Source organism: Dama dama, chromosome 9 (assembly GCF_033118175.1).
Source record: "Dama dama isolate Ldn47 chromosome 9, ASM3311817v1, whole genome shotgun sequence".
Classification (NCBI taxonomy): domain Eukaryota; kingdom Metazoa; phylum Chordata; class Mammalia; order Artiodactyla; family Cervidae; genus Dama; species Dama dama.
This window is the reverse complement of record NC_083689.1, coordinates 110,834,562-110,978,740: the sequence shown is the minus strand read 5'-3', so window position 1 is coordinate 110,978,740 and position 144,179 is coordinate 110,834,562. Positions and strand designations below refer to the sequence as shown.

General features: G+C 44.8%; 2 pseudogenes; both read left to right on the top strand.

Moving 5' to 3' along the window:
* Window positions 1–27,222: 27,222 nt before the first annotated feature.
* LOC133062932 (histone-lysine N-methyltransferase PRDM9-like) lies at window positions 27,223–93,634 on the top strand (annotated as a pseudogene).
* Window positions 93,635–120,266: 26,632 nt separating this feature from the next.
* Window positions 120,267–143,965, top strand: LOC133062931 (histone-lysine N-methyltransferase PRDM9-like; annotated as a pseudogene).
* Window positions 143,966–144,179: the final 214 nt, after the last annotated feature.

Sequence of the window (144,179 nt, the reverse complement as noted above, 5' to 3'; positions counted from 1 at the left end):
CATCAATATTACTCATGATAACTGGCCTCATGATTCCTCATGATAACTGGCCTATTCTCAGGCCAATGGACTCTCACAAAACTATTTAATCCAGCAGCATCCATATTAATCACAATAGCCTTATGAATAAAGCTGGGAGTATCTGCATTTCACATTGGAGTACCAGAAGGTATACAAGACATTTTCCTAATATCTGGCTTCATCCTATGACCATGACAAAAACTTGCACCCATGACAGTGCTATACCAAACTTCACCATCAATTAATTTAATAGTGTACTGTGTGTTGGGCTTAGTCGCTCAGCTGTGTCTGACTCTTTTTGACCACAGGGACTGTATCCCACCAGGCTCCTCCATCCATGGGATTTTCCAGGCAAGAGTACTGGAGTGGGTTGCCATTGCCTTCTCCACCAAACCTGGTTATATTATCTTAACTTCCACCATATTCAGAATGTTCATAACCAACTCCACCACCACCACATTATCACTACCATATACATGCAACAAGATACCAATCATAACAACCCTTATCCTCACCATTCTATTAGCAATAGGAGGCCTCCCACCACTATTAGGATTCAGACCCAAGTGAAAAACAATTGAAAAAAATAACAACCAAAAAGAGCATCGTTTTACCAACACTAATAGCAATCATGGCACTACTGTGCTTCAACATATGACTCACATACTCGACGGCACTAACCTTATTCCTCTCCACAAATAACAGAGAAAACATGACAATTCTACACTATGAAACAAATAACACTCCTATCCACAATAACTGCAATAGCCACAACATTTCTACCCATAACACCAATTCTCTCAGTACTGGAATAGGAATTTAGGTTAACTAGACCAAGAGCCTTCAATGCCCTGTGTGCTGTGGGCTTAGTCGCTCAGTTATGTCCAACTCTTTGCGATCCCATAGACTAGGCCACCAGGCTCCTCTCTCCATGGGATTCTCCAGGCAAGAATCCTGGAGTGGATTGCCATTCCCTTCTCCAGAGGATCTTCCCGACCCACGGATGGAACCCAGGTCTCTTGCATTGCAAGCAGATTCTTTCTTGTATGAAATACAGGAAAATTCCTGTACTACAAGGATGTTCCTTATACTTCAAAGCCCTAAGCAAGTATAATTTACTTAATGCCTGTTCATAAGGTTTGCAAGATTATATCTTACATCAATTGAATGCAAACCAGACACCTCAAGCTAAACCCTCTCTAGATTGGTGGGCTGTAACCCCATGAACTTTTAGTTAACAGCTAAATACCCTGGTCAACTGACTTCAAGCTACTTCTATAGCAAAAGGAAAAAATTAAAAAAAAAATTAAAAAAAAACAGTGGTATAAGTCCCAGCAAATAGAACTGGCTTCTTTGAATTTGCAATTCAACATGAAATATTCAGCACAGGACTTAGTAAAAAGAAAAAGTGGATTAAACCCCTGTCTTTAGATTTACAGTCTAAAGCTTACTCAGCCATTCTGCCTGTGTTCATTAACTGCCTATTATTTTCAACTAACCATAAAGATATCAGTACTATATACGTACTATTTGGTGCTTGAGCCGGGAAGGCAGTGTTGCAGTGAAAGGGAAAAAAGAGGAATGAGTTTCTCTCCTTTCTCTTCTGACAACAAAGAAGATAAAGAGAAGAGTGAGCAGGCCTGAACATTCCTAACTTTTCTTTTTCCTGTAAATGCTCCTCACGCTGAATGTCTGTGACTAAGTTTGCTTTTCTGTCCCTAAACTCTGCAGAAGCTACAATTGGCTCCTATTTTCCTTTGACTCTGTGCTAAATATATCCCCATCTGGTGTTTACCCTCAGAACACTCTTCTCCTTGTAGCAGCGTATCAGAAAGTAGGCCACAGAGCCACCGACTGCCAGACTCAGTTACTGGATTATTGACGTCAGTCTCCTACTGTCTTTGAAACAATGCAAAAGGAAGAAATCAAGATCCTATTCCCTTTGCTCCTCATCACTGATTCCTGACTGTGAGCTCTTGCCTTCTATAAGCCCCTAGATTCATCTCGGGGGGCAGGGCACAGCTCTCGAGGCATAAGCCTACTGCGTTTCTCCTCTCTGCCAGCTAAGAATAAAAGCCACCTTTCTACTTGCTCCAAACCCGGTCTCCATATTTTCATTCAGGGTCAGTGGGCAAAGAAGGCCAAGATTTTGGCTGGCAACAGTAGGCACAGCCCCAAGGCTCTTAATCTGTGCTGGGTTGGGCCAACCTGGAACTCGACTTGGAGATGACCAAATTTATAACGTAATTGTAACAGCTCATGCATTTGTAATAGTTTTCATTATAGTACTCCCTATTACAATTGGAGGCTTTGGTAACTGATTAGTTTCCCTGATAGCTGGAGCTAATGACATAGTTTTCCCTGAATAAATAAGCTTCTGACCTCTCCCTCCCTCTTTCCTCTTACTGCTTGCATCACCAATAGCTGAAGCAGGCACTGGCACAGGCTGAGCTGTCTACACCTTTAGCCAGAAATCTAGCTCATGCTGGAGCTTAAGTAGACTTTACTATTTTTTCTCTACACCTAACAGGTGTTTCTTCTACCTTAGGTGTTATCAATTTTATTACTACAACTATTAATATAAACCCCTGCCATATCCCAATATCAAACACTGTTATTCATGTGATTAGTCCTAATCACAGCCATATTACTATCACTACCTGTATTGGCAGCTGGTATTTTTACTATGCTATTAACAGACTGAAATCTAAATACAGCTTTCTTTGATCCTGAAGGAGGAGGGGACCAAACACTGTATCAACACTGATCTGATTTTTCAGACACTCTGAAGTATATCTTTTGATTTTGCCAGGATTTAGGATGATTTCATATATTGCAACCTATTACTTAGGGGAAAAGAAACTTTCAGGTGCATGGGAATGGTCTGAGCTATAGTGTCAACTGGATTCTTAGGATTTATTGTATGAGAACATTGTCTATTCACAGCAAGGATGTATGCTGACACACAAGCCTATTTCACATCAGCCACTATAATTATTACCAGGCCAACAAGAGTACAAATGTTTAGTTGATTAGCAATGCCTCATGACAGTAACATTAAATGACCCCCAGCTATAATGTGAGGCCTAGGTTTTGTATTTCTTTTCACAGTCAGAGTGTTAACAGGAATTTTCCTGGCTAATTCACCTTCAGATATTTTCTTCATGATATATACTATGTAGTTACATACTTGCATTATGTACTTCCAGTGGGAGATTTGCTATTATAGGGGGCTTTCTGCACTGAATCTCATTATTCTCAGGCTATACTCAAATTTACATGAGCAAAAATTCACTTCAGAAATGTATTTGTAGATGTTAACATAACCTTGCTCAAAAACACTTTCTAGGCCTGTTTGGAATACCACAACAATATTCTGGCTACCCAGATGCATACACAGTATGAAACACTATTTCATCTATAGGCCCATTCATTTCTTTAACCACAGTAATACCAATAATTCTTATTACCTGAGAAGCATTTGCATCAAGACGAGGTCTTAACAGTAGACCAACCATATCACACACCCAAAGAACTTATGCACATCATTTTATAATAAATAAGGAAGGTATCGAACCCCCAACTACTGATTTCAAGCCAAAATCATAACCATAATTTCTTTCTCTATTTAGGAGATATTAGTACAACATTATATCACTTTGTTGAAGTTAAGTTATAGGTGAAAAATCTGTATATATCCATGGCATATCCTCTACAACTAGACTTTCAAGATGCAACACCAGCCATCATAGAAGAATTCTTACACTTCATGATAACACATTAGTGATTGTTTTCTTAGTCAGCTCACTAGTAGTTTATATTATCTCACTTATTCTGACAACAAAACTCACACACACTAGCACTATAGACACACAAGAAGTAGACTATCCGAACAATCTTACCAGCTATTATTTTCATCTTAATTGCCTTTCTATCCTATAAATTTTATACATAATAGACAAAATTAACACTCCATGCCTTATGCTATAAACTATCAGTCACGAAAGATATTGAAGCTATGAATATACAGATGATGAAGACTTGAATTTTGACTCCTATATAATTCCAATATCAGAGTTAAAGCCAGGGTATTCTGAAGTAGATGATTGGATTGTTTTATCTATAGCGATAGTTAAACAAATGTTAATTTCCACAGAAGATGTGCTACACTCGTGAGCTGTGCCTTCTCTAGGATGACAATCAGATGTGCTCCCAGGGCACCTATATCAAACAATTTTTCGAACACTAATTCAGTTCAGTTCAGTCACTCAGTCATGTCTGACTCTTTGGGACCCCATGAACCGCGGCACACCACGCCTCCCTGTCCATCACCAACTGCCAGAGTTCACCCAAACCCATGTCCATCGAGTCGGTGATGCCATCCAACCATCTCATCCTCTGTCGTCCCCTTATCCTCCTGCCCTCAATCCCTCCCAGCATCAAGGTCTTTTCAAATAAGGCACCTCTTTACATCAGGTGGCCAAAGTATTGGAGTTTCAGCTTCAACATCAGTCCTTCCAATGAACATCCAGGAGTCATCTCCATTAGGATGGACTGGTTGGATCTCCTTGTGGTCCAAGGGGCTCTCAAGCATCTTCTCCAACACCACCGTCCAAAAGCATCAATTCTTCTGTGCTCAGTTTGCTTTATAGCCCAATACTCACATCCATGCATGACCACTGGGAAAAGAATACACTTGACTAGACAGACCTTTGTTGGCAAAGTAATGTCTCTGCTTTTTAATATACTGTCTAGATTGCTCCTAACTTTCCTTCCAAGGAGCAAGTGTCTTTTAATTTCATGGCTGCAATCACCATCATCAGTGATTTTGGAGCCCAGAAAAATAAAGTCAACCACTGTTTTCACTCTTTCCCCATCTATTTAACATGAAGTGATGGGACTGGATGCCATGATCTTAGTTTTCTGAATGTTAAGTTTTAAGCCAACTTTTTCACTCTCCTCTTTCACTTTCAATAAGAGGCTCTTTAGTTCTTCTTCTCATTGTCCCATAAGGGTGGTGTCATCTGTATACCTGAGGTTATTGATATTGCTCCCGGCAATCTTGATTCCAGCTTGTGCTTCCTCCAGCCCAGCATTTCTTATGATGTACACCTCATATAAGTTAAATAAGCAGGGTGATAATATGCAGCCTTGAAGTACTCCTTTTTCTATTTGGAACCAGTCTGTTGTTCTATGTCCAGTTTTAACTCTTGCTTCCTGACCTGCATACAGGTTTCTCAAGGGACAGGTCAGGTGGCCTGGCATTCCCATCTCTTTCAGAATTTTCCACAGTTTATTGTGACCCACACAGTCAAAGGCTTTGGCATACTCAATAAAACAGAAATAGATCTTTCTCTGGAACTCTCTTGCTTTTTTGATGATCCAGCGGACGTTGGCAGTTGGATCTCTGGTTCCTCTGCCTTTCTAAATCAGCTTGAACATCTGGAAGTTCACGGTTCATGTCCTGCTGAAGGCTGGCTTGGAGAATTTTAAGCTCCAATTTACTAATCTGAGAGATGAGTGCAATTGTGGGGTAGTTTGAGCGTTCTTTGGCATTGCCTTTCTTTGGTATTGGAATGAAAACTGACCTTTCCAGTCCTGTGGCCACTGAGAGTTTTCCAAATTTGTTGGCATACTGAGCGCAGCACTTTCACAGCATCATCTTTTAGGATCTGAAATAACTCAACTGGAATTCCATCACCTCCACTAGTTTGTTCATAGTGATACTTCCTAAGGCCCACTTGATTTCACATTCCAGGATGTCTGGCTCTAGGTGAGTGATCACACTATCATGATTATCTGGGTCATGAAGATCTTTTTTGTACAGTTCTTCTGTGTATTCTTGCCACCTCTTCTTAATAACTTCTGCTTCTGTTAGGTCCCTACCATTTCTGTCCTTCTTTGAGCCCATTTTGCATAGTGTTCCCTTGGTCTCTCTGATTTTCTTGAAGAGATCTCTAGTCTTTCCCATTCTATTGTTTTCCTCCATTTCATTGCACTGATCACCGAGGAAGGCTTTCTTCTCTCTCCTTGCTCTTCTTTGGAACTCTGCATCAAAAGGGAATATCTTTCCTTTTCTCCTTTGCTTTTCACTTCCCTCTTTTCACAGCTATTTGTAAGGCCTCCTCAGACAGCCATTTTGACTTTTTGTATTTCTTTTTCTTTTCTCTATTTTTGTAGATGGTCTTGATTTCTGTCTGCTCCACAATGCCATGAACCTCCACCATAGTTCATCAGGCACTCTGTCTATCAGATCTAGTCCCTTAAATCTATTTCTCTCTTCCACTGAATAGTCCTTAGGGATTTGATTTAGGTCATACCTGAGTGATCTAGTGGTTTTCCCTATTTTCTTCAATTTCACTCTGAATTTGGCAATAAGGAGTTCATGATCTGAGCCACAGTTGGCTCCTGGTCTTGTTTTTGCTGACTGTATCGAGCTTCTCCATCTTTGGCTGCAAAGAATATAATCAACCTGATTTCAGGGTCGTCCATCTGTTGATGTCCATGTGTAGAGTCTTTTCTTGTGTTGTTGGAAGATGGTGTTTGCTATGACCAGTGCATTTTCTTGGCAAAACTCTATTAGCCTTTGCCCTGCTTCATTCTGTACTCCAAGGCCAAATTTGCCTGTTACTCCAGGTGTTTCTTGACTTCCTACTTTTGCATTCCAGTCCCCTTTAATGAAAAGGACATCTTTTTTGGGGTGTTAGATCTAGAAGGTCTTGTAGGTCTTCACAGAACTGTTCAACTTCAGCTTCTTCAGCATTACTGGTTGGACCATAGACTTGGATGACTGTGCCATTGAATGGTTTGCCTTGGAAACTAACAGGGATCCTTCTGTTGTTTTTGAGATTGCATCCAATTACTGCATCTCAGACTCTTTTGTTGACTATGATGGCTACTCCACTTCTTCTAAGGAATCCCTGCCCACAGTAGTAGATATAATGGTCATCTGTGTTAAATTCACCCATTCCAGTCCACCTTAGTTTGCTGATTCCTAGAATGTCAATGTTCACTCTTGTCATCTCCTGTTTGACCACTTCCAATTTGCCTTGATTCTTGGACTTAACATTCCAGGTTCCTATGCAATATTGCTCTTGATAGCATCGAACCTTGCTTCTATCACCAGTCCCATCCACAACTGGGTCTTGTTTTAGCTTTAGCTCCATCCCTTCATTCTTTCTGGAGGGATTTCTCCACTGATCTTCAGTAATAAATTGGGCAACTACCCACCTGGGGAGTTCATTTTTCAGTGTCTTTTCTTTTTGCCTTTTCACACGGTTTATGGGGTTCTCAAGGCAAAAATACTGAAGTGGTTTGCCATTCCCTTCTCCAGTGGACCACATTCTAACCCTAACCCTAACCCACACGTCTTAGTTCACTTATTCCTCAAATGTCAGTGTTCACTCTTGCTATCTTCTTGACCACTTCTAACTTACCTGGATTCATAGACCTAACAATCCACGTTCCTATGCAATATTGCTCTTTACAGCATCAGACTTTACTTATACCACCATACACACCCACAACTGTTTCCGTTTTGACTTAGCCATTTCATTCCTTCTGGATTTATTTCTTCACTCTTCTCCGGTAGCATAAAGGGCACCTACCAACCAGGGGAATTCATCTTTCAGTGTCATATCTTTTTGTCTTTTCATACTGGACAACTGAATATTAAATGACAGCTGAATTGCTAGGCAGTTAATATTCAGGAGGATTCAGGTTTTTGTAGATGTTCAGTTGCTAGTCTTGTCTGACTCTTTGTGACCCTATGGACTGCAGCACGCCAGGCCTCCCTGTCCCTGACTATCTCTGGGAGTTTGCTCAAACTCATATCTGTTCAGTGGGTAAAGCCATCCAACCATCTCATCCTCTGCTGCCCACTTCTCCTCCTGTCCTCAATCTTTCCCAGCATCAGGGTCTTTTCCAATGAGTCAACTCTTTGCATCACGTGGCCAAAAGATTGGAGCTTCAGTTCTTCCAATGAATATTCAGGGTTGATTTCACAAGAACTTTCTTTCCAACACATAAAAATTGTTAGTACAGCTCAGTTAAAAAAAAAAAAAAAAAATCAGCCAAACGTCTAAATGCATGTTTCTCTAAAGAGATCATAGAGATGGTGAAAAAAGCACATGAAAATATGCTCACCATCACTAGTTCTTTGAGAAAGGCAAATCAAATGTACCATGAGGTATCACCTCACATTGGTCAGAATGGCCACATCAAAAACCTACAACGATAAATTCTGCAGAGGCTGTGGAAAGAAAAACGCTTCCTACACTGTTGCTGGGAATGTAAATTGGTACACCCATTAGGTAGAATATTATGGAGGTTCTTTTAAAAATTAAGCACAGAAGTACCCAGTGACCCAGAAATCCAATACCTAGAAGTAGATCCAGAAAAAAAGCAAAATTTTATAAGACACCTGCACTCCAAATATCATGGCAGCACTAGGTACGATAGCCAAGACAGGGGAGCAACTTAAGTGTACAAGGAGAGACGAATGGATACAGAAAATGAGGTACATATACACAATGCAATATTGCTCAGACATAAAGAAGGATGGAATAATGCCATTTCCAGTTACAGGGAAGAAACTAGAAGTGATCAAACTAAGTGAAATAACTGAGAAAGGGAAAGATAATACAGAGTATCACTTCTGTGGAATCTAAAAATGGATACAAATGAGCGCATTACAAAATGCAAACAGATTCACAGACTCAGAAACTTATGCTTACCAAAATGGAAAGGTGGCAGGGGGTGGGGGGAGTAGTTAGCTGGTACAGATCAATATTTACATGTCAAAACTGGTGCGGTTTTTGTTGTTTAGTTGCTCAGTAATGTCCGACTCTTTGCAACCCCACGGACTGTAGCCTGCCAGGACAAAGGATGTCCATGGGATTCTCCAAGCAAGAATACTGGAATGGTTTGACATTTCCTTCTTCAGGGAATCTTCCCAGCGCAGAAATTGATCCAAGGTCTCCTGAAAATCTCCTGCATTGCAGGTGGATTCTTTTACCACTGAGTGAGCAGGGAAGCCATAAAATAGGTGCTGAAAGACTCTAAATAGCCACAAGTTTGGCAGGGCTTTAAATGACAGCTGCCCTCAAGAAATGTCCTGGGGTATTTCATCAGAAAAGAATTCCAAACAGGGCCAAGTTGCAAGAGGCCAGTTTCAAGAGATAAATTGTACTCACAAAGTATAAAATAATAAAAGCACATGGATAGACAGTCCACACCAATAATTATTAAATCAATGCCAGTCAAAACTACAATAAGGTATCACCTCACGCTGGTCACAGCGGCCGTCATCAAAATGATCTACAAAGAATAAAGATTAAATAAATATATAAAAGATCTGCAAAGAATATGCGGAAATTGAAATCCTCCTACAATCTTTTTGGGAATGTAAATGGTGAAGGTGTTGCAGGAAGGGGGACCCCTTCCAGGGCCCAAAACTGGGCTCTTGTCTAACACTCGGAAATGAATTGTCCGAGGAGACACATGTTGACAAAGCAAGAGATTTTATTGGGAAAGGGCACCCGGGTGGAGAGCAGTAGGTAAGGGAACCCAGGAGAACTGCTCTGCCGCGTGGCTCGCGGTCTTGGGTTTTATGGTGATAGGATTCATTTCCGGGTAGTCTTTGGCCAATCATTCTAATTCAGAGTCTTTCCTGGTGGCGCACGCATCGCTCAGCCAAGATGAATGCTAGCAAGAGGGATTCTGGGAAGTGGACAGACACACGCTGTTTCCTTTTGACCTTTCCCGAACTCTTCCGGTTGGTGGTGGCTTATTAGTTCCATATTCCTTATCAGTATCTCCTGTCATAAAACATCTCATGCAAATGGTTACTAAGGTGCCTGGCCAGGGTGGGCGGTTTCAATCAGTGTGCTTCCCCTAACAAAGGCACTATGGAAAACAGCATGGAGCTTCCAACAAATACAAGACATAGAGGTATCATATGACCCTGCAATCCCACTCATGGGCCTAGGTCCAGAGAATGTGAAGTGAAAGTCACTCAGTCGTGTTCAACACTTTGCAACACTATTGACTATACAGTCCATGGAATTCTTTAGGCCAGAACACTGGAGTGGGTAACATTTCCCTTCTCCAGGGGATCTTCCCAACCCAGGGATCAAGCCCAGGTCTCCCGCATTGCAGGCAGATTCTTTACCAGCTGAGCCACAAAGGAAGCCCAAGAATACTGGAGTGGGTAGCCCATCCGGTCTCCAACGGATCTTCCTGTCCCAGGAATCGAACTGGGGTCTCCTGCATTGCAGGTGGATTCTTTACCAACTGAGCTATAAAGGCGATCACAGTCCACAAAGAATCACCATTCAAAATGACACGTGCACCTTGATTTTCAGGGCAGCACTGTTTCAATAGGCAAGACATGGAATCCACCAAAAGGTCCAGTGGAAGAAAAGTGAAGACAAGGCAGTACATCTATAATTGGAATACCACTCAATCGTAAAACAGAGTGAAACAAGTATGCTGTCAGCAGCATGGGTGTGCTACGAAATCATCACCCCAAGTGAGGGAACTCAGACACAGAAAGACAAATATCATGAGATATCTCTTACAGGCATAGTCTATAAATTCATACCAATGACTAATATACAAAACGGACTTCACAGTGTGTGAAAATCAAATTATGATTATCAAAAGAAGGAAAGAAGGGATAAAGAGTTTAGGAATTATATACACACTAATACCTAACAAATTGATAACCAAATAGGACCTAGTGAAAAGAACAGGGAACTCTACTAAAGAGACTGTAATAATCTATATGAGGGAAAACATGGAAAAACAATAGATTCACTTCTATATACAATCAAATTAAGTTCCTGTACAGCTAAAACTAATAAAACAATGGAAATCAACCTGACTCCAATAGAAAATAAAAATTAAATCACAGAAAGTCCATCTAGGGGACGCCAGACAGAGGCGACCCTACAGATTAGGTCTGTGATACACTATGATGTTAATATGACACCGCAAAAGGTTTTAAGCCAGCAGAACACAGAGCAGCAACCCATTCAAAGGTGCCTGACATCACGTGAATGTCCCAAGATGAAGAGAAGAAAGACCACAGGTTAATCAGGGCAACACCCTCAATTCATATGTTGGGAATCTCCAAGGGGCAAGACACACAGAGGTGAAGAGCAGACACGGGGACTCTGGGGACAGAATCCAGACCCGTGTGGATGGGGTGAGACCCGCACAGTCCCTGAAACCTCCATCTGGGGCCGCATGACTCTTGGTTAGGACACCAGGTCCCTGATGGCTGGGCCCCAAAGGCGGAAACGAGTGGGTTCCTGGATCCTCCTGGGTTCCTGGAAACTTCTCTCGTCCTAGAGAAGGCCTCTTCTCCTGCCCCTTGGTTCTCTCTGATGCTAACTGTTTTTAGAACTGTCACGATAATGTTGAACACACTGCCTTGGTTCCAGCGGGCTCTGTTCTTTGTTTTCCCACTGAGGTGTTAAGAAAATACACCAGGACTGCGGCTAGAAGACAGGGGCAGGTCTGGTGTCTGCTGAGCAGGGACGGCCAATGGGAAGGCGATCACATAGCAACCTCACCTGCTGCCCGTTGGTTTTTGCCTGATCCTTGTACCCTGGAATCAATTAGCCAGGTGAACCTGCCTCCCTACTCAAACTGAATGCACTGAAAAACTGGAATAATTACCAAGTAGCCCACCTGAGGAGTCTCCATGAGCCTCAGGGCAGGTGAGCCTGGTAGGAGGAAAGACTAAGAGCCCTACTGCAGCACTGACCCCCGGGAGTGCCATGGAGCCCCACTCAGAGGAGGGCACATTACACAGAGAGGCCCACCTCAGCTCCAGGCCCCAGACCTCTGAGCACTGACATTCAGACACAGGCATGGAGTTTTCCAGGACGGAGGCCAGGCCCAGTCCTCACCCAGGTCTCCATGTCTTCGTGCACACAGAACATGGTCAGGTGTCAATATTCTCATTGCAGAAAGCAAGCAGTCTTGTCTAAACATAACCAGTGCAGACAGGATTGAAAAGTCAAAGTGTTCATTGTTCAGACATGTTTGACTGTTTGTGACCACATGGACTGTAGCCCTCCAGCCTCCTCTGTCCATGGGATTCTGGAGGCAAGAATACTGGATTCAGTCGTCATTCCCTTCTCCAGGGGATCTTCCCGATCCAGAGATGTACCCAATTCTCCGGCACTGCATGCAGATTCTTTACCATCTAAGCCACCAGGGAAAATCCCAGACAAGACAGAGAGGTCTAAATCTACCATGCAAAGAGAACATGGCCAGGTTTAAACTAGCGTAAAGTTGCTCTCCCTGGAGGCACAGGTCTCTCAACATTGGACAGGGGCCTCACCCTCAGGTGGGAACTAGCAAGTAAGTTTCTTAAAGAAAAAATCATTACCGGGCCCCACATGTTACCCACATCAGGAAACGAAAAGAATCTTTGTCATTAAACACTTTAACAGGCAAAACAAACCTGTTACCAGTATCTTTGGCCATTTGGTGGTCAGGATCCAGGGAAGATCCAGGGATTTCTTAGAGTTGAGTCCAGTGTCTTGTAAAGACAGACAGACAGTGCCCTAATTCCTTCTCCCATGCTTCCAGCAGGAGGCAGCCACACTGGAAACCTTCTAGAAAAGGATATTCTATATCAGAATAAGAACTGTTGAAATGGAAAGCATACTAGTTAGTCTTTGCCAACCTAAAATATTCTTAAAAGCTTGGCCCCCACATCTTTGCAGTTCCCAATGGTTCCTTTGTGTTCAGATTGTCAGGAGAGAAACGATCTGTTGTTTCAAATTGGTTTCTTCTAATTCTGTTATTTGCTATTATATGAATGAAAGGTCACACTTGAAAAATACCTAAGAAAATTCTTGCAAGAAAAAATGGAGTCAAGGAGCCCATAAGCTGTATGAACTCTGCCTTCTAACAGTTTCAGTTTCAAAGACTGAGGGCAGAAGGAGAAGGGGATGACAGAGGACGAGATGGTTGGATAGCATCACCAACATAAGAACAGGAGTTTGAGCAAACTCTGGTAGATGGTGAAGAACAGGGAAGCCCAGCATGCTGCAGTCTATGGGGTTGCAAAGAGTTGGACACGACTGAGCAACAGAACCACATCAAGATTCAATTTTCTGCCTGGAGAAACCTGATAAAATAGGCACCCTGATTTTGTCAATTCTCTGTTTAAACTCTGCTAAGATGAAATTGATATTCATATCAACATGTAAGAGTTTCTGAGTTTTGAGATGTCACACCAAGGTAAGAGGTGCTGGTGAGAATAGAACGCTGCTGGTGGGCAAAACGTTCTTCAAACAAAGCTCTGTTTCAAACTGGATTTAAATACAACACTACATGGGTACATGAAGTATGAACCAAGAGCCTCAATATAGCAGGCAATATGTAAAAACAAATTTGATATCCCATATGTGAGAGTAAACGCTACTGGTTTTTGCAGTAGTCATATACGGATGTGAGGGTAGGACCACAAAGAAGGCAGAGCACTGAAGAACTAATGCTTCTGAACTGTGGTGCTAGAGAAGACTCTTGAGAGTCCCTGGGTCTGCGAGGAGATCAAACCAGTGAATGCTAAAGGAAATCAGTCCTGAACATTCATAGGAAGGACTGACGCTGAAACCAAAGCTCCAATCCTTTGGCCCCCTGATGTGAAGAGCCGGAGCCGACCCACTGGAAAAGACCCTGATGCTGGGAAAGACTGAAGGCAAATGGAGAAGGGGATGACAGAGGAAGAGATGGTTGGATGGCATCACTGACTCAACTGTCATGAATTTGAGCAAGCTTCGGGAGTTGGTGATGGGCAGGGATTCCTGGCGTGCTGCAGTCCATGGGGTCACAAAGAGTCAGACACAACTGAGCAACTGAACAGCAACTACAACAACATGAGAATAAATGTTTCTTGACAGACCTGCAGCTGGTATGCACACATTGGTTTAGACCAGTCTCCAACACAGATTGTCTCTAAGCTGATTAAGTCCGTCACAAGTGCATGAACCAAAAGGTAATGGATTCATTCCGGGATGGAACAGAATGGAACTTGGAACAGTCTGTAAAATTTACAGAGTCTGTAATCCACTCAAGATTTCAAATAATAAAACATTCACCTAAAATTTAAAGCCTCTTGGAAAGTTGCATCCTATCTATGAAAACATTCCATAGATTTCTTTTCATAATCATTTTTCACAGTGATAACACTGAGAGGGTAACAGGCAGGAAGGCCAGGGGTCTCCAAATGGAGGAAAGAGGCTGCAAGTGCCAGACATTTTTATTTCTCTTAAGTGGCAGGAGGAAAAAAACCAGCGATATTTTTCTTCTCTATACAAATTTAAAAGGAGGTTTCTCTTAAAATGCTGTGTTGCCATGACAGGTGATTTCAACTGAAGCTAACTACTCTCAAACCTTGAGTTAACCAATACATTGCTTTTTCTTATGGAAATGTTGTCTTAAGCTATGTTAATGTACCCCAGATTCTATCTCCAAGTTGGTTCCACCAAATGGCCCAACCTACTTACTCAGGTATTGTTCCCCTAATTTATGTAAACGAAACTATTTGTTGGTATTCTGCCCTTCTACAAGATTCAAGTCAATCCTTTTATGGCCAGGGATGAATTATCTGGTACCATTCTAAATTTTATGACACTCCCTTCTTTTCATTAACAGACTGTGAGTGACTATATAACATACAGCTAAAGACTAGTAGGGGTGTACTCTTTTGCCCCCTTCTGATACCTATGGCAGAAGCTATCTCTATCTCCTTTATACTTTAATAAAACTTTATTACACAAAAGCTCTGAGCGATGCAGCCTCCTCTCTGGCCCTGGATTGAATTCGTCTCCTCCGGAGGCCAAGAATTCCAGAGTCTTATGGTTCAGCAACAACCTTTCAACACTTTAACTCTTCAGTTGCTGATATTATAACCAAGATAAACTTGTCCTCATGGGTGTGGGAGATGAAGTGGATCCATTGTGATTGCTCTCTGGTCAAAAGACTCTCACAATTTCTAATTATGTTCTATATCCACAATATTTATTTTTACATCCATCGAAGTCTACTTCTCAGATCTTTATGTACACCAAACAATAGATACCTGGTGAGTTCAGATTATATTAAACACTCTTTCCATAACTTTTCCAATGTCAATTGAATCAGAACAAGGTGAAACAGGGAGAAGTGTTGACATTTTAAATGATCTCTAAGGACCCTAAAAAAACCAAACAAACAAACAAACAAAACAGACAGAAATCCTAACCATTACTGGTCTATACAAAAGAATCACAATGTGTCCTTTTCATGAAATTGCAACAGTTGACTAAATAGAGTCGCAACAAGTTGGAGTTATGATTGATTTTATTTGAAACAGTTTGGATGTGGGCATATGAGGGTATATAAGTGATACATACTTAAGGAGGTAACAAGTATGAATCCAAAAATTTATAAGGTGTGCTTTGTAAACAAAGGTGAAACATTTAACTAGTTTTCACTATCTCACCCTTCCAGACTTTGCCATCATTTACTGACCCCCTGTGGACTTGTTGGTTTAGTGCCCTCAGATTAAAACTAGTCACATGCATCTTGCTTAGCTGTGTTCTCTTTGTTTGAAATTGTTTATGTTTCTCTCTCCTAGTATGCTCTGATAAATGCCACTATCTGTATCACTTATTTTGTCTATAAGGTGGTCTCCTTCATTGTCCACTGTGTAACCATTCTCTGTGTATACAGATATTTACATGTCTATTTATATAGATATCTATGTCTATATGTATCTATAATAGATATTTATATCTATATATACATAGATAGTTATGTTTATATGTACATATGTATTTATATGTCTATGTGTATAGATATTTATGTCTCTGTGAACCTAGGTATTTATACATCTATGTAACTATAATGTATATTTCTTTTTTTTTTTTTGTCCATTTAGTTTTATTAGTTGGAGGCTAATTGCTTTACAATATTGTGGTGGGTTTTGTCATACATTGACATGAATCAACCATGGATTTACATGTGTTCCCCATCCCGATCCCCCCTCCCACCTCCCTCTCCACCCAATTCCTCTGGGTCTTCCCAGTGCACCAGGCCCGAGCACTTGTCTCATGCATCCAGCCTGGGCTGCTGATCTCTTTCACTCTAGATAATATACATATTTTGATGCTGTTCTCTCGAAACATCCCACCCTCGCCTTCTCCCACAGAGTCCAAAATTCTGTTCTGTACATCTGTGTCTCTTTTTCTGTTTTGTATATAGGGTTATCATTACCATCTTTCTAAACTCCATATATATGTGTTAGTATGCTGTAATGGTCTTTATCTTTCTGGCTTACTTCACTCTGTATAATGGGCTCCAGTTTCATCCATCTCATTAGAACTGATTCAAATGAATTCTTTTTAAAGGCTGAGTGATATTCCATGGTGTATATGTACCACAGCTTCCTTATCCATTCATCTGCTAATGGGCATCTAGGTTGCTTCCATGTCCTGGCTCTTATAAACAGTGCTGTGATGAACATTGTGGTGCACACATGTACAGTGATGTGCATTCAGTTACTGTTCCAGTTTGTTGTCATGTGAGTTCACACTCTGTGCCAGATGGGGCTCCACGCACCGAAACAGACAGAACCACTGCCCTGGGGCAGCAGAGGCTTCATACCAGACAGGGGCTGGTGCTCTGAGGAAAACCAGCGCAGGGAACGTGCCTCGGGTCAGCGTGAGCACAGGGTGGGGTGTGGTACAGGACGGTGCAGAGGGGTCTGTGCAGAGATAACACCCGTGGGGAAGGATTCCAGGCAGGGAAGCAGCCAGTGCCTCAGACCCAGGGCCGGGAAGAGAGGCCATGCCAGGGGTCGCGGGAGAAAGCACAAAGGGAGGGGAAGGAGGCTGGATGGGATACGGAAGCCTCAGGGCCTGTGTCCACGTGCAGGCCCCACGCGCCTTCCTGGGTGACACAGAACAACCACGAGTCTTTCAGGTGTGAGCAGCATGTTCTCTCTGCTAAGACGGTGCTTTGGTTCATTTCTGGGAAGAGACAGCAGCAGGGAGTCCACTCAGAGGTCAGTTCATTGCCAGACATGAGGGGAGAGTGGGCTGGCTGAAGATGCTTGGGAGTGAGGATGTGAAGAGTCTGGCTGGAGATGTATTTTTAAACAGGCCTTCCTAGTGCATGTTAAATGGACTAAGCCTGAATGAAATAAATGAGGTATGGATACTGGTGAGGCTTGAGAAAGGATATTCCTTTATTTTATGATTTATGGGAAACGGAGAGAGGAGCAATTTGTGAACCAGTTTGGGCAGCAGGAGCCAGACCTGTAGTCAGTGGGACCTGGGCAGCTCGGTCTCATCCGGTCTCAAACCCACTTCCTGCAGAGATCGGCACAAAGGCTGCTCTTTGAACAAGGAGCCATAAATTCAGCTTTACTCACACCTGCTCTAACCACCGCCTGTGCTCCCTCCCATATGCAGAGAGCTCCAGGCCAGGCGCCCCTAACTTAATAGACCGTTTCCCCTCACAGGGAGCCACTCAGGAGATTCCATCTAAGTCATCAAGTCTTATCCCTCAGTAGGGTAAAACACCTGTGGCCACTGTGATGTGAGTTTTCAGGTACTTACACGCAGGGAAAGTCCCTGAAGACCCACCTCTATCAGGAGAGACGCTGCCCGTGATGCTGCTGGAAGGTCCCTATCTGGGTGATATGTAGAAAAGGCCCCTGACACCAACTTCCTGGATTTCTGTAGATGTAGAGAATAAGAGTGGAGTGGAAAGGTGGACTGTAAAGACACACTTGATGGGAGACATATCGTGCACTGTCAACACTTAGATGATTAGCGGGGCAGGCCTGACCACGGCAAACCAGCTACCTGACCAAAAGCTTCCTCTTTCAGCAGAACCGAAGCCCAAGATCCACCCATGTGCCTCCTGCTCTCTGGCCTTCTCCAGTCAGAAATTCCTCAGCCAACACACCCAACGCAGTCACCCCTCTCTGACCCTCCTGAGACCATCTGAAAGAGACCTCCTCCAACCAGAGGATCCCTGCCCAGGCAATCAAAATTAGTGATATTCAGATCCACACAGCCTGAGCGAGCAACCTGAGGGTCAGGAGGCCAAGGAGAGGCCCCAACAATTGCTGAAAAGCATACGGCTGAAGAGGATTTCAAGGGCCTCTTCCTATTCACCCGGAGGACAAATGGGGGGTTCTGGGGTGCATGAGAGAATGAAAGACGAGCCCAGCACAAGCCAGAAACTGAATCCGGAGGACACAGGCACATTGCTCACGGGGGCAAGGGTCTCAGGGATTATGAGGGTCACGTACGGAGAGTGTGGGCAAGGCTCCAAGGACAGGTCAAGTCTCAGCACACACGAGAGGACACACCCAGGGGAGAAGCCCTATGTTTGCGGGGAATGTGGGCGAAGCTTCAGTCAGAAGTCCGTCCTCATCACCCACCAGAGGACACACACAGGGGAGAAGCCCTATGTTTGCGGGGAGTGTGGGCGAAGCTTCCATCGGAAGTCAACCCTCATCACCCACCAGAGGACACACACAGGGGAGAAGCCCTATGTTTGCGGGGAATGTGGGCGAAGCTTCAGTCACAAGTCCGTCCTCATCACACACCAGAGGACACACACAGGGGAGAAGCCCTATGTTTGCGGGGAGTGTGGGCGAAGCTTCAGTCAGAAGTCCGTCCTCATCACGCACCAGAGGACACACACAGGGGAGAAGCCCCATGTTTGCGGGGAGTGTAGGCGAACCTTCAGTCGGAAGTCCTTCCTCATCAGACACCAGAGGACACACACAGGGGAGTAGCCCTATATTTGTAGGGAGTGTGAGTGAGTCATGACCAACAAACCACACCTTAGCCACAGGAGGATTACTGCAGCCATCCCATGCCTCAGCTCTAAGGGGGCCTCAGAGGAGGTCTGAGACCTGTTACTGTCCACAAGAGTAAGAGAAGAGACTTCCCATGCGGTCCAGTTGCCAAAAGTCCAATGCAGAGACCCACGTTCACTACCTGATTCGGGAACTAGTTCCCACAGGCTGCAACTAAGACAGAGCACAGCCAAATAAATAAATATATGATAAATATTTTAAAGAAAGAGTGTGATAAGCACAGAATTACTTGTTAAATAGACCTTCCACTTTCATGACAGGAGGAGGTAGATAAACAGCAGAGGGTTTCTTAAGTGTTCTGGAGATGTTCATGCCAATTGCCTTCGTGGTCTTTTAGTTTCCTTTTCTAATAAATTTTGTCTCCAAACAAATCTGAAGCCCAGACTATGTACTCATTCCCCCCTTTTCACTGACAGCAGTGGGGTCCAGTCATAGCTGAACCCCTGGGAAGTCATCATTCTGGAGACAACTCAGTTAGGTCACTGGACAGTCAATCCTGGGTCCAGGGAGAGGAAGGCAGAGTGGAGTCAGAGTAACCAGGGAAAGGAATTCCCTGGCTTCCTGGGAAGTGGGGCCTCTCCTCCTTATAGAGCTCGACTCTCCTTTAGCCTCTCCTGGTGGCCCTCTGGTTCCCTCTGACTTCTGTAGCCGCAAAGGTGAAGGTCACATGCACGTGTGTGTGTGAGCGCGCGTGCCTGACTCAGCATGGGTCGTCTGGTCTCTGCTGCGCCCTCGGGGTCATCACAGCAATTGGACTCCAGATTCGACCACAGGGGTCCAGTTCTCAGCCCTGCCCCCAGCAGCTGCGTGAGCTGAGGCAAGATGCTCAACCCCTCTGTGTCTCTATTCTCATCTGTGATACAGGGTGGGAGCACCAGCATTTTGGTCTGATGCGTAAGCACAGGTGGAATCTGGCAGAGGCTGGCTGAGAATGCAAGCCCCACCTTTGCTATCGTCTGTGTTTTTTTCTTCAATATTTTTTATTTTTTAATAGAAGGATAATTGCTTTACAGAATTTTGTTTCCTGCATGTCCTCCAGCCCCCACACCTTCCAGGTCTTCAGAGCTAGATGAGGAAGGGGCTGTTTAGGCACTGGGCTGCCCTGATGAGGGGGTGTGAGGTCAGGGGTGCTAAGAGAGGGTGACCTCCCTTCCCACCCCTGCCGTTCCTGCTGGGCTGGGCAGCCCCAGGGCCCCTCCACAGACAGGCAGTGGCCACAGTCGTCCCCCCTGCCAAGAACAGAGCCTGGAGCCGCGTTTGCAGGAAATCCCTGTCCGGCCCCCATCCCACCCCCACATGGAGGGTCCTTGAAGCCAACACCACGGCTTCTCTCTGCATGGGCCTCACACCTGTGCCTGTACGCTCTGGGCAATGCGGTCGCGACCTTGAAATTCTTAACCATGGAAAAGTTCATCCTTACACTTCCCTTTCATGAGTGAAGTCTGATGGGCCCCGGGGTGGGCTGTGAGCAGGGCAGATGCACACACAGCATGGGTCCCAGGGTGGCCAGGCTGCACGAGGGGACAAGGTGGACACAAAGCCCCCCCACCCTGGGTGAGTGAGGGTGGGGACAGCACCAGGAAGCCACGCTTGCTCAGACCCGGAACCGAGCTCCGACACAGAGTGGGGGCAATGGGGTTCTTAAGGTCGACCACACCCTCCCCTCTGTGAATGACCTCTGCCCTGGCCTGGTCCTTCCAGAAGGGGCTCAGGAGGCTGAAGTCCGCCCGGCCACCAGAAGACACCAAGGGGAGAGTGGGCCACGGGGCGGGGGGCGGAGGGTGCGAAGTCCAGGACTCGGGGCAACGGCCCTCAGTTCCCTCCATGTGCCAGGCTTGTGAAGCGTCTCTACATGAACCATGTCAGTAATAACCACCCACTATTATTTTCCTGTTTCTGTCATGCTTTCTTAAAGGAACACGTTTGTCTGTGGCTTGGTTTCCCTACAGGAAGGGAAGCCACGTAAACTCCCCATCTTCTGTGGCTTCAGGCAGGGGCCACGGGAGGGAGAGTTAGGGGTGGTGTAGGCAGAGGGGCTTCAACTGAAAAACGGTGGGGATCCAGAAACCTGCAGGGGCTTCTCAGCTGCACCTCCCGCCAGAGCTGTGCCTGAAATCCCCTGGAAGGCTGAGCAGGTCAAAGCTTCTCCCTCCCCTCCCCTCCGCTCCCCTCCCCTCAAAAAGCTGACACCTGGGGCCAGCCCACAACACCCCCAAATCCCCCATCACCCACAGCCCCACACAGGCCCTCCCTCACAGAAGTGGGATGACCTGGATGGTGGCACAGATGATGTGTGATCCCAGAACTAGGGGTCTCAGCTGACCATGAGCAAGGAGGCTGGTGCTTTACACAGCCTCCCAGCCCAGGGAGCTGCCAGCAGCCACAAGCCAGGATCTGAAGCAGAGCTGGGAGATGGGGCGTGGGGATGCGAGCTCTCTGAGGTCCCATCCTGTCCCCAGGATAGCGGCCAGTCCCCACCTGACACCGTGACTGCCCTGCACGGTCACACAGGACACCAGCAGTCACGGGACGGACAGCCAGCTGCCTCCGCCGCACGCTCCACCCTGACCACGGCTGCCCCAGGGCTGTACCAGCCCCGCTTGCGTGGCTCTGCTTGGCTACCAGGGCTCGGGGACCTTGGGTGAGTCGGTGAGGGCAGAGCTCCAGAAGCCAAGCCTGTCTTCAGCCACCAGACCTGCCCTGCTTACTGGACTCATGAGCCCAGCCAGTATCTGAAGCCAAGATGCCTTTGGGAGAATGACACCACAGACGCTGACCCCAGAGCTCAGACTCCTGAAAACTTACTAAACAGATTATTTATAGTCTTTTTTTAAATGGGATGTTGGCAGGAAGCGGGGAGGGGAATGACTCCCTTGGTGGTGCTCTGGTTAAGAATCCACCTGCCAATGCAGGAGACACGGGTTCAATCCCTGATCTGGGAAGACCCCACGTGCCGTGGAGCAACTAAGTCCGTTCACAACTACCGCAGCCCAAGAGCCTAGAGTCTCTGCTTCCCAACCAGAGCAGCCACCCCAGGGAGAAGTTCAGCGCAGAAACGAGAGAGCAGCCCCCAAGCCCGACAGCCAGAGAAAAGCCCACACAGCAGCAAAGACCCAGCAAGCCAAAAATAAAGAAATAACCTTGCTTTAAGTAGGAGATCGCAGCATTCTCTGCTGATCCAGAGGATAGGACTCTGACCTCCCAACACAGGGGGTCACGTTCAATCCCTGGTCAGGGCACTATTTCCCACATGCTGCAACTGAAGGCCCTGCATGCCACAGCTAAGACCCAGCGCAGCCAATTAAATGAATACTTAAAAGTAAGAGACGGTTCATCTGTCACCATAGAAAACTGCAACATTTTAGGAAAAGGAAAAAAAAATAAGAGCTTATTTTGCAAGTGCTCATCGTTGATTGCAAAAATTTTCTCATAATATGACGCTGTTAAAAAAAAAAAAAAAAGAAGAAGAAATTTAGAAAATACAGAAACTAAACCCACCCATGAATGTGTGGGGAACATCAATTACTGCAGCATGCGGCCACCACACACGGGAACACACGTCCGAGTTTTTCTTCTACAAAGAAGCTTTCAGCCTCCACCCACCTTCCCACCGGCCTCTGCTCTGCTCACCAAGAAGACTGTGCTTTGGCTTCGTGACCGGGGGGGTGGGGGTGGGGGGTGGTGGAGTTTATGTTGAACTCAGGGAGGCGGAGGAGCAGGGCTGTGTGGTTGGGGGCACCGTCTGGCCTGCAGTGAGGAGAGAAGGGCGAGTGCTCTGCCTCTGGGTCCAGTAACTCCAGGGGCCTCGGGGAGCCGCCCGGGAAGAAGCCTCTCAAACACCTTCCCTGCAGTCTCCAGTTACAGCACGTCCCACATCTGAGTGTTCAGCTGTGGGTTAACAAGTCCTCTCTTGTTGGACAGAAAAGTGTTTCCATAGAGAATCTGCCTGGATCTTGGCCTCGGTTGGTACAGATGTAACAGGCAGCACGTTCAGGGCTCAGGGAAGTTAGTTCTGAAGCTCTCTGGGTTTAGGGCTATAGCACCTCCTCACCTCCACCCCTTCCATGGTCATGGAGCCTTCTCTTCCAGGGGAAGGGGTGTGGCAGCATCAGCCACAAAGACACATACTGAAGAGGAGAAAGCCCTCGGCAGGTGGGGCTGGGTGTTCCTGGGGGAGCAGAGGGGTTTTGGACACTGCATGCTGGACCCCTGCTCACCAGCTTCTCCTCCTTCTCGCTGGGCATGCAGCTTTCACCTGCTGGGTGCCCGCCAGTGAGGGGCTCCCAAGACACCAAGCTGGGGTTGGCGATGGGGGAGCTGGATGCCAGGGAACCCGAGACCCTGCAGCAAGTCAGTGCACTGTGGACGAGGGCCGGCCTCACTGACTGGTTAGGCCCTGTGCACTCAGGACACCCTCTCTGGACCCCAGGTGGAGGTGCTGCTGCCCCACGGCCCACCTGGGTCTCAGGAGGTGGAAGAGAGGCCAGGTTGTCCTTCCCACCTCCTGCCCAAAGAATGGAAAGGCCAGTTCCCAAAAGTCAGAGCAGGGTGGGCAGAGTGAGTCTTGGGTCTCACAGGGTCCCTGTGAAGAGGGGTTCACTGCTCCCTGGATGCCTCTTGGCTGGTTCTCCTTCTGTGTTGTCTTCACACCAAATCTCACAAGGACGAGGCAGTCCAGGTGTCCACAGCATCACTTGCCCAGGTACCGACAACCCTCCTTATTTATTATGGGCAGGGAGACAGGGTGGCTGATGTGACTCTCCCCTGGACCACAGAGGAGACCCCCTAGGTTGTGTTTCTTCAACTCCTGAGACCCAGGAGGGCATTGGGGGAAGAGCACCTCCACCTGGGCTCTGGAGAGGGTGTACTGAATGGACAGGGCCTAACTGTCCAGTGTGGCTTCATGGGGTACGGGCAAGAGGGGTTCTAACTGCTTTCTAAATATTTCAGACAACAGCTGAGTTCCTTTTGGTTTTTGGTTTCAGATCTTTTATATGGTCCATTTTCAGTGTCTTTATTGAATCTCTTACAATATTGCTTCCATTTTATGTTTTGATTTTTTGACTGAAATGCATGTGGGATTGTTACCAAGTCCAAGCTCACTCTGCATGCCTCACAACAGGCCGGTAAATCAGAGTCGAGATGCTGAGGCAAGGAAGATGACTTTACTTGGAAAGCCAGAAGACTGAGAAGATAGCAGACTAATATCTTGAAGAAACCATCTTGTCAGATTCTGGATGCCAGTGTCTTTTATAGAACACAGAGCTGGGAGGTGAGGAAATAAAGTAAAAAGGCCAGTAATCTGGCAAACATCTCCTGGAATGGCCAGTTTTGGGAGGAGATATGTTACGTTCTCCCTCCTGTGGCCATCCACAGGTGGACAGGTCCTGGACAGAGGCAGAGGGGCGGGGTTTCCTGAGGCAAGCCATTATGTATGGACAGCATCCCTGTAGCAAACAGACCAACAGGAAGCAAAGGTAAAAGGAAAACCTTCAACATGGAGTCAGATTTTGTTCTTCCCTGTAACAATTCCCAGTGTCAGCATCCATTCCACAAACTTATGGGAAAAGGGCTGATGAGTGTTCTAATTGCTCCACTAGTTGCATCTTTGGGGAGTGCTCACCACTGGTGCCAGTGTGCAGAATGTGGAGATTTGTCTTTGTTGTTCTTTGGAAAGTCTCTACTTCATATGGATAGACATAATAATATTATAATACAGGTGTTGACAGTTGTTTTATACAGTACAAATCTTTTAGGACTCAAAACCAGGGGGCAGCATCTAAAGTTAAGGAATTTAGCACTTTTCTATGTGTGGGAAGACGCACCAGCCATCTCGCTGAAATCATCCCCTTTGATACACACCTTACCACCTGGGACCAGCATCCTGACTTCTCCTTCCTGAGTTTCCTCAGGGATCACAGTGGGGAGTGGCTGCAGTCTGACGGCTGCTGGAAAGCAGGTATTCTTTTCTTTCTTGAGTTTCCTCAGAGCTCACCAGGAGGAGTGGCTTCAGTTTGATAGCTTCTAGAGAGTAGGAGGGGGAACCTGGGTCCCCATTGAGATCATCTCAGCAGAGAGAGCAAGCAGGTGCTGTGACTCCAGACAACCTTCCAACATTCAGGGCTCAGCGTTCAGCCTGCAGGATCCACAGCCGTCAGCTCAGCCACCATGCTCTGCACTTAGTTGCTATCTAGCCCTGAAACCTGCACTGCAGGAGGCCCTCTAAATGTGGCGTCCTGTCCAGCAAACTCTCGGTCACACCCTCCAAGCCTGACCCAGGCCCAGCTCTGCTGAGAGGGTCTCACTGGGGACCCAGGTTCCCCCTCCTGCTCTCCCACATTCTGTACCTGAGTGGGGAGAAGGCAGGGGCTGGGGGCACAGTGCCTCCAAGCAGGTAGGGCGGACGTTCTCCCATCACCCCTTGTGGTCCATCCCTGGGAGCACAGTCTAATGTCACTTTTAGCAGCAGAGGACATGCGTCCCCAGATCTGGCCTACTCTCTAGGGGGGTGTGAGCTGTGAGCACTAACACAGGAAACCCCGAGTGACCTGCTTAGGCTGGAAGACTAGTTCCTGGGATGTGAGCTGAAGTCTGAAAGTAGCTTCTCATTGGGATTAGCCTTCTCCAGACGTAGCTTGGGGGCAGCAAGAGTGCAAAAAGTGGCCCCCAGCTGGGGCAGCCACACAGTGCCTCTCGACAGCCCTGTGGAAACTGTGCATCAGAGTGACCAGGAGCCCACATTCACCCAGCAGATGGCTTCTGAGAGGTCAGTGGCAGACTAAAGCAACCACGAGCCTGCACTCACCGAGCGGATGGCCTCTGAAAGGTCTGTGAGAGACCAGAGTGACCACGAGCCTGCACTCACACGGCGGATGGCTTTTGAGAGGTCTGTGACAGAGCAGGGTGACCACAAGCGTGTATTCACCGAGCAGACAGTCTCTGAGAGGTCTGTGACAGGCCATAGTGACTACAAGCCTACACTCACACGGCGGACAGCCTCTGAGAGGTCTGTGACAGACCAGAGTTCCCATGAGCCTGCACTCACCCAGTGGAGGATGGCCTGTGAGAGGTCTGTGACAGGTCAGAGTGACCACGAGCCTGCACTCACCCAGCGGTGAATTCTTCCCTGGAGAATCCTATGGACAGAAGAGCCTGGTGGGCTACAGTCCATGGGGTCACAAAGAGTCAGACACAACTGAACACCTGAGCACACACACATGAAACAGAAATGGACTCAGGGACAGAGGGAACAGACTGACACTCTCCGAGGAGGAGGGGGCGGTGGAGGGATGGAGCGGGAGGCTGGGGTCAGCAGATGTAGCTTTTATAAGTAGAATGGATAAAGAAGGCCCTGCTGAATAGCAGAGAACAATATTCAGTATCCAATGATAAACTACATAATAATATTTTTAAAAGAAAGTATATATCTGTATAAGTGTATCCCTGAGCTGCGCAGCAGAAATTAACACATTGTAAGCCAGCCATAATTCAAAGGAAAAAAAAAAAAAAATACTGATTAAAAAAAAAAAAAAAAAAAGAACAGACCCTAGCCAATTACAACAGACACTCAACCCAGGAGCACCAAGTCCCGAGCAGTCAGAACATGGACCAACCAGTCAGAAGAGGGGCTGACAGGAGACGGGGTCCCATGGCGGCCCACAGGCTGGCTGGGAGCCCTGGGCGCCGTAAGCCTCAAGTGTCGCTGGAGGAAATGAGAACTCTACCCACACGACTCCCCCTCCAGCTCAAAACAAAGCGGCTCTGCTTCCCCTGACCCCTTAACTGAAGGGGCCCCGGGACGCCCTGGCTTGGTGCTGGGACCAGGAATGTACTGGTCAGACCCCAGTGCAGGGGAGGTCTGTGAGGGCAGCTCTGGAGCGGGTGGGCCATGATGAGCGCAGCAGCTCCGCCCGTTCCTCGAAGGTCGGAGAAAACAGAGCCCAGGAGGCCAGAAAGTGTCCTCATGGAGGGCAGGACCCACGTCCGTGCCTCCGCTCTCTGGCTGAGGCCCAGCGCTGGCCCCCTGGGCCGGTCTGCAGCGCGTTCTGCACACGCCCTGACGGCTCAGCCGCTGAGCCCCAAGGAGAAGGCTTGTGATGGCAGCCATGCCCACAGGCACCAGCAGCTCTGACCATCTGGCTCCCGGCCCAACAGCGAAGTCCAGCTGAGACCAGCGGGCACATGGTCAGCGGTGTTCCAGGATGGGCCCCGTGTCACCAGTAAATGGCAGTGTCATGATGCAGGCCAGCAGGACTCAGCCTGGCGGATTGCTAGACTCAGCGGGGACACACCGACCCATGAACACTCCCGGCCCTGGATCAGGCAGAGACCCGAACAGGCAGACAACTGCAGAGAGCAGAGTCCACGGCACAGACAAGGAGCACCCGTCCACGGGCAGGGAAGGGGCCCCATCTCAGGGGGCGCCCTTGGGATCCCCCAGCTTAAGCATAAAGAGGCTTCAGGCACAGGGAGTAGGAACAGACTTGGAGCTGCTTTTAAGTCTTGCAGGGCAGGACACGCAGGTGAGTGAAGGCCAGAGGGAATGTACCATAGAAAACAGAGTGTCTGGGGAACAGACGGGCATGGGTGGAGCTGAGCCAAAAGGGGCTGGGAGTCCGGACTCAGAAACCCTGTATGCCTCTCTCCCGGCTCGGCCTCCTAATCTACTTAACCCCCACTCTGCAGCCTGATGCCGCCTGTCCTGCGCATCTACACACTCGGACCGTCCACTCATTCACAGATATTTGCTTAGCACCTGCCTCTGGCCAGGTCGTGTTCCAGGCACAGGACAGCCATGAAGAGACAGGTAATAACCCCAGTCCTTGGGGAGCAGAAGCTCTACCAGAGGCCAGATGCACCACTCCTGTGGCCGAACCCCAGCCTTGCCCTCCTCAGCCACCGGCCGGCCAGCTGGAGCTCCGGGCCCAGATGGAGTTCTGTCTGAGCATCCCCCCTCCTCCAAGAAGGTGCCTCTCTGGACTCGCCGCCCGTCAGCCCCTCCCTCCCCGTGTCCTGTGTCCCTCTCAGCACAGACCACCATCTGAAACGGCCTCCCCGCCACCTGCGTGGCCTCAGTGTACCTGGCGATGTCACGTCCTCGGTGAAGGAAGGTCCCGGCTGCCCTCACGCCCTTTCTGCTGAGTTCCCACCACAGATTCCCGTCACGACAGCCTGGAAGTACTCTCCAGACGGGTGTGGAGCAGGGGCTCGGTGGGGCCCGAGAGGGTGGCCCCCTGGGCCGCTCCAGTCGTCAGGGTAGACAGGAACCTCCCAGCAGTGGTTCGGACCAGCCGGCAGGCCGATCAGCTTCCTTCTTCCTGGGACCACGAGAGGGCAAGGCTCTCATCACTGCTCAGGGTCCTGGCTGCCCAGGATGGGCTGCCAGTTTCACAGTCCTGAACACCCTGTGAGTTATTACTCGATTTACCTGTGTGATCTCAACTCCGTCAGGCAGAACGCTCTGGGCTACACACTTGGAAGAATCTACTGGAGTGGTTTCAGTTCAGTTCAGTCGCTCAGTCGTGTCTGACTATTCGCGACCCCATGGATTGCAGCACACCAGGCCTCCCTGTCCATCACCAACTCCCGGAGTTTACTCAAACCCATGTCCATTGAGTCGGTGATGTCATCCAACCATCTCATCCTCTGTCATCCCCTTCTCCTCCCGCCTTCAGTCTTTCCCATCGTCAGTCAGACATGACTGAGCAACTGAACTGAACTGATGCGAGTGTGAATTAATGCAAGAGGAAGAAATCAAAGTCCTATCCCCTTTGTTTATCACACTGCCTCCTGACTGTGAGCCCTTCCTTCTATGAGCCCCTAGACTCCTCAAGGGGGGCAGGCACAGGTCTTAAGGCATGAGCCTGCTGGGTTCCCCTCTCTGCCGGCTGAGAATTGAAGCCAGCTTTCTATTTCCTCCAGACTCAGTCTCCATGTTCTTTTATTCAGCTTCAGTGGGCAGAGAAGGCCAAGATTGTGGTCAGCAACAATACCACTAACCTGATCATCAGGTTAATCTGGATTAATACCACCACGCATAGCCTACTAATTAGACTCACAAGCCTACTCCTCCTTAATCAATGATAACAGCCTCAATTTCTCATTAGTTTTCTCCCACTCCCTATGGACCCCACTACTGATTTTAACTACATGGTTAAGACCCCTTATACTAACCGTCAACACCACGTATTAAAAGAACCTCTACCAGAAAAATAATATTATCAATGCTAGTCATACTATAATTACTTTAATTATAACATTTACTGCCATAAAATTAATTCTTTTCTATATTCTATTTGGAGCAACACTAGTTTCAACACTCATTATCATTACCCAAAGAGGAAATCAAACAGAACACCTTAATGCAGGTCTCTATTTGTTTTATACCCTAGTAAGTTCTCTCCCCCTCTTAGGAATACTGGACTACATTCAAAATACAGTAGGACCTTTAAATATTCTAATGCTGAGCCCAATCAGTATCCAGTTCTTGATCCAATGGGTTCATATGGTTAGTATGCATAATTGCCTTTATAGTAAAAATACCATTTTATTGCCTCCACCTTTGACTACTTAACGCACATGAAGAGGCCCCTATTGCAGGCTTCAGAGTTCTGGCTATGCTGCCAGCACTACTAACCTTTGGATGCTATGGTATACTATGAAATACAAATTACAATAATTTGAAACCTACTAACAGACTTCATAGGGTATACACGCATTCTATTGTCCTTACAAGGCATAATTATAACCAGCTCAATTTGCTTATGCCAGACAGACCTAAAATCACTCACTGCATACTCTTCTGTCAGCCACATAGCACTTTGCTATCCTTAACCGAACACCTTGAAGTTCTATAGGAGCCACAGCCCTAATACTTGCCCATAGTCTTATATCCTCTGTATTGTTCTACCTGGCAAATTCAAATTACCAGGTCCATTGCCAAACAATAATCCTAGCCTAAAGCCTACAAATGTTCCTCCTACTAACAGCAACCTGATGATTACCAGCAAGTTAAACAAACCTAGCTCTACCCCCAACTATTAACTTGAGTGGAGAGCTATTTGTAGAAATATCCTTCTTGTGATCAAACATTGCAATTATTTTAATAGGAATTCATATAGTAATTGCTGCCCTATACTCTTTATATATACTCATTACAACACAGTGAGGCAAATACACACACCACATAAACAGTATCTCTCCATCTTTTACAGGAGAAAATGCTCTCATATCATTACCCATCCTACCTCTTCTACTCTTATCCTTGAACCCAAAAATCATTCTAGGCCCCTTATACTGTATATAGAGTTTAGAAAAAAACACTTCATTGTGAATCTAGGAAGAGAAGACAATACCTTCTAATTTACCACAGAAGTATATAAGAATTGCTGATTCTGGGCTCCCATGACTAACAGCATGGCTTTTTCAAACTTTTATCCATTGGTGTTAGGAACCACATAATTGGTGCAACTCCAAATAAAAGTAATAAATTAAATTTCCTCTTTCACTCTAGCCTCACTATTTATATCATTGATCATAATAACAAGCACTAACATTTATAAAACCACCACATACCCTCTATATGTAAGATTATCTCATATGCCTTCACCATTAGCTTAGTTCCAACAATAATATTCACGTATACAGGCCAAGAGATAATTATCTCAGACTGGCACTGAATCACACTACAAACCCTTAAGCTATCATTCAGTTCTAAAATAGATTATTTCTCAATAATCTGTGCTGGTGGCCCTATTTGTCATATGATCAACTATAGACTTCTCAATATGATCCATTCACTCGGACCCCAACATTTACTGATTCTTCAAACACTCCTTTTCCTTGTTACAATACTAATTCTTGTTACCACTAATAATCTCTTCCAATGACTTACTGGCTGAGAAGGAGTCGGGATTATGTCCTTCCTGCTCATTGGATGATTGTGTGGATGGCAGATGCAAACACGGCAGCAGTACAGGCAATTTTGTATAACACCTCAGTCGCTCAGCTGTGTCCGACTCTTTGCGACCCCATGGACGGTAGCCCACCAGGCCCCTCAGTCCACGGGATGTTCCAGTCAAGAACACTGGAGTGGGTTGCCATTTCCTTCTCCAGGGCCAAATCACCTCAGCAAGCCCAAAAACTGACTGGAAAGAGGAGGCAGACTCCTGGCTTGCGCTGCATGGATGTGGGGATGCAGGGCACGGGGGCGTGGATGTGAGAAAGCGGGGCCGGGGGGTGTGAACCTGTTTTGTATGACCCTGTTCTGCTGCTGCTGCTGCTAAGTCGCTTCCGTCGTGTCCGACTCTGTGCAACCCCATAGACGGCAGCCCACCAGGCTCCTCCGTCCCTGGGATTCCTCAGGCAACAACACAGGAGTGGGTTGCTATTTCCTTCTCCAGTGCATGAAAGTGAAAAGTGAAAGTGAAGTTACTCCGTCGTGTCTGATTCTTTGCGACCCCATGGACCACAGCCTACCAGGCTCCTCCATTCATGGGATTTTCAAGTCAAGAGTCGTAGAGTGGGTGCCATTGCCTTCTCCAAACCCTATGCTGATACAGGTTTTATTAAAACAACAGCATGATTCTTACTTAACTTCAATGCATGACACTTACAACAAGTTTTTATCCTCAGTTCATTTCAGTTGCTCAGTCGTGTCCAACTTTTTGCGACCCCATGAACCTCAGCAAGCCAGGCCTCCTCGTCCATCACCAACTCCCGGAGTTTACCCAAACTCATGTCCATTGAGTTGGTGATGCCATCCAACCATCTCATCCTTTGCCGTCCTCTTCTCCTCCTGCCCCCAATCCCTCCCAGCAACAGGGTCTTTTCCAGTGAGTCAGCTCTTTGCATCAGGTGGCCAAAGTATTGGAGTTTCAGCTTCAACATCAGTCCTTCCAATGCATACCCAGGGCTGATCTCCTTTAGGACGGACTGATTGGATCTCCTTGCAGTCCAAGGGACTCTTAAAGGTCTTCTCCAACACCACAGTTCTAAAGCATCCATTCTTCGGTGCTCAGCTTTCTTTATAGTCCAATTCTCACGTCCATACATGACTACCGGAAAAACCATAGCTTTGACTAGACGGACCTTTGTTGGTAAAGTCATGTCTCTGCTTTTTAATATGCTCTCTTCGGTGCACATGACTTTCCTTCCAAGGAGCAAGCATCTCTTAATTTCATGGCTGCAATCACCATCTGCAGTGATTTTGGAGCCCTGCTTCTACTGTTTCCCCAACTATTTGCCATGAAGTCATAGGACCAGATACCATGATCTTAGTCTCCTGAATGTTGAGTTTTAAGCCAACTTTTTCCCTCTCCTCTTTCACTTTCATCAAGAGGCTCTTTAGTTCTACTTCAATTCCTGCCATAAGGGTGGTGTCATCTGCATATCTGAGGTTATTGATATTTCTCCCAGTAATCTTGATTCCAGTTTGTACTTCCTCCAGCCCAGCATTTCTCATGATGTACTCTGCATATAAGAAAAATAAGCAGGGTGACAATATACAGCCTTGACATACTTCTTTTCCTACTTGGAACCAGTCTGTTGTTCCATATCCAGTTCTAACAGTTGCTTCCTGACCTGCATACAGGTTTCTCAAGAGGCAGGTCAGGTGGTCTGGTATTCCCATGTCTTTCAGAATGTTTCACAGTTTATTGTGATCCACATAGTCAAAGGCTTTGGTACAGTCAATAAAGCAGAAATAGATGTTTCTTTGGAACCCTCTTGCTCAACTGAATTCAGGTTTACCTATATTAGGTTTAGTATTAGCTGCAACGGGAAAATTTGCCAATTTGGGCTACACCCATAGTTACCCTCAGCAATAGAGGGCCCTAATCCACTCAAGCACAATAGTAGTAGCAGATATGTTCCTACTCATCCACTTATAGCCTCTGACAGAAAGCTATAAATGTACCCCATCAGTTACATTATGCCTAGGGGCTATCACAACATTTATAACAATATGTGCCATTACCCAGAACGATAAAAAAAAAAAAAAAAAAAAATCATTGCTTTCTCCACGTCCAGCCAATGAGGCCTCATGATAGTAACAATTGGCATCAACCAACTCTAACCAGCATTCCTCTTTCTCCAAAAAATGCTCTTGGCTTTTTCAAGGCCATTCTATTTATATAATCCAGATGATTCACAACCTAAATGATGAACACTATATTAAAAAAATAGGAGGTCTGTTTAAAGCTATGCCTTTTACTACAACCGCCCTTTTCATTGGCAGCTTAGCATTGACAGGAATGCCTTTCCTCACTGGATTCTACTCTAAAGACCTAAATATTGAAACTGTGAATATGCCTTATACCAATGCCTGGTCCCCTCCACAAACTGCCACCTCACTCACAGCCGTCTCCAGCATCCTCACTCTCTTCTTCATGCTACTAGGACGTCCTCAATTTTCTACTCTGATTATCATTAACAAGAACACCCCCCTCCTAATCAATAAAATGCCTACTAGTTAGAAGTATTCTTGCTGGCTTTATTATCTCCAACAATATTCCCCCAACAGCAGTTCCACAAATAACCATACCTTACTACCTCAAAAGAACTGCCCTGGCCCTGAATATTCTAGGCTTCATCTTGGCACTCAAAACTAGCAGTAACACAAAACCTTAAGTACAACTATTCAAATGTATTCAAGGATACTTTTCCACTATCATACACTGCCTGACCCCTTATTTAAACTTAACCAGCCAAAAGTCAGTATCACCCTTCTAGACTGAATCTGATGAGGGGGTATTTTGCCAAAAAGGACCTCCCTTATTCAAATAAAAATGTCTATATTAGTATCAGATCTAAAGGGACTAATCACACTGTATTGCCTCTTTCCTTATCATCTTACTCATCAGCATAATTTAAATTTGCACAAGTAATTTCTCTAATAACAATTAATTATGACCAACTAGTAACATGGTTGGTTCCCCTTCTCTACAAGCTCATTTATGGCAGCACTTACTATAGTCCACTTACTATCTCTCCATGAAGCAGGATCAAATAACTCAGTAGGAATTTCATCTGATATAGACAAGATCCCATTTCATCTATATTATACATTGAAAGACATCTTGGGTGCCTTGCTACTAGTTCTGGGGTTAAAAATACTAGTCCTATTTTCACCTGACCTACTAGGAGACCCAGATAGCTACACCCCGGCAAACCTCTCAACACACCTCCACACATCAAGCCAGAATGATACTTTTATTCACATATGCAGTCCTACGATCAAGCCCTAGCAAACTAGGCAGAATTTTAGCCCAAATCTTTTCTATCCTAATCTAAGTATTAATGCCATTACTTCATACATCCAAACAACAAAGCATGACATTCTGACCATTCAGCCAGTGCCTATTCTGAATTCTAGTAGTGAACCTCTTAACACTCGCATGAATTGGAGGGCAACCAGTAGAACATCCCTTTATCATCACTGGTCAACTAGTATCTATTATATGTTTTTCCTTATCCTACTGTCAATGCCAGTAACTAGCATTACCTAAAATAATCTAAAATGAAGCGAAGTCTTTGTAGTATATCCATGCTTCTGGTCTTGTAAACCTGAAAAAGAAAACAATAAAACTCCCTAAGACTCCTTGCACAAGTTTGTGTCAGCAAACAGTATTACTCCTTGATGGTGAACAGTAAATAAAAATAATCTAATGTTAGATTATTAATTGCACTGTTAACCCAACGAGGCATTCACTCAAGCAAAGATGAAAAGAGGAAAAAGAACTCGGCAAACATAAACCCTGCCTGTTTACCAAAAACATCATCTCTAGCATCACTAGTACTAGAGGCACTGTGTGCCCAGTGACAATCGTTAAACAGCTGTGGTACCCTGACTGTGCAAATGTAGCCTAATCATTGGTTCTCTACATAAGGACTTGCATAAATGGCCGCACAAGGCTTTTACTCTTACTTCTCATCAGTGGAACTGACCTTCCCATGAAGTCAGGCGAGAAAACCAATGAGACGAGAATAGCCTATGGGAGTTCAATTAATTAGCCCCTCAAATAAAATTAAACCATTAAGGGATAACAGAACTTTTAATGAGCTAATAATGATTTTGATTGGGGTGACATTGGAGAACAAAAGATCCTCCAAGTGACTGTTAAACCAAGACCTCCCAGTCAAATCAAATTATCACTTATTGATCCAAGAAATTGATTAATGGAACAAGGAATCCTAGGGATAATAGCACAGTCCTATTTTAGAGTTCAAATTAACAACAGTGTTTACAACCTTGATGTTGGATCAGGACACCTGAATGGTGTGACCAGTATGAAAGGTTTGTTTGTTCAACAATTAAAGTTCTACATGATCTGAGTTCAGACCAGAGTCATTCAGGTCGGTTTCCATCTATTATACAATTTTCCCAGTAGGAAAGGACAAGAGAAATAAGGACAACTTCAAATAAATGCCTTAAAATAATGAATAATTTTATCTTAATTGATAAGTAAATATTTCCACCCAAAAACAGGCCTTATTTAAGGTGGCAGAACCTGATAACTGCATAAAACTTGAACCTGTATGATCAGAGATTTAAATCCTATCCTTAACAAACTGTTCATAATATTCTAATAGTTATTATGCCCATCCTCCTAGCTATAGCATTCTTAACATTAGTAGAATGAAAAGTTCTAGGCTATACACAATTCTGAAAAGGCCCAAATGTTGTAGGGCCATACAGCCTACCCAAACTATTGGCGATGCACTCAAACTATTTGTTAAAGAAGCCCTATGACCAGCCACATCCTCAGTTTCTGTACTTATCCTTGAACCTATCTTTGCCTTGAGCCTAGCTTTAACCATATGAATTCCTCTACCCAAACCATCAGTTAAGTCCTTCAGTCATGTCTGACTCTTTGTGACCCCATGGGCTGCAGCACACCAGGCCTCCCTGTCCACCACCAACTCCTGGAGTTTGCTCAAACTCATGTCCATGGAGTCAGTGATGCTGTCTAATCCTCTCATCCTCTGTCGCCCCTTTCTCCTCCCGCCTTCAATCATTCCCAGCATCAGGGTCTTTTCCAATGAGTCACTTCCTCACATCAGGTGGCCAAAGTATTGGAGTTTCAACTTTAGCATCCATCCTTCCAATGAATATTCAGGACTGATTTCCTTTAGGATGGACTGGTTGGATCTCTCTGCTGTCCGAGGGACTCTCAAGAGCCTTCTCTAACACCACAGTTCAAAAACATCAATTCTTCAGCTCTCAGCTTTCTTTACAGTCCAATTCTTACATCCATACATGACTACTCTATAGTCCAACTTGCACACCCATACATACATGAAAAACCATAGTTTTGACTAGACGGACCTTTGTTAGCAAAGTAATGTCTCTGCTTTTTAATATGCCATCTAGGGATTCTTTTTTCTTTTCTTTACTTTCTTTTCTTCCAAGGAGCAAGCGTCTCTGAATTTCATGGCTGCACTCACCATCTACAGTGATTTAGGAGCCCAAAAATGTAAAGTCAGCCACTGTTTCCACTGTTTCCCCATCTACTTGCCATGAAGTGATGGGACCAGATGCCATGATGTTAGTTTTCTGAATGTTGAGTTTAAAGCCAACTTTTTCTCTCTCCTCTTTCACTTTCATCAAGAGGTTCTTTAGTTCTTCTTCACTTTTGGCCATAAGTGTGGTGTCATCTGCATATCTGAGGTTACTGAAATTTCTCCCAGCAATCTCGATTCCAGCTTGTGCTTCATCCAGTCCAGCATTTCTCATGATGTACTCTGCATATAAGTTAAATAAGCAGGGTGATAATATACAGCCTTGACATACTCCTTTTCCTATTTGAAACCAGTCTGTTATTCCATGTCCAGTTATAACTGTCGCTTTCTGACCTGCATACAGATTTATAAGGAGGCAGGTCAGGTGGTCTGGCATTCCCATCTCTTGAAGAATTTGCCACACTTTGTTGTAATCCACACAGTCAAAAGGTTTGGCACAGTCAATAAAGCAGAAGTAAATGTTTTCCTGAAATTCTCTTGCTTTTTCGATGATCCAATGGTGTTGGCAATTTCATCTCTGGTTCCTCTGCCTTCTCTAAATCCAGCTTGAACATCTGTAAGTTCATGGTTCATGCTCTGTTGAAGCCTGACTTGGAGAATTTGGGGCATTACATTGCCAGCATGTGGATGAGTGCAGTTGTACTGTAGTTTGAGCATTCTTTGGCATTGTCTTTCTTTGGGATTGGAATGAAAACTGACCTTTCCAGTCCTGTGGCCACTCCTACGTTTTATAAATTGGCTGGAACATTGAGTGCAGCACTTTCACAGCATCATCTTTTAAGACTTGAAATAGCTCAACTGGAATTTCATCACCTCCACTAGCTTTGTTCATAGTGATGCTTCCTAAGGCCCACTTGATTTCACATTCCAGGATGTCTGGCTCTAGATGAGTGATCACACCATCGTGATTATCTGGGTCGGGAAGATCTTTTTTGTACAGTTCCTCTGTGTATTCTTGCCATCTCTTCTTAATATCTTCTGCTTCTCGTAGGTCCCTACCATTCCTGTCCTTTACTGTGACAATTTTTACATGAAATATTCCCTTGGTATCTCTAATTTTCTTGAAGAGACCTCTAGGCTTTCCCATTCTATTGTTTTCCTCTATTTCTTTGCACTGATCACTGAGAAAGGCTTTCTTATCTCTCCTGGCTCTTCTTTGGAACTCTGCATTCAAATGGGTATCTCTTTCGTTTTCTCCTTTGCCTTTCACTTGTCTTCTTTTCAGAGCTATTTATAAGGCCTCCTCAGACAACCATTTTGCCTTTTTGTATTTCTTTTTCTTGGGGATGGTCTTGATTACTGCCTCCTGTTCAATGTCACAAAGCTCCATCCATAGTTATTCAGGCACTCTGTCTAGCAGATATAATCCCTTGAATCTATTTGTCACTTCTACTATATAGTCATAAGGGTTTTGATTTAGGTCATACCTGAATGGTTTTTCCGATTTTCTTCTATTTAAGTTTGAATTTGGCAATAAGGAGTTCATGGTCTGAGCCACAGTCATCTCCCAGTCTTCTTTTCGCTGACTGTATAGAGTTTCTCCATCTTTGGCTCCAAAGAATATAATCAACCTGATTTCAGTATTGACCATCTGGTGATGTCCATGTGTAGAGTCTTCTCTTGTGTTGTTGGAAGAGGGTGTTTGCTATGATGAATGCATTCTTTTGGCAAAACTCTATTAGCGTTTGCCCTGCTTCAATCTGTACTCCAAGACCAAATTTGCCCGTTACTCCAGGTATTTCTTGATTTCTTACTTTTGCATTCCAGTCCACTTTAATGAAAGGGACACCTTTTTTGGGTGTTAGTTCTTGAAGGTCTTCATAGAACCATTCAATTTCAGCTTCTTCAGCCTTATTGGTCGGGGCATAGACTTGGATTACTGTGAATATTGAATGATTCGCCTTGGAAATGAACAGAGATCATTCTGTCATTGTTGAGATTGCATCCAAGTACTCCATCAGACTCTTTTGTTGACTACCAAGGCTACTCCATTTCTTCTAAGGAATTCTTGCCCAAAAGACATAATAGTCATCTGAATTATATTCACCCATCCTAGTCCATTTTATTTCGCTGATTCCTGAAATATCAATGTTCACTTTTGCCATCTCCTGTTTGACCACTTCTAATTTGCCTTGATTCATGGACCTAACATTCCAGGTTCCTATGCTATATTGCTCCTTACAGCATCGGACTTTACTTCCATCACCAGTCACATCCACAACTGGGGGTTGCTTTTGCTTTGGCTCTGTCTCTTCATTCTTTCTGGAGTTATTTCTCCACTGATCTCTAGAAGCATATTGGGCACCTATCGACTTGAGGAGCTTATCTTTCAGTGTCCTATCTTTTTGCTTTCATACTGCTCATGGGGTTCTCAAAGCAAGAATACTGAAGTGGTTTGCCATTCCCTTCTCCAGTGGCCCATGTTTTGTCAGAAATCTCCACCATGACCCGTTCGTCTTGGCTGGCTCTACACAGCATGGTTCATAATTTCATTGAGTTGGACAAGGCTGTGGTCCTTGTGATCAGATTGGTTAGTTTTCTGTGATTGTGGTTTTCAGTCTGTCTGCCCTCTGATGGAAATCCAAGTTTCTGTTGAAGGCGGAGGCTGTGTTCCCTCTCTGTTTTTTGACCTGAGGCCAAACTATGGTGGAGGTGATGAAGATCACGGCGACCTCCTTCAAAAGATGCCATGCGGGCCCTGCTACAGTCAGGGCCCCCAACCCTGCAGCAGGCCGCCACCAACCCACGCCTCCAGCAGAGACTCCTGGACACTCACGGGCACATCTTGGTCAGTCTCCTGTGGGTCACTGCTCCTTTCTCCTGGGTCCTGGTGTGCACTAGGTTCTGTTGTGCCCTCCAAGAGTCTGTTTCCCCAGTCCTCTGGACGTTCTGGCGGCTATGTGGTGGGTTAACGGTGAACTTCTCCCAGAGGGCTTATGCCATATCCAGGTCTACTGCACCCAGAGTCCCTGTTCCTGTGGCAGCCCACTGCTGACCCGTATCCTCAGGACACACCCAGACACAGTTCTGTCTCAGTCTCTGTGTGGCTGAGGTCCTGGTGTGCACAGGGTGCGTTTGAGCCCTCTGAGTGTCTCTGGCAGGTGTGGGGTTTGATTCTGAATGTGACTGTGTCCCTCGTACCATCTTTCTGGGGCTTCTCCTTTGCCCCTGGACGTGGGGTATCTCCTCAGAGTCACTCGAGTGTGACGCAATTACTGCTCCAGCATATGATAGAAACATCAGTCAGTCAGTTCAGTCGCTCAGTCGTGTCTGACTCTTTGCGACGCCATGGACTGTAGCACACCAGGCCTCCCTGTCCATCACCAACTCCCAGAGTTTACTCAAATCCATGTCCATTGAGTCAGTGATGCCATCCAACCATCTCATCCTCTGTCGTCCCCTTCTGCTCCTGCCTTCAGTCTCTCCCAGCATCAGGGTCTTTTCCAGTGAGTCAGTTCTTCACATCAGGTGGCCAGAGTTTTGGAGTTTCAGCTTCAACATCACTCCATCCAATGAATATTCAGGACTGACTATGTTTAGGATGGACTGGTTGGATCTCCCTGCAGTCCAAGGGACTCTCAAGAGTCTTCTCCAACACCATGGTTCAAAAGCATCAATTCTTCAGTACTCAGCTTACTTTAGAGTCCAACTCTCACATCCATGCAGGATTACTGGTAAAATAATACCCTTGACCAGACACATCTTTGTTGGCAAAGTAACGTCTCTGCTTTTTACATGCTGTCTAGGTTGGTCATAACTTTTCTTAAAAGCAGTAAGTGTCATTTTATTTCATGGCTGCAATCACCATCTGCAGTGATTTTGGAACACAAGAAAATAAAGTGAGCCACTGTTTCCACTGTTTCTCCATCTATTTGCCATGAAGTGATGGGACCAGATGCCATGATCTTAGTTTTCTGAATGTTGCTGCTGCTGCTGCTAAGTCTCTTCAGTCGTGTCCAACTCTGTGCAATCCCATAGATGGAAGCCCAGCAGGCTCCCACATCCCTGGGATTCTCCAGGCAGGAACAGTGGAGTGGGTTGCCATTTCCTTCTCCAATCAATGAAAGTGAAAACTGAAATGGAGTCACTCAGTCATGTCCGACTCTTCGCAACCCCATGGACTGCAGCCTACCAGGCTCCTCCAACCATGGGATTTTCCAAGCAAGAGTACTTGAGTGGGGTGCCATTGCCTTCTCCTCTAAATATTGAGTTTTAAGCAAACTTTTTCACTCTCCTCTTTCAGTTTCATCAAGAGGCTCTTTAGTTCTTATTTACTGTCTGCCACAAGGGTGGTGTCATCAGCATTTCTGGGGCTATTGATAATGCAGCCAGCAATCTCGATTCCAGCTTGTGCTTCCTCCAGCCCAGCATTTCTCATGATGTCCTCTGCATACAAGTTAAATAAGCAGTCTGACAATATACAGCCTTGACATGCTCCTTTCAAATTTAGAACCAGTCTGTTGTTCCATGTCCAGTTCTAACAGTTGCTTCCTGACCTGCATACAGGTTTCTCAAGAGGCAGGTCAGGTGGTCTGGCATCCCCATCTCTTTCAGAAATTTCCACAATTTATTGTGATCCACAGTCAAAGTCTTTGGCATAATCAATACAGCAGAAATAGATATTTTTTGGAACTCTCTTGCTTTTTCAATGATCGAGTGGATGTTCCAAATCTGATCTCTGGTTCCTCTGCCTCTTCTAAAACAAGCTTGGACATCTCGATGTTCACAGTTCATGTATTATTGAAACCATTATATCTACTATTGTGGGCAATAATCTCTTAGAAGAAATGGAATAGCCATCATAGTCAACAAGAGAGTCTGAAATGCAGTACTTGGATGCAGTCTCAAAAACGACAGAAGGATTTCTGTTCATTTCCAAGGCAAACCATTCTATATCACAGTAATCCAAGGCTATGCCCTGACCAGTATTGCTGAAGAAGCTGAAGTTGAACAGTTCTATGGAGACCTGCAAGACTGGAATGCAAAAGAAGGAAGTCAAGAAACACCTGGAGTAACAGGCAAATTTGGCCTTGGAGTACAGAATGAAGCAAGGCAAAGGCTAATAGAGTTCTGCCAAGTGAATGCGCTCGTAAAAGCAAACACCCTCTTAGGAAAAAAGTGTACTTAAAACTCAACAATCAGAAAACTAAGGTCGTGGCATCTAGTCCCATCACTTCATGGCAAGTAGATGGGAAAACAATGGAAACAGTGACAGAATTTATTTGTGGGGTGGGGGTGGGGGTCCGCCAGGCTTCAGCAATATGTGAACTGTGAACTTCGAGATGCTCAAGCTGGTTTTAGAAAAGACAGAGGAACCAGAGATCAAATTGCCAACATCTGCTGGATTATCGAAAAAGCAAGAGAGTTCCAGAAAAACATCTATTTCTGTTTTATTGACTATGCCAAAGCCTTTGACTGTGTGGATCACAATAAACTATGGAAAATTCTGAAAGACATGGGAATACCAGACCACTTGACCTGCCTCCTGAGAAACCTGTATGCAGGTCAGGAAGCAACAGTTAGAACTGGACATAGAACAGTGGACTGGTTCCAAACATGAAATGGAGTACATCAGGGCTGTATATTATCACCCTGCCTATTTAACTTATATGCAGAGTACATCATGAGAAACCCTGGGCTGGAGGAAGCACAAGCTGGAATGGAGATTGCCAGGAGCAATAACAATAACCACAGATATGCAGATGACATCACCCTTATGGCAGAAAGTGAAGTAGAACTAAAGAGCCTCTTGATGAAAGTGAAAGAGGAGAGTGAAAAAGTTAGCTTAAAACTCAACATTCAGAAAACTAAGATCATGGCATCTGGTCCCATCACTTCATGGCAAATAGATGGGGAAACATTGGAAACAGTGACAGACTATTTTGGGGGGCTCCAAAATCACTACAGATAGAGACTGCAGCCATGAAATTAAAAGATGCTTACTATTTGGAAAAAAAAATATGACACACCTAGACAGCGTATTAAAAAGCAGTGACATTACTTTGTCAACAAAGGTCCGTTTAGTCAAATCTATGGTTTTTCCGGTAGTCATGTATGGATGTGAGAGTTGGACTATAAAGAAAGCTCAGCCCCGAAGAATGAATGCTTTTGAACTGTGGTGTTGGAGAAGACTCTTGATGAGTCCCTTGGACTGCAAGGAGATCCAACCAGTCCATCCTAAAGGAGATCAGCCCTGGATGTTCATTGGAAGGACTGATGCTAAAGCTGAAACTCCAATACTTTGGCCACCTGATTCGAAGAGCTGACTTATTTGAAAAGACCCTGATGCTGGGACAGATTGAAGGCGGGAGGAGAAGGGGATGACAGAGGGTGAGATGGTGAGATGGCATCACCGACTCAATGGGCATGGGTGTGGGTCGACTCCAGGAGTTGGTGATAGACAGGAGACCTGGAATGTTGCAGTCCATGGGGTCACAAAGAGTCGGACGGGACTGAGCAACTGAACTGAACCAAGTCACTGTTATTAACAGTCTCCTTCCTATCAATTTGAGCATTAGACCCCTGATTCCAATATGACAAATGAATACATTTAGTTTCCAATATTTTCTATCCCTGATACTAAGCCCTATGCATATGACACATATCCTTATCCATTCTTATCAAGTACTCTTCCACAGGCATAAGAAATGTGTCTGACTAGACTTACTTTGAGAGAGTAAATAATAGAGATTTAAATCCTCTTATATCTAGAATTATAGGAATCGAACATACCCCTAAGAATCCAAAGTTCTTTGTGCTACCAAATTACACCACATTCTATAAGTAAGGTCAGCTAATTAAACTATTGGGCCTGTACCCCAAAAATGTTCATTTATACCCTTTCTGTACCAATAAGTCCCATCATCTTTGTCATTATCCTATCAACTATTTTCTCAGGATTTATTGTCATTATAATTATCTCCATTGATTACTTATCTAATTTGGCTCTTAAATAAATATATTAGGCATGATCCCCATCATAATAAATAAATTCAACCCAGGAGCAACAGAAGCATCAACTCAATACTTGACACAATCCACCACATCAATATTACTCATGATAACTGTCATTATCTATTATTCTCAGGCCAATGGACTGTCACAAAACTATTTAATCCAACAGCATCCATATTAATAATAGCCTTATGAATAAAACTGGAAATATCTGCATTTCACATTGCAATACCAGAAGGTATACAAGACATTTTACTAACATCTGGCTTCATCCTATGACCATGACAAAAACTTGCCCCCATGTCTGTGCTATACCAAACTTCACCATCAATTAATTTAACAGTGTACTGTGTGCTGTGTGGAGTCGCTCAGCCATGTCTGACTCTTTTTGACCCCAGGGACTGTATCCCACCAGGCTCTTCTGCTATGGGCATTCTCCAGGCAGGAATATTGGAGTTGGTTGCCATGCTCTCCTCCAGGGGATCTTCCCAAGCCAGGGATCAAGCCCAGGTCTTCCACATTGCAGGCAGATTCTCTATCATCTGAGACACCAGGGAAGCCCACGTTGATACAAGCTATATCTACATTATCCATTATAATTGGAGGCTGAGGATGGTGAAATCAGATGCAGTATGAAAGATCACAGCCTAGTCATCAACGGTGCACATAGGATGTATAAACGCCATCCTATTATGTAATCCCACTCTGACAGCACTAAACCTGGCTGCTGCTGCTGCTAAGTTGCTTCAGTCGTGTCCGACTCTGCAATCCCATAGACGGCAGCCCACCAGACTCTGCCATCTCTGGGATTCTCCAGGCAAGAACACTGGAGTGGGTTGCCATTTCCTTCTCCAATGCATGAAAGTGAAGAGTGAAAGTGAAGTCACTCCATCGTGTCTGATTCTTCGCGACCCCATAGACCACAGCCTACCAGGCTCCTCCATCCATGGGATTTTCCAGGCAAGAGTACTGGAGTGGGTTGCCATTGCCTTCTCCACTAAACCTGGTTATATTATCTTAACTTCCACCATATTCAGAATGTTCATAACCAACTCCACCACCACCACATTATCACTATCACATGCAACAAAATACCAATCATAACAACCCTTATCCTCATCATTCTATTATCAATAGGAAGACTTACACCACTATTAGGATTCAGACCCAAGTGAATAATTATTGAAAAAATAACAACAACAATAAAGAGCATCGTTTTACCAACAGTAATAGCAATCATGGCACTACTGTACTTCAACATATGACTCACACCCTCCACGGCACTAACCTTATTCCTCTCTGCACATAACAGAGAAAACATGATGATTCTACACTATGAAACAAATAACACTCCTATCCACAATAACTGCAATAGCCACAACAATTCTACCCATAACACCAATTCTCTCAGTGCGGGAACAGGAATTTAGGTTAACTAGACCAAGAGCCTTCAATGCCCTGTGTGCTGTGGGCTTAGTCGCTCAGTCATGACTGACTCTTTGAGATCCCATAGACTGTAGTCCACCAGGCTCCTCTGTCCATGGGATTCTCCAGGCAAGAATCCTGGAGTGTATTGCCATTCCCTTCTCCAGAGGATCTTCCCAACCCACGGATGGAACCCAGGTCTCCTGCATTGCAAGCAGATTCGTTATTGTATGAAATACACGAAAATTCCTGTACTACAGGGGTGTTCCTTATACTTCAAAGCCCTGAGCAAGTATAATTTACTTAATTCCTGTTCATAAGGTTTGCAAGATTATATCTTATATCAATTACATGCAGACCAGGCACTTCAAGCTGAACCCTCTCTAGACTGGTGGGCTATAACCCCATGAACTTTTAGTTAACAGCTAAATACCCTGGTCAACTGACTTCAACCTACTTCTATTGCAAAAGGAAAATAGAAAGAAAAAAAAAAAAACAAAACAAAACGGTATAAGTCCCTGCAAATTGAACTGGCTTCTTTGAATTTGCAATTCAACTTGAAATATTCATCACAGGATTACTAAAAAGAAAAAGTGGATTAAACCCCTGTCATTAAATTTACAGTCTAAAGCTTACTCAGCCATTCTGCCTATGTTCATTAACTGCCTATTATTTTCAACTAACCATAAAGATATCGGTACTATATACTTAGTATTTGGTGCTTGAGCCGGGAAGGCAGTGTTGCAGTGAAAGGGAAAAGGAGGAATGAGTTTTTCTCCTTTCTCTTCTGACAACAAAGAAGACAAAGAGAAGAGTGAGCAGGCCTGAACATTCCTAACTTTTCTTTTTCCTGTAAATGCTCCTCACGCTGAATGTCTGTGACTGTTTGCTTTTCTGTCCCTAAACCCTGCAGAATCTACACTTGGCACCTATGTTCCTTTGACTCTGTGCTAAATATATCCCCTCTCTTCTGTTTACCCTCAGAACACTCTTCCCCTTGAGGTTACGTATGAGAAAGAAGGCCACAGGGTCACCGAATGCCAGACTCAATCACTGGGTTATTGACATCAGTCTCCTACTGTCTTTGAAACAATGCAAAAGGAAGAAATCAAGATCCTATTCCCTTCGCTCCTCATCACTGATTCCTGACTGTGAGCTCTTGCCTTCTATAAGCCCCTAGATTCATCTCGGGGGGCAGGGCACAGCTCTCGAGGCATAAGCCTACTGCGTTTCTCCTGTCTGCCAGCTAAGAATAAAAGCCACCTTTCTATTTCCTCCAAGCCCGGTCTCCATATTTTTCGTTCAGCGTCAGTGGGCAAAGAGGCCAAGATTTTGGCTGGCAACAGTAGGCACAGCCCCAAGGTTCTTAATCTGTGCTGGGTTGGGCCAACCTAGAACTCGACTTGGAGATGACCAACTTTATAATGTAATTGTAACAGCTCATGCATTTGTAATAGTTTTCATTATAGTACTCCCTATTATGATTGGAGGCTTTGGTAACTGATTAGTTTCCCTGATAGCTGGAGCTAATGACATAGTTTTCCCTGAATAAATAAGCTTCTGACCTCTCCCTCCCTCTTTCCTCTTACTGCTTGCATCACCAATAGCTGAAGCAGGCACTGGCACAGGCTGAGCTGTCTACACCTTTAGCCAGAAATCTAGCTCATGCTGGAGCTTAAGTAGACTTTACTATTTGTTCTCTACACCTAGCAGGTGTTTCTTCTATCTTAGGTGTTATCAATTTTATTACTACAACTATTAATATAAACCCCTGCCATGTCCCAATACCAAACACTGTTATTCATGTGATTAGTCCTAATCACAGCCATATTACTATCACTACCTGTATTGGGAGCTGGTATTTTTACTATGCTATTAACAGACTGAAATGTAAATACAGCTTTCTTTGATCCTGAAGGAGGAGAGGACCCAATACTGTATCAACATTGATCTGATTTTTCAGACACTCTGAAGTATATCTTTTGATTTTGCCAGGATTTATGATGATTTCACATATTGTAACCTATTACTTAGGGAAAAAGAAACTTTCAGGTGCATGGGAATGGTCTGAGCTATAGTGTCAACTGGATTCTTAGGATTTATTGTATGAGAACATCAGATATTCACAGTAGGGATGTATGTTGACACACAAGCCTATTTTACATCAGCCACTATAATAATTACCAGGCCAACAAGAGTAAAAATATTCAGTTGATTAGCAATGCCTCATGACAGTAACATTAAATGACCCCCAGCTATAATGTGAGTGCTAGGTTTTGTATTTCTTTTCACAGTCAGAGTGTTAACAGGAATTTTCCTGGCTAATTCACCTTCAGATATTTTCTTCATGATATATACTATGTAGTTACATACTTGCATTATGAACTTTCAGTGGGAGATTTGCTATTATAGGGGGCTTTCTGCACTGAATCTCATTATTCTCAGGCTATACTCAAATTTACATGAACAAAAATGCACTTCATAAATGGATTTGTAGACGTTAACATAACCTTTTTCAAAAACACTTTCTAGGCCTGTTTGGAATACCACAACAATATTCTGGCTACCCAGATGCATACACAGTATGAAATACTATTTCATCTATAGGCCCATTCATTTCTTTAACCACAGTAATACCAATAATTCTTATTACCTGAGAAGCATTTGCATCAAGACGAGGTCTTAACAGTAGACCAACCATATCACACACTCAAAGAACCTATGCACATCATTTTAAAATAAAGAATGAAGAAATCGAACCCCCAACTACTGATTTCAAGCCAAAATCATAACCATGATTTCTTTCTCTATTTAGGAGATGTTAGTGAAATATTATATCACTTTGTTGAAGTTAAGTTATAGGTGAAAAATCTGTATATATCAATGGCATATCCTCTACAACTAGACTTTCAAGATGCAACACCAGCCATCATCGAAGAATTCTTACACTTCATGATAACACATTAGTAATTGTTTTCTTAATCAGCTCACTAGTAGTTTACATTATCTCACTTATTCTGACAACAAAACTCACACACACTAGCACTATAGACACACAAGAAGTAGACTATCCGAACAATATTACAAGCTATTATTTTCATCTTAATTGCCTTTCTATCCCTATAAATTTTATACATAATGGACAAAATTAACACTCCATACCTTATGGTATAAACTATCAGTCACCAAAGACATTGAAGCTATGAATATACAGTTTATGAAGACTTGAATTTGACTCCTATATAATTCCAATATCAGAGTTAAAGCCAGGGTATTTGGAAGTAGATGATTGGGTTGTTTTACTTATAGCGATAGTTAAATGAATGTTAATTTCCACAGAAGATGTGCTACGCTCATGAGCTGTGACTTCTCTAGGACAAAAATCAGATGCGATCCCAGGGCACCTATACCAAACAATTTTTCTAACACTAATTCAGTTCAGTTCAGTTACTCAGTCATGTCTGACTCTTTGCAATCCCGTGAACTGCAGCACACCACACCTCCCAGTCCATCACCAACTCCCGGAGTCCACCCAAACCCGTGTCCATCAAGTCGGTGATGCCATCCAACCATCTCATCTTCTGTCGTCCCGTTATCCTCCTACCCTCAATCCCTCCCAGCATCACAGTTTTTTCAAATGAGTCAGCTCTTTGCATGAGGTGGCCAAAGTATTGGAGTTTCAGCTTCAGCATCAGTCCTTCCAATGAACACCCAGGACTGATCTCCTTTAGGATGGACTGGATGGATCTCCTTGCAGTCCAAGGGACTCTCAAGAGTTTTCTCCAACACCACAGTTCAAAAGCATCAATTCTTCTGTGCTCAGTTTGCTTTATAGCCCAACACTCACATCCATGCTTGACCACTGGGAAAAGGATACACTTGACTAGACAGACCTTTGTTGACAAAGTAATGTCTCTGCTTTTTAATATGCTGTCTAGATTGCTCATAACGTTCCTTCCAAGGAGCAAGTGTCCTTTAATTTCATGGCTGCAATCAGCATCTGCAGTGATTTTGGAGCCTAGAAAAATAAAGTCAACCATTGTTTCCCCATCTATTTAACATGAAGTGATGGGACCAGATGCCATGATCTTAGTTTTCTGAATGTTAAGCTTTAAGCAAATATTTTCACTCTCCTCTTTCACTTTCATCAAGAGGCTCTTTAGTTCTTCTTTTCATTCTGCCATAAGGGTGGTGTCATCTGCATATCTGAGGTTATTGATATTGCTCCCAGCAAACTTGATTCCAGCATGTGCTTCCTCCAACCCAGCATTTCTTATGATGTACTCCGCATATAAGTTAAATAAGCAGGGTGACAATATACAGCCTTGACGTACTCCTTTTTCTATTTGGAGCCAGTCTGCTGTTCTATGTCCAGTTCTAACTCTTCCTTCCTGACCTGCATATGGGTTTCTCAAGAGACAGATCAGGTGGCCTGGTATTCCCATCTCTTTCAGAATTTTCCACAGTTTATTGTGACCCACACAGTCAAAGGCTTTGGCATACTCAATAAAACAGGAATAGATCTATTTCTGGAACTCTCTTGCTTTTTTGATGATCCAGCAGATGTTGGCAATTTGATCTCTGCTTCCTCTGCCTTTTTAAATCCAGTTTGAACACCTGGAAGTTCACGGTTCACGTCTTCCTGAGCCTGGCTTAGAGAATTTTAAGCATCACTTTACTAGCCGTGTGACATGTGTGCAATCGTGGGGTAGTTTGAGCTTTCTTTGGCATTGTCTTTCTTTGGGATTGGAACGAAAACTGACCTTCCCAATCCTGTGGCCACTGCTGAGTTTTCCAAATTTGCTGGCATATTGAGTGCAGCACTTTCACAGCATCATCTTTTAGGATTTGAAATAGCTCAACTGGAATTCCATAACTCCACTAGCTTTGTTCACAGTGATGCTTCCTAAGGCCCACTTGATTTCACATTCCAGGATATCTGGCTCTAGGTGAGTGATCACAATATCATGATTATCTGGGCCATGAAGATCTTTTTTTTATAGTTCTTCTGTGTATTCTTGCCACCTCTTCTTAATATCTTCTGCTTCTGTTAGGTCCCTACCATTTCTGTCCTTTATTGAGCCTACCTTTGCATAAAGTGTTCCCTTGGTATCTCTGATTTTCTTGAAGAGATCTCGAGTCCTTCCCATTCTATTATTTGCCTCCATTTCTTTGCACTGATCACTGAGGAAGGCTTTCTTCTCTCTCCTTGCTCTTCTTTGGAACTCTGCATTTAAATTGGTATATCTTTCATTTTCTCCTTTGCTTTTCACTTCCCTCTTTTCACAGCTATTTGTAAGGCCTCCTCAGGCAGCCATTTTGATTTTTTGTATCACTTTTTCTTTTCTGTATTTTTGGGGATGGTCTTGACTTCTGTCTCCTCTACAATGGCATGAACCTCCACCCATAGTTCATCAGGCACTCTGTCTATCAGATCTAGTCCCTTAAATCCATTTCTCTCTTCCACTGTATAGTCATAAGGGATTTGATTTAGGTCATACCTGAATGATCTAGTGGTGTTCCCTATTTTCTTCCATTTCACTCTGAATTTGGCAATAAGGAGTTCATGATCTGAGCCATAGTTGGCTCCTGGTCTTGTTTTTGCTGGCTGTACAGAGCTTCTCCATCTTTGGCTGCAAAGAATATAATCAATCTGATTTCGGTGTCATGCATCTGTTGATGTCCATGTGTAGAGTCTTCTCTTGTGTTGTTGGAAGACAGTGTTTGCTATGATGAATGCATTCTTTTGGCAAAACCCTATTAGCCTTTGTCCTGCTTCATTCTGTACTCCAGGGACAAATTTACCTGTTACTCCAGGTGTTTCTTGATTTCCTACTTTTGCATTCCAGTTCCTTTAATGAAAAGGACACCTCTGTTGGGTGTTAGTTCTAGAAGGTCTTGTAGGTCTTCATAGAACTGTTCAACTTAAGCTTCTTCAGCATTACTGGTTGGGCCATAGACTTGGATTACTGTGACATTGAATGGTTTGCCTTGGAAACTAACAGGGATCATTCTGTTGTTTTTGAGATTGCATTCAATTACTGCATCTCAGACTCGTTTGTTGACTATGATGGCTACTCCACTTCTTCTAAGGGATTCCTGCCCACAGTAGTAGATATAATGGTCATCTGTGTTCAATTCACCCATTCCAGTCCCCCTTACTTTGCTGATTCCTAGAATGTTGATGTTGACTCTTGTCATCTCCTGTTTGACCACTTCCAATTTGACTTGATTCATGGACTTAACATTCCAGGTTCCTATGCAATATTGCTCTTGATAGCATTGAACCTTGCTTCTATCACCAGTCCCATCCACAACTGGGTGTTGTTTTTGCTTTGGCTCCATCCCTTCATTCTTTCCGGAGGTATTTCTCCACTGATCTCCAGTAACATATCGGACACCCATCCACCTGGGGAGTTTCTCTTTCAGTGTCTTATCTTTTTGCCTTTTCACACTGTTTATGGGGTTCTCAAGGCAAGAATACTGAAGTGGTTTGCCATTCCCTTCTCCAGTGGACCACATTCTAACCCTAACCCTAATGTTAGTTCACTTATTCCTCAAATGTCAATGTTCACTCTTGCTATCTTCTTCTTGACCACTTCTAACTTACCTGGATTCATAGACCTAAAATTCCACGTTCCTATGCAATATTGCTCTTTACAGCATCAGACTTTACTTATACCACCATACACACCCACAACTGTTTCCGTTTTGACTTAGCCTTTTCATTCCTTCTGGATTTATTTCTTCACTCTTCTCCGGTAGCATATTGGGCACCTACCAACCAGGGGAATTCATCTTTCGATGTCATATCTTTTTGTCTTTTCATACTGGACAACTGAATATTAAATGCCAGCTGAATTGTTAGGCAGTTAATATTCAGGAGGATTCAGGTTTTTGTAGTTGTTCAGTTGCTAAGTCTTGTCTGACTCTTTGTGACCCCATGGACTGCCATACGCCAGGCCTCCCTGTCCTTCACTATCTCTGGGAGTTTGCTCAAACTCATGTCTGTTGAGTGGGTAAAGCCATCCAACCATCTCATCCTCTGCTGCCCACTTCTCTTCCTGTCCTCAATCTTTCCCAGCATCAGAGTCTTTTCTAATGAGTCAACTCTTTGCATCAAGTAGCCAAAAGATTGGAGCTTCAGTCCTTCCAATGAATATTCAGGGTTGATTTCACAAGAACTTTCTCTTTAACACATAAAAATTATTAGTACAGCTCAATTAAAAAAAAAAAAAAAAACTCATGACAAAAACCACTACTATATTGTAAATTAGCCTCCAACTAATAAAATAAGTGAAAAAATAAATAAACAAAAAATAAATTTCATTCCCTTTAAAAAATAATAATAAAATAAAAATTAAAAAAAAAAAAAAAAAACTCACCAAAAAAAATCAGCCAAAGGTCTAAATGCATGTTTCTCTAAAGAGGTCATAGAGATGGTGATAAAAGCACATGAAAAGATGCTCAGCATCACTAGTTCTTAGAGAAAGGCAAATCAAATGTACCATGAGGTATCACCTCACATTGGTCAGAATGGCCACATCAAAAACCTACAACAATAAATTCGGCAGGGGGTGTGGAAAGAAAGGAACCCTGCTACACTGTTGGTGGGAATGTAAATTGGTACACCCATTAGGTAGAACATTATGGAGGGTTTTTTAAAAACTAAGCACAGAAGTACCCAGTGACTTAGAAATCCAATACCTAGAAGTAGATACAGAAAAAAAGCAAAATTTAAAAGACACCTGCACTCCAAAAACCATGGCAGCACTAGGTACAATAGCCAAGACAGGGGAGCAAATTAAGTGTACAAGGACAGACAAACGGATACAGAAAATGAGGTACATATACACAATGCAATATGGCTCAGACATAAAGAAGGACGAAATAATGCCATTTCCAGTTGCGGGGAAGAAACAAGAGGTGATCAACCTAAGTGAAATAATTGAGAAAGGGAAAGACAGATAATAGAGAGTATCACTTCTGTGGAATCTAAAAATGGATACAAATGAGTGACATTACAAAATGCAAACAGATTCACAGACTCAGAAACTTACACTTACCAAAATGGAAAGTTGGCTAGTGGTTTGGGGAGTAATTAGCTGGTACAGATCGATATTAGCATGTCAAAACTACTGTGGTTTTTGTTGTTTAGTTGCTCAGTCCTGTCCGACTCTTTGCAACCCCTTGGACTGTAGCCTGGCAGGACAAAGGAAGTCCATGGGATTCTCCAGGCAAGAATACTGGAATGGTTTGCCATTTTCTTCTCCATGGAATCTTCCCGACCCAGGAATTGATCCCAGGTCTCCTGAAAGTCTCCTGCATTGCAGGTGGATTCTTTTACCACCGAGTGAGCAGGGAAGCCATAAAACAGGTGCTGAAGGACTCCAAATAGTCACAAGTTTGACAGGGCTTTAAATGACATCTGCCCTCAAGAAATGTCCTGGGGTATTTCATCAGAAAAGAATTCCAAACAGGGCCAAGTTGCAAGAGGCCAGTTTCAAGAGATAAATTGTACTCACAAAGTATAAAATAATAAAGCACATGGATAGACAGTCCACACCAATAATTATTAAATCAATGCCAATCAGAACTACAATAAGGTGTCACCTCACGCTGCTCATGGTGGCCATCATCAAAATGATCTACAAAGAATAAAGATTAAATAAATAAAATAAAACATCTGCAGAGAATATACAAAAAATGAATCCTCCTACAATCTTTTTGGGAATGTAAATGGTAAAGGTGCTATGGAAAACAGCATGGAGCTTCCAAGAAATACAAGACATAGAGCTATCCTATGACCCTGCAATCCCACTCATGGGCCTAGGTCCAGAGAATGTGAAGTGAAAGTCACTCAGTCGTGTTCAACACTTTGCAACACTATGGACTATACAGTCCATGGAATTCTCTAGGCCAGAACACTGGAGTGGGTAGCCTCTCCCTTCTCCAAGGGATCTTCCCAACCCAGGGATCAAGCCCAGGTCTCCCGCATTACAGGCACAAACTTCACCTGCTGAGCCACAAAGGAAGCCCAAGATTACTGGAGTGGGTAGGTAGCCCATCCCTTCTCCAGCGGATCTTCCTATCCCAGGAATCGAACTGGGGTCTCCTGCATTGCAGGTGGATTCTTTACCAAATGAGCTATAAAGGGAAGCACAGTCCACAGAAAATCACCATTCAAAATGACACGTGCACTTTGATTTTCAGGGCAGGACTATTTCAATAGGCAAGACATGGAATCCACCAAAAGGTCCAGTGGAAGAAAAGTGAAGACAAGGCAGTACATCTATAAATGGAACACCACTCAACCATAAAACAGAGTGAAACAAGGATGCTGTCAGCAGCGTGGGTGTGCTAAGACATCATCACACCAGGTGAGGGAACTCAGAGACAGAAAGACAAATATCATGAGATATCACTTACAGGCACAATCTATAAATTCATACCAATGACCTAATGTACAAAACGGACTTCAGAGCCTGCGACAATCAAATTATGAGTATCAAAAGAAAGAAAGAAGGGATAAAGAGTTTAGGATTTATATACACACTAAGATCTAACAAATTGATAAGCAAATAGGACCTAGTGAAAAGAACAGGGAACTCTACTAAAGAGATTGTAATAATCTATATGAGGAAAAAAAATGGAAAAAGAATAGATTCACTTCTATGTAAAATCAAATTAAGTTCCTGTACAGCTAAAACTAATAAAACAATGGAAATCAACCTGACTCCAATAGAAAATCAAAATTACATTACAGAAAATCCATCTTGGGGACCCCAGACACTGGCGACCCTACAGATTAGGTCTGTGATACACTATGATATTAATATGACACCGCCAAAGGTTTTCACCCAGCACAACACAGAGCAGCAACCCATTCAAAGGTGCCTGACCTCATGTGAATGTCCCAAGATGAAGAGAAGAGAAAGGACCACAGGTGAATCAGGGCAACACCCTCCATTCAGATGTTGGCGATCTCCAAGGGGCAAGACACACAGAGGTGAAGAGCAGACACGGGGTCTCTGGGCACAGGATCCTAACCCGTGTGGACGGGGTGAGACCCACATGGTCCCCATACCCTGCACCTGGGGCCACATGACTCTTGGTTAGGACACCAGGTCCCTGATGGCTGGGCCCCAAAGGCGGAAACGAGTAGGTTCCTGGAAGCTTCTCTCGTCCCAGAGAAATCCTCCTCTCCTGCCCTTTGGTTCTGTCTGATACTGTTTTGACAGCTGTCACGATAATGTTGAACACACTGCTTTGGTTCCAGCAGGCTCCGTTCTTTGTTTTCCCACTGAGGTGTTGAGAAAACACACCATGCGCGGGACTAGAAGACGGGGGGCAGGTCTGGTGTCTGCTGAGCAGGGACGGCCGACGGGAAGGCTATCACATAGCAACCTCACCTGCTGCCCGTTGGTTTTTTGCCTGGTCCTTGTACCCTGGAATGAATTAGCCAGGTGAACCTGCCTCCCTACTCAAACTGAATGCACTGAAAATCTGGGATAATTACCAAGTAGCCCACCTGAGGAGTCTCCATGAACCTCAGGGCAGGTGAGCCTGGCAGGAGGATAGACTAAGGGCCCTACTGCAGTACTGACCCCTGGGAGGGCCATGGAACCCCACCCAATGTGAGGAGGGCACATTACCCAGAGAAGCCCACCTCAGCTCCAGACCCCAGACCTCTGAGCACTGACATTCAGACACAGGCACGGAGTTTGCCAGGACGGAGGCCAGGCCCAGTCCGCCCCCAGGTCTCCACGTCCTCGTGCACACAGAACATGGTCAGGTGTCAATATTCTCATTGCAGAAAGCAAGCAGTCTTGTCTAAACATAATCAGTGCAGACAGGATTGAAAAGTCAAAGTATTCATCGTTCACACATGTCTGACTGTTTGTAACCACATGGACTGTAGCCCTCCAGCCTCCTCTGTCCATGGGATTATGCAGGCAAGAATACTGGATTCAGTTGCCATTCCCTTCTCCAGGGGATCTTCCCGATCCAGAGATGAACCCAGTTCTCCTGAACTGCATGCAGATTCTTTTACCATCTAAGCCACCAGGGAAACTCCAAGACAAGACAGAGAGGTCTTAATCTACCATGCAGACAGAACTTGGTCAGGTTTAAACTAGCGAAAAGTTGCTCTCCCTGGAAGCACAGGTCATACACAAGCAGGGTCTCTCATCCCTGGACAGGGGCCTCACCCTAATGTGGGAACTAGCAAGTAAGTTTCTTAAAGAAAATATCACCACTGGGTCCCACATGTCACCCACATCAGGAAACCGAAAGAATCTTTGTCATTAAACACTTTAACAGGCAAAACAAATCTGTTACCACTATCTTTGGCCATGTGGTGGTCAGGATCCAGGGAAGATCCAAGGATTTCTTAGAGTTGAGTCCAGTGTCTTGTAAAGACAGACAGACAGTGCCCTGATTCCTTCTCACATGTTTCCACAGGAGGCAGCCACACTGGAAGCCTTCTAGAAAAGGATACTCTTTATCAGAATAAAAATTGTTGAAATGGAAAGCATACTAGTTAGTATTTGCCAACCTAAAATATTCTTAAAAGCTTGGCCCCAGATCTTTGCGGTTCCCACTGGTTCCTTTGTGTTCAGATTGTCAGGGTAGAAACAATCCGTTGTTTCAAATTGGTTTCTTCTAATTCTGTTATTTCCTATTATATGAATGAAAGGTCACACTTGAAAAAATACAAAAGAAAATTCTTGTTAAAAAAAAATTGAGTCAAGAAGCCCATAAGCTGTATGAACTCTGGCTTCTAATAATTTCAATTTCAAAGACTGAGGGCAGGAGGAGAAGGGGATGACAGAGGACGAGATGGTTGGATAGCATCACCAACATAATGAACATGAGTTTGAAAAAACTCTGGTAGATGGTGAAGGGCAAGGAAGCCCAGCATGCTGCAGTCTATGGGGTTGCAAAGAGTTAGACATGACTGAGCAACTAAACTACATCAAGCTTCAGTTTTCTGCCTGGAGAAACCTGATAAAATAGGCACCATGATTTTGTCACTTCTCTGTTGAAACTCTGCTAAAATGAAATTGATATTCATATCAACATGTCAGAGTTTCTGAGTTTTGAGATGTCACACCAAGGTAAGAGGTGCTGGTGAGAATAGAACGCTGCTGGTGGGCAAAACGTTCTTCAAACAAAGCTCTGTTTCAAACTGGATTTAAATACAACACTACATGGGTACATGAAGTATGAACCAAGAGCCTAAATATAGCAGGCAATATGTAAAAACAAATTTGATATCCCATATGTGAGAGTAAACGCTACTGGTTTTTGCAGTAGTCATGTACGGATGTGAGGGTAGGACCACAAAGAAGGCAGAGCACTGAAGAAATAATGCTTTTGACCTGTGGTGCTAGAGAAGACTCTTGAGAGTCCCTGGGTCTCCGAGGAGATCAAACCAGTCAATCCTAAAGGAAATCAGTCCTAAACATACATAGGAAGGACTGACGCTGAAACCAAACCTCCAGTCCTTTGGCCCCTTGATGTGAAGAGCCGACCCACTGGAAAACACCCTGATGCTGGGAAAAAGACTGACGGCAAATGGAGAAGGGGATGACAGAGGAAGAGATGTTTGGATGGCATCACTGACTCAACTGTCATGAATTTGAGCAAGCTTCGGGAGTTGGTGATGGGCAGGGATTCCTGGCGTGCTGCAGTCCATGGGGTCACAAAGAGTCAGACACAACTTAGCAACTGAACACCAACTACAACAACATGAGAGTGAATGTTTCTTGTCAGACCTGCAGCTGGTACGCACACATTCGTTTAGAACACTCTCCAACACAGATTGTCTCTAAGCTGATGAAGTGTGTCACAAGTGCATGAACCAAAAGGTAATGGATTCATTCCAGAATGGGATAGAATGTAACTTTGAACAGTCTGTAAAACTTACAGAGTCTCTAATCCACTCAAGTTTCAAATAATAAAACATTCACCTGAAATTTAAAGCCTCTTGGAAAGTTGCATCCTATCTATGAAAACATTCCATAGATTTCTTTTCATAATCATTTTTCACAGTGATAACACATTAACTCTTCAGTTGCTGATATTTTTACCAAGATAAACTTGTCCTCATGGGTGTGGGAGATGAAGTGGATCCATTGTGATTGCTCTCTGGTCAAGTGTCTCTCGCTATTTCTAATTATGTTCTATATCCACAATGTTTATTTTTACATCCATCGAAGTCTACTTCTCAGATCTTTATGTACACCAAACAATAGATACCTGGTGAGTTCAGATTATATTAAACACTCTTTCCATAACTTTTCCAATGTCAACTGAATCAGAACAAGTTGAAGCAGGGACAAGTGTTGAAATTTTAAATGATCTTTAAGGACCCTAAAAAAAAAAAACTTTAGACAGAAATCCTAACCATTACTGGTCTATACAAAAGAATAACAATGTGTCTTTTTCATGAAACTCCAACAGCTGACTAAATAGAGTTGCAACAATTTGGAGTTATGCTTGATTTGAGTTGAAACAGTATGGATGTGGGCATAGGAGGATATATAGGTGATACATACTTAAGGAGGTAACAAGTATGAATCCAAAAATGTATAAGCTATACTTTGTAAACAAAGATGAAACATTTAACTTGTTTTCACTATCTCACCCTTCCAGACTTTGCCATCATCTACTGACCCCCTGTGGACTTGTTGGTTTAGTGCCCTCAGATTAAAACTAGTCACATGCATCTTGCTTAGCTGTGTTCTCTTTGTTTGAAATTGTTTATGTTTCTCTCTCCTAGTATGCTCTGATAAATGCCACTATCTGTATCACTTATTTTGTCTATAAGGTGGTCTCCTTCATTGTCCACTGTGTAACCATCCTCCGTGTATACAGATATTTACATGTCTATGTATATAGATATCTATGTCTATATGTATCTATAATAGATATTTATATCTGTATATACATAGATTGTTATGTCTATATGTACATATACATTTATATGTCTATGTATATAGATATTTATGTCTCTATGAACCTAAGTATTTATACATCTATGTACCTACAATGTGTATTTCTATGCATATAGACATTTGTATATCTACATACCTAGACATTTATATCTCTATCTGGATATTTACATATCGATATACCTAGATATTTACATTTATGTACACTTATGCATGTACAACTAGATGTCTTACCAGTATAACAGGGCCTGTAGCAAAGGGAGCACTCCTACAAAAAGACCTGACTTGGCAACTGAACAAAAACAAAATAGAAAATACACTCGGTTCACCGGCCACCAACAACACATGGTATATCAATGTTACTACAATATGAAATAAAGGCTACTTTAAAAAAAATAATGCTTAGGGGGACTTCCCTGCAGTCCAGTGGTTAAGATTCTGTGCTTCAAATGCAGGGGGTGAGGGTTCGACACTTGGTCAGGGAACTAAAAACCCCACATGCCACATGGACTTGCCAGTAAATTTTTAAAAATTTAAAATAAATAAATAAGAATGCTCAGAAAGAACACACAAGGTTTTGGGTGTTTCTTCAGGTACATTCCATATTGAATTACACTCTTGGGTTAAAACTTGAAAGTTTTCACTTTCAAGGCAATCACAACTGGGAATGGAAAAGTCCTGACGCCTTGTGGCCACGTCCTGCAATAGCACCCTTAAAACTTATGCTTAAGATTTGCATTTCTCTGATAATGAGTGATGTTGAGCATCTTTTCATGTGTTTGTTAGCCATCTGTATTTCTTCTTTGGAGAAACCCACTACAATATTGTAAAGTAATTAGCCTCCAACTAATAAAAATAAATGGGAAAAAAAAAAACTTATGCTTATGAGAACATTTCACGCAAAGATGGGCTCAGTAAAGGACAGAAATGGTATGGACCTAACAGAAGCAGAAGATATTAAGAAGGGGTGGCAAGAAAACACAGAAGAACTGTACAAAAAAGATCTTCATGAACCAGATAATCACGATGGTGTGATCACTCATCTAGAGCCAGACATCCTGGAATGTGAAGTCAAGTGGGCCTTAGGAGACATCACTACAAACAAAGCTAGTAGAGGTGATGGAATTCCAGTTGAGCTATTTCAGATCCTAAAAGATGATGCTCTGAAAGTGTTGCACTCAATATGCCAGCAAATTTGGAAAACTCAGCAGTGGCCACAGGACTGGAAAAAGTCAGTTTTCATTCCAATCCCAAAGAAAGGCAATGCCAAAGAATGCTCCAACTACTGCACAATTGCACTCATCTCATACACTAGCAAAATAATGCTCAAAATTCTCCAAGCCAGGCTTGAACAATACGTGAAATGTGAACTTCCATATCTTCAAGCTGGCTTTAGAAAAGGCAGAGAAACCAGAGTTCAAATTGCCAACATCCACTGAATCATCGAAAAAGCAAGAGAGTTCCAGAAAAAAATATCTATTTCTGCTTTATTGACTATGCCAACGCCTTTGACTATGTGGGTCACATTAAACTGTGGAAAATTCCCAAAAGATGGGAATACCAGACCACCTGACCTGCCTCTTGAGAAATCTGTATGCAGGTCAAGAAGCAACAGTCAGAACCAGTCATGGAACAACAGACTGGTTCCAAATCGGGAAAGGAGCATATCAAGGCTATATATTGTTACCCTGCTTATTTAACTTCTATGCAGAGTACATCATGAGAAATACCGGGCTGGATGAAGCACAATCTAGATTCAAGATTGCTGGGAGAAATATCAGCAATGCAGATGGCACAACCCTTATGGCAGAAAGTGAAGAAGAACTAAAGAGCCTCCTGATGAAAGTGAAAGAGGAGAGTGAAAATGTTGGATTAAAGCTCAACATTCAGAAAACTAAGATCATGGCATCTGGTCCCATCACTTCATGGAAAATAGATGGGGAAACAGTGGCTGACGTTATTTCGGGGGGGTCCAAAATCACTGCAGATGGTGACTGCAGCCATGAAATTAAAAGACACTTACTCCTTGGAAGAAAAGTTATTACCAACCTAGACAGTATATTAAAAAGCAGAGATGTTACTTTGCTGACAAAGGTCTGTCTAGTCAAGGCTATGGTTATTCCAGTGGTCATGTATGGATGGGAGAGTTGGACTGTCAATAAAGCTGACTGCTGAAGAATGGATGCTTTTGAACTGTGGTGTTGGAGAAGACTCGAGAGTCCCTTGGACTGCAAGGGGATCCAACCAGTCCGTTCTAAATGAGATCAGACCTGAGTGTTCATTGAAAAAACTGATGTTGAAGCTGAAACTCCAAAGCTTTGGCCACCTTATGTGAAGAGCTGACTCATTTCAAAGGACCCTGATGCTGAGAAAGATTGAGGGCAGGAGGAGAAGGGGACGACAGACGATGAGATGGTTGGATGGCATCACCAACTCAATGGACACGAGTTTGGGTAAACTCCGGGAGTTACTGATAGACAGGGAGGCCTGGCGTGCTACAGTCTATAGGGCTGCAGAGTCAGACACAACTGAGTGACTGAATTGAACCGATAAGGGGAAAGAATATGAAGAAGAATAGATATCTATATCTATATCAAGAATAGATATCTATATGTATACCAGACAAGATGGAATGTAAGGGATGCTGATGGTGACTGGTTCTGACTCTCAAGACTTTAATCAACTGAAGCTTAGAGTCTTCCACAGCCGAAGACCCTTAATGAACATGCCTGTAAAGTTAAAGTGTTAGTCACTCACTCATGTCTGACTCTTTGCAACCCCATGGACCACCAGCCTCCTCTGTCCATGGGATTCTCCAGGCAAGAATACTGGAGTGGACTGCCCCGCCCTCCTCTGGGGATCTTCCTCACTTAGGGGTTGAACCCGGGTCTTCTGCTATGCAGAGATTGTTTACCATCTGAGTCAACACAGAAGCCGGAACATGCCTGTACTCATAGATTAAAGCTTACCCAACTTTGTGGTTTACAAAGACCCTGCTCTGGAAAGCTCCATGGTGTTCTCCATGGTTCTGCAAGTAATACACTTTTCCTTCCCATGAGCTTTGGCTGGGTTGTACCTTCTGGCTCTACACTCACCATGAGGTAAACTCGCTTCTCTGGTAACATTTCTCCATCCAGACTCCCAACCACCACTTGATACTAATTCTACAGCCAGTCGCTTTGCTTCCAATACATGGAAATCACATTATTTTTCTGTGAGCAAAGCTACCTAAGGGCCAGAAACAGTGTCCCTATTTTATCTTGTGAAGCCAGTAGGTGTCACGCAATCTCAGCTCAGTGGATCGACAGTCCTCCAGATCTATGCCTCGGCTTACAGAAAACACTTTCAGGGCTTTCAGATTTTACTTATACCTCATTTCTGAAGGCTTTTCATACCTACATTACATATACAGATGGCTCATCAGTGCCACTTCCACTTTCAGGTTAAAAATCCTCCAAGGTTTTTCTAACATCCTTATTCCACGCGTTGTGTTTAAATCTTTGATCATACGGCGTTTAACTTGTGTCTCATCAGAATGTAGCTAATTACACCGTTTCCCTTGAATACTGCAGTACTCACCACATAAGAGTTCTTGCCAAAACTGGATTTGACAAGGTAGGGCACAGGGGGGCCTAGGATACACTCCGGGAGCACGGTTACAGTCTGGTGGAGCCGATATACCAGTTGAGGGCACTGGAAAGAAACATTCAGCCTGAGGACAACCCGCCGACTTGATGATCCAGGCCTAAGCGGCCATGCCTGAAAACAAAGAAACCAGCCACGATGCGCATGCGCGCAGGAGGCTTGACAGACACGCCCACAGAGCAGCCAATCCCCGAGCGGTGGGGCGGGGCCTCCATCGCGCTCCCCACCCTCCGGCCGCCTATTGGCCAGACTGCCTCAGTCACAAGGCCGATTGGTCGCTTGTGCCTGACAGGGTACAGGTCGGCTGCTGGCCCTTCACTTCACCTCAGCGCGGAAGGACTGGACTTCCCTGAACCTCTAGCTCTCCTGCGGACAGGGTGGGCAGCGCGGCAGGACAGCGGGGAGGCTGACAGGAACGCGCCCTGCGCAGCCCTCATAAACCCTTAGCCTGTTGGCTTCAAATTCCAGGTTGGGAGGCCCGAAATCCTGTCAACTTTGAGTAACCTGAGTCTCGATCGGAAGGGGACTTGCCTCTCGTCAGCTTCAGGGATTACAAGTCCCTTCACCCAGAGAAACACCAAACCCCTTAGTGTTGTGACCCTCAAATACCTAGATTAACCCCGGTTCCCCTCAGCCTGAGGCACCCTAAAAATAGCACCCGCAGAGAGACCCAATTTCCTCAACCTCGCAGACCCTGAATCCCTCCGCCTGGGAGCTCTTAAAACTCTTCCTCCTCAAGACCCTAAGTGTCCTGCCTGTCGGAGACCTAAAGTCCCTTACTAAGAAACCCCCGATTTCCTCAGCCTCACAGATCCCAAGTTTTCTCACCCTGCACATTCTACATCAGCCAAAAGATCCCCAGTCCCCTCTGTCTGAGGACCCCAGTTACTTCAGCCCGTGGGACCCAGATCTCCTCAAGCCGAGCAACTTCTCCCTTAGACATAGAACCTACGTTATGCCCAGATTTTTCTGAGGGTCCAGGAGGAGATCCTCAAAACCCTTCCTGGTGAAACATTCGCTCTGCTGCACTGGAACAGAGCCCTGATTTCAGCCTGACCCCAGTCCAGCAGTTAGGGGTTTCCGGGTCTCCTCAAGAATCCCTCCGTCACCCACAGACACATCCCTCCCAGTGCCTTCCCTCAGAGGGGCTGAATTGTAGGGGAACCAAAGAAACCAAATCTAGTTCACATTAGGCTGATCTGTCATATCTAGTCAGGATCCGTCCATCCCACCAATACCCTCACCCTGAGTTTCCCCTCACCTTCCTGCCCTGGACACTCCACCCAAGGAAGACAGACCAGGCTCTGGACACTGGTCTGGGCTAACTCAGCACCTTCTTCTTCCACAGGCACCTTGGCCTTGAGCACTCCAATGGCCATGAGGCTGAACAGGTCTCCAGAGGAGAGCACTGAGGGAGATGCCAGGAGAACAGAGCGGAAGCCCACGGTGAGAGGTGGAGGCAGCAAAGCTGGACTCTAAGCCAGCTCTATAGGAAGGACCTGGCGCTGGTCCCTGAAGCACCACAGACTGCTTGCCTGGGCGGCTGAGTGAACTTCCCTGTGACCGTACACAGGACGGGAATGCCTGGTCCTGTTTGAGATGGTGGGGGGTGGAGTGGGACAAAACAGGACACTAGCTTCGTCAACTGCTCTGTGTCCAGGGAGAGTTAGGAAAATGCTCAGCGTTTGTTCAGTTAAGCAGGACACAGTCGGGAAGGAAAGTCTTCATCCCTGTCTCACACAGACCGTCCTGCAGCTTCAGGCTACTCCTGCACAAAAGGTGGAGGAGAAGGCCCTGCTCTAAGGTCTGACTTAGATTAGTAAATCATTAATGAAATCTATTATTTTCCTTAGGCCAAAGATGCTTTCAAAGACATCTCCGTATACTTCTCCAAGGAACAATGGAAAGAGATGGGAGAATGGGAAAAAATCCGATATAGGAATATGAAAAGAAACTACGAAGCGCTGATTGCTATAGGTAACAGGAAGTGCTGGGTGCCTGTGAGCCTGGGAGACATGAAGCAAGTCTTCACCCTCAGTGTTCACTTGGCCCGCTCTTAGGTAGCTTCATCTGCTCACAGTTCCCTTTTGTGTGGAGACTAAGGAAATGTTTAGAGTTTTGTACCAAAGGGAGGTTGACCCTGCCGGGCAGAGCTCACCTCTTGCCTTGTTCTAGATTCCCCCAGCCAGCCCATCCTACAGATTTCCTTGACTTTGTGACACTTCCCATTGCTTCTGTGCTTTGTTTCTCCTTCTTAGAACAAATGTTTTGCTTCTTTCCAGGTTTCAGAGCCACTCGACCGGATTTCATGCATCACCGCAGGCAGGTCATCAAGCCCCAGGTAGATGACCCTGAGGATTCTGATGAAGAATGGACACCAAGGCAGCAAGGTGAGAAGCCAGGAGGATTTGGAGGTGTCTTCCTGAAACCAGCCTGGGCTTAGGTCTCAACTACATCTCAGCCAGTAGTAGGGAAAACATGATTTTCAGCATTCCGAAGTAGTTGTGGCTGAATATTGACATTAGCCTGAATGAAGATGAATGTATAGGTTTTCCAGTGTAATTCTCAAAAATTTTATGGTTAAAATTTATCATTCTTTTTACAAAGAATTATTTTTGCTAAACATTCTTAGTGAAAGGCAGTTAAAGAAAGCTTAGAAATAAATTCACCAAACAGATTTAATACTAATCTCATTGGTTATTGGATGAAATCTCTTCGAAGAAGAAATGATTAACATATTATGTCAAGATACATTATTCATGTATGTATATAAAACAAAACCTGTGATCTTCTTACCCTAAGGTTAAACTAATTCTATATTTTGATTCTGGGAAAGGATTTGAGAGAACTATTTATTCTCCATGATCTTTCCCACATTTCACTGACCAGAGATGGCATCAGGTAAATAAAATGAAGTACACTTATTATAAAATAGAAGTGAGCACTCACTTCCTCTTCAGCTGCTCAAACAGTTTAGAAGAGTTAATCTGCCTAGACTGGAGAAAACAATTTAGATACTTCTATGATTCTCCATCTATGGATTTCTGTTCTCCCAGATTTTTAAAAATTATTTATTTAGTTTTGGCTGCACTGGGTCTTCATTGCTGTCCATGGGCCTTCTCTGGTTGCTGTGAGTGTCTTCTTGTTGCAGGGCATATGCAGGCTCTGTAGTTTGTGACACACAGGCTTAGCTGCCTCGCACAAAGTGAAATCTTCCTGGACCAGCCATCAAACCTGTGTCCTCTGCATTGGCAGGCAGATTCTAATCCACTGTGCACCAGGGAAGTCCCTCTGTTCCCTGAGGTTATTAAAACTAGTGAAAGGGACATGAAAAGCAAACATTTGGTTGTCTGCAAAGGTTTTGACATAAGGAGAGATTCTTCATAGGGAATACATACGCCTCGGTTCACCACACGCCTGCACGTCTTTATTTACCTTTTTAACAATTTCTGAGTGTATGGCACACTGTTGCTAACTATGTGCACGTTAGTGTTAGTGGCCATAGTGCTAATCGCTCAGTCGTGTCTGACTCTGCGTACCCATAGACTGTAGCCCACCAGGCTCCTCTGTCTGTGGGATTCTCTAGGCAAGAATCCTGGAGTGGGTTGCCATCTCCTCCTCCAGGTGATCTTCCCAACCCAGGGATTGAGCCTGCATCTGTTGCATCTTCTGCATTGCAGGTGGATTTTTTACCGCTGAGCCACCGGGGATATACATACACATTGATGTACAACAAATCTGTAGAAATGTTACTTCTTGCGTGACTGGAGTCCTACCCCACTGAGTAACAATTCTCCAACCGTTCCTCCTCACAGCCCTTGGCAACCACGATTATATTTTCTGTTTCTATGGATTTGATTAATTTAGATACCTCATCGAAGTGGAATCAGGCAATATTTGTCTTTTTTGATTGGTTCATTTCACTTAGTATAATATCATCGAGGCCCATCCATGATGTAGCATATGACAGAATTCGTTTTTAAGGCTTCAAAGCATTCCATTGTGTGCATGTGGATATAAGAGCTATAACATATATCGTATATATAATCTTTATCTTTTGTCCACCAATGAACATTTAGATTGCTTACACATCTTGCCCATTGGGAATAATGCAGCAATGACCATACATGTGCCCACTATTTATTCAATAACTTGCTTTCAATTTTTTATGGAAATACACTTTTGAGTGGGACTGCTAGATCATACAGCAGTTCTAATTTTCTGTGGAAACTCCATACTGTTTTCTAGAAAGCTTGCAACATTTTACATTGCCAACAATAGTGTATAAGTGTTCCAATTTCTCCATATCCTTACCAAGCTTGCTATTGTCTTCTTAGACATATTGCCCATCGCAGAAGGTTTCACTTTGTACTTCCCTATTGATTAGTAATATTGAGCATCTTTTCATATGTTTGCTGGCCATTTGTGTATTTTCTCTGGAGAAATGTCTATTCAATTCCTTCTCTCACTGTTAGTCAGCTCAGACTGCCATAACAAAGCAGACTGCATTCCTTAAACCACAGAAATTTGTTTTCTTACAATGCTGGAGCATGGAAATTTGATATCAAGGTGCCATCATGGTCAATCAGGGTCTCTTTCTGGCTTATAGGTAGCCTTCATACTGGTGTATGCTTAGTAACCCCTTATCAGATGCAAATTTTACAAATATTTTCTACCATCCTGTAGGTGGCCTTCTCAACTCTGTTCAGTGCCCTTTGCTGCACAGAGGTTTTAAGATTAATCTCATTTGTCTATTTGTACTTTGTTACTAATACTTGTGCACTTGGTACCATATCTAAGAAATCATTGCTGATTCAATGTCGTGAAGCTTCACCCTTGTTTACTTCTAAGAGTCTTATCAAGTCTTGCATTTAGGTCTTTAATCCATTCTGAGTTGATTTTTCTTCAAGATGTATGATGTTCATTATTTTGCATATGGTTATTTTGTTTCCCCAGCACCATTCATTACAGGGATTAAACTTTCCCCATTATCCTGACACCCTAGATGAAGATCATTAGACCATGTATCCAAGAGTTTATTTCTGGCTGTCTATTCTGTTCCATTGTTTGACATATCTGTCTTTATGCCAGCCAGCTTCCTCAGTGGCTCAGCAGGTGAAGAAACTGCCTTCAGTGCAGGAGACACAGGAGATGCGGGTTCAATCCATGGGTTAAGAAGATCCCCTGGAGAAGGAAATGGCAACCCTGTCCAGTGTTCTTGACTGAGTAATCCCCTGGACAGAGGAGCCTGGTGGGCTACAGTACAAAAGGTCACAAAAAGTCAAGAAGACTGAGCGACTAAGCACACATTTTTTGCCAAATCTACCTTCTTTTGGTTCGTGTACCTTTGTAGTATGTTCTGAAATCAGAGGCCTCCAGCTTTGCTGTTCTTTCTAAGATTACTTTGCCTATTTGGGGTGCTCTGAGATTCCGTGTTAACTGTTGGATGGATTTTCTATATCTGAAAAAATTCCATTGGGATTTTAATAGGAATTGCATTGAATCTTTAAATTGCTTTGGGTAGTATGAACAGCTTAATAATATTAAGCCTCCTAATCCATAAACATGAGACACCTATTTATTTATGTCAGATTCCTTTCAGCAATGTTTTGTAGTTTTCACCATATAAGTCTTTCATCTCCTTAAGTTTATTCGTAATTACTTCATTCTTTTCAATGCTATTATAAATAAGATTATTTGTCCAGTGGCTAAGACTCCACACTCCCAGTGCAGAGAACTTGGGTTCAGTCCCTAGTCAGGGAACTAGATCACACATGCCACAACAAAGACCTGGTACAAACAAATAAATAAAGATAAATATATATTTTTTAATTTAGCTGTTCAGTATAGCTTTAAAAAAATAAAAAATAAATAGGACTGTTTTCTTATTTTCCTTTGTGGAATGGTCATTCTTCATGCATGGAAATATATCTGAATGTTGATTTTGTACCGTGCAACTTTCTATGCCGGATTTGTGTGTGTGTCTTTTTAAAGATTTTTCTGCACATGAAACCATGGCCCTGTGAACAGACATAATTTTACTTCTTTCTTTCCAAATGGAAGCCTTTTGTTTCCATTTCTAACTTAAAGCCCTGGCTAGGAGTTCTAATATTATGGTGAACAGAAATGTTGATAATGGGCATTCTAGGCTTTTTTACTTAATCGTAGAAGTTTTCAGCTTTTCACTGATGACTATGATGTTAGAGGTAGACTTTCAGTATATGACCTTTATTATATTGCAGTCACTTCCTCGTATTTCTACATTGATGAGTACTTTTGTCATGAAAGGCTACTAAATTTATTAGATACTTTATGAACATCAGATGGGGCACAGATGAAGTTTCATAATTTTTTTTAATTTTAAGAAAATTATGTAATGCTCCTAGTGAAACCATGGGAGTTGATGATACAGAAATCATCTTCCATTCCTCCTTTGGTAATCCTTGTCCTTGTCACTCTCTGGCTCAGGATTATGTGTCCTTAATTAGAATACCCAGAGTTTGGAAACATTTCCCAACCAAAACACTGATTCTCATCATTTTTTACGTAAACCTTCTTCTTTGGCCTTCAGAGTGGAGCACAGTAAACACCAGAAGGTGAGTATTTCCCAAATCCTGTTGCCAAAATGTCCTCCTCATGGATCCAGGCAGAGGTGAGAATAGGAGAAAACACAGAGATCCTGGAGACGGCTGCCTTCCTGCCCTGAATCTTTAGTACACTGCCTGATATCATCACCATCTTTACAGTTAGTAAGAAAAACAACCATAGTATCCTGTTCTATTGTTTCATTATTTTCATAATATTTCAGACTTTAAGGATTTTATGTGAATAAACTTACTTAAACCTTAAATCAATCCTACAGTACCTATAAGTAGGTATATAGCTATCACCATTATAGATCCAGAAAATGAGGTAAAAAACATTTGATTGTATGCCTGAGATCACAGTATCACTGTTAGTGCAATCTAAACCAATGCAAGTTCTCTAAACCCCTTACAAACTGGCTAAAACTTCCATAGTTCTATGAAGCTTATTCATACATCTTTATATCATTCATCTGAGAGATGTTTTCAACCTCAGTTCTTTTGTGCTGTGCTAGGGAGGGATATGCTAAGACATCTGACTAAGAGAAGCTTAAGGACATTCTGGGCAGTTTGTAGAGGGGACAGTCCAAGATGAAGAAGGAGACAGGATCCCTACCTCAGAGCCTCCCACTCCAATAAGAGGAAGCAACTCACACCCCTGAGAAGCCTCAGGTTTATGACTGAAAAGCAACAAATAAGAAAATAACAGAAGGACTTCACATAGATTACCCACTTTTGAGTAGAAACTCATCATCTGGGCATCATTTCAATTGCTCCTTCTTGCAGGAGGGAGTAACAGCTCCTCCTCTGAGCTCTAATAGGCAACTCTCCTGTTTGGAATCATGTGTTCAGCCTGCCCCTGTGTTGTGAGCTTTGGGAGCCTAGCCCACACCCATTCATTCTCAGAAGTCCAGGCCCAGCTCAAAGCCCCTGAGGGACCCTGAATGTTTTGTGAATGAGTGACTCCACATTTGAGCATTCATCTAGGAGTAGAAAGGTCAAAGATTGCTGAAGATAGTGTCTGTGAGCTAGACTTCAAATATAGATGCAGTTTAGGGAATAAATTGATACCAGGGATGTACGCTCACGTTCTTACTGTATTAAATAGCTCACACAACAATTTGTTGAAGGTTATTAAATTTCATGTCCACTATAATATTAAGAATTAGCCTGTATACCAATGAATGGATCAGGAAAATGAGTAGAACCAGCTAGTCATACAGCCTTGTTCAAGGAGAACTGATGAGACCAGATACTTTAATTCCAAACATTGTCTATAGGACATGGGAACCTGCAACTCTCATCTCATTTTCTATATTGTCTAAATGTGTTTCTGCCGATCGTCTTTTCTCTTCTCAATCTCACTGCTTTGTCACTTTATTTTCCAGATGTGTTTTGTCCCCTCTGTAATTTTCCATACTTCCTCATCCATCAAAGTGCCACTAATTAATAGAACACCCCCGATTCTCTCTACGAGCTCTTACCCTCTTCTTTCCCTGACCTCCAGCTATTCTTCCTCCCTTGCTCTCACTTTTATGCAGAAAGTTGAAGGGGAAGAACCTTAAGATATGAATTCTAGCTTTGATTCACTATCCACCTAGGTCCCTTTGTTACACTCCAGTGTTCAGAACCACCCCCCTCCAAATCAGGTATTTCTAAGAATTGTCAAAATATTAACTAAAATCATGCATGTGAAAACACTTCATAAAGTCCTAAAGAACTAAAGAACTGCATGTTGTCTCTTACTCACATGGAAGAGAATGTCCAGGGCACCATTAAGTAAGGAATCTAGTTTGAAGGAATTGCCGGGAGCAGCAAAATCGCTGAAGACAAGTGGCTCCAAGCAGGCTCAGAAACCAGTGCCCCATCACAGAAAAGCAAGGACCCCTGGACAGCACCTCAGACAAAAAGTCGGTAAGAGAAATTTGGGGGAGTTCTTCTAATTAGCTCCTCTAATCCCTGTAGAAAAACTAATAAGTATGGCCTAGGTGTGTGGCACGGACTTTGGGTAGGCATGGGTTTAAGCTGGACTGATCTGAGACATGAAGTTAGCACTGGGGCCTTGGGAAAATCTTATACATTTTCTGAGGTCCCGATTGCTATCTGGAAAGTGAAGATACGGATACATAACTCATACGATGCTTGAAAGTCTTACATTAAATGCAAAAGTCTGACATCTACAAGTAGTTCAATAAATCCAGCTGTGATGATGGGAACCGTGCTTTGTTAGTGTTTATGCCCAGATCTCTGCTCATGTGCCCTTACATGTCATGTGCCCTTAACATATGTTTTCTGAGTAGATGTGTCGGTGAACTATTTCCTAAGTAGGAACGTTTGGAAGTTAAACCTACTAACAGGAAGTGCAGGATGCTATCACTGAACCGGGCATCTGTGGTCAGTGGAGGCTCAGTCTCCTGAACCTGTAGTTAAAGGGAGGAGAAAGAAAGTATAGAGAAGGGACTTCTTGGGGGTGAAGTGTTTAAGGCTCCTCGCTTCCACTGCAGGAGGTGTGGGTTCCATTCCTGGTCGGGGAACTAAGATCCCACAAGCCATGCAGCATGGCCAAGAAATAAATAATGTAACATTAAAGCATAAAACTACAAAAGTAAAAGTTTGAAAAATACATGTAAGAAAGTTTTAACAAAGTGTATAGATGGACAGGTAGGAGAACTCACACTTTCTGATAAAACAGGGACTAGCTTCCCAGACCCCATCAGCCTTGCTTAGCTTCTGTTCTCCATCTTAGAACTCAGAAGAAAGGAGACTGGAGTGAGGAGGTACAGTCTACGGGAAAGAAAGGGCCACGTGTACCAAGAGGTCAGCGAGCCCCAGGATGACGACTACCTCTGTGAGTGACCCCGCTGGCCCACTCATGGAGAAGGGGCTACGAGGCCTTGGTCCACTAACCTCACCTCACCATCTGGTCCCCCGGTCATCCCCTTCCTCTATGACTTGGGGTGCAGGATCGAGGCCAAATGCCATTGTTGCAGGAAGGGGGACCCCTTCCAGGGCCTGAAACTGGGCTCTTGTCTAACACTTGGAAATGAATTGTCCAAGGAGACGCATGCTGACAAAGCAAGAGATTTTATTGGGAAGGGCACCCAGGCGGAGAGCAGTAGGTAAGAGAACCCAGGAGAACTGCTTTGCCTCGTGGCTCACAGTCTCAGGTTTTATGGTGATGGGATTATTTTCCGGGTGGTCTTTGGTGAATCATTTTAATTCAGAGTCTTTCCCGGTGGCGCACGAATCTCTCAGCCAGGATGGATGCTAGCGAGAGGGATTCTGGGAAGTGGACAGACATGCCGTGTCTCCTTTTGACCTTTCCCGAACTCTTCCGGTTGGTGGTGGCTTATTAGTTCTGTATTCCTTATCAGGATCTCCTGTCATAAAACAACTCATGCAAATGGTTACTATGGTGCCTGGCCAGGGTGGGCAGTTTCAATCAGTGTGCTTCCCCTAACAACTTCCCCCCGAGAGACTTTATACTCACGATGCTTCTTGGGAATTGGGGCAGAGGTCTCTTTCTTCGGTAAATTTTTCCTGCTGTGCCTGGGCATAGGCCTGCCTAGCAGAGCAGAAGTCTCTCTCTCCCTGATCTAAGTTGGGGTGTTCTATATCTGAAACCAGCTTTTACTCTTATAATAACAGCAATTTAGTTTGAAACTGTTGGCGCCTCTCAGAGATGAAATAGACAGGGGCCAAACAGGAGACTTTACAGGATGGTCATCACTGGTCCCCAGAAATAGGAGGCAACATTTGCAGTGAGGGCTGCAGGGTTTGTGACTTTTTTTTTTTTTTTTTTTTGCTTGGCTGGTGGTGAAGGAACAGAGCTGTGCTCCAGGAATCTTGTGTTTAGTCTGAAGTTACCATCTTCCACCTGGGTGGTGGCTCCAGCTCTGTAGAAGAACTCAAAAGACATTGTTATGAGTATTTCTTTGAGTAGGAACCAGGACCCTGTCTCAAGGCTGTACCACCATTTAATTGTTTCTCCTGTTTCGGTATTCTCTCCCTTCCCTGATTTGCAATCGTTTGAATCCACCCTTTGGAACTCAGGGAAGGTCAAGGAGGCTGAATGAAGCCTATATCTTACAGATAAGAAATGGGGAACACACAGCAGATCTGTACTCCAGAGTCTCCACCCACAGAGTCCTGCTCAGTTTTAATTTAGGGAACAGGGCAACTATGACTGTGATAAGTTTTTGTCAAAATGGGGCATAGGACCGCCTCAGCTTGGAGAAGAGACACTGACTTGGAAGTATTCCTGAGTTCTAAGTCCTAGATCTGAGCCTTGTATGATTAAAATCTCAATCTCTTGGTCTGCCATTTTGTTGTAACAGACCCAATTAGTAGTAGCTGGAGGAGGGATAACTGGAATTTTAATAGACAAAATAAATCTCTTTTTTTTAAGAATAGGCCTGAAACCCAGTCTAGTCCTGGCACTTCAGGGAGACTTTTAGCCAGGTGGCCAGTTGTCTAGTTTTGTAAAAAGTAAGGTAGAAGTTATTAGCATCTAGCAGACATTGTTTTGAGAATGGTGGCATCTAAGCCTGACACGACTCAGAAAACTCAAGTGTTTAGCAATATAACGTCTAATCTGGAATTACACCCATAGTAACACCTGGTTATTTTCCAGGATGTCTGAACCATAGCTGAGTACTCTATTTTGACTTTTAGTTGTAAAATTTTCCTTAATAGCCAAAGCAGATGGCACCATTACTGACGTCAGTGTTTCTCTAGGTATGAGAAGATGCAAGAATTGGGACTCATAAAATCTCTTGAAAACATCTAACTATCTGAAGACCTGTTCTGCCAGTTTTTTCAGAGCACCGAGTGCCTCATTCCTGATTTTCACCCTGAACTCCTTTCAGGGCTGTTGAAAGTCAGCAGTTGCACAGGCCGTGATTTAATCTCTGTAGATGTAGATGGCAAGTGTCAATCTTCAGTTGGCAGAGCCCCTGTTTGCTCATAAACTTGACCATGATTTTGAGGGGGGCATTTCATGACCATTTTATCCCATGGTGCTGAGAATGTCCATTTTCAGGCTTGGCAAAGATTTTGTTGACAGGCCACTCAATGTGCTGTTACTGGACTAGGCCATTAAATAGTATCCAAAATTCTCTGGACCACCTGTCTTACTAGCCTCTTGGTCCAGGAAGACATTCCCTCTTGTTGCTTTTTTTCATATCTAGAGTTGCACTGTTATCATCATCGATCTCATAGGGAACTATATATTATTTTATCAGAGGCCTCAGTCATACATTTGGCAGTGTAAGAAACAGCAGTTTTGTAAAACAGGTGAAATACAAAGAGCACAGCCAGCAGTACTAGTAAAGTCACAAGTAAGACTTAAGAGCTTCCATTAGATGTAGCCCAGTATATCCCAGGTCGTCTGACTTAGTCTACTCTGCACGAATCTTTATCTTGCACAGAAATTATCCATTGGCACCACCATCTATAAGGCACATAGCCCAGTATAACTCAGGTCGTCTGACTTAGTCTACTCTGTACAAATCTTTATCTTTCAGGGAAATTATACATTGGCACCACCGTCTATAAGGCAAATAGCCCAGTTTTTTAGTGTTACTAGACTGATTATCCTTAGTATGATTTAATTGTTTCCAACACAGAGGAGACTTTAAACCTAAATTACCATAGCCTGGTGTTATCTATATAAATCCTTCTCATAATTGTGGGAGATTTTTTTTTTTTTTTTTGCTGAAACTTTTCTTGTTGCTCTGATTAAGCCTGAATAATAGAAAAAAGCTCAAATTTGTGGCCAGAGTCAGAGCAGGCATTATTAATTGGCCCAGTGAGGGGATCCCGTCTAGTAGCATCACAGTGACCTGAATATGACAATAATTTTTTTTTTTTAAAGTAAATTTTTACACGGCCAACCAGTTAGAGTCTTATAGTAGAGAAATTTACCAAGGTAACCCAGAATTAGATACAGGTAATTGGCCACAAACCCAAAAATTGGATTGATTTCTAAAACTAGCATAGGATCAGGCCTATGAAAGAAACGCATTTGATTTATATGCAAAGGTCTAAGAAGTCAAGAAACATTATAAATGATCATACGAAGCAGATCCAGCATCTTGGGCAAGCTGCCTACCTCTGATGTAGTTGTCTTTTCATCCTGATGTAGTGTAGTTTTTCCTATTTGAGCATCATTTGAAGGTGAGATCAGGTCGGCTGTCTTTTCTATAGACCAATCCAGTGTAGGGGCCTTTGGAAGTGCGAATTAATCTAAGAGTTAATTTTCCTTCAGTTTCATTGTGCATGAGCTAGTTAAGAGTACCTGATAAAAAGCCCTTCTATCCAGGTTGGAGACAGTCTCCTAAATTATGTCTTTTTCTAGTCCTGGTTGCAGGTCATGAGGCATCTGATCTTCATCCAAAGATAGATTACTGAGATAAGCTTCAGAAACAAACTTAGGGTGTTCTTTAAGAATTCAATTAAATTTTACATTAATATCACATAACAGCAAAGAACTATCTAAGAAATGAGTCTTACTACATGCAGACCTCCATTAACTGAGATTTAACATTTTTTGAAATATCTTTTTTTTTTCCTAAAGTTACCCTCATTTTTATCAAACATAACCAAATTAAGGCTAGTTTGTTTGCAAAACAGGTCTGTTCTCACTAATTTTGGTCTAATGATTTATATAACCATAATTGTTTATAGACTTTTTATTTTGCTGCAACATTTATACAATCTCAGACTGAACTTTTAATATAAAACAGGGCTGGGAAACTCACACCAAAGGCTTATCACAGATTTTGTCTAACAAATCTAGGTGAGCTCTTCCCTTTTTAAGGTCTCAAAAATTCCTTGAGATTTTTCTACCTGTTAGTGAGATAACCTTCCTAGCTCATTTGATAAACTTACTGGAAACCTAAGAGTTTCAAATTTCTGGAGGAGTCAGATAGAGAGAAAATATAATTGTTTTGTTCATAACGTATAATTTTACCAAATTATTTTCATAATTAGTTTGAGAGGAAGGTTTTCCTTACTCCCAGAAAACACAAGATTCAAACCTGTAATTTTTTTAGATAGAAATCATGAGTTTTAAGCATATTTGCTGGTTCATTCAGTCCTTTGTTAACTTTTGTGAAGTCATCAGGTTTCTAATTAGAACACCAAGACATATCAAAATGTTAAGAACTCCATATAATTTCTAGGATATCTGTATTAGTAATTTTATCATACATTATAACATGAGCAGATTTATTACTCATTTGATAATCTCTTTCATGTAATTTAACCAACCAAATAAACACAGTTTAATATCTCTCTTTGGGATGTTTCAGGGGCCCTCTGAAGCATCCCAAAGTTAGCTAGAGGTCAAAGGAACTTCAAAAGAATTCGATTTAGGAAGTTTTATTGAAAAGATCAATTAAAGCGTTTAGAACATTTGGTCAGATTTAGTCAATGTTGATGGGCGTATCATTTAACTTGTTGATATGTCACAATGGGCGTAAATACCAAGGCTCAAGGTCTAGTGAAAGTCAGCTCCGCCATCTTGGACCTAAGTGGCTCTAACCAGTTTTCTTATGACCCTGTCATTCCTAACAAAATCCATTTATCTAACTAATTGTAATCCAATTTTAGAAAATCCTGATCATGCATAACTCTTTTTAGTATTTTTTCATACTTTTTTACTGAAAGCACACTTCCTGCTTTCCTTTAGCAACCAAGAGCTAACTTTTATATTAGCATTTTATAGATTGGTGAGCATAAATACCAGTGATAATTTCTAAAACCCTTGCTTTCTTAAAACATTTTAGGATGGCATCAAACATTATTCACTTATAGTCCCAAATCTCTTTAGATTTTCTGTAAAAGGAAATCAGTGTTTAGTAGTAAATGTTTCAAAATCTTATTTCATTTGGATAAGACCTAATTATTTAATAGACTTCCAATACTTAGTTTAGCACAACCCTTAGAAATTCAAGTTACGCCAATCTGGGGAGACTATTGTAGACAGATATTTTTAAAGAATAATTATTCTTAATAGAGTTTATATACAAACTCATACCTCATTTACATTTTTTAGAAGTTTTATACTCGAGGTAATTTCCTTGTTGACAAACTTGTATCAGGTATGATATTTAACTTATATTAAACCTAGATACAATGAAAATATTCTACTTGATGTTAATTACTCTAAGACATGTCTATATTAGATAGGTCAACAAACAAACATTAATATCAAGTATTTAGTACTGAATATTTCCCAGTTCACCTAAACCTGGAATTTATTGTTTAATTTAGAATTATTTGATTTGTAAGCACTTACCTTTTTTTAAGCCAATTAAATAGAGCTAATTTACAAATTAACCTTAAAAAATATTACCCAGAGACAAAGACATACCAAAACATATTCAGACAGACACAGTGCAAGATCTAGCTTCATTTTCTAAGTTAGGTCATGAATTAAATATTACAATAAAAAATTTACTAGTTTATAAAAAAGTTGAAATAAATAACACTTTTAAAGGCTTTTTTCCTTTTTCTCTCAGTCTCAGGAGTTAGAGATGGTCTATATAAGTGTTTCTGAGAGCCCTGGTCTCAAGGCACAGGGAAAGAAAATCAAGTTCTAACAAAATGGCAGCAGGTCTAAATGGTGGCAAGACAAAGAAAAATGGCCGTCACAAATCACAATACAGAACAGAGTTAAAGCACACACATATAAACCTGGCAGTCCTCATCAGACACTCCCTTAAATACAAGAATACAGTCTCTCAGAAAACCTTCCATAGAGACACAAAACTTCAGATGTCTTCAACGATTTCAAAAGGAGGAAAGGAAGCCAGGTTGAAAGAAGGAGGAGGAGGAGGTGGGAAAGGGGGACAAAAGGGGTGGCCTTACAGACGTCTCCTGCCACCTACAGACACCCAGGCATTATGGGACTTTTCCCTGGGCTTCCAGAAAAGGGAGGACTGGAACCCGGCCCTACCAGAAACCAGACCAGAAAATTCGAGTTCTCTGCCAAGAGGAGGTGATAGGTCTCCAATCCTCAGCTCAAGCTGAGGCCCTTCGACCAGATTTCTGCATCCAGGACCGGGGGACTAGAAAAATGGGAAGGATAGGAAGGGCTAGGGAGAGGAAAGAGAGAGGGAAAGGGAGAGGTCAATAAAGTCTCTTGTTCCTTACCGGTCGGGGCACTCTGGCCAGCTGTCCGCATCAGGAAAAGGCCAGGGACAAAAAGGTCCCAGTTGCAGCCGCTGGGTCTGGCCCATTGGTAGGCAAGCTGGCCCCTGAGTACCCCAAGTGGTCAGGATATCAGTCTCAGTGAAGAAGAGTCCCACCAGACTCGCCATTTGTTGCAGGAAGGGGGACCCCTTCCAGGGCTCAAAACTGGGCTCTTTTCTAACACTCGGAAATGAATTGTCCGAGGAGACACATGCTAACAAAGCAGGAGATTTTGTTGGGAAAGGGCACCTGGGCGGAGAGCAGTAGCTAAGGGAACCCAGGAGAACTGCTCTGCCTAGTGGCTCACAGTCTCAGGTTTTAAGGTGATGGGATTAGTTTCCGGGTGGTCTTTGGCGAATCATTTTAATTCAGAGTCTTTCCTGGTGGCTGACGCATCCCTCAGCCAAGGTGGATGCTAGCGAGAGGGATTCTGGGAAGTGGACAGACATGCGGTGTCTCCTTTTGATCTTTCCCAAACTCTTCTGGTTGGTGGTGGCTTATTAGTTCCGTATTCCTTATCAGGATCTCCTGTCATAAAACAACTCATGCAAATAGTTACTATGGTGCCTGACCAGGGTGGGCAGTCTCAATCAGTGTGCTTCCCCTAACACCATGAGTGCCCCAGTTCTTTAGAGGAGGTCGTTACGACCAGCAACATCACTATACCTCCTCTCATCCCTGTTCTCACCTCCAGATTGTGAGGAGTGTCAGAACTTCTTCATCGACAGCTGTGCTGCCCATGGGCCCCCAACCTTTGTAAAGGACTGTGCAGTGGAAAGGGGCACGCCAATCGCTCAGCCCTCACGCTGCCCCCTGGGTTAAGCATCAGACTGTCGGGCATCCCTGACGCTGGGCTTGGAGTGTGGAACGAGGCGTCCGATCTGCCGCTGGGCCTGCATTTTGGGCCCTTTGAGGGCCATATCACAGACGATGAAGAGGCTGCCAACAGTGGATACGCCTGGCTGGTGAGAAGCACCCCTTTCCCTGTCCTCTGGCCTCTAATGGCTTGTATGTGGTGGGGGGTACTTCATGTCTACATGCAAGGACGCACATGGTGATAACACGGTCAGCAATGACACAGTCAGCCCTGGGTACTGTGTGCCCTGGGCGTCAACAGAAGCCTTCCCTCTAAAGGTCAGAGGAGAGGTGGGACCACAGTGTAGAGACACTCAGGACCTCTATCTAAAGGTCAGAGGAGAGGTGGGACCACAGTGTACAGACACGCAGGACCTCGATCTAAAGATCAGTGGAGAGGTTGGAACACAGTCTAGAGACACACAGGACTTCTATCCAAAGGTAAGAGGAGAGGTGGGACCACAGTGTACAGACACTCAGGAACTCTATCTAAAGGTCAGAGGAGAGGTGGGACCACAGTGTACAGACACTCAGGACCTCTATCTAAAGGTCAGAGGAGAGGTGGGACCACAGTGTACAGACACGCAGGACCTCGATCTAAAGATCATTGGAGAGGTTGGAACACAGTCTAGAGACACACAGGACTTCTATCCAAAGGTTAGAGGAGAGGTGGGACCACAGTGTACAGACACTCAGGACCTCTATCTAAAGGTCAGAGGAGAGGTGGGACCACAGTGTACAGACACTCAGGACCTCTATCTAAAGGTCAGAGGGGAGGTGGGAACACAGTGTACAGACACTCAGGAACTCTATGAAAAGGTCAGAGGAGAGGTGGGACCACAGTGTAGAGACACTCAGGACCTCTATCTAAAGGTCAGAGGAGAGGTGGGACCACAGTGTACAGACACTGAGGACCTCTATCTAAGGGTCAGAGGAGAGGTGGGACCACTGTGTACACATACTCAGGACCTCTATCTAAAGGTCAGAGGAGAGGTGGGAACACAGTGTAGAGACACAGAGGACTTCTATCTAAAGGTCAGAGGAGAGGTGGGAACACCTTGGTTCACACTCACAGGACTTCTATCTAAAGGTCAGAGTAGAGGTGGGAATACAGTAGTACAGACACACAGAAGTGACTCCTCCCTTGTGGAGCCCTTGCCTTCAAAGAGCCAAGGAATCAGACTTGGAATGATGAGTAAGGGGCTTACCGTGTGGTCCGACTGGCAGGTGAATCCATGCAGGCTGAAAAGCACCAATGACTACAGAGGGAAATACCTCTTCTATATCTTCCTACCAAGAAAAAATAAAAGAAAGAGGAAAGCTTGTAACTCTTTCTCTGACACTCAGATCACCAAAGGGAGGAACTGCTATGAATATGTGGATGGAAAGGACACGTCTTGGGCCAACTGGATGAGGTGAGTGCAGTGAGTCTGCAGTGTGTAGACATTGAGACTCCCTCCATCCCATGCCCCTTTCCTTCTCAACCCGGCTCCCTCAACAGCTTTCACATCTTCTTTCCTCTTTTCCCTCCACATCATGCTCTTTCATTTCAAAAGACACTAGAAAGAAGGAAATAAAAATATGGCGTGTGCCGTCAAGATACAAGTCTATATGCTGAACAAAACTGGTGGACTTGAAAACAACTTGAGGAGTCTAGATTCACCAGGCACACTTTAACTCACTTAAAGGACACTTACCACGCACTTTATGTTTCAGTTTAGACAATGAACTTCGTTACTGAAGCAGATCACACAACCCATGTCGTTTTTGAGAACATACTGCAGACAGACATTAGCCAATTGATTTTAGGAACAGTAACCTTAGTTTTTCTATCTTTGAGTAACTACACAGCACCAGGATAACCTAACACAGGAGACCTTGACTCTTTGTGGGCAACAACCTCCTCAGGCTTGGTTCCAGTGAGAAGTGGGCCCTGAGGCCTTGGAAGGAATGAGGGGCAGGATGGTCCTGAGCAGGGCCGTTCTCTGAGGTCCTCTTCTTTCATCAGGGCAAGCAGACAGTGAACAAACTATTACTGTTCTGTGTCTCAAGCTATATCCAAGTTTCTGTGGGAAAGGGTGGGCAAGCGAATAGGACCCTGGATACACGTGGGGAGATGGGAGAAAGCCTCGGGAGAGAAGGCAGGCTGGGGTGAGTGCTGAGGGCTGCGTGTTAGCCAAGGAGCACCAAGTCCTGTGGATGAAAGAGAACTTAATTCAGAGTTTAGAGGAGCTGGAGGTCACCAGCCTCAAGGACAGCCCAGGTGGAGATGAGTCTGGAACTGGGCTTTGGAAAATGGCTAATTAGGTAAGGAGAGAAAAGCATGGGAATTCACATGGCCTGGTTGAAGGTGTGAACAGAAGGTCCACATGAGGGGCGGCCTCAGAGGCGGAAGGCAAGGAGCTGGGCATGGTCGGAGAGTGGAGGGCACTCATCACCTGAGATTTCTTTCCCCTTCCCGGCCTCGACCCCAGGTATGTGAACTGTGCCCGGGACGATGAGGAGCAGAACCTGGTGGCCTTCCAGTATCACGGGCAGATCTTCTACCGAACCTGCCAGGTGGTCAGGCTGGGCTGTGAGCTGCTGGTCTGGTACGGGGACGAGTATGGTCAGGACCTTGGCATCAAGCGGGACAGCAGGGGGAAGAGTGAGCTCGCGACCGGGAGAGGTGAGTGTCAGCCCTCTTCCAGCACCCCACCCCATCCTGGGACCCTCCGTGGTCCAATTTCGGAGCAGAGGACAATCCAGTGTAAAGTCAGTAGAGTTGCAATTAAAATGCCTCAGAATTTGATTCTTTTCATATGATTGTTAGGAAAAATTTTTATATGAAAAATGTTAGTTCTGATTTTTAATATTTCATGCAAAAAAATATGTAACATCACCTTCTGCTGAAAGGCTTAGAAGCAAAAAGCAAGTTTTCTAGCAACTACCAGGTCTCTGCCCTTTACCTCTTTCTTCCTTATTCCCTCCCATTTCTTTTTTTTTTTTTCACTAAAATAAAGACATTTTATTTTAAAATATTTATAGGACAAAGATATTTAAAGAGTCACACTAGGAAATTTATGATTGACATCTGCCAATTTAAAGAAAGTAAATGGAATTCCTTACTCATTAGTATTTTTTACATTTATTTATTTATTTATTTCATTTACTTTTATTAGTTTGAGGCTAATTAGTTTACAATGTTGTAGTGGTTTTTGTCATACATTGACATGAATTAGCATTGGATTTACATGTATTCTCCATCCCGATTCCCCCTCCCACCTCACTCTCTACCCGTTCCCTCTGGGTCTTCCTAGTGCACCAGGCCCGAGCACTTGTCTCATAATGCATCCAACCTGGGCTGGTGATCTGTTTCACCCTAGATAATACACATGTTTCGATGCTGTTCTTTTGAAACATCCCACCCTCGCCTTCTCCCACAGAGTCCCAAATTCTGTTCTGTACATCTGTGTCTCTTTTTCTGCTTTGCATATAGGGTTATCATTACCATCTCTCTAAATTCCATATATATGTGTTAGTATGCTGTAATGGTATTTATCTTTCTGGCTTACTTCACTCTGTATAATGGGCTCCAGTTTCATCTATCTCAAGAGAACTGATTCAGATGAATTCTTTTTAATGTCTGACTAATATTCCATGGTGTATATGTACCACAGCTTCCATATCCATTCGTCTGCTGATGGGCATCTAGGTTGCTTCCATGTCCTGGCTATTATAAACAGTGCTGCGATGAACATTGGGGTGCACACATGTGCAGTGATGTGCATTCAGTTACTGTTCCAGTTTGTTGTCATGTGAGTTCACACTCTGTGCCAGACGGGGCTCCACGCACCGAAACAGACAGAACCACTGCTCTGGGGCAGCAGGGGCTTCGTAGCAGACAGGGGCTGATGCTCTGAGGAAAACTAGCCCAGGGAACGTGCCTCGGGTCAGCGTGAGCAGAGGGTGGGGTGTGGTGCAGGACGGTGCGGCATGGTCTGTGCAGAGATAACACCCGTGGGGAAGGATTCCAAGCAGGGGAGCAGCCAGTGCCTCAGACCCAGGGCCTGGAAGAGAGGCTATGCCAGGGGTCACGGGAGGAAGCACAGAGGGAGAGAAGGAGGCTGGACGGGACACGGAATCCTCAGGGCCTGTGTCCACGTGCAGGCCCCAGGGGTCCTCCTGGGGGACACAGAACAACCGCGCGGCTTTCTGCTACAAGCGGCATGTTCTCTGTGCTAAGACGATGCTTTGGTTCATTTTGGGGATGAGACATGAGCGGGGAGCCCCCTCAGAGGTCAGTTCATTGCTAGACATGAGGGGTGAGTGGGCTGGCCGAAGATGCCTGGGAGTGAGGGTGTGAAGAATCTGGCTGGAGATGTATTTTTAAACAGGGCTTCCTAGTGCATGTTAAATGGACTAAGCCTGAATGAAATAAATGAGGTATGAATACTAGTGAGGCTTGAGAAAGGATATGCCGTCATTTTATGATTTATGGGAAACGGAGAGAGGAGCAATTTGTGAACCGGTTTGGGCAGCAGGAGTCAGAGACCTGTAGTCAGTGAGACCTGGGCCGCTCGGTCTAATCCAGTCTCAAACCCACTTCCTGCAGAGATCGGCACAAAGGCTGCTCTTTGAACAAGGAACCACAAAGTCAGAGTTACCCACACCTGCTGTAACCAACCCCTGTGCTGCCTTCCATATGCAGAGAGATCCAGGCCAGGCGCCCCTAATTTAATAGACCCTTTCTCCTCACAGGGAGCCACTCAGGAGATTCCACCTAAGTCATCAAGTCTTATCTCTCAGTAGGGTAAATACCTGTGGCCACTGTGATGTGACTTTTCAGATACTTACACGCAAGAAAAGTCCATGCAGATCCACCGCTATCAGGAGAGATGCTGCCTCTGATGCTGCTGTAAGGTCCCTATCTGGGTGATATGTAGAAAAGGCCCCTGACACCAACTTCCTGGATTTCTGTAGATGCAGAGAATAAGAGTGGAGTGGAAACGTGGACTATAAAGACACACTCGATGGGAGACAAATCGTGCACTGTCAACACTTAGATAATTAGTGAGGCAGGCCTGACCACGGCAAACCAGCTACCTGACCAAAAGCTTCCTCTTTCAGCAGAACCGAAGCCCAAGATCCACCCATGTGCCTCCTGCTCTCTGGCCTTCTCCAGTCAGAAATTCCTCAGCCAACACACCCAACGCAGTCACCCCTCTCAGACCCTCCTGAGACCATCTGAAAGAGACCTCCTCCAACCAGAGAATCCCTGCCCAGGCAATCAAAATCAGCGATATTCAGATCCACACAGCCCGAGCGACAAACCTGAGGGTCAGGAGGCCAAGGACAGGCCCCAACCTTTGCTGAAAAGCGTAAGGCTGAAGAGGATTTTAAGGGTCTCTGCCTACTCACCCGGAGGACAAATGGGGGGTTCTGGGGTGCATGAGAGAATGAAAGACGAGCCCAGCACAAGCCAGAAACTGAATCCAGAGGACACAGGCACATTGCTCATGGGGGTAGGGGTCTCAGGCAATATGAGGGTCACGTACGGAGAGTGTGGGCAAGGCTCCAAGGACAGGTCAAGTCTCACCATACATGAGAGGACACACACAGGGGAGAAGCCCTATGTTTGTGGGGAGTGTGGGCGAAGCTTTAGTCACAAGTCCGTCCTCATCATACACCAGAGGACACACACAGGGGAGAAGCCCTATGTTTGTGGGGACTGTGGGCGAAGCTTCAGTCAGCAGTCCCATCTCATCTCACACCAGAGGACACACACAGGGGAGAAGCCCTATGTTTGCGGGGACTGTGGGCGAAGCTTCAGTCAGAAGTCCGCCCTCATCAGACACCAGAGGACACACACAGGGGAGAAGCCCTATGTTTGCGGGGAGTGTGGGCGAAGCTTCAGTCACAAGTCCGTCCTCATCACACACCAGAGGACACACACAGGGGAGAAGCCCTATGTTTGTAGGGAGTGTGGGCGAAGCTTCAGTCACAAGTCCGTCCTCATCATGCACCAGAGGACACACACAGGGGAGAAGCCCTATGTTTGCGGGGAGTGTGGGCGAAGCTTCAGTCACAAGTCCGTCCTCATCACACACCAGAGGACACACACAGGGGAGAAGCCCTATGTTTGCGGGGAATGTGGGCGAAGCTTCAGTCACAAGTCCGTCCTCATCACACACCAGAGGACACACACAGGGGAGAAGCCCTATGTTTGCGGGGAGTGTGGGCGAAGCTTTAGTCAGAAGCCCGTCCTCATCAGACACCAGAGGACACACACAGGGGAGAAGCCCTATGTTTGCGGGGAGTGTGGGCGAAGCTTCAGTCAGAAGTCCGTCCTCATCACGCACCAGAGGACACACACAGGGGAGAAGCCCCATGTTTGCAGGGAGTGTAGGCGAACCTTCAGTCGGAAGTCCTTCCTCATCAGACACCAGAGGACACACACAGGGGAGTAGCCCTATATTTGTAGGGAGTGTGAGTGAGTCATGACCAACAAACCACACCTTAGCCACAGGAGGATTACTGCAGCCACCCCATGCCTCAGCTCTAAGGGGGCCTCACAGGAGGCCTGTGACCCATTACTGTCCCCAGGAGAATGAGGAGAGACTTCCCAGGTGGTCCAGGGGTCAAGACTCCAATGCAGAGACCCACGTTCAATACCTGATTGGGGAACTAGCTCCCACAGGCTGCAACTAAGACACAGCACAGCCGAATAAATAAATATATGATAAATATTTTAAAGAAAGAGTGTGATAAGCACACAATTACTTGTTAAATAGACCTTCCACTTTCATGACAGGAGAGGAGGTAGATAAACAGCAGAGGGTTTCTTAAGTGTTCTAGAGATGTTCATGCCAATTTCCTTTGTGGTTTTTTAGTACTCCTCTTCTAATAAATTTTGTCTCCAAACAAATATGAAGCCCAGACTATGTACTCATTCCCCCCTTATCACTGACAGTAGTGGGGTACAGGCATAGCTGAACCCCTGGGAAGGCATAATTCTGGAGCCAACTCAGTTAGGTCACTGGACTGTCAGGTCCTGGGTCCAGGGAGAGGAATGCAGAGTGGAGTCAGACTCACCAGGAAAGGGATTCCCCGGCCTCCTGGGAAGTGGGGCTTCTCCTCCTTATAGACCCCGACTCTCCTTTGGCCTCTCCTGGTGGACCTCTGGTCCCCTCTCACTTCTGTAGCCGCAAAGGTGAAGGCCACGTGCACGTGTGTGTGCGCGTGCCTGACTCAGCATGGGCCATCTGGTCTCTGCCGCCCCCTCAGGGTCATCACAGCATCTGGACTCCAGCTGCAACCACAGGGGTCCAGTTCTCAGCCCTGCCCTCAGCAGCTATGTGAGCTGGGGCAAGATGCTCAACCTCTCTGTGTCTCTATTCTCTCTATTCTCTCTCTATTCATCTGTGATACGAGGTGGGAGCACCTGCATTTTGGTCTGATGCGGAAGCACAGGCAGAATCTGGCAGAGGCTGGCTGAGAACGCAAGCCACACCTTTGCTGTCCTTTGTGTTTTTTCTTTAATCTTTTTTATTTTTTAATAGAAGGATAATTGCTTTACAGAATTTTGTTTTCTGCATGTCCTCCAGCCCCCCCCCCCCCCCCAACCTTCCAGGTCTTCAGAGCTAGACAAGGAAGGGGCTGTTTAGGCACTGGGCTGCCCTGATGAGGGGGTGTGAGGTCAGGGGTGCGAAGGGAGGCCGACCTCCCTTCCCACCTCTGCCGTTCCTGCTGAGCTGGGCAGCCCCAGGGCCCCTCCACAGACAGGCAGTGCCCACAGTCGTCCCCCTGCAGAGAACAGAGCCTGGAGCCGCTTTTGCAGGAAATCCCTGTCCGCCCCTATCCCACCCCCACTCGGAGGGTCCTTGAAGCCCACACCGCGGCTTCTCTCGGCATGGGCCTCACACCTGTGCCCGTGTGCTCTGGGCAACGCTGTCGCGACCTTGAAATTCTTAACCATGGAATAGTTCGTCCTTACACTTCCCTTTCATGAGTGAAGTCTGATGGGCCCCGGGGTGCGCTGTGAGCAGGGCAGATACACACACAGCACGGGTCCCGGGGTGACCAGGCTGCACGAGGGGAGAAGGTGGACACAAAGCCCCCCCACCCTGGGTGAGTGAGGGTGGGGACAGCACCAGGAAGCCACGCTTGCTCAGACCCAGAACTGAGCTCCGACACAGAGTGGGGCAATGGGGTTCTTAAGGTCGACCACACCCTCCCCTCTGTGAATGACCTCTGCCCTGGCCTGATCCTTCCAGAAGGGGCTCAGGAGGCTGAAGTCCGCCCGGCCACCAGAAGACACCAAGGGGAGAGTGGGCCACGGGGCGAGGGCGGAGGGTGCGAACTCCAGGACTCAGGGCAACGGCCCTCAGTTCCCTCCATGTGCCAGGCTTGTGAAGCGTCTCTACATGAACCGCGTCAGTAATAACCACCCACTATTATTTTCCGGTTTCTATGCTTTCTTAAAGGAACGTGTTTGTCTCTGGCTTGGCTTCCCTACAGGAAGGGAAGTCACGTAAACTCCCCATCTTCTGTGGCTTCAGGCCGGGGCCATGGGAGGGAGAGTCAGGAGTGGTGTAGGCAGAGGGGCTTCAACTGAAAAACGGTGGGGATCCAGAAACCTGCAGGGGCTTCTCACCTGCACCTCCCACCAGAGCTGGGCCTGGAATCCCCTGGAAGGCTGAGCAGGTCAAACCTTCTCCCTCCCCTCACCACCGCTCCCCTCCCCTCAAAAAGCTGACTCCTGGGGCCAGCCCAAAACACCCCCAAATCCCCCATCACCCACATCCCCACACAGGCCCTCCCTCAGAGAAGGGGGATGACCTGGATGGTGGCACAGATGGTGTGTGACCCCAGAGCTGGGGGTCTCAGCCGACCTTGAGCAAGGAGCCTGGTGCTTTACACAGCCTCCCAGCCCAGGGAGCTGCCAGCAGCCACAAGCCAGGATCTGAAGCGGAGCTGGGAGATGGGGAGTGGGGATGCGAGCTCTCTGAGGTCCCATCCTGTCCCCAGGAGAGCGGCCAGGCCCCACCTGACACCGTGACTGCCCTGCACGGTCACACAGGACACCAGCAGTCACGGGACGGACAGCCAGCTGCCTCCACCGCACGCCCCACCCTGACCTCGGCGGCCCCGTGGCTGTACCAGCCCCACCTGTGGGCGGCTCTGCTTGGCTGCTGGGGCTCGGGGACCCTGGGTGAGTCGGTGAGGGCTGAGCTCCAGAAGCCAAGCCTGTCTTCAGCCACCAGACCTGCCCTGCTTACTGGACTCATGAGCCCAACCAGTATCGGAAGCCAAGATGCCTTTGGGAGAATGACATCACAGACGCTGACCCCAGAGCTCAGACTCCTGAAAACTTACTAAACAGATTATTTTTAGTCTTTTTTTAAAGGGGGATGTTGGCAGGAAGCAGGGAGGGGAATGACTCCCTTGGTGGTGCTGTGGTTAAGAATCCACCTGCCAATGCAGGAGACACGGGTTCAGTCCCTGATCTGGGAAGACCCCACGTGCCGTGGAGCAACTAAGTCCGTTCACAACTCCTGCAGCCCAAGAGCCTAGAGTCTCTGCTTCCCAACCAGAGCAGCCACCACAGGGAGACGTTCAGCGCAGAAACGAGAGAGCAGCCCCCACGCCCGACAGCCAGAGACAAGCCCGCACAGCAGCGAAGATCCAGCAAGCCGAAATAAATAAATAACCTTGCTTTAAGTAGGAGATCGCAGCATTCTCTGCTGATCCAGAGCCTAGGACACTGAGCTCCCAACACAGGGGGCCACGTTCAATCCCTGGTCAGGGCACTCTTTCCCACATGCTGCAACTGAAGGCCCTGCATGCCACAGCTAAGACCCAGCGCAGCCAATCAAATGAATACTTAAAAGTCGGAGGCGGTTCATCTGTCACCATAGAAAACTGCAACATTTTAGGGAAAGAAAGAACATAAGATCTTATTTTGCAAGTGCTCATGGTTGATTGCAAAATCTTCTCATAATATGCAGCTGTTTAAAAAAGAAGAAACTTAGAAAATACAGAAACTAAAATCCACCCTTAAATGTGTGGGGAACATCAATTACTGCAACATCCGGCCACCACACACGGGAACACACGTCCGGCTTTTTCCTCTACAAAGGAGCTTTCAGCCTCCAGCCACCTTCGCACCGGCCTCTGCTCTGCTCACTAAGAAGACTGCGCTATGGCCTTGTGACCGGGGGGTTTCTGTTGAACTCAGGGAGGTGGAGGAGCAGGGCTGTGTGGTTGGGTGCACCGTCTGGCCTGAAGTGAGGAGAGAAGGGCCAGTGCTCCCCCTCTGGGTCCAGTAACTCCAGGGGCCTCGGGGAGCCGCCTGGGAAGAAGCCTCTCAAACAGCTTCCCTGCAGTCTCCACAGTTACAGCACGTCCCATGTCTCGGGGTTCAGCTGTGGGTTAACAAGTCCTCTCTTGTTGGACAGAAAAGTGTTTCCACAGAGAATCTGCCTGGAACTTGGCCTCGGTTGGTACAGATGCAACAGGCAGTGCGTTCAGGGCTCAGGGGAGTTAGTTCTGAAGCTCTCTGGGTTTAGGGCTACAGCACCTCCTCACCTCCACCCCTTCCATGGCCATGGAGCCTTCTCTTCCAGAGGAAAGTGTTTGGCAGCATCAGCCACAAAGACACGTACTGAAGAGGAAAGAGCCCACGGCAGGTGGAGCTGGGTGTCCCTGGGGGAGCAGAGGGGCCTTGGACACTCCATGCTGGACCCCTGCCCCACCGGCTTCTCCTTCTTCTCGCTGGGCATGCAGCTTTCACCTGCTGGGTGCCCGCCAGTGAGGGGCTCCCAAGACACCAAGCTGGGGTTGGCGATGGGGGAGCTGGATGCCAGGGAACCCGAGACCCTGCAGCAGGTCAGTGCACTGTGGACGAGGGCCGGCCTCGCTGACCGGTTAGGCCCTGTGCACTCAGGACACCCTCTCTGGACCCCAGGTGGAGGGCTGCTTCCCCTGGTGCCCACCTGGGTCTCAAGAGGTTGAAGAGAGGCCCTGTGGACCTTCCCACCTCCTGCCCAGAGAATGGCAAAGGCCAGTTCCCAAAAGTCAGAGCAGGGTGGGCAGAGTGAGTCTTGGGTCTCACAGGGTCCCTGTGAAGAGGGGTTCACTGCTCCCTGGATCCCTCTTGGCTGGTTCCCCTTCTGTGTTGTCTTCACACCAAATCTCACAAGGACGAGTCAGTCCAGGTGCCCACAGCATCACTTGCCCAGGTACCGACAACCCTCCTTATTTATTATGGGCAGGGAGATAGGGTGGCTGATGTGACTCTCCCCTGGACCACAGAGGAGACCCCCTAGGTTGTGTTTCTTCAACTAATGAGACCCAGGAGGGCATTGGGGGCAGAGCACCTCCACCTGGGCTCTGGAGAGGGTGTACTGAATGGACAGGGCCTAACTGTCCAGTGTGGCTTCATGGGGTACGGGCAAGAGGGGTTCTAACTGCTTTCTAAATATTTCAGACAACAGCTGAGTTCCTTTTGGTTTTTGGCTTCAGATCTTTTATATGGTCCATTTTCAGTGTCTTTATTGAATCTCTTACAACATTGCTTCCATTTTATGTTTTGATTTTTTGACTGAAATGCATGTGGGATTGTTACCAAGTCCAAGCTCACTCTGCATGCCTCACAACAGGCCCATAAATCAGAGGCGAGATGCTGAGGCAAGGAAGATGACTTTACTTGGAAAGCCAGAAGACTGAGAAGATAGCAGACTAATATCTTGAAGAAACCATCTTGTCAGATTCTGGATGCCAGTGTCTTTTATAGAACACAGAGCTGGGAGGTGAGGAAATAAAGTAAAAAGGCCAGTAATCTGGCAAACATCTCCTGGAATGGCCAGTTTTGGGAGGAGATATGTTACGTTCTCCCTCCTGTGGCCATCCACAGGTGGACAGGTCCTGGACAGAGGCAGAGGGGCGGGGTTTCCTGAGGCAAGCCATTATGTATGGACAGCATCCCTGTAGCAAACAGACCAACAGGAAGCAAAGGTAAAAGGAAAACCTTCAACATGGAGTCAGATTTTGTTCTTCCCCGTAACAATTCCCAGTGTCAGCATCCATTCCACAAACTTATGGGAAAAGGGCTGATGAGTGTTCTAATTGCTCCACTAGTTGCATCTTTGGGGAGTGCCCACCACTGGTGCCAGTGTGCAGAATGTGGAGATTTGTCTTTGTTGTTCTTTGGAAAGTCTCTACTTCATATGGATAGACATAATAATATTATAATACAGGTGTTGACAGTTGTTTTATTCAGTACAAATCTTTTAGGACTCAAAACCAGGGGGCAGCAGCTAAAGTTAAGGAACTTAGGCCTTTTCTATGTGTGGAAAGATGCACCAGCCATCTCACTGAAATCATCCCCTTTGATACACACCTTACCACCTGGGACCAGCATCCTGACTTCTCCTTTCTGAGTTCCCTTGGGGATCACAGTGGGAAGTGGCTGCAGTCTGATGGCTGCTGGAAAGCAGGTATTCTTTCCTTTCCTGAGTTTCCTCAGAGCTCACCATGAGAAGTGGCTTCAGTTTGATAGCTTCTAGAGAGTAAGAGGGGGAACCTGGGTCCCCATTGAGATCATCTCAGCAGAGAGACCAAGGATGTCCTGTGACTCCAGACAACCTTCCAACGTTCAGGGCTCAGCGTTCAGCCTGCAGGATCCACAGCCGTCAGCTCAGCCACCATGCTCTGCACTTAGTTGCTATTTAGCCCTGAAACCTGCACTGCAGGAGGCCCTCTAAATGTGCCGTCCTGTCCAGCAAACTCTCGGTCACACCCTCCAAGCCTGACCCAGGCCCAGCTCTGCTGAGAGGGTCTCACTGGGGACCCAGGCTCCCCCTCCTGCTCTCCCACATTCCGTACCTGAGTGGGGAGAAGGCAGAGGCTGGGGGTACAGTGCCTCCAAGCAGGTAGGGCAGACGTTCTCCCATCACCCCTTGTGGTCCATCCCTGGGAGCACAGTCTAATGTCACTTTTAGCAGCAGAGGACATGCGTCCCCAGATCTGGCCTACTCTCTAGGGGGGTGTGAGCTGTGAGCACTAACACAGGAAACCCCGAGTGACCTGCTTAGGCTGGAAGACTAGTTCCTGGGATGTGAGCTGAAGTCTGAAAGTAGCTTCTCATTGGGATTAGCCTTCTCCAGACATAGCTTGGGGGCAGCAAGAGTGCAAAAAGTGGCCCCCAGCTGGGGCAGCCACACAGTGCCTCTCGACAGCCCTGTGGAAACTGTGCATCAGAGTGACCAGGAGCCCACATTCACCCAGCAGATGGCTTCTGAGAGGTCAGTGACAGACTAAAGCAACCACGAGCCTGCACCCACCGAGCGGATGGCCTCTGAAAGGTCTGTGAGAGACCAGAGTGACCACGAGCCTGAACTCATCCAGTGGATGGCCTTTGATACGTCTGTGACAGGTCAGAGTGACCACAAGCCTGCACTCACACGGCGGATGGCTTTTGAGAGGTCTGTGACAGAGCAGGGTGACCACAAGCGTGTATTCACCGAGCAGACAGTCTCTGAGAGGTCTGTGACAGGTCAGAGTGACCACAAGCCTGCACTCACCCAGCGGTGAATTCTTCCCTGTAGAATCCTATGGACAGAAGAGCCTGGTGGGCTACAGTCCATGGGGTCACAAAGAGTCAGACACAACTGAACACCTGAGCACACACACATGAAACAGAAATGGACTCAGGGACAGAGGGAACAGACTGACACTCTCCGAGGAGGAGGGGGCGGTGGAGGGATGGAGCGGGAGGCTGGGGTCAGCAGATGTAGCTTTTATAAGTAGAATGGATAAAGAAGGCCCTGCTGCATAGCAGAGAACAATATTCAGTATCCAATGATAAACTACATAATAATATTTTTAAAAGAAAGTATATATCTGTATAAGTGTATCCCTGAGCTGCGCAGCAGAAATTAACACATTGTAATTCAAAGGAAAAAAAAAAAAATACTGATTAAAAAAAAAAAAAGAACAGACCCTAGCCAATTACAATAGACACTCAACCCAGGAGCACCAAGTCCCGAGCAGTCAGAACATGGACCAACCAGTCAGAAGAGGGGCCGACAGGAGACGGGGTCCCACGGCGGCCCACAGGCTGGCTGGGAGCCCTGGGCGCCGTAAGCCTCAAGTGTCGCTGGAGGAAATGAGAACTCTACCCACACGACTCCCCTTCCAGCTCTAAACAAAGCGGCTCTGCTTCCCCTGACACCTTAACTGAAGGGGCCCCGGGACGCCCTGGCTTGGTGCTGGGACCAGGAATGTACTGGTCAGACCCCAGTGCAGGGGAGGTCTGTGAGGGCAGCTCTGGAGCGGGTGGGCCAGGATGAGCGCAGCAGCTCCGCCCATTCCTCGAAGGTCGGACAAAACAGAGCCCAGGAGGCCGGAAAGTGCCTTAATGGAGGGCAGGCCACCACATCGGAGCCTCCGCTCTCTGGCTGAGGCCCAGCGCTGGCCCCCTGGGCCGGTCTGCAGCGTGTTCTGCACCCGCCCTGACGGCTCAGCCGCTGAGCCCCAAGGAGAAGGCTTGTGATGGCAGCCATGCCCACAGGAACCAGCAGCTCTGACCATCTGGCTCCCGGCCCAGCAGCGAGGTCCAGCTGAGACCAGTGGGCACGTGGTCAGCGGTGTTCCAGGGTGGGCCCCGTGTCACCAGTAAATGGCAGTGTCACTATGCAGGCCATCAGGACTCAGCCTGGCGGATTGCTAGACTCAGCGGGGACACACCGACCCATGAACACTCCCGGCCCTGGGTCAGGCAGAGACCCGAACAGGCAGACAACTGCAGAGAGCAGGGTCCACGGTACAGACAAGGTGCACCCGTCCCCGGGCAGGGAAGGGGCCCCATCTCAGGGGGCGCCCTTGGGATCCCCCAGCTTAAGCATAAAGAGGCTTCAGGCACAGGTGGGAGGAACAGACTTGGAGCTGCTTTTAAGTCATGCAGGGCAGGACACGCAGGTGAGTGAAGGCCAGAGGGAATGTACCATAGAAAACAGAGTGTCTGGGGAACAGACGGGCATGGGTGGAGCTGAGCCCAAAGGGGCTGGGAGTCCGGACTCAGAAACCCTGTATGCCTCTCTCCCGGCTCGGCCTCCTAATCTACTTAACCCCCACTCTGCAGCCTGACCCGCCTGTCCTGCGCATCTACACACTCTGACCGTCCACTCATTCACAGATATTTGCTTAGCACCTGCCTCTGGCCAGGTCGTGTTCCAGGCACGGGACAGCCATGAGGAGACAGACAATAACCCCAGTCCTTGGGGAGCAGAAACTCTACCAGAGGCCAGATGCACCGCTCCTGTGGCCGAACCCCAGCCTTGCCCTCCTCAGCCACCGGCCGGCCCGCTGGAGCTCCGAGCCTAGATGCAGTTCTGTCTGAGCACCGCCCCTCCTCCAAGAAGGAGCCTCTCTGGACTCGCCGCCCGTCAGCCCCTGCCTCCCCGAGTCCTGTGTCCTTCTCAGCACGGACCACCATCTGAAACGGCCTCCCCGCCACCTGCGTGACCTCAGTGTACCTGGCGATGTCACGTCCTCGGTGAAGGAAGGTCCCGCCTGCCCTCACGCCCTTTCTGCTGAGTTCCCACCACAGATTCCCGTCCCGACGGCCTGGAAGGGCTCTCCACATGGGTGTGGGGCAGGGGCTCGGTGGGGCCCGAGAGAGTGGGCTCCTGGGCCGCTCCAGTCGTCAGGGTAGACAGGGACCTCTCAGCAGTGGCTCGGACCAGCCGGCAGGCCGATCAGCTTCCTTCTTCCTGGGACCACGAGGGGGCGAGGCTCTCATCACTGCTCAGGGTCGTGGCTGCCCAGGAAGGGCTGTCAGTTCCACAGTCCTGAGCACCCTGTGAGCTGTTACACGTTTTACCTGTGTGATCTCAACCTCCTGAGGCAGAACGCTCTGGGCTACACACTTGGAAGAATCTACTGGAGGGGTTTCAGTTCAGTTCAGTTGCTCAGTCGTGTCCGACTCTTCGCGACCCCATGGACTGCAGCACACCAGGCCTCCCTGTCCATCACCAACTCCCAGAGTTTACTCAAACCCATGTCCATTGAGTCGGTGATGCCATCCAACCATCTCATCCTCTGACGTCCCCTTCTCCTCCCGCCTTCAGTCTTTCCCATCGTCAGTCAGACATGACTGAGTAACTGAACTGAACTGATGCGAGTGTGAATTAATGCAAGAGGAAGAAATCAAAGTCCTATCCCCTTTGTTTATCTTACTGCCTCCTGACTGTGAGCCCTTCCTTCTATGAGCCCCTAGACTCCTCAAGGGGTCAGGCACACGTCTTGAGGCATGAGCCTGCTGGGTTCCCTTCTCTGCCAGCTGAGAATTGAAGCCAGCTTTCTATTTCCTCCAGACTCAGTCTCCATGTTCTTTTATTCAGCTTCAGCGGGCAGAGAAGGCCAAGATTGTGGTCAGCAACAATACCACTAACCTGATCACCAGGTTAATCTGAATTAACACCACCACGCATAGCCTACTAATTAGACTCACAAGCCTACTCCTCCTTAATCAGTGATAACAGCCTAAATTTCTCACTAGTTTTCTCCCACTCCCTATGGACACCACCACTGATTTTAACTACATGGTTATGACCCCTTATGCTAATACTCAGCACCACGTATTAAAACAATCTCTACCAGAAAAAAAAATATTATCACTGCTAGTCATACTATAATTACTTTAATTATAACATTTACTGCCATAACATTAATTCTTTTATATATTCTATTTGTAGCAACACTAGTTTCAACACTCATTGACATTACCCAAAGAGGAAATCAAGCAGAACACGTTAATGCTGGTCTCTACTTATTTTATACCCTAGTAAGTTCTCTCCCCCTCTTAGGAATACTTGTCTACATTCAAAATACAGTAGGACCTTTAAATATTCTAATGCTGAGCCCAATCAGTATCCAGCTCTTGATCCAATTGTTTCATTCGGTTAGTATGCATAGTTACCTTTATAGTAAAAATACCATCTTATGGCCTCCAGCTTTGACTACCTAAAGCACATGAAGAGGCCCCTATTGCAGGCTTCAGAGTTCTGGCTATGCTGCCAGCACTACTAAACTTTGGATGCTATGGTACACTACGAATTACGAATTACAATAATTTGAAACCCACTAACAGACTTCATAGGGTATCCAATCATTCTATTGTCTTTATGAGGCATAATCATAAGCAGCTCCATTTGCTTATGCCAGACAGATCTAAAATCACTCACTGCATACTCTTCTGTCAGCAACATAGCACTTTGCTAACCTTACCCGAACACCTTGAAGTGGTATAGGAGCCACATCCCTAATAATTGCCCATAGTCTTACATCCTCTGTATTGTTCTGCCTGGCAAATTCAAATTACCAGGTCCATCGCCAAACAATAATCCTAGCCTAAAGCCTACAAATGTTCCTCCTACTAATAGCAACCTGGTGATTACCAGCAAGTTAAACAAACCTAGCTCTAACCCAACTATTAACTTGATTGGAGAGCTATTTGTAGTAATATCCTTCTCGTGATCAAACATTGCAATTATTTTAATAGGAATTCATATAGTAATTACTGCCCTATACTCTTTATATATACTCATTACAACACAGTGAGGCAAATACACACACCACATAAACTGTATCTCTCCATCTTTCACAGGAGAAAATGCTCTCATATCATTACCCATCCTACCTCTTCTACTCCTATCCTTAAACCCAAAAATTATTCTAGGCCCCTATACTGTATATATAGTTTAGAAAAAAACACTTGATTGTGAATCTAGTAAGAGAAGACAATACCTTCTTATTTACCACAGAAGTAGATAAGAATTGCTGGTTCTATACTCCCATGACTAACAGCATGGCTTTTTCAAACTTTTATCCATTGGTGTTAGGAAACAAATAATTGGTGCAACTCCAAATAAAAGTAATAAATTAAATTTCCTCTTTCACTCTAGCCTCACTATTTATATCATCGATCATAATAACAAGCACTAACATTTATAAAACTACCACATACCCTCTATATGTAAGATTATCTCATATGCCTTCACCATTAGCTTAGTTCCAACAATAATATTCACGTATACAGGCCAAGAGATAATTATCTCAGACTGGCACTGAATCACACTACAAACCCTTAAGCTATCACTCAGTTCTAAAATAGATTATTTCTCAATAATGTGTGCTGGTGGCCCTATTTGTCATATGATCAACTATAGACTTCTCAGTATGATCCATTCACTCAGACCACAACATTAACTGATTCTTCAAACACTCCTTTTCCTTGTTACAATACTAATTCTTGTTACCACTAATAATCTCTTCCAATGACTTACTGGCTGAGAAGGAGCAGGGATTATGTCCTTCCTGCTCATTGGATGATGGTGTGGAAGGCAGATGCAAACACAGCGGCACTACAGGCAATTTTGTATAACACCTCAGTCACTCAGCTGTGTCCAACTCTTTGTGACCCCATGGACTGTAGCCCACCAGGCCCCTCAGTCCATGGGATGTTCCAGGCAACAATCCTGGAGTGGGTTGCCATTTCCTTCCCCAGGGCCAAAACACCTCAGCGAAGCCCAAAGACTGACTGGAAAGAGGAGGCAGACTGCTGGCTTGCGCTGCGTGGATGTGGGGATGCAGGGCACGGGGGCGTGGATGTGAGAAAGCGGGGCCGGGGGGGCGTGGAGCTGTTTCATATAAACCCGTGCTGCTGCTGCTGCTGCTGCTAAGTCGCTTCAGTCGTGTCCGACTCTGTGCAACCCCATAGACGACAGCCCACCAGGGTCCTCCGTCCCTGGGATTCCTAGGGCAACAACACTGAAGTGGGTTGCCATTTCCTTCTCCAATGCATGAAAGAGAAAAGTGAAAGTGAAGTCACTCCGTCGTGTCTGATTCTTCGCGACCCCATGGACCATAGTCTACCAGCCTCCTCCATTCACGGGATTTTCCAGGCAAGAGTCCTAGAGTGGGGTGCCATTGCCTTCTCCAAACCCTATGCTGATACAGGTTTTATTAAAACAACACCATGATTCTTACTTAACTTCAATGCAAGACACTTACAACAAGTTTTTATCCTCAGCTCAGTTCAGTTGCTCAGTCGTGTCCAACTTTTTGCGACCCCATGAACCTCAGCTCGCCAGGCCTCCTTGTCCATCACCAACTCCTGGAGTTTACCCAAACTCATGTCCATTGAGTTGGTGATGCCATCCAACCATCTCATCCTTTGCCGTCCCCTTCTCATCCTGCCCCCAATCCCTCCCAGCATCAGGGTCTTTTCCAATGAGTCAGCTCTTTGCATCAGGTGGCCAAAGGATTGGAGTTTCAGCTTCAACATCAGTCCTTCCAATGAACACCCAGGACTGATCTCCTTTAAGATGGACTGGTTGGATCTCCTTGCAGTCCAAGGGACTCTTCTAGAGTCTTCTCCAATACCACAGTTCAAAACGATCAATTCTTCAGTGCTCAGCTTTCTTTATAGTCCAACTCTCACATCCATACATGGCTACTGAAAATAACATAGCCTTGACTAGACGGAATTTTGTTGGCAAAGTAATGTCTCTGCTTTGTAATATGCTGTCTTGGTTGTGCATAACATTTCTTCCAAGAAGCAAGCATCTTTTAATTTCATGGCTGCAATCACCATCTGCAGTGATTTTGGAGCCCTGTTTCCACTGTTTCCCCAACTATTTGCCATAAAGGGATAGGACCAGATGCCAGGCTCTTAGTCTCCTGAATGTTGAGTTTTAAGCCAACATTTTCACTCTCCTCTTTCACTTTCATCAACAGCCTCTTTAGTTCTACTTCATTTCCTGCCATAAGGGTGGTGTCATCTGCATATCTGAGGTTATTGATATTTCTCCCCATAATCTTGATTCCAGTTTGTACTTCCTCCACCCCAACATTTCTCATGATGTACTCTGCATATAAGTTAAATAAGCAGGCTGAAAATATACAGCCTTGACATACTTCTTTTCCTATTTGGAACCAGTCTGTTGTTCCATATCCAGTTCTAACAGTTGCTTCCTGACCTGCATACAGGTTTCTCAAGAGGCAGGTCAGGTGGTCTGGTATTCCCATCTCTTTCAGAATTTTTCACAGTTTATTGTGATCCACACAGTCAAAGGCTTTGGTATAGTCAATAAAGCAGGAATAGATGTTTTTCTGGAACTCTCTTGCTCAACTTAATTCAAATTTACCTATATTAGGTTTACTATTAGCTGCAACAGGATAATTTGCAAATTTGGGCTACACCCATAATTACCCTCAGCAATAGAGGGCCCACATCAGTCTCAGCCCTACTCCACTCAAGCACAATAGTAGTAGCAGATATGTTCGTACTCATTCACCTCTAGCCTCTGACAGAAAGCTATAAATGTACCCCATCAGTTACGTTATGCCTAGGATCTATCACAACATTTATAGCAATGTGCCATTATGCAGAACGATATCAAAATAAATCATTGCTTTCTCCACCTCCAACCAATTAGGCCTCATGATAGTAAAAATTGGCATCAACCAACTCTACACGGCATTCCTCTTTCTCCAAAAAAATGCTTTTGCCTTTTTCAAAGCCATTCTATTTCTGTAATCCAGATTGTTCACAACCTAAATGATGAACAAGATATTCAAAAAATAGGAGGTCTCTTTAGAGCTGTGCCTTTTACTTACAACCGCCCTTATCATTGGCAGCTTAGCATTGACAGGAATGCCTTTCTTCACTGGACTCTACTCCAAAGACCTAAATATTGAAACTGTGAATATGCCTTATACCAATGCCTGATCCCCTGGACAAACTGCTACCTCACTCACAGCCGTCTATAGCATCCTCACTTTCTTCATCCTACTAGGAGGGCCTCACTTTTCTACTCTGATTATCATTAACAAGAACAACCCCCTCCTAATCAATTAAATGCCTACTAGTTGGAAGTATTTTTGCTGGCTTTCTTATCTCCAACAATATTTCCCCAACAGCAGTTCCACAAATAACCATACCTTGCTACCTCAAAAGAACTGCCCTGGCCCTGAATATTCTAGGCTTCACCTTGGCACTCAAAACTAGCAGTAACACAAAACCTGAAGTTCAACTATTCAAATGTATTCAAGGATACTTTTCCACTATCATACATTGCCTAACCCCTTATTTAAATTTAACCAGCCAAAAGTCAGCATCCCCCTTCTAGACTGAATCTGAGGAGGGGATATTTTGCCAAAAACCACCTCCGTCAATCAAATAAAAATGTCTATATTAGTATCAGATCAAAAGGGGCTAATCACACTGTATTTCTTCTTTCGTTATCACCTTACTCATCAGCATAATTTAAATTTACACCAGTAATTTCTGTAATAATTAATTATGACCAACTAGTAACATGGTTGGTTCCCCTTCTCTACAAGCTCATTTATTGCAGCACTTACTATAGTCCACTTACTATCTTTCCATGAAACAGGATCAAATAACTCAGTAGGAATTTCATCTGATATAGACAAGATCCCATTTCATCTATATTATACATTGAAAGACATCTTGGGTGCCTTGCTACTAGTTCTGGGGTTAAAAATACTAGTCCTATTTTCACCTGACCTACTAGGAGACCCAGATAGCTACACCACAGCAAACCTCTCAACACACCTTCACACATCAAGCCAGAATGATACTTCTTATTCACATATGCAGTCCTTTATCATAACTGGACAACTAGTAACTATGAAATGTTTTTCCTAATCCCACTATCAATGCCAGTAACTAGCATTACCTAAAATAATCTAAAATGAAGCGAAGCCTTTTCTAAATCCAGCTTGAACATCCGGAATTTATGGTTCATGATCTGTTGAAACCCGGCTTGGAGAATTTTGAGCATTACTTTGCCAGCATGTGAGATGAGTGCAGATGTACCATATTTTGAGCATTCTTTGGCATTGTCTTTCTTTGGGATTGGAATGAAAACTGACCTTTTCCAATTTTGTGGCCACTCCTAAGTTTTATAAATTTGCTGGAACATTGAGTGCAGCACTTTTACAGCATCATCTTTTAAGATTTGAAATAGCTCAACTGGAATTTCATCACCTTCACTAGCTTTGTTCATAGTGATGCTTCCTAAGGCCCACTTGATTTCACATTCCAGGATGTCTGGCTCTAGGTGAGTGATCACACCATCGTGATCATCTGGGTCAGGAAGATCTTTTTTGTACAGTTCTTTTGTGTATTCTTTCCATCTCTTCTTCATATCTTCTGCTTCTGTTAGGTCCCTACAATTCCTGTCCTTTATTGTGCCCATCTTTGCATGAAATATTCCCTTGGTATCTCTAATTCTCTTGAAGAGATCTCTAATCTTTCCCATTCTATTGCTTTCCTCTATTTCTTTGCACTGATCACTGAGAAAGGCTTTCTTATCTCTCCTGGCTCTTCTTTGGAACTCTGCATTCAAATGGGTATATCTTTGTTTTTCTCCTTTGCCTTTCACTTCTCTTCTTTTCAGAGCTACTTGTAAGGCCTCCTCAGACATCCATTTTGCCTTTTTGCATTTCTTTTTCTTGGGGACGGTCTTGATCACTGCCTCCTCTACAATGTCACAAAGCTCCATCCATAGTTATTCAGGCACTCTGTCTAGCAGATATAATCCCTTGAATCTCTTTGTCACTTCCACTATATAGTCTAAAGGGTTTTGATTTAGGTCATACCTGAATGGTCTAGTGGTTTTTCCGATTTTCTTCTATTTAAGTCTGAATTTGGCAATAAGGAGCTCATGGTCTGAGCCACAGTCAGCTCCCAGTCTTCTTTTCGCTGACTGTATAGAGCTTCTCCATCTTTGGCTGCAAAGAATATAATCAACCTGATTACAGTATTGACCATCTGGTGATGTCCATGTGTAAGTCTTCTCTTGTGTTGTTGGAAGAGGGTGTTTGCTATGATGAATGCATTCTTTTGGCTAAAGTCTATTAGGGTTTGTCTTGCTTCATTCTGTACTCCAAGGCCAAATTTGCCTGTTACTCCAGGTATTTCTTGATTTCCTACTTTTGCATTCCAGTCCCCTTTAATGAAAAGGACACCTTTTTTTGGGTGTTAGTTCTTGAAGGTCTTGTAGGTCTTCATAGAACCATTCAATTTCAGCTTCTTCAGCCTTATTGCTTGGGGCAGATACTTGGATTACTGTGATATTGAATAGTTCACCTTGGAAATGAACAGAGATCATTCTGTCGTTTTCGTGATTGCGTCCAAGTACTGCATCGGATTCTTTTGTTGACTATCCAGGCTTCTTCATTTCTTCTAAGGAATTCTTGTCCAAAATACATAATGGTCATCTGAATTATATTCACCCATTGTAGTACATTTCATTTCGCTGATTCCTGAAATATCAATGTTCACTCTTGCCGTCTCCTGTTTGACCACTTCTAATTTGCCTTGATTCATGGACCTAACATTCCAGGTTCCTATGCTATATTGCTGTTTACAGCATCGGACTTTACTTCCATCATCAGTCACATCCACAACTGGGTGTTGCTTTTGCTTTGGCTCTGTCTCTTCATTCTTTCTGGAGTTATTTCTCCACTGATCTCTAGAAGCATATTGGGCACCTACCGACCTGGGGAGCTTATCTTTCAGTGTCCTATCTTTTTGCCTTTTCATACTGCTCATGGGGTTCTTAAAGCAAGAAAACTGCAGTGGTTTGCCATTTCCTTCTCCAGTGGCCCATGTTTTGTCAGAAATCTCCACCATGACCCGTTCGTCTTGGCTGGCTCTACACAGCATGGTTCATAGTTTCACTGAGTTAGACAATGCTGTGGTCCATGTGATCAGATTGATTAGCTTTCTGTCATTGTGGTTTTCAGTCTCTATGCCTTATGATGGAAATCGAAGTTTCTGTTGAAGGGTGAGGCTGTGTTCCCTCTCTGTTTTTTGATCTGACGCCAAGCTATGGTGGAGGTGATGAAGATAATGGCGGCCTCCTTCAAATGATGCCATGCGGGCCCTGCTACAGTCAGGCCCCCAACCCTGCAGCAGGCCGCCACCAACCCACGCCTCCAGCAGAGACTCCTGGACACTCACGGGCACGTCTTGGTCAGTCTCCTGTGGGTCACTGCTCCTTTCTCCTGGGTCCTGGTGTGCACTAGGTTCTGTTGTGCCCTCCAAGAGTCTGTTTCCCCAGTCCTATGGACGTCCTGGCAGCTCTGTGGTGGGTTAATGGTGAACTTCTCCCAGAGGGCTTATGCCATACCCAGGTCTACTGCACCCAGAGTCCCTGTTCCTGCGGCAGTCCACTGCTGACCCGTGTCTCCTGAGGACACACCCACAGTTCTGTCTCAGTCTCCGTGTGGTTGAGGTCCTGGTGTGCACAGGGTGAGTTTGAGCCCTCTGAGTGTCTCTGGCAAGTGTGGGGTTTGATTGTGAATGTGATTGTGCCCGTCGTACCATCTTTCTGGGGTTTCTCCTTTGTCCCTGGACGTGGTGTATCTCCGAAGAGTCACTCGAGTGTGACACAATTGCTGCCCCAGCATATGATAGAAACATCAGTCAGTCACTTCAGTTGCTCAGTCGTGTCCGACTCTTTGCGACCCCACGGACTCTAGCACACCAGGCCTCCCTGTCCATCACCAACTCCCGGAGTTTACTCAAACTCATGTCCATTGAGTCGGTATGCCATCCAAACATCTCATCCTCTATCGTCCCCTTCTGCTCCTGCCTTCAATATTTCCCAGCACCAGGGTCTTTTCCAGTGAGTCAGTTCTTCACTTCAGGTGGTCAAAGTATGGGAGTTTCACCTTCAACATCAGTCCATCCAATGAACATTCACGACTGACTATGTTTAGGATGGACTGGTTGGATCTCCTTGCAGTCCAAGGGACTCTCAAGAGTCTTCTCCAACACCACGGTTCAAAAGCATCAATTCTTCGGTACTCAGCTTTCTTTATAGTCCAACTCTCCCATCCATGCAGGATTACTAGAAAAACAATACCCTTGACTAGACGGATCTTTGTTGGCAAAGTAATGTCTCTGCTTTTTAATATGCTGTCTAGGTTGGTCATAAATTTTCTTAAAAGAAGTAAGCATCATTTTATTTCATGGCTGCAATCACCATCTGCAGTGATTTTGGAGCACAAGAAAATAGTCAGCCACTGTTTCCACTGTTTCTCCATCTATGTGCCATGAAGTGATGTGACCAGATGCCATGATCTTAGTTTTCTGAATGTTGCTGCTGCTGCTGCTAAGTCGCTTCAGTCGTGTCCGACTCTGTGCACCTGAGTACCCCATCGACTGAAGCCCACCAGGCTCCCCCATCCCTGGGATTCTCCAAGCAAGAACACTGGAGTGGGTTGCCATTTCCTTCTCCAATCAATGAAAGTGAAAAGTGAAAGTGAAGTCGCTCAGTCGTGTCCGACTCTTCTCAACCCCATGGACTGCAGCCTACCAGGCTCCTCCAACCATGGGATTTTCAGGGAAGAGTACTGCAGTGGGGTGCCATTACCTTCTCCTCTAAATATTGAGCTTTAAGCAAACTTTTTCACTCTCCTCTTTCAGTTTCATCAACAGGCGCTTTAGTTCTTCTTCACTTCCTGCCATAAGGCTGGTGTCATCCACATCTCTGAGGTTATTGATATTGCTTCCAGCAATATCGATTCCAGCTTGTGCTTCCTCCAGCCCAGCGTTTCTCATGATGTACTCTGAATATAAGTTAAATAAGTAGGCTGACAATATGCAGCCTTGACATACTCCTTTTGAATTTGGAACCAGTCTGTTGTTCTGTGTCCAGTTCTAACAGTTGCTTTCTGGCCTGCATACAGGTTTCTCAAGAGGCAGGTCAGGTGGTCTGGCATTCCGAACTCTTTCAGAAATTTCCACAATTTATTGTGATCCACAGTCAAAGGCTTTGGCATAGTCAATAAAGCAGAAATAGATATTTTCTGGAACTCTCTTGCTTTTTCAATGCTCCAGTGGATGTTGGAAATCTGATCTCTGGTTCCTCTGCCTTTTCTAAAACCAGCTTGAACATCTCGATGTTCACAGTTCACGTACTATGGAAACCATTATATCTACTACTGTGGGCAAGAATCCCTCAGAAGAAATGGAGGAGCCATCATAGTCAACAAGAGAGTCTGAAATTCAGTACTTGGATGCAGTCTCAAAAACGACAGAAGGATTTCTGTTCATTTCCAAGGCGAACCATTCAATATCACAGTAATCCAAGGCTATGCCCTGACCAGTATTGCTGAAGAAGCTGAAGTTGAACAGTTCTATGAAGACCTCCAAGACTGGAATGCAAAAGAAGGAAGTCAAGAAACACCTGGAGTACTAGGCAAATTTGGCCTTGGAGTACAGAATGAAGCAAGGCAAAGGCTAATAGAGTTCTGCCAAGTGAATGCACTGGTAAAAGCAAACACCCTCTTTGGAAAAAAGTGTACTTAAAACTCAACAATCAGAAAACTAAGGTCGTGGTTTCTAGTCCTATCACTTCATGGCAAATAGATGGGAAAACAATGGAAACAGTGACAGAATTTATTGGGGGGTGGGGCTCCGCCAGGCTTTAGCAGTTCATAAACTGTGAACTTCGAGATTTTCAAGCTGGTTTTAGAAAAGGCAGAGGAACCAGAGTTCAAGTTGCCAACATCCGCTGGATCATCAAAAAAGCAACACAGTCCAGAAAAAGGTCTATTTCTGTTTTCTTGACTATGCCAAAGCCTTTAACTATGTGGATAACAATAAACTATGGAAAATCCTGAAAGAGATGGGAATACCAGACCACTTGACCTGCCTCCTGAGAAACCTATATGCAGGTCAGGAAGCAACAGTTAGAACTGGACATAGAACAAAAGACTGGTTCCAAACACGAAATGGAGTACATCAAGGCTGTATATTATCACCCTGCTTATTTAACTTATATGCACTGTACCTCATGAGAAACCCTGAGCTGGAAGAAGCACAAGCTGGAATCGAGATTGTCAAGAGCAATAACAATAACCTCAGATATGCAAATGACACCACCCTTATGGCAGAAAGTAAAGTAGAACTAAAGAGCCTCTTGAAGAGAGTGAAAGAGGAGAATGAAAAAGCTGGCTTAAAACTCAACATTCAGAAAACTAAGATCATGGCATCTGGTCCCATCACTTCATGGCAAATAGATGGGGAAACATTGGAAACAGTGACAGGCTATTTTGGGGGGCTCCAAAATCACTACAGATGGTGACTGCAGCCATGAAATTAAAAGATGCTTACTATTTGGAAAAAAAAAAAAAAAAAAAACTATGACACACCTGGACAGCATATTAAAAAGCAGTGACATTACTTTGCCAACAAAGGTCTCTCTAGTCAAAGCTATGGTTTTTCAGGTAGTCATGTATGGATGTGAGAGTTGGACTATAAGGAAAGCTGAGTGCCGAAGAATGGATGCTTTTGAACTGTGGTTTTGGAGAAGACTATTGACAGTCCCTTGAACTGCAAGGAGATCCAACCAGTCCATCCTAAAGGAGATCAGCCCTGGATGTTCATTGGAAGGACTAATGATGAAGCTGAAACTCCAGTACTTTTGTCACCTGATGTGAAGAGCTGACTCATTTGAAAAGACCCTGATGCTGGGAAAGACTGAGGGTAGGAGGAGAAGGGGATGACAGATTATGAGATGGTTGGATGGCATGACCGACTCGATGGACATGGGTTGGGTAAACTCAGGGAGTTGGTGACAGACAGAGAGGCCTGGTGTGCTGCACTTCATGGGGTCACAAACAGTCAGACACGACTGAACAACTGAACTGTACTGAACTGAAAATCACTGCAGATGGGGACTGCAGTCATGAAATTAAAATAGGCCTGCTCCTTGGAAGAAAAGTTATGACTAACATAGACAACATATTAAAAAGTACAGACATTATTTGTCGACAAAGATCTGTCTAGTTAAAGCTATGATTTTTCCAGTAGTCATGTATAGATGTGAATGTTGGTCTATAAAGAAAGCTGAGCGCTGAAGAATGGATGCTTTTGAACTGTGGTGTTGGAGAAGTCTTGAGAATCCCTTGGACTCCAAGGAGATCCAACCAGTCCATGCTAAAGGAAATCAGTCCTGAATATTCATTGGTATTCATTGGAAGGACTGATGCTAAAGCTGAAACTCCAATACTTTGGCCACATGCTGCGAAGAGTTGACTTATTTGAAAAGACCCTGGTGCTGGGACAGATTGAAGGTGGGAGGAGAAGGGGAAGACAGAGGATGAGATGGTGAGATGGCATCACCGACTCAATGGACATGGGTGTGGGTTGACTCCAGGAGTTGGTGATGGACAGGGAGGCCTGGCGTGCTGCAGTCCATGGGGTCACAAAGAGTCAGACAGGACTGAGCAACTGAACTGAACCAAATCACTATTATTAACAGTCTCTTTCCTATCAATTTGAGCATTAGACCCCTGATTCCAATATGACCAATGAATACATTTACTCTCAAATATTTTCTATCCCTAACACTAAGCCCTATACATATGACACATATGCTTATCCATCCTATTATCAAGTACTCTTCCACAAGCATAAGAAATGTGTCTGACTAGAGTTACTTTGAGAGAGTAAATAATAGAGGTTTAAATCCTCTTATATCTAGAATTACAGGAATTGAACATACCCCTAAGAATCCAAAGTTCTTTGTGCTACCAAACTACACCACATTCTATAAGTAAGGTCAACTAATTAAACTATTGGGTCTGTACCCCAAAAATGTTCATTTATACCCTTTCTGTACTAATAAGTCCCATCATCTTTATCATTATCCTATCAACTATTTTCTCAGGATTTATTGTCATTATAATTATCTCCATTGATTACTTAACTGATTTGGCTTTGAAATAAATATATTAGGCATGATCCCATTCATAATAAATAATTCAACCCAGGAACAACAGAAGCATCAACTAAATACTTGACACAATCCACCACATCAATATGACTCATGATAACTGTCATTGTTTATTATTCTCAGGGCAATGGACTGCCGCAAAACTATTTAATCCAACAGCATCCATATTAATAACAATAGCCTTATGAATAAAACTGGAAATATCTGCATTTCACATTGGAGTACCAGAAGGTATACAAGACATTTTACTAACATCTGGCTTAACCCTATGAACATGACAAAAACTTGCACCCATGTCTGTGCTATACCAAACTTCACCATCAGTTAATTTAATAGTGATTTCTGTGCTGTGCGGAGTCGCTCAGCTGTGTCCAACTCTTTGCAACCCCATGGACTGTAGGCTGCCGGGACAAAGCATGCCCATGGGATTCTCCAGGCAAGAATACTGGAGTGGTTTGCCATTTCCTTCTTCAGGGAATCTTCCCAACCCAGGGATCGACCCCAGGTCTCCTGAAAGTCTCCTGCATTGCAGGTGGATTCTTTTACCACTGAGTGAGCAGGGAAGCCATAAAACAGGTGCTGAAGGACTCTAAATAGTCACAAGTTTGACAGGGCCTTAAATGACATCTGCCCTCAAGAAATGTCCTGGGGTATTTCATCAGAAAAGAATTCCAAACAAGGCCAAGTTGCAAGAGGCCAGTTTCAAGAGATAAATTGTACTCACAAAGTATAAAATAATAAAGCACATGGATAGATAGTCCACACCAATAATTATTAAATCAATGCCAATCAAAACTGCACTAAGGTATCACCTCACGCTGGTCACAGTGGCCATCATCAAAATGATCTACAAAGAATAAAGAATAAATAAATAAATAAAATAAAACATCTGCAAAGAATATGCGGAAAATGAAATCCTCCTACAATCTTTTTGGGAATGTAAATGGGGAACGCACTATGGAAAACAGCATGGAGCTTCCAAGAAATACAAGACATAGAGCTATCATATGACCCTGCAATCCCACTCATGGGCCTAGGTCCAGAGAATGTGAAGTGAAAGTCACTCAGTCGTGTTCAACACTTTGCAACACTATGGACTATACGGTCCATGGAATTCTCTAGCCAGAACACTGGAGTGGGCAGCCTCTCCCTTCACCAGAGGATCTTCCCAACCCAGGGATCAAGCCCAGGTCGCCCACATTGCAGGCAGATTCTTTACCAGCTGAGCCACAAAGGAAGCCCAAGAATACTGGAGTGGGCAGTCCGTCCCTCCAGCAGATCTTCCTGTCCCAGGAATTGAACTGGGGTCTCCTGCATTGCAGGCAGATTCTTTACCAACTTAGCTATAAAGGGAAGCGTGGTCCACAGAAAATGACCATTCAAAATGACACGTGCACCTTGATTTTCAGGGCAGCACTCTTTCAATAGGCAAGACATGGAATCCACCAAAAGGTCCAGTGGAAGAAAAGTGAAGACAAGGCGGTACACCTACACTGGAACACCACTCAACCATAAAACAGAGTGAAACAAGGATGCTGTCAGCAGCATGGGTGTGCTAAGACATCATCACACCAGGTGAGGGAACTCAGAGACAGAAAGACAAATATCATGAGATATCACTTACGGGCACAATCTATAAATTCATACCAATGACCAAATGTTCAAAACGGACTTCACAGCCTGTGAAAAGCAAATTATGAGCATCAAAAGAAAGAAAGAACGGATAACGAGTTTAGGATTTACATACACACTAAGATCTAACAAATTGATAAGCAAATAGGACCTAGTGAAAACAACAGGGAACTCTACTAGAGAGACTGTAATAATCTATATGAGGGGAAAAATGGAAAAAGAATAGATTCACTTCAATGTTAAATCAAATTAAATTCCTGTACAGCTAAAACTAATAAAACAATGGAAATCAACCTGACTCCAACAGAAAATAAAAATTAAATTACAGAAAATCCATGTAGGGGACCCCAGACAGTGGCGACCCTACAGATTAGGTCTGTGATACACTATGATAATAATATGACACCGCCAAAGGTTTTCACCCAGCAGAACACAGAGCAGCAACCCATTCAAAGGTGCCTGACCTCATGTGAATGTCCCAAGATGAAGAGAAGAAAGACCACAGGTGAATCAGGGCAACATCCTCCATTCAGATGTTGGGGATCTCCAAGGGGCAAGACACACAGAGGTGAAGAGCAGACACGGGGTCTCTGGGTACAGGATCCGGACCTGTGTGGATGGGGTGAGACCCACACGGTCCCCAAACCCTGCTTCTGGGGCTGCGTGACTCTTGGTTAGGACGCCAGGTCCCTGATGGCTGGGCCCTAAAGGCGGAAACGAGTGGGTTCCTAGAAACTTCTCTCATCCCAGAGAAGTCCCCCTCTCCTGCCCTTTCGTTCATCTGATACTGTTTTGACAGCTGTCATGATAATGCTGAACACACTGCCTTGGTTCCAGCAGGCTCCGTTCTTTGTTTCCCACTGAGGTGTTGAGAAAACACACAAGGCGCGGGGCTAGAAGACGAGGGGCAGGCCTGGTCTCTGCTAAGCAGGGACGGCCAACGGGAAGGCGATCACATAGCAACCTCACCTGCTGCCCGTTGGTTTTTTGCCTGATCCCTGTACCCTGGAATCAATTAGCCAGGTGAACCTGCCTCCCTACTCAAACTGAATGCGCTGAAAAACTGGAGTAATTACCAAGTAGCCCACCTGAGGAGTCTCCATGAGCTTCAGGGCAGGTGAGCTTGGCAGGAGGAAAGACTAAGAGCCCTACTGCAGCACTGACCCTAGGAGGGCCATGGAACCCCTCTCAGAGGAGGGCACATTACCCAGAGAGGCCCACCTCAGCTCCAGACCCCAGACCTCTGAGCACTGACATTCAGACACAGGCACGGAGTTTGCCAGGACGGAGGCCAGGCCCAGTCCGCACCCAGGTCTCCACGTCCTCGTGCACACAGAACATGGTCAGGTGTCAATATTCTCACTGCAGAAAGCAAGCAGTCTTATCTAAACATAATCAGTGCAGACAGGATTGAAAGGTCAAAGTATTCATCCTTCAGACATGTCTGACTGTTTGTGACCACATGGACTGTAGCCCTCCAGCCTCCTCTGTCCATGGGATTCTGTAGGCAAGAATACTGGATTCAGTTGCCATTCCCTTCTCCAGGGGATCTTCCCGATCCAGAGATGAACCCAGTTCTCCTGAACTGCATGCAGATTCTTTTACCATCTAAGCCACCAGGGAAACTCCAAAACAAGACAGAGAGGTCTTAATCTACCATGCAGACAGAACTTGGTCAGGTTTAAACTAGCGAAAAGTTGCTCTCCCTGGAAGCACAGGTCATACACAAGCAGGGTCTCTCATTCCTGGACAGGGGCCTCACCCTCATGTGGGAACTAGCAAGCAAGTTTCTTAAAGAAAAAGTCACCACTGGGTCCCACATGTCACCCACATCAGGAAACCGAAAGAATCTTTGTCATTAAACACTTTAACAGGCAAAACAAATCTGTTACCACTATCTTTGGCCATGTGGTGGTCAGGATCCAGGGAAGATCCAAGGATTTCTTAGAGTTGAGTCCAGTGTCTTGTAAAGACAGACAGAAAGTGCCCTGATTCCTTTTCACATGTTTCCACAGGAGGCAGCCACACTGGAAGCCTTCTAGAAAAGGATACTCTTTATCAGAATAAAAATTGTTGAAATGGAAAGCATACTAGTTAGTATTTGCCAACCTAAAATATTCTTAAAAGCTTGGCCCCAGATCTTTGCGGTTCCCACTGGTTCCTTTGTGTTCAGATTGTCAGGGTAGAAACAATCCATTGTTTCAAATTGGTTTCTTTTAATTCTGTTATTTCCTATTATATGAATGAAAGGTCACACTTGAAAAAATACAAAAGAAAATTCTTGTAAAAAAAAATTGAGTCAAGGAGCCCATAAGCTGTATGAACTCTGCCTTCTAATAATTTCAATTTCAAAGACTGAGGGCAGGAGGAGAAGAGGATGACAGAGGACGAGATGGTTGGATAGCATCACCAACATAATGAACATGAGTTTGAAAAAACTCTGGTAGATGGTGAAGGGCAAGGAAGCCCAGCATGCTGCAGTCTATGGGATTGCAAAGAGTTAGACATGACTGAGCAACTAAACAACATCAAGCTTCAGTTTTCTGCCTGAAGAAACCAGATAAAATAGGCACCCTGATTTTGTCACTTCTCTGTTTAAACTCTGCTAAAATGAAATTGATATTCATATCACATGTAAGAGTTTCTGAGTTTTGAGATGTCACACCAAGGTAAGAGGTGCTGGTGAGAATAGAATGCTGCCGGTGAGCAAAACGTTCTTCAAACAAAGCTCTGTTTCAAACTGGATTTAAATACAACACTACATGGGTACATGAAGTATGAACCAAGAGCCTAAACATAACAGGCAATATGTAAAAACAAATTTGATATCCCATATGTGAGAGTAAAAGCTACTGGTTTTTGCAGAAGTCATGTACGGATGTGAGGGTAGGACCACAAAGAAGGCAGAGCACTGAAGAACTAATGCTTTTGACCTGTGGTGCTAGAGAACACTCTTGAAAGTCCCTGGGTCTGCGAGGAGATCAAACCAGTCAATCCTAAAGGAAATCAGTCCTAAACATACATAGGAAGGACTGACGCTGAAACCAAAGCTCCAATCCTTTGGCCGCCTGATGCAAAGAGCCGACCCACTGGAAAAGACCCTGATGCTGGGAAAGACTGAAGGCAAATGGAGAAGGGGATGACAGAGGAAGAGATGGTTGGATGGCATCAGTGACTCAACTGTCATGAATTTGAGCAAGCTTCGGGAGTTGGTGATGGGCAGGGATTTCTGGCGTGCTGCAGTCCATGGGGTCACAAAGAGTCAGACACAACTTAGCCACTGAGCAGCAACTACAACAACATGAGAGTGAATGTTTCTTGTCAGACCTGCAGCTGGTACGCACACATTGGTTTAGAACACTCTCCAACACAGATTGTCTCTAAGCTGATGAAGTGTGTCACAAGTGCATGAACCAAAAGGTAATGGATTCATTCCAGAATGGGATAGAATGTAACTTTGAACAGTCTGTAAAATTTACAGAGTCTGTAATCCACTCAAGTTCCAAATAATAAAACATTCACCTGAAATTCAAAGCCTCTTGGAAAGTTGCATCCTATCTATGAAAACATTCCATAGATTTCTTTTCATAATCAATTTTCACAGTGATAACACTTTAACTCTTCAGTTGCTGATATTATTACCAAGATAAACTTGTCCTCATGGGTGTGGGAGATGAAGTGGATCCATTGTGATTGCTCTCTGGTCAAATGACTCTTGCAATTTTGAATTATGTTCTATATCCACAATATTTATTTTTACATCCATCGAAGTCTACTTCTCAGATCTTTATGTACACCAAACAATAGATACCTGGTCAGTTCAGATTATATTAAACACTCTTTCCATAACTTTTCCAATGTCAATTGAATCAGAACAAGGTGAAGCAGGGAGAAGTGTTGAAATTTTAAATGATCTCTAAGGACCCTAAAAAAAAAACATTAGACAGAAATCCTAACCATTACTGGTCTATACAAAAGAATCACAATGTGTCTTTTTCATGAAATTGCAACAGTTGACTAAATAGAGTTGCAACAAGTTGGAGTTATGATTGATTTGAGTTGAAACAGTTTGGATGTGGGCATATGAGGATATATAGGTGATACATACTTAAGGAGGTAACAAGTATGTATCCAAAAATGTATGAGGTATACTTTGTAAAGAAAGATGAAACATTTAACTAGTTTTCACTATCTCACCCTTCCAGACTTTGCCATCATTTACTGACCCCCTGTGGACTTGTTGGTTTAGTGCCCTCAGATTAAAACTAGTCACATGCATCTTGCTTAGCTGTGTTCTCTTTGTTTGAAATTGTTCATGTTTCTCTCTCCTAGTATGCTCTTATAAATGCTACTATCTGTATCACTTATTTTGTCTATAAGGTGGTCTCCTTCATTGTCCACTGTGTAACCATCCTCTGTGTATACAGATATTTACATGTCTATGTATATAGATATCTGTGTCTATATGTATCTATAATAGATATTTATATCTGCATATACATAGTCATGTCTATATGTACATAGGTATTTATATGTCTATGTATATAAATATTTATGTCTCTATGAACCTAGGTATTTATACATCTATGTACCCTGAATGTATATTTCTTTTTTTGTCCATTTATTTTTATTACTTGGAGGCTAATTACTTTATAATATAGTAATTGTTTTTGTCACACATTGACATGAATCAGCCATGGATTTACATGTTTTCCCCATCCTGATCCCCGCTCCCACCTCCCTCTCCACCCAATTCCTCTGGGTCTTCCCAGTGCACCAGGCCCGAGCACTTGTCTCATGCATCCAGCCTGGGCTGCTGATCTCTTTCACCCTAGATAATATACATGTTTCGATGCTGTTCTCTCAAAACATCCCACCCTCGCCTTCTCCCACAGAGTCAAAAAGTCTGTTCTGTACATCTGTGTCTCTTTTTCTGTTTTGCATATAGGGTTATCGTTACCATCTTTCTAAATTCCATATATATGTGTTAGTATACTATATTGGTCTTTATCTTTCTGGCTTACTTCACTCTGTATGATGGGCTCCAGTTTCATCCATCTCATTAGAACTGATTCAAATGAAGTGTTTTTAATGGCTGAGTGATATTCCATGGTGTATATGTACCACAGCTTCCTTATCCATTCGTCTGCTGATGGGCATCTAGGTTGCTTCCACGTCCTGACTATTATAAACAGTGCTGTGATGAACACTGGGGTGCATGTGTCTCTTTCAGATCTGGTTTCCACGGTGTATATGCCCAGAAGTGGGATTCCTGGGTCATATGACAGTTCTAATTCCAGTCTCTTAAGAAATCTCCACACTGTTCTCCATAGCGGCTATACTAGTTTGCTTTCCCACCAACAGTGTAAGAGGGTTCCGTTTCCAAGGGGATTTTAAAAAACAGCCACTGAGGTTCCCAAATTTCATGTGCATCACCATCAACTGAAAATCTTGCTTAGAAAACATGAATTGCAGGGCCCCAATTCAAAATTTTCTCATTAATTGGGTTTGGGTGGGGCCCATGGTTTACAACAAATTGAATTCTTTTTTTTTTTTTCATTTATTTTTATTAGTGGAGGCTATAACTTTACAATATTTTAATGGTTTTTGTCATACATTGACATGAATCAGCCATGGATTTACATGTATTCCCCATCCCGATCCCCCCTCCCGCCTCCCACTCTACCCGATCCCTCTGGGACTTCCCAGTGCACCAGTCCTGAGCACTTGTCTCATGCATCCAACCTGGGCTGGTGATCTGTTTCACCCTAGATTATATACAGGTTTCGATGCTGTTCTCTCGAAACATCCCACCCTCGCCTTCTCCCACAGAGTCCAAAAGTCTGTTCTGTACATCTGTGTCTCTTTCTGTTTTGCATAGATAGTTATGTCTATATGTACATATATATTTATATGTTTAAGTATATAGATATTTATGTCTCTATGAACCTAGGTATTTACATATCTATGTACCTAGAATGTAAATTTCTATGCACATAAACATTTGTATGTCTTCGTACCTAGACATTTATATCTCTAACTGGACATTTACATATCTATGTACCTAGATATTTACATTTATGTACACTTATGTATATACAAATAGATGTCTTACCAGTATAACAGGGCCTGTAGAAAAGGGAACGCTCCTACAAAAAGACCTGACTCTGCAACTGAACAACAACCAAAAAGAAAATACATTCGGTTCACCTGCCACCAACAACACATGGTATATCAATGTTACTACAATATGAAATAAAGGTTACTTTAAAAAAAAATAATGCTTAGGGGGACTTCCCTGCAGTCCAGTGGTGAAGATTCCGTGCTTCAAATGCAGGGGGCAACGGTTCGACACTTGGTCGGGGAACTAAAAATCCCACATGCCACATGGCACCGCCAGTAAATAAAAAAAATTATTAAAATAAATAAATAAGAATGTTCAGAAAGAACACACAAGCTTTTGGGTGTTTCTTCAGGTGCATTCCATATTGAATTACAGTCTTGAGTTAAAACTTGAAAGTTTTCCCTTTCAAGGTAGTCACAACTGGGCATGAAAAAGTCCTGACGCCTTGTGGCCATTCCCTGCAATAGCGACCTTAAAACTTATGCTTATGAGAACATTTCACGCAAAGATGGGCTCAGCAAAGGACATAAATGGTATGGACCTAACAGAAGCAGAAGATATTAAGAAGGGGTGGCAAGAAAACACAGAAGAACTGTACAAAAAAGATCTTCATGAACCAGATAATCACAATGGTGTGATCACTCATCTGGAGCCAGACATCCTGGAATGTGAAGTCAAGTGGGCCTTAGGAGACATCACTACAAACAAAGCTAGCAGAGGTGATGGAATTCCAGTTGAGCTATTGCAGATCCTAAAAGACGATGCTGTGAAAGTGCTGCACTCAATCTTTCAGCAAATTTGGAAAACTCACAGTGGCCACAGGACTGGAAAAGGTCAGGTTTCATTCCAATCCCAAAGAAAGGCAATGCCAAAGAATGCTCAACCTACTGCACAATTGCACGCATCTCATACACTAGCAAAATAATGCTCAAAATTCTCCAAGCCAGGCTTGAACAATACGTAAACTGTGAACGTCCAGATCTTCAAGCTGGTTTTAGAAAAGGCAGAGAACCCAAAGATCAAATTGCCAACATCCACTGGATCATTGAAAAAGCAAGAGAGTTCCAGAAAAAAATCTATTTCTGCTTTATAGTCTATGCGAAAGCCTTTGACTGTGTGGGTCACAATAATCTGTGGAAAATTCCCAAAAGATGGGAATACCAGACCACCTGACCTGCCTCTGGAGAAATCTGTATGCAGGTCAAGAAGCAACAGTCAGAACCGGACATGGAACAGCAGACTGGTTCCAAATTGGGAAAGGAGCATATCAAGGCTATATATTGTCACCCTGCTTATTTAACTTCTATGCAGAGTACATCATGAGAAATACCGGGCTGGATGAAGCACAAGCTAAATTCAAGATTGCCGGGAGAAATATCAGCAATGCAGATGGCACAACCCTTATGGAAGAAAGTGAAGAAGAACTGAAGAGTCTCCTGATGAAAGTGAAAGAAGAGAATTAAAATGTTGGCTTAAAGCTCAACATTCAGAAAAGTAAGATCATGGCATCTGGTCCCATCACTTCATGGAAAATAGATGGGGAAACAGTGGCTGACTTTATTTTGGGGGGTTCCAAAATCACTGCAGATGGTGACTGCAGCCATGAAATTAAAAGACACTTACTCCTTGGGAGAAAAGTTATTACCAACCTAGACAGTATATTAAAAAGCAGAGATGTTACTTTGCTGACAAAGGTCTGTCTAGTCTAGGCTATGGTTTCTCCAGTGGTCATGTATGGATGGGATAGTTGGACTATAAAGAAAACTGAGTGCTGAAGAATGGATGCTTTTGAACTGTGGTGTTGGAGAAGACTCGAGAGTCCCTTGGACTGCAAGGGGATCCAACCAGTCCATTCTAAATGAGATCAGACCTGAGTGTTCATTGGAAAGACTGATGTTGAAGCTGAAACTCCAATGCTTTGGCCACCTGATGTGAAGTGCTGACTCATTTCAAAGTACCCTGATGCTGAGAAAGATTGAGGGCAGGAGGAGAAGGGGACAACAGAGGATGAGATGGATGGATGGCATCACCGACTCAATAGACATGAGTTTCGGTAAACTCAGGGAGTTACAAATAGACAGGTAGGCCTGGCATGCTACAGTCCATGGGGATGCAAAGAGTCAGACACGACTGAATGACTGAATTGAACCGATAAGGGGAAAGAATATGAAGAAGAATAGATATCTATATCTATATCAAGAATAGATATCTATATGTATACCAGACCAGCTGGAATGTAAGGGATGCTGATGATGACTGGTTCTGACTCTCAAGACTTAAATCAACTGAAGCTTGGAGTCTCCCACAGCCCAAGACCCTTAATGAACATGCCTGTAAGTTAAAGTGTTAGTCACTCACTCATGTCTGACTCTTTGCAACCCCATGGACCACCAGCCTCCTCTGTCCATGGGATTCTCCAGGCAAGAATACTGGAGTTGACTGCCCTGCCCTCCTCTTGGGATCTTCCACACTTATGGGTTGAACCCGGGTCTTCTGCTATGCAGAGATTGTTTACCATCTGAGTCACCACAGAAGCCGGAACATGCCTGTACTCATAGATTAAAGCTTACCCAACTCTGTGGTTTACAGAGACACTGCTCTGGAAAGCTCCATGGTGTTCTCCATAATTCTGCAAGTAATACACTTTTCCTTCCCATGAGCTTTGGCTGGGTTGTACCTTCTGGCTCTACACCCACCAAGAGGTAAACTCGCTTTTCTGGTAACATTTCTCATTCCAGATTCCCAACCACCACTTGACACTAATTCTACAGTCAGTCGCTTTGCTTCCAATACATGGAAATCACATTAATTTTCTGTGAGCAAAGCTACCTAAGGGCCAGAAACAGTGTCCCCATTTTATCTTGTGAAGCCAGTAGGTGTCAGGCAAACTCAGCTCTATGGACCCACAGTCCTCCAGATCGATGCCTCAGCTTACAGAAAACACTTGCAAGGCTTTGAGGTTTTATTTATACCTCATTTCTGAAGGCTTTTCATACCCACATTAAATATACAGATGGCTCATCAGTGCCACTTCTACTTTCAGGTTAAAAATCCTCCAAGTTTTTTCTAACTTCCTTATTCCACGCGTTGTGTTTAAATCTTTGACCACACGGTGTTTATCTTGTGTCTCATCAGAATGCAGTTAATTACACCGTTTCCCTTGAATAATGCAGTACTCACCACGAAGAGTTCTTGACAAAACTGGATTTGATAAGGTAGGGAACAGGTGTGCCTAGGATATACTCCGGGAGCACGGTTACAGTCTGGTGGAGCTGATATAACAGTTGAGGGCACTGGAAAGAAACATTCAGCCTGAGGACCACCCGCCCACTTGAGGATCCAGGCCTAAGAGGCCATGCATGAAAACAAAGAAACCAGCCAAACTGCGCCTGCGCACTGGAGCTTGACAGACACGCCCACAGAGCAGCCAATCCCCGAGCGGTGGGGCGGGGCCTCCATCACGCTCCGCACACCTCCGGGCGCCTATTGGCCAGAATGCCTCAGTCACATCGCTGATTGGTTGCTTGTGCCTGACAGGGTACAGGCCGGCTGCTGACCCTTCACTTCACCTCAGCGCGGAAGGACTGGACTTCGCTGAACCTCTAGCTCTCCTGGGGACAGGGTGGGCAGCGCGGCAGGACAGCGGGGAGGCTGACGGGAACGCGCCCTGCGCAGCCCTCATAAACCCTTAGCCTAATGGCTTCAAATTCCACTGTGGGAGGCCCGAAATCCTGTCAAATTTGAGTAACCTGAGTCCTATTCTGAAGGGGGCTTGCGTCTCCTCAGCTTCAAGGATTACAAGTCCCTTCACCCACAGAAACACCAAACCCCCTAGTGCTGCGACCCTCAAATACCTAGATTAACCCCGGTTCCCCTCAGCCTGAGGCACCCTAAAAATAGCACCCGCAGAGATACCAAATTTCCTCAACCTCAAAGACCCTGAATCCCTCCCCCTGGGAGCTCTTAAAACTTCCTCCTCAAGACCCTAACTGTCCTGCCTGTCAGAGACTTAAAGTCCCTTAATAAGAAACTCCCGATTTCCTCAGCCTCACAGATCCCAAGGTTTCTCACCCTGCACATTCTACATCAGCCAAAAGATCCCCAGTCCCCTCTGTCTGAGGACCCGAGTTACTTCAGCCCGTGGGACCCAGATCTCCTCAAGCCGAGCGACTTCTCCCTTAGACGTAGAACCTACGTTATGCCCAGATTTTTCTGAGTGTCCAGGAGGAGATCCTCAAAACCTTTATTGAAGAAACATTCCCTCTGCTGCACTGGAACAGAGTCCTGATTTCAGCCTGACCCCAGTCCAGCAGTTAGGCGTTTCCGGGTCTCCTCAAGAAACCCTCTGTCACCCACAGACACTTCCCTCCCAGTGCCTTCCCTCAGAGGGGCTGAATTGTAGGGGAACCAAAGAAACCAAATCTAGTTCACATTAGGCTGATCTGTCATATCTAGTCAGGATCCGTCCATCCCACCAGTACCCTCACCCTGACTTTCCCCTCACCTTCCTGCCCTGGACACTCCACCCAAGGAAGACAGACCAGGCTCTGGACACTGGTCTGGGCTATCTCAGCACCTTCTTCTTCCACAGGCACCTTGGTCTTGAGCACTCCAATGGCCATGAGGACGAACAGGTCTCCAGAGGAGAGCACTGAGGGAGATGCCGGGAGAACAGAGCGGAAGCCCACGGTGAGAGGTGGAGGCAGCAAAGCTGGGCTCTAAGCCAGCTCTATAGGAAGGACCTGGCACTGGTCCCTGAAGCACCACAGACTGCTTGCTGGGCAGCTGAGTGAACTTCCCTGTGACTGTACACAGGATGGGAAGGCCTGGTCCTGTCTGAGATGTGGGGTGGAGTGGGGCAAAACAGGACACTAGCTTCGTCAACTGCTCTGTGTCCAGGGAGAGTTAGGAAAATGCTCATTGTTTGTTCAGTTAAGCAGTACACAGTCGGGAAGGAAAGTCTTCATCCCTGTCTCACACAGACCATCCAGTAGCTTCAGGCTACTCCTGCACAAAAGGTGGAGGAGAAGGCCCAGCTCTAAGGTCTGACTTAGATTAGTAAATCTCTGATGAAATCTATTATTTTCCTTAGGCCAAAGATGCTTTCAAAGACATCTCCGTATACTTCTCCAAGGAACAATGGAAAGAGATGGGAGAATGGGAAAAAATCCGATATAGGAATATGAAAAGAAACTACGAAGCGCTGATTGCTATAGGTAACAGGAAGTGCTGGGTGCCTGTGAGCCTGGGAGACATGAAGCAAGTCTTCACCCTCAGTGTTCACTTGGCCCGCTCTTAGGTGGCTTCATCTGCTCACAGTTCCCTTTTCTGTGGAGACTAAACTGGAGGAAATGTTTACAGTTCTGTACCAGCGGGAGGTTGACCCTCTTGCATTATTCTAGATTCCCCCAGCCCATCCTACAGATTTCCTTGACTTTGTGACACTTCCCATTGCTTCTATGCTTTGTTTCTCCTTCTTAGAACAAATGTTTTGCTTCTTTCCAGGTTTCAGAGCCACTCGACCGGATTTCATGCATCACCGCAGGCAGGTCATCAAGCCCCAGGTAGATGACACTGGGGATTCTGATGAAGAATGGACACCAAGGCAGGAAGGTGAGAGGCCAGGAGGATTTGGAGGTGTCTTCCTGAAACCAGCCTGGGCTTAGGTCTCAACTTCATCTCAGCCATTAGCAAGGAAAACATCATTTTCAGCATTCCAAAGTGGTTGTGGCCAAATATTGACATTAGCCTGAATGAAGATGAATGTATAGGTTTTCCAGTGTAATTCTCAAAAGTTTTATGGTTAAAATTTATGATTCTTTTTAAAAAAGAATTATTTTTGCTAAACATTCTTAGTGAAAGGCAGTTAAAGAAAGCTTAGAAATAAATTCACCAAACAGATTTAATGCTAATCTCATTGGTTATTGGATTAAATCTCTTTGCAAAGGAAATAATTAACATATTATATTAAGATACATTATTTATGTATGTATATAAAACAAAACCCATGATCTTCTCACCCTAAGGTTAAACTAATTCTATATTTTGATTCTGGGAAAAGGTTGGAGAGAACTATTTATTCTCCATGATCTTTCCCACATTTCACTGACCAGAGATGGCATCAGGTAAATAAAATGAAGTACACTTATTATAAAATAGAAGTGAGCACTCACTTCCTCTTAAGCTGCTCAAAGAGTTTAGAAGAGTTAATCTGCCTAGACTGGAGAAAACAATTTAGATTGTTCTATGATTCTCCATCTCTGGATTTCTGTTCTCCCAGATTTTTAAAAATTATTTATTTAGTTTTGGCTGCACTGGGTCTTTGTTGCTGTCCATGGGTTTCTCTGGTTGCAGTGAGTGTCTTCTCATTGCAGAGCATATGCAGGCTCTGTAGTTTGTGACACACAGGCTTAGTTGCCCCGCAGAAAGTGGAATATTCCTGGACCAGCCATCAAACCTGTGTCCTCTGCATTGGCAGGCAGATTCTCATCCACTGTGCACCAGGGAAGTCCCTCTGTTCCCTGAGGCTATTAAAACTAGGGAAAGGGACATGAAAACCAAACATTTGGTTGTCTGCAAAGGTTTTGACATAAGGAGAGATTCTTTACAGGGAATACATACGCCTCGGTTCACCACACGCCTGCACGTCTTTATTTACCTTTTTAACAATTTCTGAGTGTATGGCACACTGTTGCTAATTATGTACATGTTAGTGTTAGTGGCCATAGTGCTATCGCTCAACCATGTCTGACTCTGCGTACCCATAGACTGTAGCCCACCAGGCTCCTCTCTCCATGGGATTCTCTAGGCAAGAATCCTGGAGTGGGTTGCCATCTCCTGCTCCAGGTGATCTTCCCAACCCAGGGATTGGGCATGCATTTGTTGCATCTCCTGCATTGCAGGTGGATTTTTTACCGCTGAGCCACCGGGGATATACATACACATTGATGTACAACAAATCTGTAGAAATGTTACATCTTGTGTGACTGAAGCCCTAACCCACTGAGTAACAATTCTCCAATCCTTCCTCCTCACAGCCCGTGGCAACCACGATTATATTTTCTGTTTCCATGGATTTGATTAATTTAGATGCCTCATAGAAGTGGAAGTGGGCAATATTTGTCTTTTTTGATTGGTTCATTTCACTTAGTATAATATCATCAAGGCCCATCCATGACGGAGCATATGACAGAATTCTTTTTTAAGGCCTCAAAACATTCCGTTGTGTGCATGTGGATATAATAGCTATAACATATATCTTATATATAATCTTTATCTTTTATCCACCAATGAACATTTAGATTGCTTACACATCTTGCCCTTTGGGAATAATGTGGCAGTGACCATACATGTGCCAACTATTTATTCAATATCTTGCTTTCAATTCTTTATGGAAACACACTCTTGAGTGGGATTGCTAGATCATACAGTTGTTCTAATTTTCTGTGGAAACTCCATACTGTTTTCTAGAAAGCTTGCAACATTATACATTGCCAACTGTAGTGAATAAGGGTTCCAATTTATCCATATCCTTACCAAACTTGCTATTGTCTTCTTATACATATTGCCCATCAAAGAAGGTTTCAGTTTGTATTTCCCTATTGATTAGTAATATTGAGCATCTTTTCATATGTTTGTTGGCCATTTGTGTATTTTCTCTGGAGAAATGTCTATTCAATTCCTTCTCTCACGGTTAGTCACCTCACACTGCCATAACAAAACAGACTGCATTCCTTAAACCAGAGAAATTTGTTTTCTTCCAATGCTGGAGCATGGAAATTTGATATCAAGGTGCCATCATGGTCAGTCAGTTTCTCTTCCTGGCTTATAGGTAGCCTTCATAATGGTGTATGCTTATTAACCCCTTATCAGATGCATATTTTACAAATATTTTCTACCATCCTGTAGGTGGAATTTTCAACACGGTTCAGTGTCTTTTGCTGCACAGAGATTTTAAGATTAATCTCATTTGTCTATTTGTACTTTGTTACTAATACTTGTGTACCTGGTACCATATCTAAGAAATCACTGCTGTTTCAGTGTCATGAAGCTTTACCCTTGTTTTCTTCTAAGAGTCTTATCAAGTCTTGCATTTAGGTCTTCAATCCATTCTGAATTGATTTTTCTTCAAGATGTAAGATGTTCATTATTTTGCATATGGTTATTTTGTTTCCCCAGCACCATTCATTACGGGGATTAAACTTTCCCCATTATCCTGACACCCTAGATGAAGATCATTAGACCATGTATCCAAGAGTTTATTTCTGGCTGTCTATTCTGTTCCATTGATTGACATATCTGTCTTTATGCCAGCCAGCTTCCTCAGTGGCTCAGCAGGTGAAGAAAATGCCTTCAGTGCAGGAGACACAGGAGATGCGGGTTCACTCCATGGGTTAAGAAGATCCCCTGGAGAAGGAAATGGCAATCCTGTCCAGTATTCTTGCCTGAGAAATCCCCTGGACAGAGGAGCCTAGTGGGCTACAGTCCAAAAGGTCACAAAAAGTCAAGAAGACTGAGCGACTAAGCACACATTTTTTGCCAAATCTACACTCTTTTGCTTCCTGTACCTTTGTAGTATGTTCTGAAATCAGAGGCCTCCAGCTTTGCTGTTCTTTCTAAGATTGCTTTGCCTATTTGGGGTGCTCTGAGATTCCATGTTAACTGTTGGATGGATTTTCTATATCTGAAAAAAATTCCATGCGGATTTTATTAGGAATTGCTTTGAAACTTTAAATTGCTTTGGGTAGTATGAACAGCTTAATAATATTAAGCCTCCAAAACCATAAACACGAGACACCTATCTATTTATTTATGTCAGATTCCTTTCTGCAATACTTTGTAGTTTTCAACATGTAAGTCTTTCATCTCCTTAAGTTTATTCCTAATTACTTCATTTTTTTCAATGCTATTACAAACAAGATTCTTTGTCCAGTGTCTAAGACTCCACACTACCAGTGCAGAGAACTTGGGTTCAGTCCCTAGTCAGGGAACTAGATCCCACATGCCGCAACAAAGACCTGGCACAAACAAATAAATAAAAATGAATATTTTTTTTTAAATTTAGCTCTTGACTGTAGCTTTAAAAAAATAAAAAATAAATAGGATTGTTTTCTTACTTTCCTTTCTGGAATGGTCATTCTTCATGCATGGAAAGATATTTGAATGTTGATTTTGTACCATGCAACTTTCTGTGCAGGATTTTTGTGTGTGTGGATTTAAAGATTTTTCTGTACATAAAACCATGCCCCTGTGAATAGACATAATTTTACTTCTTTCTTTCCAAATGGAAGCCTTTTGTTTCCATTTCTAACCTAAAGCCCTGGCTAGGAGTTCTAATATTACGGTGAACAGAAATGTTGATAACGGGCATCCTTGCCTTTTTTTCTTGATCTTTTTCACTGATGACTATGATGTTAGAGGTAGACTTTCAATATATGACATTTATTATATTGCAGTCACTTCCTCCTATTTCTACGTTGTTGAGTACTATGGTCATGAACGAATAGTAAATTTATTAGATACTCTACGGAATATCAGATGAGGCACAGATGAAGTTTCTTTTCTTTTTAATTTTAAGAAAATTATGTAATGCTCCCAGTGGAAGCACAGAAGTTGGTGATACAGAAATCATCTTCCATTCCTTCTTTGGTAATCATTGTCTTTGTCACTCTCTGGCTTAGAATTATGTATCCCTAATTAGAATACCCAGAGTTTGGAAACATTTCTCAACCAAAACACTGATTCTCATCATTTTTTAGGTAAACCTTCCTCGATGGCCTTCAGAGTGGAGCACAGTAAACACCAGAAGGTGAGTATTTCCCAAATCCTGTTGCCAAAATATCCTCCTCATGGATCCAGTCACAGGTGAAAATAGGAGGAAACACAGAGATCCTGGAGACGGCTGCCTTCCTGCCCTGGATCTTTAGCACACTGTCTGATATCATCACCACCTTTACAGTTAGTAAGAACAACAGCAGTAGTAGGCGGTTCTGTTGTTACATTATTTTCATAATATTTCAGACTTTAAGCATTATATGTGAATAAACTTACTTAAACCTTAAATCAATCCTACAGTACCTATAAGTAGGTATAGCTATCACCGTTATAGATTCAAAAAATGAGGTAAAAAACGTTTGATTATAGGCCTGAGATCACAGTATCACTGGTAGTGCAATCTAAACCAATGCACATTCTCTAAACCCCTTACAAACTGATTAAAACTTCCATGGTTCTATGAAGCTTATTCATACATCTTTATATCACTCATCTGAGAGATGCTTTCAACCTCAGTTCTTTTGTGCTGTGCTAGGGAGGGATATGCTAAGACATCTGACTAAGGGAAGCTTAAGGACATGTTGGGCAGTTTGTAGAGGGGACAGTCCAAGATGAAGGAGACAGGATCCCTACCTCAGAGCCTCCCACTCCAATAAGAGGAAGCAACTCGCAACCCTGAGAAGCCTCAGGTTTATGACTGAAAAGCAACAAATAAGAAAATAACAGAAGGACGTCACATAGATTACCCACTTTTGAGTAGAAACTCATCATCTGGGCATCATTTCTAATGCTCCTTCTTGCAGGAGGAGTAACAGCTCCCCCTCTGAGCTCTAACAGGCGACTCTCCTGTTTGGAATCATGTGTTTAGCCTGCCCCTGTGTTGTGAGCTTTGGGAGCCTAGCCCACACCCATTCATTCTCAGAAGTCCAGGCCCAGCTCAAAGCCCCTGAGGGACCCTGAATGTTTTGTGAATGAGTGACTCCACATTTGAGCATTCATGTAGGAGTAGAAAGGTCAAAGAATGCTGAAGATAGTGTCTGTGAGCTAGACTTCAATTATAGATGCAGTTTAGGGAATAAATTGATACCAGGGATGTACGCTCACGTTCTTACTGTATTAAATAGCTCACACAACAATTTGTTGAAGGTTATTAAATTTCATGTCCACTATAATATTAAGAATTAGCCTGTATACCAATGAATGGATCAGGAAAATGAGTAGAACCAGCTAGTCATACAGCCTTGTTCAAGGAGAACTGATGTGACCAGCTACTTTAATTCCAAACATTGTCTCTAGGACATGGCAACCTGCAACTTTCATCTCATTTTCTTTATTGTCTAAATGTGTTTCTGCTGATCGTCTTTTCTCTTCTTAATCTCACTGCTTTGTCACCTTATTTTCCAGATGTGTTTTGTCCCATCTGTAATTTTCCATACTTCCTCATCCATCAAAGGGCCACTAATTAATAGAACACCCCCGATTCTCTCTACGAGCACTCACCCTCTTCTTTCCCTGACCTCCAGCTATTCTTCCTCCCTTGCTCTCACTTTTATGCAGAAAGTTGAAGGGGAAGAACCTTAAGATATGAATTCTAGCTTTGATTCACTATCCACCTAGGTCCTTTTGTTACACTCCAGTGTTCAGACCCACCCCCCTCCAAATCAGGTATTTCTAAGAATTGTCAAAGTATTAACTAAAATCATGCATGTGAAAACACTTCATAAAGTCCTAAAGAACTAAAGAACTGCATGTTGTCTCTTACTCACATGGAAGAGAATGTCCAGGACACCATTAAGTAAGGAATCTAGTTTGAAGGAATTGCCGGGAGCAGCAAAATCGCTGAAGACAAGTGGCTCCAAGCAGGCTCAGAAACCAGTGCCCCATCACAGAAAAGCAAGGACCCCTGAACAGCACCCCAGACAAAAAGTCGGTAAGAGAAAACTTGGGGAGTTCCTCTAACTAGTTCCTATAATCCCTGTAGAAAAAACTAATAAGTATGGCCTAGGTGTGTGGCATGGACTTTGGGTAGGAGGGGGTTCAAGCTGGACTGATCTGAGACATGAAGTTGTCACTGGGGCCTTGGGAAAATCTTGTACATTTTCAGAAGTCCTGATTGCTGTCTGTAAAGTGAAGATAAGGATACATAACTCATACAGTGCTTGAAAGCCTTACATTAAATGCAAAATCTGACACCTAAAAGTAGTTCAATAAATCCAGCTGTGATAATGGGAACCGAGCTTTGTTAGTGTTTACGCCCAGACCTCTGCTCAGTGCCTTATGTGTCATGTGCCCTTAACATATATTTTCTGAGTAGATGTGTCGGTGAACTATTTCCTAAGTAGGAAGGTTGGAAAGTTAAACCTACTAACGGGAAGTGCAGGACACTATCACTGAACTGGGCATCTGTGGTCAGTGGAGCCTCAGTATCCTGAACCAGTAGTTAAAGGGAAATTAAAAAAAGTATAGAGAAGGGACTTCCTGGTGGTGAAGTGGTTAAGGCTCCATGCTTCCACTGCAGGACGTGTGGGTTCCATTCCTGGTCAGGGAACTAAGATCCCACAAGCCATGCAGTGTGGCCAAGAAATAAATAATGTAACATTAAAACATAAAATTACAAAAGTAAAAGTTTGAAAAATACATGTAAGAAAGTTTTAATAAAGTGTATAGATGGACAGGTAGGAGATCTCACACTTTCTGATAAAACAGGGACTAATTCTCCAGACCCCACCAGCCTTCTTAGCTTCTGTTCTCCATCTTAGAACTCAGAGGAAAGGAGACTGGAGTGAAGAGGTACAGTCTGCGAGAAAGAAAGGGTCAGGTGTACCAAGAGGTCAGTGAGCCCCAGGATGACGACTACCTCTGTGAGTGACCCTGCTGGCCCCCTCACGGAGAAGGGGCTACGAGGCCTTGGTCCACTAACCTCACCTCACCATCTGGTCCCCCGGTCATCCCCTTCCTCTATGACTTGGGGTGCAGGATCGAGGCCAAATGCCATTGTTGCATGAAGGGGAACCCCTTCCAGGGCCCAAAACTGGGCTCTTGTCTAACACTCGGAAATGAATTGTCCGAGGAGACACATGCTGACAAAGCGAGAGATTTTATTGGGAAGGGCTCCCAGGTGGAGAGCAGTAGGTAAGAGAACCCAGGAGAACTGCTCTGCCTCGTGGCTCACAGTCTCAGGTTTTATGGTGATGGGATTATTTTCCGGGTGATCTTTGGTGAATCATTTTAATTCAGAGTCTTCCCTGGTGGCTGACACACCCCTCAGCCAAGGTGGATGCTAGCGAGAGGGATTCTGGGAAGTGGACAGACATGCGGTGTCTCCTTTTGACCTTTCCCGAACTCTTCCGGTTGGTGGTGGCTTATTAGTTCTGTATTCCTTATCAGGATCTCCTGTCATAAAACAACTCATGCAAATGGTTACTATGGTGCCTGGCCAGGGTGGGCAGTTTCAATCAGTGTGCTTCCCCTAACAACTTCCCCCCGAGAGACTTTATACTCAAGATGATTCTTGGGAATTGGGGCGGAGGTCTCTTTCTTCTGTAAATTTTTCCTGCTGTGCCTGGGCATAGGCCTGCCTAGCAGAGCAGAAGTCTCTCTCTCCCTGATCTAAGTTGGGGTGTTCTATATCTGAAACCAGCTTTTACTCTTATAATAACAGCAATTTAGTTTGAAACTGTTGGCGCCTCTCAGAGATGAAATAGACAGGGGCCAAACAGGAGACCTTACAGGATGGTCATCACTGGTCCCCAGAAATAGGAGGCAACATTTGCAGTGAGGGCTGCAGGGTTTGTGACTTTTTTTTTTTTTTTTTTTTGCTTGGCTGGTGGTGAAGGAACAGAGCTGTGCTCCAGGAATCTTGTGTTTAGTCTGAAGTTACCATCTTCCACCTGGGTGGTGGCTCCAGCTCTGTAGAAGAACTCAAAAGACATTGTTATGTGTATTTCTTTGAGTAGGAACCAGGACCCTGTCTCAAGGCTGTACCACCATTTGATTGTTTCTCCTGTTTCGGTATTCTCTCCCTTCCCTGATTTGCAATCGTTTGAATCCACCCTTTGGAACTCAGGGAAGGTCAAGGAGGCTGAATGAAGCCTATATCTTACAGATAAGAAATGGGGAACACACAGCAGATCTGTACTCCAGAGTCTCCACCCACAGAGTCCTGCTCAGTTTTAATTTAGGGAACAGGGCAACTATGACTGTGATAAGTTTTTGTCAAAATGGGGCATAGAACCGCCTCAGCTTGGAGAAGAGACACTGACTTGGAAGTATTCCTGAGTTCTAAGTCCTAGATCTGAGCCTTGTATGATTAAAATCTCAATCTCTTGGTCTGCCATTTTGTTGTAACAGACCCAATTAGTAGTAGCTGGAGGAGGGATAACTGGAATTTTAATAGACAAAATAAATCTCTTTTTTTTTAAGAATAGGCCTGAAACCCAGTCTAGTCCTGGCACTTCAGGGAGACTTTTAGCCAGGTGGCCAGTTGTCTAGTTTTGTAAAAAGTAAGGTAGAAGTTATTAGCATCCAGCAGACATTGTTTTGAGAATGGTGGCATCTAAGCCTGACACGACTCAGAAAACTCAAGTGTTTAGCAATATAACATCTAATCTGAAATTACACCCTTAGTAACACCTGGTTATTTTCCAGGATGTCTGAACTATAGCTGAGTACTCTATTTTGACTTTTAGTTGTAAAATTTTCCTTAATAGCCAAAGCAGATGGCACCATTACTGACGTCAGTGTTTCTCTAGGTATGAGAAGATGCAAGAATTGGGACTCATAAAATCTCTTGAAAATATCTAACTATCTGAAGACCTGTTCTGCCAGTTTTTTTCAGAGCACCGAGTGCCTCATTCCTGATTTTCACCCTGAACTCCTTTCAGGGCTGTTGAAAGTCAGCAGTTGCACAGGCCGTGATTTAATCTCTGTAGATGTAGATGGCAAGTGTCAATCTTCAGTTGGCAGAGCCCCTTTTTGCTCATAAACTTGACCATGATTTTGAGAGGGGCATTTCATGACCATTTTATCCCATGGTGCTGAGAATGTCCATTTTCAGGTTTGGCAAAGATTTTGTTGACAGGCCACTCAATGTGCTGTTACTGGACTAGGCCATTAAACAGTATCCAAAATTCTCTGGACCACCTGTCTTACTAGCCTCTTGGTCCAGGAAGACATTTCCTCTTGTTGCTCTTTTTCATATCTAGAGTTGCACTGTTATCATCATCGATCTCATAGGGAACTATATATTATTTTATCAGAGGCCTCAGTCACACATTTGGCAGTGTAAGAAACAGCAGTTTTGTAAAACAGGTGAAATACAAAGAGCACAGCCAGCAGTACTAGTAAAGTCACAAGTAAGACTTAAGAGCTTCCATTAGATGTAGCCCAGTATATCCCAGGTCGTCTGACTTAGTCTACTCTGCACGAATCTTTATCTTGCGCGGAAATTATCCATTGGCACCACCATCTATAAGGCACATAGCCCAGTATAACTCAGGTCGTCTGACTTAGTCTACTCTGTACAAATCTTTATCTTTCAGGGAAATTATACATTGGCACCACCGTCTATAAGGCAAATAGCCCAGTTTTTTAGTGTTACTAGACTGATTATCCTTAGTATGATTTAATTGTTTCCAACACAGAGGAGACTTTAAACCTAAATTACCATAGCCTGGTGTTATCTATTTAAATCCTTCTCATAATTGTGGGAGATTTTTTTTTTTTTTTTTTTTTTGCTGAAACTTTTCTTGTTGCTCTGATTAAGCCTGAGTAATAGAAAAAAGCTCAAATTTATGGCCAGAGTCAGAGCAGGCATTATTAATTGGCCCAGTGAGGGGATCCCGTCTAGTAGCATCACAGTAACCTGAATATGACTATAATTTTTTTTTTAAGTAAATTTTTTCAGGGCCAACCTGTTAGAGTCTTATAGTAGAGAAATTTACCAAGGTAACCCAGAATTAGATACAGGTAATTGGCCACAAATCCAACAATTGGATTGATTTCTAAAACTAGCATAGGATCAGGCCTATGATAGAAAAGCATTTGATTTATATGCAAAGGTCTAAGAAGTCAAGAAAACATTATAAATGATCATACGAAGCAGATCCAGCATCTTGGGCAAGCTACTTACCTCTGATGTAGTTGTCTTTTCATTCTGGTGTAGTGTAGTTTTTCCTGTTTGAGCATCATTTGAAGGTGAGATCAGGTCGGCTGTCTTTTCTATAGACCAATCCAGTGTAGGGGCCTTTGGAAGTGGGAATTAATCTAAGAGTTAATTTTCCTTCAGTTTCATTGTGCATGAGCTAGTTAAGAGTACCTGATAAAAAGCCCTTCTATCCAGGTTGGAGACAGTCTCCTAAATTATGTCTTTTTCTAGTCCTGGTTGCAGGTCATGAGGCATCTGATCTTCATCCAAATATAGATTACTGAGATAAGCTTCAGAAACAAACTTAGGGTGTTCTTTAAGAATTCAATTAAATTTTACATTAATATCACATAACAGCAAAGAACTATCTAAGAAATAAGTCTTACTACATGCAGACCTCCATTAACTGAGATTTAACATTTTTTGAAATATTTTTTTTTTTCCTAAAGTTACCCTCATTTTTATCAAACATAACCAAATTAAGGCTAGTTTGTTTGGAAAACAGGTCTGTTCTCACTAATTTTGGTCTAATGATTTATATAACCATAATTGTTTATAGACTTTTTATTTTGCTGAAACATTTATAGAATCTCAGACTGAACTTTTACTACAAAACAGGGCTGGGAAACTCACACCAAAGGCTTATCACAGATTTTGTCTAACAAATCTAGGTGAACTCTTCCGTTTTTAAGGTCTCAAAAATTCCTTGAGATTTTTCTAACTGTTAGTGAGATAACCTTCCTAGCTCATTTGATTAACTTACTGGAAACTTAAGAGTTTCAAATTTCTGGAGGAGTCAGATAGAGAGAAAATATAATTGTTTTGTTCATAACGTATAATTTTACCAAATTATTTTCATAATTAGTTTGAGAAGAAGGTTTTCCTTACTCCCAGAGAACACAAGATTCAAACCTGTAATTTTTTTAGATAGAAACCATAAGTTATAAGCATATTCGCTGGTTCATTCAGTCCTTTGTTAACTTTTGTGAAGTCGTCTGGTTTCTAATTAGAACACCAAGACATATCAAAATGTTAAGAACTCCATATAATTTCTAGGATATCTATATTAGTAATTTTATCATACATATAACATGAGCAGATTTATTACTCATTTGATAATCTTTTCATGTAATTTAACCGACCAAATAAACACAGTTTAATATCTCTCTTTGGGATGTTTCAGGGGCCCTCTGAAGCATCCCAAAGTTAGCTAGAGGTCAAAGGAACTTCAAAAGAATTCGATTTAGGAAGTTTTATTGAAAAGATCAATTAAAAGCATTTAGAACATTTGGTCAGATTTAGTCAATGTTGATGGGCGTATCATTTAGCTTGTTGATATGTCACAATGGGCGTAAAGACCAAGGCTCAAGGTCTAGTGAAAGTCAGCTCCGCCATCTTGGACCTAAGTGGCTCTAACCAGTTTTCTTATGACCCTGTCATTCCTAACAAAATCCATTTATCTAACTAATTGTAATCCAATTTTAGAAAATCCTGATCATGCATAACTCTTTTTAGTATTTTTTCATACTTTTTTACTGAAAGCACACTTCCTGCTTTCCTTTAGCAACCAAGAGCTAACTTTTATATTAGCATTTTATAGATTGGTGAGCATAAATACCAGTGATAATTTCTAAAACCCTTGCTTTCTTAAAACATTTTAGGATGGCATCAAACATTATTCACTTATAGTCCCAAATCTCTTTAGTTTTTCTGTAAAAGGAAATCAGTGTTTAGTAGTAAATGTTTCAAAATCTTATTTCATTTGGATAAGACCTAATTATTTAATAGACTTCCAATACTTAGTTAGCACAACCCTTAGAAATTCAAGTTACGCCAATCTGGGGAGACTATTGTAGACAGATATTTTTAAAGAATAATTATTCTTAATAGAGTTTATATACAAACTCATACCTCATTTACATTTTTTAGAAGTTTTTTACTCGAGGTAATTTCCTTGTTGACAAACTTGTAACAGGTATAATATTTAACTTATATTAAACCTAGATACAATGAAAATATTCTACTTGATGGTAATTACTCTAAGACATGTCTATATTAGATAGGTCAACAAACAAACATTAATATCAAGTATTTAGTACTGAATATTTTCCATTTCACCTAAACCTGGAATTTATTGTTTAATTTAGAATTATTTGATTTGTAAGCACTTACCTTTTTTTAAGCCAATTAAATAGAGCTAATTTACAAATTAACCTAAAAAATATTACCCAGAGACAAAGACATACCAAAACATATTTAGACAGACACAGTGCAAGATCTAGCTTCATTTTCTAAGTTAGGTCATGAATTAGATATTACAATATAAAATTTACTAGTTTATAAGAAAGTTGAAATAAATAACACTTTTAAAGGCTTTCTTCCTTTTTCTCTCAGTCTCAGGAGTTAGAGATGGTCTATATAAGTGTTCCTGAGAGCCCTGGTCTCAAGGCACAGGGAAAGAAAATCAAGTTCTAACAAAATGGCAGCAGGTCTAAATGGTGGCAAGACAAAGAAAAATAGCCATCACAAATCACAATACAGAACAGAGTTAAAGCACACACATATAAACCTGGCAGTCCTCATCAGACACTCCCTTAAATACAAGAATACAGTCTCTCAGAAAACCTTCCATAGAGACACAAAACTTCAGATGTCTTCAACGATTTCAAAAGGAGGAAAGGAAGCCAGGTTGAAAGAAGGAGGAGGAGGAGGTGGGAAAGGGGGACAAAAGGGGTGGCCTTACAGACGTCTCCTGCCAACTGCAGACACCCAGGCATTATGGGACTTTTCCCTGGGCTTCCAGAAAAGGGAGGACTGGAACCCGGCCCTACCAGAAACCAGACCAGAAAATTCGAGTTCTCTGCCAAGAGGAGGTGATAGGTCTCCAATCCTCAGCTCAAGCTGAGGCCCTTCGACCAGATTTCTGCATCCAAGACCAGGGGACTAGAAAAATGGGAAGGATAGGAAGGGCTAGGGAGAGGAAAGAGAGAGGGAAGGGGAGAGGTCAATAAAGTCTCTTGTTCCTTACCGGTCGGGGCACTCTGGCCAGCTGTCCGCATCAGGAAAAGGCCAGGGACAAAAAGGTCCCAGTTGCAGCCGCTGGGTCTGGCCCATTGGTAGGCAAGCTGGCCCCTGAGTACCCCAAGTGGTCAGGATATCAGTCTCAGCGAAGAAGAGTCCCACCAGAGTCGCCATTTGTTGCAGGAAGTGGGACCCCTTCCAGGGCTCAAAACTGGGCTCTTGTCTAACACTCGGAAATGAATTGTCCGAGGAGACACATGCTAACAAAGCAGGAGATTTTGTTGGGAAAGGGCACCTGGGCGGAGAGCAGTAGGTAAGAGAACCCAGGAGAACTGCTCTGCCTAGTGGCTCACAGTCTCAGGTTTTAAGGTGATGGGATTAGTTTCCGGGTGGTCTTTGGCGAATCATTTTAATTCAGAGTCTTTCCTGGTGGCTGACGCATCCCTCAGCCAAGGTGGATGCTAGCGAGAGGGATTCTGGGAAGTGGACAGACATGTGGTGTCTCCTTTTGATCTTTCCCAAACTCTTCTGGTTGGTGGTGGCTTATTAGTTCCGTATACCTTATCAGGATCTTCCGTCATAAAACAACTCATGCAAATGGTTACTATGGTGCCTGACCAGGGTGGGCAGTTTCAATCAGTGTGCTTCCCCTAACACCATGAGTGCCCCAGTTCTTTAGAGGAGGTCGTTACGACCAGCAACATCACTATACCTCCTCTCATCCCTGTTCTCACCTCCAGATTGTGAGGAGTGTCAGAACTTCTTCATCGACAGCTGTGCTGCCCATGGGCCCCCAACCTTTGTAAAGGACTGTGCAGTGGAAAAGGGGCATGCCAATCGCTCAGCCCTCACGCTGCCCCCTGGGTTAAGCATCAGACTGTCGGGCATCCCTGACGCTGGGCTTGGAGTGTGGAACGAGGCGTCCGATCTGCCGCTGGGCCTGCACTTTGGGCCCTATGAGGGCCAGATCACAGACGATGAAGAGGCCGCCAACAGTGGATAGGCCTGGCTGGTGAGAAGCACCCATTTCCCTGTCCTCTGGCCTCTAATGGCTGGTATGTGGTGGGGGGTACTTCATGTCTACATGCAAGGACGCACATGGTGATAACACGGTCAGCAATGACACAGTCAGCCCTGGGTACTGTGTGCCCTGGGCGTCAACAGAAGACTTCCCTCTAAAGGTCAGAGGAGAGGTGGGACCACAGTATAGAGACACTCAGGACTTCTATTTAAAGGTCAGAGGAGAGGTGGGACCACAGTGTAGAGACACTCAGGACCTCTATCAAAAGATCAGAGGAGAGGTGGGACCACAGTGTAGAGACACTCAGGACCTCTTTCTAAAGGTCGGAGGAGAGGTGGGACCACAGTGTACAGACACTCAGGAACTCTATCTAAAGGTCAGAGGAGAAGTGGGACCACAGTATACAGAGACAGAGGACCTCTATCTAAGGATCAGGGGAGAAGTTGGAACACAGTGTACAGACACTCAGGACCTCTATCTAAAGGTCAGAGGAGAGGTGGGACCACAGTGTACAGACACTCAGGACCTCTATCTAAAGATCAGAGGAGAGGTTGGAACACAGTCTAGAGACACACAGGACTTCTATCCAAAGGTCAGAGGAGAGATGGGACCACAGTGTACAGACACTCAGGACCTCTATCTAAAGGTCAGAGGAGAGGTGGGAACACAGTGTACAGACACTCAGGAACTCTATGAAAAGGTCAGAGGAGAGGTGGGACCACAGCGTACAGACACTCAGGACCTCTATCTAAGGGTCAGAGGAGAGGTGGGACCACTGTGTACACATACTCAGGACCTCTATCTAAAGGTCAGAGAAGAGGTGGGAACACAGTGTAGAGACGCAGAGGACTTCTATCTAAAGGTCAGAGGAGAGGTGGGAACACCTTGGTTCACACTCACAGGACTTCTATCTAAAGGTCAGAGCAGAGGTAGGAATACAGTAGTACAGACACACAGAAGTGACTCCTCCCTTGTGGAGCCCTTGCCTTCAAATAGCCAAGGAATCAAACTTGGAATGATGAGTAAGGGGCTTACCGTGTGGTCCGACTGGCAGGTGAATCCATGCAGGCTGAAAAGCACCAATGACTACAGAGGGAAATAGCTCTTCTATATCTTCTTACCAAGAAAAAATAAAAGAAAGAGGAAAGCTTGTAACTCTTTCTCTGACACTCAGATCACCAAAGGGAGGAACTGCTACGAATATGTGGATGGAAAGGACACGTCTTGGGCCAACTGGATGAGGTGAGTGCAGTGAGTCTGCAGTGTGTAGACATTGAGACTCCCTCCATCCCATGCCCCTTTCCTTCTCAACCCGGTTACCTCAACAGCTTTCACATCTTCTTTCCTCTTTTCCCTCCATATCATGCTCTTTCATTTCAAAAGACACTAGAAAAAAGGAAATAAAAATATGGCGTGTGCCGTCAAGATACAAGTCTATATGCTGAACAAAACTGGTGGACTTGAAAACAACTTGAGGAGTCTAGATTCACCAGGGACACTTTAACTCACTTAAAGGACACTTACCACGCACTTTATGTTTCAGTTTAGACAATGAACTTCGTTACTGAAGCAGATCACACAACCCATGTTGTTTTTGAGAACATACTGCAGACAGACATTAGCCAATAGATTTTAGGAACAGTAACCTTAGTTTTTCTATCTTTGAGTAACTACACAGTGCCAGGATAACCTAACACAGGAGACCTTGACTCTTTGTGGGCAACAACCTCCTCAGGCTTGGTTCCAGTGAGAAGTGGGCCCTGAGGCCTTGGAAGGAATGAGGGGCAGGATGGTCCTGAGCAGGGCCGTTCTCTGAGGTCCTCTCCTTTCATCAGGGCAGGCAGACAGTGAACAAACTATTACTGTTCTGTGTCTCAAGCTATATCCAAGTTTCTGTGGGAGAGGGTGGGCAAGCGAATAGGACCCTGGATACACGTGGGGAGATGGGAGAAAGCCTCGGGAGAGAAGGCAGGCTGAGGTGAGTGCTGAGGGCTGCGTGTTAGCCAAGGAGCACCAAGTCCTGTGGATGAAAGAGAACTTAATTCAGAGTTTAGAGGAGCTGGAGGTCACCAGCCTCAAGGACAGTCCAGGTGGAGATGAGTCTGGAACTGGGCTTTGGAAAATGGCTAATTAGGTAAGTAGAGAAAAGCATGGGAATTCACATGGCCTGGTTGAAGGTGTGAACAGAAGGTCCACATGAGGGGCGGCCTCAGAGGCGGAAGGCAAGGAGCTGGGCATGGTCGGAGAGTGGAGGGCACTCATCACCTGAGATTTCTTTCCCCTTCCTGGCCTCGCCCCCAGGTATGTGAACTGTGCCCGGGACGACGAGGAGCAGAACCTGGTGGCCTTCCAGTATCACGGGCAGATCTTCTACCGAACCTGCCAGGTGGTCAGGCTGGGCTGTGAGCTGCTGGTCTGGTACGGGGACGAGTATGGTCAGGACCTTGGCATCAAGCGGAACAGCAGGGGGAAGAGTGAGCTCGCGGCCGGGAGAGGTGAGTGTCAGCCCTCTTCCAGCACCCCACCCCATCCTGGGAGCCTCCGTGGTCCGATTTCGGAGCAGAGGACAATCCAGTGTAAAGTCAGTAGAGTTGCAATTAAAATGCCTCAGAATTTGATTCTTTTCATATGATTGTTAGGAAAAATTTTTATATGAAAAATGTTAGTTCTAATTTTTAATATTTCATGCAAAAAAATATGTAACATCCCCTTCTGCTGAAAGGCTTAGAAGCAAAAAGCAAGTTTTCTAGCAACTACCAGGTCTCTGCCCTTTACCTCTTTCTTCCTTATTCCCTCCCATTTCTTTTTTTTTTTTTCTTTTCACTAAAATAAAGACATTTTATTTTAAAATATTTATAGGACAAAGATATTTAAAGAGTCACACTAGGAAATTTATGATTGACATCTGCCAATTTAAAGAAAGTAAATGTAATTCCTTAGTCATTAGTGTTTTTTACATTTATTTATTTATTTATTTCATTTACTTTTATTAGTTGGAGGCTAATTAGTTTACAATGTTGTAGTGGTTTTTGTCATACATTGACATGAATTAGCATTGGATTTACATGTATTCTCCATCCCGATCCCCCCTCCCACCTCACTCTCTACCCGTTCCCTCTGGGTCTTCCTAGTGCACCAGGCCCGAGCACTTGTCTCATAATGCATCCAATCTGGGCTGGTGATCTGTTTCACCCTAGATAATACACATGTTTCGATGCTGTTCTTTTGAAACATCCCACCCTCGCCTTCTCCCACAGAGTCCCAAATTCTGTTCTGTACATCTGTGTCTCTTTTTCTGCTTTGCATATAGGGTTATCATTACCATCTCTCTAAATTCCATATATATGTGTTAGTATGCTGTAATGGCATTTATCTTTCTGGCTTACTTCACTCTGTATAATGGGCTCCAGTTTCATCCATCTCAAGAGAACTGATTCAGATGAATTCTTTTTAATGTCTGACTAATATTCCATGGTGTATATGTACCACAGCTTCCATATCCATTCGTCTGCTGATGGGCATCTAGGTTGCTTCCATGTCCTGGCTATTATAAACAGTGCTGTGATGAACATTGGGGTGCACACATGTGCAGTGATGTGCATTCAGTTACTGTTCCAGTTTGTTGTCATGTGAGTTTACACTCTGTGCCAGACGGGGCTCCACGCACCGAAAGAGACAGAACCACTGCCCTGGGGCAGCAGGGGCTTCGTAGCAGACAGGGGCTGATGCTCTGAGGAAAACTAGCCCAGGGAACGTGCCTCGGGTCAGCGTGAGCAGAGGGTGGGGTGTGGTGCAGGACGGTGCGGCAGGGTCTGTGCAGAGATAACACCCGTGGGGAAGGATTCCAAGCAGGGGAGCCGCCAGTGCCTCAGACACAGGGCCGGGAAGAGAGGCTATGCCAGGGGTCGCGGGAGGAAGCACAGAGGGAGAGAAGGAGGCTGGACGGGACACGGTATCCTCAGGGCCTGTGTCCACGTGCAGGCCCCAGGGGTCCTCCTGGGGGACACAGAACAACCGCGCGGCTTTCTGCTACAAGCGGCATGTTCTCTGTGCTAAGACGATGCTTTGGTTCATTTTGGGGATGAGACATGAGCGGGGAGCCCCCTCAGAGGTCAGTTCATTGCTAGACATGAGGGGTGAGTGGGCTGGCCGAAGATGCCTGGGAGTGAGGGTGTGAAGAATCTGGCTGGAGATGTATTTTTAAACAGGGCTTCCTAGTGCATGTTAAATGGACTAAGCCTGAATGAAATAAATGAGGTATGGATACTGGTGAGGCTTGAGAAGGATATGCCTTTATTTTATGATTTATGGGAAACGGAGAGAGGAGCAATTTGTGAACCTGTTTGGGCAGCAGGAGTCAGAGACCTGTAGTCAGAGAGACCTGGGCCGCTCGGTCTCATCCAGTCTCAAACCCACTTCCTGCAGAGATCGGCACAAAGGCTGCTCTTTGAACAAGGAGCCACAAAGTCAGATTTACCCACACCTGCTGTAACCAACCCCTGTGCTGCCTCCCATATGCAGAGAGCTCCAGGCCAGGCGCCCCTAACTTAATAGACCCTTTCTCCTCACAGGGAGCCACTCAGGAGATTCCACCTAAGTCATCAAGTCTTATCTCTCAGTAGGGTAAATACCTGTGGCCACTGTGATGTGACTTTTCAGATACTTACACGCAAGGAAAGTCCATGCAGATCCACCGCTATCAGGAGAGATGCTGCCTCTGATGCTGCTGGAAGGTCCCTATCTGGGTGATATGTAGAAAAGGCCCCTGACACCAACTTCTTGGATTTCTGTAGATGCAGAGAATAAGAGTGGAGTGGAAACATGGACTATCAAGACACACTCGATGGGAGACAAATCGTGCACTGTCAACACTTAGATAATCAGTGAGGCAGGCCTGACCACGGCAAACCAGCTACCTGACCAAAAGCTTCCTCTTTCAGCAGAACGGAAGCCCAAGATCCACCCATGTGCCTCCTGCTCTCTGGCCTTTTCCAGTCAGAAATTCCTCAGCCAACATACCCAACGCACTCACCCCTCTCAGACCCTCCTGAGACCATCTGAAAGAGACCTCCTCCAACCAGAGGATCCCTGCCCAGGCAATCAAAATCAGCGATATTCAGATCCACACAGCCCGAGCGACAAACCTGAGGTTCAGGAGGCCAAGGACAGGCCCCAACCTTTGCTGAAAAGCATAAGGCTGAAGAGGATTTCAAGGGTCTCTGCCTACTCACCCGGAGGACAAATGGGGGGTTCTGGGGTGCATGAGAGAATGAAAGACGAGCCCAGCACAAGCCAGAATCTGAATCCAGAGGACACAGGCCCATTGCTCACGGGGGCAGGGGTCTCGGGGATTATGAGAGTCACGTACGGAGAGTGTGGGCAAGGCTCCAAGGACAGGTCAAGTCTCACCACACACGAGAGGACACACACAGGGGAGAAGCCCTATGTTTGCGGGGACTGTGGGCGAAGCTTCAGTCAGAAGTCCCATCTCATCTCACACCAGAGGACACACACAGGGGAGAAGCCCTATGTTTGCGGGGAGTGTGGGCAAAGCTTCACACACAAGTCCGGCCTCATCACACACCAGAGGACACACACAGGGGAGAAGACCGATGTTTGCGGGGAATGTGGGCGAAGCTTCAGTCAGAAGTCCGTCCTCATCAGACACCAGAGGACACACACAGGGGAGTAGCCCTATGTTTGTAAGGAGTGTGAGTGAGTCATGACCAACAAACCACACCTTAGCCACAGGAGGATTACTGCAGCCACCCCATGCCTCAGCTCTAAGGGGGCCTCACAGGAGGCCTGTGACCCGTTACTGTCCCCAGGAGAATGAGGAGAGACTTCCCAGGTGGTCCAGGGGTCAAGACTCCAATGCAGAGACCCACGTTCAATACCTGATTGGGGAACTAGCTCCCACAGGCTGCAACTAAGACACAGCACGGCCGAATAAATAAATATATGATAAATATTTTAAAGAAAGAGTGTGATAAGCACAGAATTACTTGTTAAATAGACCTTCCACTTTCATGACAGGAGAGGAGGTAGATAAACAGCAGAGGTTTCTTAAGTGTTCTAGAGATGTTCATGCCAATTGCCTTTGTGGTTTTTTAGTACTCCTCTTCTAATAAATTTTGTCTCCAAACAAATATGAAGCCCAGACTATGTACTCATTCCCCCCTTATCACTGACAGCAGTGGAGTCCAGTCATAGCTGAACCCCTGGGAAGGCATCATTCTGGAGCCAAGTCAGTTAGGTCACTGGACAGTCAATCCTGGTTCCAGGGAGAGGAATGCAGAGTGGAGTCAGACTCACCAGGGAAGGGATTCCCTCGCTTCCTGGGAAGTGGGGCCTCTACTCCTTATAGACCCCGACTCTCCTTTGGCCTCTCCTGGTGGCCCTCTGGTTCCCTCTGACTTCTGTAGCCGCAAAGGTGAAGGCCACGTGCACGTGTGTGTGCGCGTGCCTGACTCAGCATGGGCCATCTGGTCTCTGCCGCCCCCTCAGGGTCATCACAGCATCTGGACTCCAGATGCTACCACAGGGGTCAGGTTCTCAGCCCTTCCGTCAGCAGCTCTGTGAGCTGGGGCAAGATGCTCAACCTCTCTGTGTCTCTATTTTCTCTATTCTCTCTCTATTCATCTGTGATACGAGGTGGGAGCACCTGCATGTTGGTCTGATGCGGAAGCACAGGCAGAATCTGGCAGAGGCTGGCTGAGAACGCAAGCCACACCTTTGCTGTCCTTTGTGTTTTTTCTTTAATCTTTTTTATTTTTTAATAGAAGGATAATTGCTTTACAGAATTTTGTTTTCTGCATGTCCTCCAGCCCCCACACCTTCCAGGTCTTCAGAGCTAGACGAGGAAGGGGCTGTTTAGGCACTGGGCTGCCCTGATGAGGGGGTGTGAGGTCAGGGGTGCTAAGGGAGGCCGACCTCCCTTCCCACCCCTGCCGTTCCTGCTGAGCTGGGCAGCCCCAGGGCCCCTACACAGACAGGCAGTGCCCACAGTCGTCACCCCTGCCGAGAACACAGCCTGGAGCCGCATTTGCAGAAAACCTCTGTCCGCCCCCATCCCACCCCCACACGGAGGGTCCTTGAAGCCCACACCGCGGCTTCTCTCTGCATGGGCCTCACACCTGTGCCCGTGTGCTCTGGGCAACGCTGTCGCGACCTTGAAATTCTTAACCATGGAAAAGTTCATCCTTACACTTCCCTTTCATGAGTGAAGTCTGATGGGCCCCGGGGTGCGCTGTGAGCAGGGCAGATGCACACACAGCACGGGTCCTGGGGTGGCCAGGCTGCACGAGGGGACAAGGTGGGCACAAAGCCCCCCCACCCTGGGTGAGTGAGGGTGGGGACAGCACCAGGAAGCCACGCTTGCTCAGACCCAGAACTGAGCTCCGACAGAGTGGGGGCAATGGGGTTCTTAAGGTCGACCACACCCTCCCCTCTGTGAATGACCTCTGCCCTCGCCTGGTCCTTCCAGAAGGGGCTCAGGAGCCTGAAGTCCCCCCGGCCACCAGAAGACACCAAGGGGAGAGTGGGCCACGGGGCGGGGGGCGGAGGGTGCGAAGTCCAGGACTCGGAGCAACGGCCCTCAGTCCCCTCCATGTGCCAGGCCTGTGAAGCGTCTCTACATGAACCGTGTCAGTAATAACCACCCACTATTATTTTCCGGTTTCTATGCTTTCTTAAAGGAACGCGTTTGTCTGTGGCTTGGCTTCCCTACAGGAAGGGAAGCCACGTAAACTCCCCATCTTCTGTGGCTTCAGGCCGGGGCCACGGGAGGGAGATTTAGGGGTGGTGTAGGCAGAGGGGCTTCAACTGAAAAACGGTGGGGATCCAGAAACCTGCAGGGTCTTCTCAGCTGCACCTCCCACCAGAGCTGGGCCTTGAATCCCCTAGAAGGCTGAGCAGGTCAAAGCTTCTCCCTCCCATACCCTCCCCTCAAAAAGCTGACTCCTGGGGTCAGCCCACAACACCCCCAAATCCCCCATCACCCACAGCCCCACACAGGCCCTCCCTCACAGAAGTGGGATGACCTGGATGGTGGCACAGATGGTGTGTGACCCCCAGAGCTGGGGGTCTCAGCTGACCTTGAGCAAGGAGCCTGGTGCTTTACACAGCCTACCAGCCCAGGGAGCTGCCAGCAGCCACAAGCCATGATCTGAAGCAGAGCTGGGAGATGGGGAGTGGGGATGCGTGCTCTCTGAGGTCCCATCCTGTCCCCAGTACAGCGGCCAGGCCCCACCTAACACCGTGACTGCCCTGCACGGTCACACAGGACACCAGCAGTCACGGGACGGACAGCCAGCTGCCTCCGCTGCACACTCCACCCTGACCACAGCGGCCCCATAGCTGTACCTGCCCCGCCTGGGCACGGCTCTGCTTGGCTGCCAGGGCTCAGGGACCCTGGGTGAGTCGCTGAGGGCAGAGCTCAGAGGCCAAGCCTGTCTTCAGCCACCAGACCTGCCCTGCTTCCTGGACTCATGAGCCCAGCCAGTATCTGAAGCCAAGATGCCTTTGGGAGAATGACACCACAGACGCTGACCCCAGAGCTCAGACTCATGAA